Source organism: Pristiophorus japonicus, chromosome 8 (genome assembly GCF_044704955.1).
Source record: "Pristiophorus japonicus isolate sPriJap1 chromosome 8, sPriJap1.hap1, whole genome shotgun sequence".
NCBI lineage: Eukaryota > Metazoa > Chordata > Chondrichthyes > Pristiophoridae > Pristiophorus > Pristiophorus japonicus.
In genome coordinates this window covers 189,659,507-189,803,685 of record NC_091984.1, presented here as the reverse complement: position 1 = coordinate 189,803,685, position 144,179 = coordinate 189,659,507, and positions in this window count along the sequence as shown.

Here is a 144,179-nt window from a genome sequence, read left to right as displayed (position 1 = left end):
CTTAATCCTCACTGCTCGCTTCATCCTTCACCAGCACGCTAGCTCAATACTGAGCAGCAAACGCCCTGAGGCCCAGTCAAATAACATCAGCACACTCACCAGAGTGGAGAGAGATTATAAGGCTTGCTGATAATGTTTAATTTCCAGAGATGTTTCAGGAACAAGCTTTAGTATCAGTCAAAGACAGCTAAGCCATAGTCAGACCTGGCTTCCTGCAGCCAACATAGTTAAAGCTCCTGCCTTTGAGATAACGAGTAGAAAAAGCAGGGCTCCCCCTCCTGAATGCTGGCCAGAATCGCCCTGCTGGAAAGTGTGTGAGGGGTAGGGGTGAAGGCGGGCGGGCTGGGTGGGCGAGGGCGGGGAGCGGGGGGGGGTGGGGAACCCAGTGAGAACATGATTATATCTGGCTATGATGCCCCATTGATTAATAGTTCACCAACATCCATTATCTTGAATCACAGATGAAGAACAGCCTTTGGGTGAGGTACCAGAGGGAGACTGACAGCCATGGAACTAAGCTCAGCACTGGTCAATGTCTTCAGGATAGGAGGAGAGAACATTTGAGTGGGAGAAAAGAACACTTATCTGCGCATCACAAGGAAATGATGTTGTCTGTGTAGTTCTTTTCTTTGTGAGATTCATTGCCAGTCATGTAGAGAAACATCAGTGGGTGTGAAAGTAATATTTCTACACAATACAACAATGACTAAAGTGACAGCACGCTACAAAAATTATTTGTTAATACTTAACGGTCATGTGATATAACTACATCCGTCCACCATATTGCCCAGTAAACACCTCAGTACCTTGCAGCCTGTGATTAATCCAGTCACCCTCACACTCAGTTTTTGAATGTGGTGTTTGGGAACTCCTCGCACGGGTAGTGGTGGTGAGGGGTGGCGTATCCTGGGGCCTCCTGCCCTGCAGAGACGGGCCTCCAATGCTCGGGAACTGGTGCAGCCTGATGTACTGCCACATTCCCGCTGATGGTGTGGCCAAAGCTCTATTCCCAAGGGCTGACTGCTGGGGTCTTGAGCGCTTGCCTGATCTGGAAATCGGGGTCCTATAGCGTACATAGAACCCTGAGTGTTATTTTAGAACAGTACTGGGCAGACCGTGAACCGTGCACACATCTCACAATTTCAGCCAACGGTCCAGTTGAAGATGGTAAGTTTTAATTAATTTTCGTAGGCCCGGAGGGAATAAGATTGCTCCTCTGGGCCCCACAGAAAACAACCGAGGCCACAATCTCACTGGGTCCCCGTCCCTCCCAAGAACAGCCCCCCCCCCACACCGCTCCTCCACCCACGGACCTACCTGGACCCACAGGCCAGCTGGACTGCCTGATATTGTGGATGTCCAAAACTGCCACGGGTTTCTCATTTTCCACTCACAGCCCCCACCCCGCCCCCACCCCGCCCTGTGTTAATGAGGCCCGGCTTCACAATAGAATGTGCATCCCATCGGCACTATTGGGGAAACTGCATTGGAGGGGTAGGGGGGGTGGCATCTACCCACAAATGTCTGATTTTAAAAAACTATAATAGCCAATGTCTCCCACTTATCTCCATGTATTACAATGTGAAGATGTTAGTTATTGAAAGAAAGACTTGAATTTATATAACGCCTTTCATGACCACCAGACGTCTCAAAGCACTTTACAGCCAATAAAGTATTTTTGAAGTGTAGTCACTGTTGTAATGTAGGAAATGTGACAGCCAATTCACACACAGCAAGCTCTCACAAACAGCAATGCGATAATGACCAGTAATCTGTTTTTGTTATGTTGATTCAGGGATAAATATTGGCCAGGACACCGGGGATATCTCCCCTGCTCTTCTTCAAAGTAGTGCTATGGGATCTTTGAAGTTAGTGGGGTTTTCAATGAATTTTCACCTGCAGCAAAGGAAACCTGAGAACACAAACTATGATCCCATTCCCATCCCAGCTCAAACTTACTCTGCAAACCAGCCCAGTTTTGGGTCTGGTAAAAGATGACAATTTTCCTTATGGAAAAAGCTATCACATTTGAATGGCCATGAGAGAATCTCAATAGATTTGAGTAGTGTCGGTTCAGTGAGTATTGTTGGGAAATGTGGCACTAAATTCAAAGATTACAGGAGTGACCAGTGGGGAGGGAAAGGAAAGAGTATTTTATTCGACAGTCAGTGTCACTTCTACAATCTGTGCATAAATAAAACAGTTACCACCACTGCATTTTCACATTTTCAATGTACTTTCTTACAACATACTGAGGGAGTGCTGCACCTTCGGAGGTGCCGTCTTTTGGGTCTGCTTTCTCAGGTGGATGTAAAATATCACATGGCACTATTTCGAAAAGGAGCAGGGGAGTTCTCCCCGGTATCCTGGCCAATATTTATCCCTCAATCAACATCACTAAAACAGATGATCTGGTGATTATCACATTGCTGTTTGTGGGACCTTGTACACAAATTAACTGCCACATTTCCTACTTTACAACAGTGACAGTACTTCAAAAGTACATAATTGGCTGCAAAATGCTTTGGAACATCCTGAGAACTTGAAAGCCATAATATTAATGGAAGTCTTTCTTTTTTTCTCGAACATTGGCATCCAGTCACTTGTATATGTGCAAGATAATGGCTGATCAATACTGTGAACTTGATAGCGGGCAATTAGCTGTGTGACATCAAAGGCAAAAGTAATTTGCTTTATTGAGCCTGAAATTCCGATGTCCCAGGTCCGTACGAAGTTTCTATGGACCTGGGAAGGCATCGCAATGCGCATGCGCAGAAAACCGGCTTTTCCAATCTGTCAAGTTTCTGGCTTGACAGATCTACGCATAATGGAAGTGAGGACACTTGCAAGGGCAAGATTTGCGATATTTACACATATCTTGCCCAGCAAATGTCCTTAAAAATCTTGCGCCTGAAAAAGCAGGCATATAGCCTAATTTTACAGGCGTAAGTGTTTAGAAACATACATAAACATTAAAATTAAATTAAATAAACGCATATGAAAACATATTTTATTGTTAAAAAGCCTCCCCACTACGGTAAGTTTATTTTAAGGCATAATTAAAAAAACTTTTTAAAAAGTCGGGAAAAAATATTTTTTTATAAGAACTTTAATTTAAATGAATCTTAAATATGTAGTGTATTTTTCTATTTTTTATCAGTGTTTTGTGTGTTTGGGGGGGTTTCTCATTCATAATAATGGGAACTCCAACTTACAGAGTTCCCATTATTATGAATGAGAAAATACTGTACCTTGATTGGCTGCCCAGAGCCATGTGACTCCAGCTCCAGCATACAGACGTCCCAAAGTGCACGCGCTCCGATGCGTAGGGAGTGAAAGCCTCAGGATCGCAAGTGCGAGCAGGCATAGCACCTTCAGGTAAGTGCACCTTTTTTTTCTTCTTTCAGTCATTTGCCCACGGGAAGACTTCGATCGGAATTTCTTGGCCAATATTGTTTTCTAATATCACTCACTGGTTGATGCCACAGACCAATTCTTGTCAAGTCACACTCTAGATTTCAATCAATTCTTTAAATGTATAGGGAATTTGCCGAACCCAATTAATTTAGGCTTTATGCCTTTTTCTCTCACAGTGTTCAGTGTTTTCCGTGGAATATTTTGTTTATTTATTTAAGCTTTATCATTTTATTGCACAAATAGAAACTCAATTTATAATTTAAAAAATTCTGAAAGGGAAATGGAAAAAGCAAAGTCCTCCAATGCGAGTTGTCATGGCAACTTGTCAAATGTCAACTAGCTCTGAAAAGGTAAGTTCAGAATTCAGCTCACAACAATAATGGTGCCATTATTAACAATAAATTGCATCTCTGCTCAGTTATTTGATCACCGTTGGATGGAGTGCTACAATTGGCATTGGTGTTCTTCAAATGGAAAGCAGAAGAAATGAGCTCAGGTTCCTGTTATATATGCAGACTATAGATATACTCTCCGTGTAGTCACTGTATAGTTGTATAAGATGGAGACTTGTTTACCTGATGTAATATCAATAAGGTTTACACTGTGTATATACATGTTGGCACTACTAGAGGGTGCAACTGGTGGAGACCGGGGTTTCCTGTCCTGCCCTGGTGGCAGGGGCTGCATAAAAGGGGAGCCACTGTGTGGCTGCCTCAATCTGGAGTTAGGAATAAAGGAGCAAGGTCACTACAGTTTGAGTACAACACATTGCCTCGTGGGTACAGTACAGACATAATAACTGGCGACGAGAATAAGGATTTTCACGCGATATTATGGCTACCTTTGGCACACTAAAAGATTTTGCAGAGGGTGATGATTGGGATGCTTTCACGGAAAGGCTTGAGCAATATTTCGTGGGATAGACCTGGGGCAGGGTATCAGGATCAATGACTTCCTGAAGTCGCTGGCTTGCTACTTTTGGGGACACTCTATTCCCGACATCTCGTAACATTTGTTCTTTACATTGTTAATCAGTTTGTTACATTGATTGCCATGCTACTGTTATGTCTTGAATAAAGCAATGTAACTGAGTACTGTAGACCTGAGTAAGTGTGACCTTAGTCTCTTTATTCTAACTCCAGAGTGCCAGTACAGCATGGGAGGCCTGCTTCTATACAGTGCTCCCAAGAGATTCTGGGATCCCTTGGGATGCCAACACATATGCCCTCTGGTGGTGATAGAATGCTGGTTACATATGGTTGCATACATAACATCACTCCTTCCCAAAGTCAATAATACACTTATTTACAGGGTGAGACAATCTGGGGCTTTTCGCGTCGGGGCGTCGATCGTCTCCATACAAATGCAGGTGCAGGTGAGTTGGTTGGTTCTTTGCTGGGCTGCTGCGCAGCTGGCCTTGCTGGGCTGCTGGGGATGGTGAGTTCAGCTTTGTGGTTAACCGTGATGTCGGTTGCCACGTGTGTGTGTCGGAGGGTCGAAGCTGGTGGTGTCCTCTTCAGGTTGCTCGTGGCTGGCTGTGAATCGCAGTTTGGTTTGGTCCAAGTTAGTCCATTTGACCTTAAACACCCTACTCCCTTCTTTGGCTATGACAGTGCCAACAAGCCATTTGGGACCATGCCCTTGGTTGAATACAAATACAGGGTCATTGACTTCAATATCGCGTGACAAATTTGCGCGATCATGGTACATGCTTTGTTGATGCCGCCTGACCTCGATGTGATCATGGAGATCAGGATGGACGAGAGAGAGCCTTGTTTGAGCACCCTTTTCATGAGCAGCTCGGCTGGAGGAACCTCTGTGAGTGAGTGGAGCCTAGTGCGATAGCTGATCAGGATTTGGGATATGCGGATCTGCAGGGAGCCTTCCGACATGCGATTCAAGCTTTGCTTGATGGTTTGAACTGCCCGTTCTGCCTGGCCTTTGGATGCGGGCTGGAACTGGGCAGATATGACATGCTTGATCCCATTGTGGGTCATGAATTCCTTGAATTCAGCGCTGGTGAAGCACGGCCCGTTGTTGCTGACAAGGACATCAGGCAGGCTGTGCATGGCAAACATGGCTCGTAGGTTTTCGATGGTGGCAGTGGACGTGCTTATAGACATTATTACACACTCAATCCATTTTGAATAAGCATCCACAACAACTAAGAACATTTTGCCTAGAAATGGGCCAGTGAAGTCAAAGTGGATCCTAGACCATGGTTTGGAGGGCCATGACCACAAACTTAGCGATGCCTCCCTGGGTGCATTGCTCAGTTGAGAGTAAGTGTTGCATTGGCGCAAGCAAGACTCCAAATCTGAGTCGATGTCGGGCCATCACACATGGGATCTGGCTATAGCTTTCATCATTACTATGCCTGGGTGGGTACTGGGTAGGTCACGTATGAACATTTCCCTGCCTTTCTTGGGCAAAACCATGCGATTACCCCTCAAAAGGCAGTCCGCCTGTATGGACATTTCATCTTTACGCCACTGGAACGGCTTGATCTCTTCATGCATCTCTGCTGGGACACTGGACCAACTCCCATGGAGGACACAGTTTTTTACAAGGAACAGTAAAGGATCCCGGTTGGTCCAGGTCCTGATCTGGCGGGCCATAACGAGTGACTTTTCATTTTCAAATGCATCCATCACCAAGAGCAAGTCTGCAGGCTGTGCCATTTCCACCCCGGTGGTGGGCAATGGTAGCCGACTGAGGGCGTCAGCGCAGTTCTCTGTGCCCGGCCTGTGGCGAATGACATAGTTATATGCAGACAGCGTGAGCGCCCATCTTTGGATGCGAGCAGAGGCATTGGTATTGATACCTTCGCTCACTGAAAATAGTGATATGAGCGGCTTATGGTCAGTTTCTAACTCGAACATAAGCCCAAACAGATACGGATGCATTTTTTTTACCCTGTAAATGCATGTCAGAGCTCCTTTTTCAATCATGCTGTAGGCCCTTTCGGCCTTGGACAAACTTCTGGACGCATAAGCGACTGGTTGCAATGTTCCCGATTCATTTGCTTGTTGTAACACACACCCGACCCCGTACGAAGACGCATCGCAAGCTAGCACTAAACGTTTACAAGGATCATACAGGATGTTATATATGTAAACCTGTAAATACGTTGTTTAACCACCAGAGGCTTCATCCCCTGTGAGGCTTCCTTATGTATAGGTGCTCCCAAGTGATCCCAAAATTCCTTGGGAGCACCTACACATAAGGAAGCCTCACAGGCTGGAGAGGCACTCTGGAGACCCCTAATAAAGGACTACGGTCACACCCTACTTTGAGCTCACAGTATCTGTGTGGATATCTGAACGGAATATATGGAATTAAGGACAGTAAAGTAAACGGGATATATGAAAATGTATAAGCCATGGAAGAATAGCTGGGAGAATGTCAGATTGCAAATAGTGCAACATCAGCTTAGCTAACAGTCTGTCTCAAGGTTTCAAGTCACTAATCCTGCCAATAATATATAATTGTAACATGAAATACATCTGCAGAATTGCAAGGTCTCAGTAAATAAATAGTCACACCATTAGATTGAAACATTTGGAGGCAATACTTAAGCTTTCAAGAAGAACATCTCATATAGATTGACTAATGAGTGACTGAGTTAGACTGTCAATCCATTTGTATTTTGTTATCTGATTTCAAAACTGTATAACTGTTAACGCTTTACGATGTAACTTCACCTATCCGTAGGGAGTGTGTACGCTCTATCCAGAGAGTATATCTTCTGTCTGATAGGTCTTACTGGCCGGTAATAAAGACTGCTTTGTTCAAAGCACAAGAGGTATTCGACTCAGTAATTTTACTGAACCAGATTGAGGTAAAAGAATCCAGGAATTAACATCTGGTCAGACTCTTTACTCCATACATAACACAGGACAATCAGTTTCTTGGAACATAAAAGATTTCGGGCTTTCACAAAAGCTGTCTCTTGTGATTTCCCCCATACCCAGTCATCTCCCTTGCGTAGCAACACGTGTAGAGGTTCTAGCAAGGTGCTTAACCCGGGTAGGAAATTACCAAATAATTGAGGAGTCCCAGGAATGACTGCACCTCCGTCACGTTCTGTGGTCTCGGTGCGTTCTTGATGGCCTCCGTCTTGGCATCGGTGGGTCTGATGCCCTCTGCTGCGATTCTTCTCCTGAAGAACTCGACCTCTGACGCCAGGAAAACACACTTCGAGCGTTTCAACCTGAATCCCACACGATCTAGCTGATTTAGAACCTCTTCCAGGTTCTGCAAGTGTTCGATGGTGTCCTGACCTGTGATCAATATATTGTCCTGGAAAACCACGGTGCGTGGAACTGACTTTAGCAGACTCTCCATGTTCCTTTGAAAAATAGCCAAGGCTGATCGAATCCCAAGCGGGCATCTGCTGTAGTTGAACAGACCTTTGTGTGTGTTGATGCAGGTGAGGCCTTTCGAAGATTCCGCCAGCTCCTGCGTCATGTAGGCCGAGGCCAGGTCCAACTTGGTGAACGTCTTTCCTCCTGCCAGCGTCGCAAATAGGTCTTCTGCCTTGGGTAGCGGGTACTGGTCCTGCAGCGAAAAACAGTTAATCGTTACTTTATAGTCCCCACAAATTCTGACCGTGCCATCGCCCTTCAGAACCGGAACAATCAGACTGGCCCACTCATGAACTCAACCAGTGCGATGATGCCCTCTCATTGCAGCCTGTCCAGCTCGATCTCCACTTTCTCTCGCATCATATATGGCACCGCCCGTGCCTTATGGTGGATGGGTTGTGTACCAGGAATCAAGTGGATCTGCACCTTAGCCCCCGAGAAACTTCTGATGCCTGGCTCAAACAACGACGGAAACTTGCTCAGAACCTGGGCACATGAGGTGTCGTTGACAGACAAAAGCACTCGGATGTCGTCCCAGTTCCAGCGGATTTTTTCCAGCCAGCTTCTGCCGAATGGTGTGCGGCCATCTCCTGGTACAATCTATAGTGGTAGTTTGTGCACTGCCCCAGCATAAAAGACTTTTACTACTGTGCTGCCAATTACAGGGATCAGCTCTTTAGTGTAAGTTCTCAGCTTGGTATGTATAGGGCTCAGCTTGGGCCTGTGTGCCTTGTTGCTCCACAGCCTGTAGTGTATGCAGCACTCAAATCACTGACTCCACGCAGTCTGGTGTTGTAGTAACTGCTGTGACCTTAGTCCTTTATTGTGTAACTCCAGAGTGCCTCTCAGGTGTGGTTGGCAGCCTTTTATACTCTGTACCTTCAGGTCTCCCACCACAGCGCTCTCTGTGGGGCACCATTGTACTTATACATTTAATGTACCTGGACAATACATAACATCTCACTCTCCCCCCAGTTCCAGAAGCTATTGCCGGTAACCTCGGCCTTGTTCATCCTGGTTGATTTGTGAGTGTGAGTCCATGAAGTCTATGACCATCCACTTCCCTCTTCTCCCCCATGTAAAGGTTATGCTTGCGATCCAGTGCAAGCCTGTGGTATTTGCAGTCCTTACATGGGTGATGAAGTACACAAGCATAACCTCCAACAGAAAACAGGTATACATAGACAGTGCATTTGTATGGCACATATAATATGTGGTACAGATGTTGCAGGTACACTGAACAGTTATTTAATCACAGCTCCTCTGGGTGAGGTGCGGTGGCGGTATACTGCCCCTTTTTGCCCGAGGTAACGGGCTGCGCTGAGGCAGGGTATCACAACTAGTGCGTTGCCTCTGTTCTCAGAAAGTGATCACCTTAGCGGCTCATCTGCAGCCGCTGAACCATTGCATGAATCACATAGATCGAGAATTGCATTGGTCCATTAATCATGTTAGTCACGGATCCATTGACCCTTTTACTGTACCTTGTGGTATTAACTCTTTTCGTAATACACATCCCTTATTTTAAACACAGTACCCATTCAGCATCAAAATATTAACTCTTATCATAACTCACATCATCATACAAATCACATTGCTCATTTAGACTCACTCTTGCCTTACAAAAGTCTCTTTGTGGGGCCCACCATGGTGTAAAGCCCTTTTAAGACTCCCGGGTGCATTGCCCTTTTAAGACGCCACCTTGTGGTTCCCACGAGGCTTCCCTTGGGCGCCGCCATTTTAGTTGCTCTGCTTGCCTTTGTCTGCAGAGCCCTGCTGCCACGAGGCTCGCCCCGATCTTGAGCTCGCTGGCATGACGTTTTACTCTCTGGAATAGAAGGATTAAAGTGGAAAGAAGAAAGGAAAATGGCAAGACAACTTGATCGTGGCTCTTTGGATTCGATCAGTCATGGTCCCTGAGAGAGCGGCCTCCGTAATTGCTGCTGTATCCACCACTCTGGCTCTTGTACCCACCCGAGTAGCTGTCGCGTTCTCTCGAGTCATACCTGCCGCCGCCTCAGCCTCCGCTCCTGCCGCTGTCCCAGTAACTGCCGCCTCTCCTGCCGCTGTCCCAGTAACTGCCGCCTCTCCTGTGGCCTCCGCTCCTGCCATTGTACCAGTAACTACCGCCTCTCCTGTGGCCTCCGCTCCTGCCATTGTACCAGTAACTACCGCCTCTCCTGTGGCCTCCGCTCCTGCCGTTGTACCAGTAACTGCCGCCTCTCCTGTGGCCTCCGCTCCTGCCATTGTACCAGTAACTACCGCCTCTCCTGTGACCTCCGCTCCTGCCATTGTACCAGTAACTGCCGCCTCTCCTGTGACCTCCGCTCCTGCCATTGTACCAGTAACTACCGCCTCTCCTGTGACCTCCGCTCCTGCCGTTGTACCAGTAACTGCCGCCTCTCCTGTGACCTCCGCTCCTGCCATTGTACCAGTAACTACCGCCTCTCCTGTGACCTCCGCTCCTGCCGTTGTACCAGTAACTACCGCCTCTCCTGCAGCCTCCGCTCCTGCCGTTGTACCAGTAACTGCCGCCTCTCCTGTGGCCACCATAGCCGGCCTCCACCGTAGCCGCGACCGCCGCCCGACTTTTTCTCCGCGAGGGCCCCCCCCCGGATTTGTCGGCCATCGATGGATTTCCTGTTCATCGCCTGCAACGCGTCGCTGGCTCACACCTCAGCGATTGGCCCGCTCCGACAAAACTGCTCTTCCAGGGTCTGCTCAACTGTGTGGGGATTTCTCCTCCAGCTCGGTCGGCGCTGCTCTTTGGGAACCCGGGGAACAGCCGTCTGTGGAGGAATGAAGTCTGTCCAGCTCCCACAGACCTTCCCCATCCACCTCCTGCCGAGAAACGTTGGCCCATCACCTGCAATGACCCACAAAGGTAAACCGTGCGTCTCGCCCCCGTGAGATACCTGCACCTCCGCTCTGCCAAGAATAGGTATCAGTTCCTTGGTGTAGGTACGCAGCTTTGCCATGACCGGGATCAGCTTGGGTCGTGCAGCTGGGTTGACCCACAGTTTATCAAACGTTTCCTGACTCATCAACGATAGACCCGATCCAGTGTCCACTTCCATACTCGCTGGGACTCCGTTAATCTTGACTTCCATAATCACTGGAGCCGAACCATCGGTACATGTATACAGTCCAAATGCCTCATCTTCTGCCTGCTCCTCGCTGGAAGATGGACCCTCTACCATCTCCTCAGCTACACGGTGAGTCAGATTTCTTTTGCACATACGCTGAAGGTGCCTTTCGTGTGGCAGGCATTGCACGTATACTCCGCAAACCTGCACCGGTGAGCCCCATGGCTTCCTCCTCAGCGCCAGCGTGGTGCTACTTGATTAGCCCCCGTCGGTGGACTCTGAGTTCCAGGACCCCGAGGTCTGTGCTCTCTGCCCTGGGCAGAGCCACGTTCTGCAGTTTTGGCCGTGGTGGGCGCTATCCTGTGGACAGTGCCTGCCGGGTTCGAGACTGTGTGTATCATCTGCTTGGTCGTGGTCATAAATGCCCTGCTGATGGTGATGGCTTGCTTCAGGGTGACTGTGGGTTCAGTGGATAGCAGCTTGTGGAGAAGACTCTCATGTCCAATCCCCATAACAAAGACTTCTCGCAACGCCTCGTCAAGGTGTCATTTTGTGACATCCTGGCCCTCAGGTCTGCAGTGGTGGTAGAATTAGTGCCTGACCGTGAGGATGCTCTCCTTCGGTTTCAGTTGATCACGAATAAGTTCAATTAGCTCCTCATATGACTTGTCCCTGGCGCTCTCGGGTGGTAGCAAATCCCTAACGAGACAGTAAACCTCATCACCACAACTGGAAAGCAATATCGCCTTACGCTTCTCTCTCAGTGCGTCCGTGTTCCCTGTCAGGTCGTTTGCTGTAAAGTAGTACTCGAGCCTTTCCGTAAAGGCCTCCCAATCAGTGCCCACGGTAAAATCCTTTAACGAGCCCAGAGTAGCCATGGTTGCGTGAAGCTCGTCCGTGTTCTCGTTGCCAATGTAGTGTATGCAGCACTCAAATCACTGACTCCACGCAGTCTGGTGTTGTAGTAACTGCTGTGACCTTAGTCCTTTATTGTGTAACTCCAGAGTGCCTGTCAGGTGTGGTGGGCAGCCTTTTATTCTCTGTACCTTCAGGTCTCCACCACAGCGCCCTCTGTGGCGCATCATTGTACGTGTGCATTTAATGTACCTGGACAATACACAACACAGCCTGTCGAAGGCCTTTTTGCTCATGATGGACTGACTTACACCCGTGTCCAATTCCATGGATACTGGAATTCCGTTCAGGTCGACTTTTAACATGATCGGTGGACATTTTGTGGTGAAGGTGTGCACCCCATACACTTCTGCCTCCTCGGTTTGAGTTTCTAGTTCAGTTTGATCCCCCATGGATCGGTCTTCCTCTGCAACGTGGTGGTTTGCAGGGTTTGCAGCTCATCTGCACATTCGCTGGAGGTGTCCCATTGTTCCACAGCCTTTGCACGCATGGTGTTTGAAGCCGCATTGATGGGCTCGATGATCACCTTCGCAGCGTCAACAAGGTATCAATTGCCTCGCATTAACGCTTGATGGCGGACTTTGAGTCATCTGAGGTCTTGCAGCTGCAGGCGTGTACGTTCTGCCATATGCATTCCTGCCTGAAAACTACATTACTTTGTGTACAGTACTAGCCGAAGCATCTTTATGCTGCGAAATTTGTTTGTTGTTATCGCTGGTGGACATAAATGCCTGGGCTATCGTTATGGCTTTGCTCAGGTTCATTGTTTCAACAGTCAATAGTTTGCGAAGGATAACCTCATGGCCAATGCCAAGCATAAAAATAGTCTGAGCATTTGCTCCAGGAATCCATCGAATTCGCAATGTCCTGCAAGGCGCCATAGTTCGGCGACATAGCTCGCCACTTCCTGGCCTTCAGACCGTTGACATGTGTAAAATCGATACCTTGCCATTAGAATGCTCTCCTTTGGATTTAGGTGCTCCCAGACCAACGTAAACAGTTCGTCATACGATTTGGTTGTTGGTTTCACCGGAGCAAGAAGATTCTTCATGAGGCCATAGGTTGTTGCCCCGCAGATGGTGAGGAGTATCGCCCTTCGTTTGGCAGCGTTCGCACTCCCTTCCAGCTCGTTGGTCATGAAGTATTGGTCGAATCACTCCACAAACGTCTCACAATCATCCCCTTCTGAGAATTTCTCCAGGATACCAACAGTTCTCTGCATTCTCTGCATGGTTCATTATCTCATCGCCAGTTGTTATGTCTTGAATAAAACAATGTGACTGAGTACTGTAGATATGAGTAAGTGTGACCTTAGTCTCTTTATTCTAACTCCAGAGTGCCGGTACAGCTTGGGAGGCCTGCTTATAGACAGTGCTCCCAAGGAATGCTGGGATCCCTTGGGACTCCAACAGATACGCCCTCTGGTGGTGGTAGAATGCTTGTTACAGAGAGTTGCATACATAACACATACAATGTCTCTTTAAGTTCAGTTGGTTGCAGGTCTCCTTTCAGAGAACCCTGCCATGCAAACGACCTGGCAGGGGAGACGGACACATTGGCGGAGAAGCACAAGGCTATACTGCTGACCAGTTGTGGGCCCGAGGTCTACCGCCTCATCAGGGACTTGCTAGCATCCACGAAGGCCAAGGATAAGACATACGATTAGCTGACTGAACTAATTCACGACCAAATTAAACCAAAAGAGAGCATCCTCACGGCCAGGCACGGATTCTACACTCACCGCAGACCTGAGGGCCAGGAGATTGCAAAATATGCTGCCGACCTCAGGAGACTTGCGGCACCGTATGATTTTGGAATGCACCTCAACTAATATGTCCTTACTATACATAATAAATGCACACAAGGCCCATACTTGAGAGAAGGTCACCCTGTGATCAGTAACCTTTATTCCAGCACTGAAGTGATGACGGTGGGTGGAGCTTCCTCTTTTATACCTGAAAGTCCAGGTTAGGAGTGTCTCCCACAAGTTCACCACCTAATGGTCAATGTTCTCATGATGTACAACTTAGGTCAGTTTATACATGGGTTACAATGACAGTTGAATACATGACATCACCTCCCCTCCAAAGTCTTATTGGGATCACTGGTGTTTTATGCTCTCTTGTAGAGCCCCTGAGTTGGGGCTCCGGTTGTTGGGCGCTGGCCTGAGTGTCTGCTGTTTGCGATGCCTCAGGTCTGTCCGGACTGCCCACAGTGACTGGGCTCTCCTCCACTTGGTTCTGGTGTTCAGTCATCTGTGGAAGAGTGAACTTGACATCGTGTTCTTCCTCTGCTTCTTCTGTGGGGTTGCTGAACCTCCTTTTTGTTTGATCCACGTGTTTGCGGCAGATTTGTCCATTGGTAAGTTTAACTACCAGAATCCTATTCCCCTCTTTGGCAATCACAGTGCCTGTGAGCCATTTAGGCCCTGCAGCATAGTTGAGGACAAAAACAGGGTAATTGACATCGATACATCGCGCCCTCGCATTCCCATCATGGTAGTCACATTGTGACTGGCGCCTGCTCTCAAGAATTTCTTTCATGGTGGGGTGTATAAGGGATAACCTGGTTTTGAGCGTCCTTTTCATTAGCAGCTCTGCGGGTGGAACCCTTGTGAGCGAGTGTGGTCGGGATCTATTGGCCAACAGGAGGTGTGATAAGCGGCTGTGTAGGGAACCCCCTTGGATTCTGAGCATCCCCTGTTTGATTACCTGCACTGCTCGTTCTGCCTGGCCATTTGAGGCCAGCTTCAACGGTGCCGTACTGACATGGTTGATACCATTTCCTGCCATGAAGTCCTGGAATTCAATGCTTGTAAAGCACGGGCCATTGTCGCTGACCAAGACGTCTGGTAGACCATGGGCGGCGAACATTGCCCGTAGACTTTCTACTGTGGCAGAGGATGTGCTTGAATTGAGAATATCACACTCGATCCATTTGGAGTAGGCGTCTACTACAACCAAAAACATTTTTCCCACGAAAGGACCTGCGTAGTTCACATGGATGCATGACCATGGCTTGGACCAGGGGCTAAGGGGGGCTTCCCTGGTCGCATTGCCCAGCTGGGCACACGTGTTGCACCTGCGAACACAAAGTTCCAGGTCTGCATCTATCCCTGGCCACCAAACGTGTGACCTGGCAATTGTCTCCATCATGACAATGCCCGGGTGCTCATTGTGGAGTTCTCTGATGAACATCTCTCTGCCCATCTGGGGAATGACTACTCGGTTTCCCCACAGTAGGCAATCGGCCTGAATCGAGAGTTCATCCTTGCGCGTGTGAAATGGTTTGAATTCCTCAGGGCATGCCCCGTACGTGGCTGCCCAGTCCCCATTCAGGACATATTTCTTGACTAAAGACAGTAGCGGGTCTCTATTTGTCCAGACTTTAATCTGATGGGCTGTCACGGGTGAGCCTTCACTTTCAAAAGCTTCAACAGCCATGACCACCTCAGCAGCATACTCGGTTGCCCCCTCGTTGATGGCTAGTGGGAGTCTGTTGAGTGCATCGGCGCAGTTTTCAGTGCCCAGTCTGTGCCGAATTGTATAGTCATTGGCGGCTAACGTGAGTGCCCACCTCTGTATACGGGTCGATGCATTTGCATTAAGGGAGGTTAGGTGTTTGTGATCTGTCCCCAGCTCAAATTTCCTGCCAAACAGGTACTGGTGCATTTTTTTTACAGCACATACACATGCAAGCGCTTCCTGTTCTACCATCCCGTAGCCCCGTTCTGCCTGGGAGAGACTTCTGGAGGCATAAGCTACCGGCTGTAACTGACCCTTGGCATTAACATGCTGCAACACACACCCAACCCCAGAGAGCGACGCGTCGCACGTTAAAACAAGTTTTTTACATGGGTCATATAGCGTTAACAGATTGTTGGAACATAACAAATTTCGTGCTCTATCAAAAGCCCTTTCCTGGTTGTCCCCCCAGACCCATTCGCGACCTTTCCGTAGGAGCACATGTAGCGGCTCTAGCAGCGTGCTCAATTTGGGAAGAAAGTTACCAAAATAGTTCAGGAGCCCCAGGAACGAACGCAACTCCATCGTGTTACGGGGTCTGGGTGCTCTCTGGATCGCTTCCATCTTGGACGCAGTAGGGCTGATCCCGTCTGCTGCTACCCTCATCCCCAGGAATTATACCTCTGGAGCTAGGAAGATGCACTTCGCCTTTTTCAGTCGCAGCCCTACCCGGTCCAGTCTGCGTAGCACCTCCTCCAGGTTGTGGAGGTGTTCTTCAGTATCACAACCCGTGATGAGGATGTCATCTTGAAAAACCACCGTCCTTGGAATCGACTTGAGGAGGCTTTTCATATTTCATTGAAAGATCGCGGCGGCCGAGCGAATCCCAAACGGACATCTGTTGTACTCAAACAACCCCTTGTGTGTCGTGATGGTGGTCAGCTTCTTCGACTCACTCACCACCTCTTGGGTCATTTAAGCTGAGGTCAGGTCCAATTTTGAAAAAAGTTTGCCACCGAATCGCGTCGCAAAGAAGTCCTCCGCTCTCGATAACGGGTACTGGTCTTGGAGTGATACCCGATTGATGGTGGCCTTGTAATCGCCACATATCCTGACCGACCCATCCGCCTTGAGCATCGGCACAATCGGGATCACCCAGTCACTGAATTCAACTGGCGAGATGATGCCTTCCCTCAGCAGGCGGTCCAATTCACCTTCTATCTTTTCCCGCATCACGTACAGCACCGCTCTGGCCTTGTGGTGTACTGGCCTGGCGTCGGGGTTTATATGAATCACTACCTTGGTCCCAACAACCTTGGTATTCACTAAGGAGGACACAAACAATCTTCCAGATATAAAAGGGGTCAGAGGGTCTAGTAAGAAGGAGGAACTGAGGGAAATCCTTATTAGTCGGGAAATTGTGTTGGGGAAATTGATGGGATTGAAGGCCGATAAATCCCCATGGCCTGATGGTCAGCATCCCAGAGTACTTAAGGAGGTGGCCTTGGAAATAGCGGATGCATTGACAGTCATTTTCCAACATTCCATAGACTCTGGATCAGTTCCTATGGAGTGGAGGGTAGCCAACGTAACCCCACTTTTTAAAAAAGGAGGGAGAGAGAAAACAGGGAATTATAGACCGGTCAGCCTGACATCGGTAGTGGGTAAAATGATGGAATCAATTATTAAGGATGTCATAGCAGCACATTTGGAAAGAGGTGACATGATAGGTCCAAGTCAGCATGGATTTGTGAAAGGGAAATCATGCTTGACAAATCTTCTGGAATTTTTTGAGGATGTTTCCAGTAGAGTGGACAAGGGAGAACCAGTTGATGTGGTGTATTTGGACTTTCAGAAGGCTTTCGACAAGGTCCCACGCAAGAGATTAATGTGCAAAATTAAAGCACATGGGATTGGGGTTAGTGTGCTGACGTGGATTGAGAACTGGTTGGCAGACAGGAAGCAAAGAGTAGGAGTAAATGGGTACTTTTCAGAATGGCAGGCAGTGACTAGTGGTTCTGTGCTGGGGTCCCAGCTGTTTACATTGTACATTAATGATTTAGACGAGGGGATTAAATGTAGTATCTCCAAATTTGCGGATGACACTAAGTTGGGTGGCAGTGTGAGCTGCGAGGAGGATGCAATGAGGCTGCAGAGTGACTTGGATAGGTTAGGTGAGTGGGCGCAAATGCATGGCAGATGAAGTATAATGTGGATAAATGTGATGTTATCCACTTTGGTGGTAAAAACAGAGAGACAGACTATTATCTGAATAGTGACAGATTAGGAAAAGGGGAGGTGCAATGAGACCTGGGTGTCATGGTACATCAGTCATTGAAGGTTGGCATGCAGGTACAGCAGGCGGTTAAGAAAGCAAATGGCATGTTGGCCTTCATAGCGAAGGGATTCGAGTACAGGGGCAGGGAGGTGTTACTACAGTTGTACAGGGCCTTGGTGAGGCCACACCTGGAGTATTGTGGACAGTTTTGGTCTCCTAACTTGAGGAAGGACATTCTTGCTATTGAGGGAGTGCAGCGAAGGTTCACCAAACTGATTCCCTGGATGGCTGGACTGACATATCAAGAACGATTGGATCAACTGGGCTTGTATTCACTGGAGTTCAGAAGAATGAGAGGGGATCTCATAGAAACGTCTAAAATTCTGACGGGTTTAGACAGGTTAGATGCAGGAAGAATGTTCCCAATGTTGGGGAAGTCCAGAACCAGGGGTCACAGTCTATGGATAAGGGGTAAGCCATTTAGGACCGAGATGAAGAGAAATCTCTTCACCCAGAGAGTGGTGAACCTGTGGAATTCTCTACCACAGAAAGTTGTTGAGGCCAATTCACTAAATATATTCAAAAAGGAGTTAGATGTAGTCCTTACTACTAGGGGGATCAAGGGATATGGCGAGAAAGAAGGAATGAGGTACTGAAGTTGCACGTTCAGCTATGAACTCATTGAATGGCAGTGCAGGCTCAAAGGGCCGAATGGCCGACTCCTGCATCTATTTTCTATGTTTCTATGTTTCTATGAAAGTGCCAATGCCGGGTTGAAATAGTGAGTCAAATTTGTCCAGGACCTGTGAGCCCCATTTCCAGTTCATGACAGCCAGCCAACTCCTCCCTCGCAGTGCGGGACCGTCCCCCGGGACAATCCAGAGTGGCAACCTGTTCTCCGAATCTTTGTGGGTCACGACTACCGTGGCGCTGCCTCGCACCGGAATGATCTCCTTTTTATATGTCCGTAGCTGTGCGTCAATTGGCAATAATTTTGGCCTCCTGGCCTTGGACGCCCACAACTTGTCAAACTGTTTGATACTCATCAGGGACTGGCTGGCCCCTGTGTCTAGCTCCATTGATACTGGGATGCCATTGAGGAGCACTTTCATCATTATCGGTGGCGTCCTGGTGTCTGAACTGTATATGTGCTCCACATGAACTCGCTGAACTTCAGCTTCCAGCGAATTCCCCCAGTGTCCATTTGGCCGCGTAGGACTTACATTGTCCCCGTCCTCCTCGTACATCAACCTGGCTGCAGGCTTCCTGCACATATGCACCAAATGACCGCTGACGTTGCAGTTTCTGCAGGTATATTGCTGATACCTGCAAGCTCTGGTTGTGTGTTTGCCTCCACACCTCCAACATGAGCCGTGGTTGGAAACAAAAGGTCCATTACCAGTCGATCATCTCTGACTGTCTCTGTAACTGTCCTTAAGCGCATCATTGACAGGTGTTGATGGCTCCATTATTGGCCGCATTGTCCCTTGCGATGGCATGAATCATTGTTCAGCTTGCCATTGTCTCTGTTGAATTCCCACTTTGAGTTCGACTACATGCTCGGGCATGTCCGATTGCCCCTGTCTGCCTGGAGAACTATTAACAATGTTGACTCCCTGTCCATTTGCTGCATTTAAACCAAGATTTTTGTCAAACATCATTCTGCTCTCTTCCTCCCCTGAGATAAATGTTTGGGCCATCAAAGCCGCCGTTTCCAGGGTCAAGTCTTTGGCCTCAATCAGTTTCCTGAAAACCCCAGCGTGCCCGATGCCCTCAATAAAAAGTCTCGCAGCATCTCCGCTCTGCATGCATCTGGGAACTTACATAGGCTCGCCAGTCGCCGGAGGTCTGCCACGAAGTCTGGAACGCTTTGCCCTTCTCACCGCCGGTACATGTAAAACCAGTGTCTCGCCATGTGCATGCTGCTCGCCGGTTTAAAGTGTTCCCCGATCAACTTACTGAGCTCTTCAAAAGTCTTGTCCGCCGGCTTCTCTGGTGCTAGAAGATCCTTCATCAGGGAGTAAGTCCTGGACCCACAAACCGTCAGGAGATGAGCCCTGCGTTTGTCGGCCGAATCCTGTTCCAGCCATTCCTTAGTGACAAAACTTTGCTGTAGTCTCTCAATAAAATCATCCCAATCATCACCAACACAGTATCTCTCGCCTGTGCTGCTAGTGGCCATGCTTGCGTGGTTTAAATCCCAATTTCTCGTCGCCAATAATATGTCCTTACTATACAATATAAATGCACATGAGGCCCATACTTGAGAGAATGTCACTCTGTGACCAGTAACCTTTATTTCAGCACTGAAGTGATGAAGGTGGGTGGAGCTTCCCCTTTTTTACCTGAAAGTCCAGGTTAGGAGTGTCTCCCACAAGTTCACCACCTAGTGGTCAATGTTCTCATGGTGTACAACTTAGGTCAGTGTATACATGGGTTACAATGACAGTTGAATACATGACATCAACGAAGCATTGTGAGACATCTTCATTATAGGAATTGGCCACGAGGGCCTCCTTCACAAGCTATTTTCTGCCGACACCACAGTCAACCTGCAGAAAGCCATCAGCATCAGTCAGGCATTCATGACCTCGACCTGCAGCACCAAGCAATTCATTCATCCTGTGGACTCAAACCTGGCAAGTACACAGAATGGTGCCTTTAACAGCAAAGACTGTAGAACATGGCCCAGGGCAGAGAGCACAGACCTCAGGGTTCCAGAACTCAGAGTCCGCCGAGGCATGCTAATCGAGTAGCACCATGCTGGTGTTGCGGAGGAAACCATAGGGCTCACCAGTGTCGGTTTGCTGAGTACGTATGCAAAGCCTGTAACATGAAAGGCCACCTCCAGCATATGTATGAAAGAAATATGACTCACCGTCTAGCAGAGGAGTCGGTAAATGAATTTGAATCCAGTGGGGAGTATGATGATTTGGCCAGAGAGGCAGCTCAGCCCCAAGAAGAATGAAGTGTATACCTGCACCACCGATTGTCCTCCAATGAAGATGGAAGTCGAGATAAACGGCATTCCAGTCTTCATGGAAGTGGACACGGGAGCGAGCCAGTCAGTGATGAGCCAGGATGCCTTTGAGAGGCTATGGAACGGAAAACGACCCGAGCTGGTTCCAGTACAGGAAAAGTTGCGCACCTACACCAAGGAGCTGATCCCAGTCCTTGGTAGTGCAGATGTCAGTGTAATCCATAATGGCGTGGTGCACAAGTTACCTCTGTAGATTGTTGCAGGTGATGGTCCAACGCTACTTGGAACAAGGTGGATGGGAAAGATCCAGTGGAAATGGGAAGACCTCTTCACTCCAGCAATCGATGTTGCTCTGTGCTCAGAGGCAGAGCAAAACCTCACCTTCACTTGGGCCAGGCACCAGAGAACAGACCAGCGCAGCACTTGAGGCACAGACCGTCCATCACAACTGCATGGCAATGATCTGACCGGAATGACATAAAAGTACCTCCCGGCTCCAGTGGCAGGACTCCTGGGGAGGAAGATCGAATTCACAGCTTTGGTGGCAGAATTGCGGGAGAGAAGGATCAAGGTAGTCGACCTCGAGGACAGAGGCAAGATGGAGTCCCTGCTGCAACGAGGTGCAGCGTTACGTGGCAGGATTCTCTTAAAGAAGACCTGCAACCAACTGAACTTAAAGAGATATTCTATGCATGGCAATCAATGTAACGAGCAGATTAAGAATGTAAAGAACAAAATGTTGTGAGATGTCGGGAACAGAGTGTCCCCAAAAGTAGCAAGCCAGCGACCCCAGGAGGGTTAAGGCACTGATCCTGATACCCTGCCCCAGGTCTATCCCACGCTGCAGGCACCCGATGGCACAATTCGCCGCGGACCTGGAAACGAAAATAGCACCAATATGCGCAGTCGGCCGCCGTTGCCCACCATCCGAGTGGAGACTAGCGTCCTCACATACCTGTACTGTTACCTCAGTACTGATCATGACTGAACTAATTATGCAATCTACCCAATCCTGATACACGGCCGTAAAATGTAACGAATGTAAGTCACTGAACCAAGGTGTGACGATACAAACTGTGAAATTTTTTTTTCTTCCTTTCTTTGTACTTGTACTGTGTCTGATCCTGTATGTTTATGTAACGGGCCAGCTGCATGATCTCGCTGTGTGGGGGGGGGGGGGTGGGGGGGGTGCGTGGGGGGGGAGTGGAAATGGATGTATGTAGCCATGGACACACACGTGGATCACACCCAGAACCCTCTGGAACCTCCACTGCATCATCGAACCATCCAAACTGGTAACCACTACCCAACGTTGTGGCAAAAGGACTTGGGGGGTTTACAGGGAGAGAGCCAAGCCAAAGCACAGCCAAGGTGCAAGGGTTATTGGTACTTAAGTCTGGGGAGAGCTAAGCCAGAGCACATAATGCAAAGGTAATTGGCACAAAGGACTTGGGGGAGAGTGATGTTATATATGCAGACTATAGATATACTCTCTGTGTAGTCACTGTATAGTTGCATAAGATGGAGACTTGTTTACCTGATGAACTATCAATAAGGTTTACACTGTGTATATACATGCTGGCACCACTAGAGGGTACAACTGGTGGAGAACGGGGTTTCCTGTTCTGCCCTGGTGGTAGGGGCTGAATAAAAGGGGAGCCACCATGCGGCTGCCTCATTCTGGAGTTAGAAATAAAGGACCAAAGTCACTACAGTTTGAGTACAACACATTGCCTCGTGGAGTCATTCATAAGTATAGTACAGACATAATAGTTCCGACTTGCATTCAGTGGAAAGATAAATATATTTAGCGCATGTGTGTGTGTGTGAGTGAGACTGATGACATGATCAGTTTTTACATGTGAAGCCTGCACATCTTCACTAGTCTGTTGCTTGTCCAGGCTCACACATCTGGAGGAATGGCCAGTTAGGCTGCAGGAACTTGTGGAATTTGGGGTTTCCAAACCTCCCAGAGAGCTTGGGAGTCTGTCCCTCAAAATGAGGCATGAATCTCCCAGGAAAACCTCGCCCTTTAAATTTCTCGCCCCACCCCCGTGATGTTATCGGCTGCCACCGTGGAAGAGACTCTGGAGCGAGAGAGGGAGTGGGAAGGGGTGTGATGCTATGGTGAATGGGGATTAGGAGATTGGGGCAGGGGAGAGAGTGACAGCGGACTGGGAGTCGGGGGTAGGGGTTTCAGGTGGAGAGAGGGAGACTGGGGAATGGGGGGTCAGGAGATTGGGAATCAGGTGAGTGGAGAGAGGGATTGGGGCTCAGGAGGGTGAAAGGGACTGGGGGCTGGCTGCAGTGGGGATTGGGGCTGGAGCAGCAGGGTAGGAAGGAAATTAGAGCAGGAGGATAAACATGGGCCTGGGGCCCAGCATTTCTTGCAGAGCTGCGATGTAGTTAGTGGGAGCGACATAGAGAGAGGAGCAGCCAGTAAAGGAGTGAGTGACTGCGGACTTTATAGTGGGTAAATAGTAAGAAATTGGGCTAAAAACTGCAGTTGGAGGCTTCCCACGGATGGATGCCACCGACCAAAATCTTTTAACGAAAGTACCTGGTGGTCCCAGAGGAACAAACAGTTCCGGTCCGAGGCCTCGATGTGCAGCCCAGCGCAGAGGCTCACACATTCCAGGAACGTATGTGCATCCTGGGATCACGTGGGCCCTGACCACTAATCACAATGTGATATTCTCATTATAATGGGGAATCTGAGTGTTACCAGTATTACTATCAGTTAGCTGTGCAGTTTCCGTGAGTTACTATTAGTTAATGGTGGAATCAAAGTTCCTTCCATCTCTGGTTCCCTCCTGTGAATCGCTCTCCTTGCAGAGGAGTGAAACCATGAGCAAAGATACTCAAATATTAATAAAGTAATAATATTTGCAGTTGTCACATGATCAAACCTCCAGGAATACCTCCAGTCAGAGTTGGCAACCCCAAGTGCAACATCCAGCCGCAGGAGGGACAAGAGCAGCAATGTCATGGGAACACCATCACCTCCGAGTCACAATGTCATCCTGAGTTGGACACTGTTCTTCTGTTGTCACTGGGCCTCCCTACATAGGGTCATTGTGGGACCACAAGAACTGCAGCAGTGCAAGAATAAAGCTCACCACCACCACCGCCTGTGGGAGAGTCAGGGATGGACAATAAATATGGCCTTGTCAATGCCACCTACATCCAGAAAGGAAAGGATTGGAAGAAATAGATTGCTGGTTTCAGATAGGACATTGGAGGTTTTTAAGGATTTATATTTCTAAGCTATTTAGTATTTTTCTCCTAATCTTTCTTCTTCTCTCTCTCTCTCGATGCATTCAATTCCAGGTGTGATTAGATTGGATTATACATGGGTGCCTGTAGCCAGCACTATGCTAATCATTGGGAGCTTTGCAAAAACAGCCTGGGGTCAGCTCTCTCTGCCCTTTGAAAATGTGACTGAATTCTACACAGCACTGAAGGATTTTTGACTCGTGGGAGCCTACAGTCACCGTCTCCGAAGGGATGGCTACCGCGAGGTTTGGGCGGCCGATCGACAGCGGTTGGGTGTTTTTCCCTCCCCGAGCCATATTTAGCTTGGGGGCGGGTTTGAGCAGTGCACACTTCTGCTGGAAACGGCGCAGCAAAGGAAGGTTTGCAGCGGTGACCTTAGCAGCGTGCAGCCACGATAGCGAAGTTCAGGCATAAAAAGTTGGATTTTTCCCGGCAGTGCCCCTGTGAGGTTTTCCAGTCGGTGCACAAACGCGACACTGCTGGAGTTTTGACGCGATCGGGTCCGTTTCTTGTGGTAAATACTTTGTGATTGTTTTGGCTCCATTAAACCTGCTGAGTGGTGCTCAGAGGTTTTCAGAGACCTTTGTCCAACTTTCAGGTCTGACTGTTTAGTGGAGGCCTGTCGGCCTCATTGTGGGCTGCAGAGACCTGCTTGGCAGGCTTCACACTGAGGATGGGAGGAGTGTTGGGAGGGCGACACCTGGTACACCTGCTCAGCAGCAAGATAGCATGCAGGAGAAGGTGTTGCCGTCAGCACCGTGCAGAGAGGCAGCGGGCAAGGGAGGCAGCAGCCATGGCTGCACAACCCTGGACTGGGAGAAATCTAGAATTCAGCAGAGGAGGACAAAGGGTTTAATTAGGAGGGGGAAAATAGAATATGAGAGTAAGCTTGAAGGGAACATAAAAACTTACTGCAAAAGCTTCTATAGATATGTGAAGAGAAAAAGATTAGTGAAGACAAATGTATGTCCTTTACAGTCAGAATCAGGTGAAGTCATAATGGGGAACAAAGAAATGGCAGACCAATTGAACAAATACTTTGGTTCTGTCATCACTAAGGAAGGTACAAATAACCTTCCGTAAATATTAGGGGAACGAGGGTCTAGCGAGAAGGAGGAACCAAAGGAAATCCGTATTAGTCAGGAAATTGTGTTAGGGAAATTGATGGGATTGAAGGCCGATAAATCCCCAGGGCCTGATAGTCTGCATCCCAGAATACTTAAGGAAGTGGCCCTAGAAATAGTGGATGCATTGGTGGTCATTTTCCAACATTCTATAGACTCTAGACCAGGTCCTATGGACTGGAGGGTAGCTAATGTAACCCCTCTTTTTAAAAAAGGAAGGAGAGAGAAAACAGGGAATTATAGACTGGCCAGCCTGACATCGGTGATGGGGAAAATGTTGGAATCAATTATTAAAGATGTAATAGCAGCGCATTTGGAAAGCATGGACAGGATCGGTCCAAGTCAGCATGGATTTATGAAAGGGAAATCATGCTTGACAAATCTTCTAGAATTTTTTGAGGATGTAACTAGTAGAGTGGACAAGGAGGAGCCAGTGGATGTGGTGTATTTAGACTTTCAAAAGGCTTTTGACAAGGTCCCACATAAGAGATTAGTGTGCAAAATTAAAGCACATGGTATTGGGGGTAATGTACTGACGTGGCTAGAGAACTGGTTGGCAGACAGGAAGCAGAGAGTAGGAATAAACGGGTTCTTTTCAGAATGGCAGGCAGTGACTAGTGGGGTACTGCAAAATTCAGTGCTGGGACCCCAGCTATTTATAATATACATTAATGATTTAGACAAAGGAATTGAGTGTAATATCTCCAAGTTTACAGATGACACTAAGCTGCGTGGCAGTGTGAGCTGTGAGGAGGATGCTAGGAAGCTGCAGGGTGACTTGGACAGGTTAGATGAGTGGGCAAATACATGGCAGATGCGGTATAATGTGGATAAATGTGAGTCTATCCATTTTGGTGGTAAAAACAGGAGGGCTGATTATTATCTGAATGGTGACAGATTGGTAAAGGTGGAGGTGCATTGAGACCTGGGTGTCATGGTACATCAGTCATTGAAGGTTGGCATATAGGTGCAGCAGGCGGTGAAGAAGGCAAATGGCATGTTGGCCTTCATAGCTAGGGGATTTGAGTATAGGAGCAGGGAGGTCTTACTGCAGTTGTACAGGGCCTTGGTGAGGCCACACCTTGAATGTTGTGTACAGTTTTGGTCTAATCTGAGGAAGGACATTCTTGCTATTGAGGGAGTGCAGCGAAGGTTCACCAGACTGATTCCCGGGATGGCAGGACTGACGTATGAAGAAAGACTGGATTGACTTGTTTGTATTCAATGGAATTTAGAAGAATGAGAGGGGATCTCAAATTCTAACAGGATTGAACAGGTTAGATGCAGGAAGAATGTTCTTGATGTCGAGGAAGTCCAGAACCAGGGGTCACAGTCTAAGGATAAGGGGTAAGCCATTTAGGACCGAGATGAGGAGAAACATCTTCACTCAGAGAGTTGTGGGCATGTGGAATTCTCTACCACAGAAAGTTATTGGAGCCAGCTCATTTGATATATTCAAAAGGGAGTTAGATTTGGCCCTCAAGGCTAAAGGGATCAAGGGGTATGGAGAGAAAGCAGGAATGGGGTACTGAAATACATGATCAGCCATGATCATATTGAATAGTGGTGCAGGATCGAAGGGCCGAATGGCCTACTCCTGCACCTATTTTCTATGTTTCTATATTTAACCGAAAGGCGTGCAGATCTGCGCAGAGCTGCAGCTGGAGTGAGTGGCCAGGAGGGAGATGGCATCAGGAGGAGGGTGAGGGCTGCTGACAGCCCCCTCCCCCCATCCCCCCTCCAAATACTGGGAGAGGAACCTTTCCACAGGAGCCCAATAATGAGGAGGACCAGGGAGATGGCCAGCAGGCAGCTGCCAGGGGAGATGGCCAATGCAGATGTGGGGGAAGGAGGCCATACCCTCAAAGAGTCTACAGACCTCAGTTCTTCTTCCTCCAGTTCAGTGATAAGCAATGCCTGCAACAGTTACGATTTCGGAAAGAAGTACTAAAGCATTGTCCTAAGAGAAGATCTGCAGCCTCAAACGCACCTCAGGACTGCCCTCACCATGGAGACCAAGGTCACCATTGCGATGAATTTTTATGCCACGGGGTCTTTCCAGTCTGCCACTGCAGACATTGGCAAAGTCTCCCAATTGTCGGCACATCGGTGCATCCGGCTGGTCACAGATGCACTGTGCAGGAGAAGGGTCCAGTACATCTCCCTCCCGATGACAAGGGACAAACAGGTGGAGCGGCAGGCCAGACTTGCCCGAATGGCAGACTTCCCGAAGGTGCAAGGTGCCATTGACTGCACACACGTTGGGCTGAGGCACCACATCATCACCGCAAGATCTTTGTCAACCGCAAAGGCTTCCACTCGTTGAATGTGCAGCTCGTGTGTGACCACCAGTGTCGGATCCTGGCAGTTGATGCGAGGTACCCAGGCAGCAGCCATGATTCATTCATTCTTCACCAGACCAGTGTGCCCGCCATCTTCACCGGCCCGAATCAGGATTGCGGTTAGCTGCTTGGGGACAAGGGATATCCCCCGTCCACTTGGCTGCTCACTCCACTGCGGAACCCCAGGACAGCACCACAGCATTGATACAGTGATGCTCATTGTGTCATCAGATGCATCATCGAGCAGTGCAGAGGTTCCGGTGCCTGGACAGCTCTGGTGGCACTCTCCTCAATGGGTCTCCATAATCGTCGTGGTCTGTTACTTGCTGCACAACCTGGCCATCATGAGGGGACAGCCATTGGTGATCAAGCCAGCAGTACCACCTGAGGAGGAGGAGGAGGAGGATCCCCATCGCCCCAGAGCTAGAAGGCGTCGACCCATCATATCCCTGGAAGGGAGGTGCAGCTGCATCTCATCGCTGCTTGTTTCAGATAATCCCATCCACATAAGATCCTTCAGATCCCATTTTCAATGGCCATCGCAATGAGTGCCATCATGCAGAATTGTCCACTGGCCAGATATATATGCCAAAAATAAAGACTTATCCAATTATCCAAATCACTGCAAAAACAGAACATAAAGAACAATATAATAATACTGTATACTTTTGTTACCCCTGTGCATCTCATTATAATATCTGTTACGTGTGACTACCCTAACACTATGCCTAAAAGTCATCCCTGTGGCTGCATCATGGGTCCAGGAAGGCTGCTGTGGATGTTATCTGGGACCTACAGCTGTCCTTCTAGGACGCCCTGGAACACCTCTGGGCCTGGAAGGGCCAGGTGCAGACTGGCCAGCAACCTCCTGGGAGGGTGTGTCCTCACATATAAGGAGGTGCCTGACACCTCCCCTGCAATCTCCCTCCATGCATTATGTACTGCCTGTCTGCCAGGTCTCCCCACATTAGGAAACAGTATTCTTCTTCTGTCCTCCACACCGTCCATCAGTATCTCCAGCTCCATATCAGTGAACCTGTTGGCTCTCCTTGCACCTCCTGCACCAGCCATCCTTCCAAACTCCTTCCCCCCTCAGGGCCTTGCTGCAAACCCAGGCCTTTAAACAGCCCAGGGAGCAGCTGGCTCATTAGAGACCCTTATCTGCATGCTGAATTTCTCAGTGGTGAGAATGCTCAAATTAAGAAAGCCCCACTGCTGAAAAATCCACTTTGGAAAGGTTCATTAGCGTTGGAACCCATTTTTTCACTTTTGGAGCTGAATATGGGGTGACCCAGCCACAAAAAGTTGTTGGCGCTAATGGACCCAAAAAGAGGGGGGAGCACCAGCTTTCCAGCAGTACTGAATTTTGGGCCGATAATGTTTTTTTTTTAAAGGCTAAAAGTAATGGATTGGATGAAACCCTTGGTCTCTTGGTAAATCAGTTTGACCAAGTCAGGATGCATATTGTCCAGGACGCGGAGTGAGAGAAGATTTATTAGCCATGATGAAATGGAGCCTTGATAATATTATACCTGAAGTAACTGATCAGAAGAATAAATGCGGACAGTTGCAGAGATAAGGCAGCAATGCCTGCAAACTGTTAACAAATTTTATTTTGATGTTTGATAATTAACCCATAAAACAGAACATCAGAACAAGATGCTGTAGGAAAGGAAATTCCATTTCTTCCCAAGGCAAAGAACCAGATCATTCTTTGTCCTGGACTCACTAGAAAGAAAAAGAATATTTGAAAAGCTACTACTTTTTGCCGGTACAAACTGTCGTGCTGTGTGTCAAGATAAATTCTTTAAAGTTGGAAAATAATGACAGTGTCTTGCTTGACTTCTTAACCTTTTGTATTCTGAACAAGAGAGAAAAGCAATCTTACAGCACCTTTCCAGAGCACGACAACCAATATCAGAAACTGATTGTGCAGAGAACTGAATCCCACTGCTCAATGGCACAGTTGGATTTCCCACCTGCTGAGCTGCAATGTCATCCTTAGACAGGAGATCTAATAACAGCACAAAACACACAAACAAAATGTTTCTCAGATGTAGACTAGTAATCAATGTCTACGTAGGGGCTGCAGAAAAAATCATTTAAGAAAGAATTGGAGGAGAGAGTGGGAAGACTATAGGTTTGAAACGTGCTGAAACATTTTCTAATTATCTGATAATCTTTGTGACAACATATTAGTAAATGAGAGAGCATGCACAAATGGAATTAGCATTTCAAATAAGTCTGGCAGGTTTGGTTTATTCAACAATTTAAATATCACCCATATTGTAACTGAGAGGTTATACCTATCGGGAAAGAGTGAACAGACTGGGGCTCTGTTCTCCACAAAAGAGAAGACTGACGGGTGACTTGATCGAGGTCTTTAAGATTCTGAAAGGGTTCGAGAGGGTAGACGTTGAGAAGACGTTTCTACTTGCGAGCGAGACCAGAATTAGGGGCCATAAATATAAGATAGTCACTGATAAATCCAATAGGGAATTCAGGAGAAACTTCTTTACCCAGAGTGAGGTTAGCACGTAAAACTCACTACCACAAGGAATAGTTGAGGCGACCAACATAGCTGCATTTACGGGGAAGCTGGATAAGCTCATGGGGGAGAAAGGAACTGAATGATAGTTGGGGTTAGATGAAGAAGGGTGTGGGGAGACTTGTATGGAACATAAACACCGGCATCGACCTGTTGGGCCAAATGGCTTGTTTTTATGCTGCAAATACTTGGTAATACTCTGTAAACTAGTTATCATACTGTTTCAATCAATTTTTATTGGCAAGAAAACAAGACTGGGGTAAAATTACGTGGAGACGTGGAGCTCGGATGACAATCCCCCAAATTGCGTCAGGCATGCGCCAGGAGTGGGCATACTGGAGTTTGTTCCTCCATATAACTAACAACAACTAAATATGATCCTTTTAAAAAAAAAATGCCAATTTTTCTTTGTTCCTCTTCTGGCTGCACGGGGCAGGTAAGCACTCACAGTTCTGTGGGTGGCACTTGTGCCCACCTGATCCATGAAAATTAAGTGCTCACTGCTTGGAGGACACTAGTGGTCACCATTCTGGCACAGCCACCAGCTTCACGCCACGAGGCATTCGGGGCCAAGTTGTGAAGTTCATCTTAAATATAGTACGCTGTAGCACCCCATTGCTACCACTAGAGGATTCCAAAGAATGTATATAGCTCAGTGCTGCCTCTTGTGGTAGATATTGAGTGGGTAGATATTGTGAATTTATACTGCACCCATTTACCTCGGGACGTCATGGGGCAGATTTTCAAATTCTTGAATGGGCATAAAACTGGCATTGTGGATCGGTCGCCCATGACAGAAGCTGCTCGAATTTTAATGGAATAGAACATTGTTTGTTTTTTGTATCGGACAAACATTACCTTCTGTCTGGTGCAAACTGTCACATTGTGTGTCAAGTTAAATTCTTTAAATTTGGAAAACAACTACAGCGTCTCGCTTGACTTCTTAACCTTTTGTATTCTGAACAAGAGAGAAAAGCAATCTTACAACACCTTTCCAGAGCACCACAACCAATATCAGAAACTGATTGTGCAGAGAACTGAATCCCACTGCTCAATGGCACAGTGTGTTGGATTTCCCACCTGCTGTGCTGCGATGTTAGACAGGAGATCTAATAACAGCACAAAACACACAAACAAAATGTTTCTCAGATGTAGACTAGTAATCAATGTCCACGTAGGGGCTGCAGAAAAAATCATTTAAGAAAGAGTTGGATGAGAGCGTGGGAAGACTATAGGTTTTCCTGGAGGGATAAGTTAATGGCGGGGATGGGGGGGATGATCTTTCTCATCCCTAGTTCTTGTAGTATGGTAGACGAAGCCCCTCCCATATTAAAATATCACAAAAATCCTTTAGTGATAAAAATGCTCAGAGCACGGCTGTATCCACCAGCAGATCTGTCCGCTGCCATCTTACTGATTGCAGGTTGGCACGTTTTCAATGAGACTTTTACACGCAGAATCATCTTCAAATGCTGCAGACAGTTTGCGTTGACAATTTATTGCGCCATTTATTGTGCTTGGAGCTGACTGCTTTGAGCAGATGGAGAAGGGATAGTTAAAAAAAAATTACCAATCGGCAGGTAGAAATCCTCATATTACTGGTAGGTGTTGCAAGCTTACCACTGACCATAAATGTATTGGAAACAACTCTGTTAGAATGAAAATTAAAGGCCTGGTTCCAGTCCTTCATTGCGCCTGTTATGCTGGAGCTGCACATCTCCATCTTCCCTTCACAAATAAGGCACTGGCTCCCCTAGTGGCTAAGTTGCTAGGTGCAGTCAAGTGTCAGATTCTGCTATCCACACCAGAGAGGTGTTCCATTCCCCATCCATGTAGAATGATCTAATCTTATCATAATGATATACTTACAGCAGTGCCGGCTTAGCTCAGTTGACAGCACTCTCGCCCCCCCACCTCCGCAGCCCCCCCCCGCCCCCTGGCCCCCTGCATCAGAAGGCTGTGAGTTCAGACCCCTGTTCAGGATTTGAACTGGTCAGGTGGGCAGAACAGTGACAAATGGAATTCAATCAGGAGAAGTGTGAGGTAATGCATTTGGGGAGGGCTGACAAGGCAAGGGAACACATATTAAATGGTAGGATACTGAAAAGTATAGAGGAACAAAGGGACCTGGGAGTGCAGGTCCACAGATCCCTGAAGGTAGCAGACCAGGTAGATAAGGTGGTTAAGAAGGCATACAAATACTGCCTTTATTAGCCGAGGTATAGTATAGAAGAGCAGGGAGGTTATGCTTGACCTGTGTAAAATACTAGTTAGGCCAGAGCTAGAGTATTGTGTACAGTTCTGGTCACCACATTACAGGAAAGATGTGATTGTACTAGAGAGGGTACTAAGGAGATTTACGAGGACGTCGCCTGGACTCAAGGATTTTAGCTATGAGGAAAGATTGGATAGGTTGAGGTTGTTTTCTTTGGAACAGAGGAGGCTGAGGGAGACTTTATTGAGGTGTATAAAATTTTGAGGGGCCTAGATAGAGTGGATAGGAAGGACATATTCCTCTTAACAGAGGAGTCAACAACCAGGGGGTATAGATTTAAAGTAATTGGTAGGAGGTTGAGAGGAGATTTGAGGAGAAATTTCTTCACCCAGAGGGTGGTGGGGATCTGGAACTCACTGCCTGAAAGGGCGGTAGAGGCAGAAACCCTCACCACATTTAAAAAGTGCTTGGTTGAGCACTTGAAGTGCAGTAACCTACAGGGCTGCGGACCAAGAGCTGGAAAGTAGGATTAGGCCGGATAGCTCTTTGTCAGCCGACGTGGATACGATTGGCCGAAATGGCTTCCTTCTGTGCTGTAAATTTCTATGATTTTATGATTGAGAACGTAATATAGGTTGACAATTCAGTGCAGTACTGAGGGGCTGTTACATCATCGGAAAACGCTTGTCCTTTGGAGAAGACATTAAAGTGTGGCACCATCTGACAGTTCCTGTGATTCAGATAGATATTAAAGATGGCAGGGAGTTCTCCTGATGCCCTGGCCATCAATACTTAAAACAAACACCAACAAACAGCTAATTGGCCATTCATCCCATCACTATTTATGGGATGGCAATACACAAGTGGTGTTTGCCTACATTACAGCAATTACTGCACTTCAAAGTAATTCTTTGTCGAAGTGCATTTGAAAGGTACCTAAGCAATAGAAACATAGAAACATAAAAATTTACAGCGCAGAAGGAGGCCATTTCAGGCCATCGTGTCCATGCCGGCCGATAAAGAGCCGTACGGCTCTCGGTCAGCAATCCTAAAGGTTACATATAAACTTATGAACAATGACGGAAAGGCAAAGAGCACCCAGCCCAACCAGTCCGCCTCACACAACTGCGACACCCCTTATACTGAAACATTCTACACTCCACTCCTACCGGAGCCATGTGATCTCCTAGGAGAGGCAAAAACCAGATAAAAACCCAGGCAAATTTAGGGAGAAAAAAATCTGGGAAAATTCCTCTCCGATCCATCCAAGGTGATTGAAGCTAGTCCAGGAGATCACTCTGGCCGTATTCTATTCCCTGCAGTACTTACCATTATATCTACGCTGTCCAACAAAGGTCATCCAGTCTAATCCCAATTACCAGCTCTAGGTCCGTAACCCTGCAGGTTATGGTACTTTAAGTGCCCATCCAATCATCTCTTAAAAGTGGTGAGGGTTTCTGCATCCATCACTTTCCAGGCAGCGAGTTCCAGATCCCCACAACCCTCTGCGTAAAGAATCCCCCCCCGCTCAAATCCCCTCTAAACTTTCCACCAACCATCTTAAAACTATGCCCTCTTGTAATAGACCCCTCCACCAATGGAAATAGGCCCTTACTATCCACTATGTCCAGGCCCCTCAATATTTTGTACATCTCAATGAGGTCTCCTCTCAACTTCCTCTGTTCCAATGAGAACAAACCCAGCCTATCCAATCTGTCCTCATAACTAAGATTCTCTGGTCCAGGCAGGATTCTAGTAAATCTCCTCTGCATCCTCTCTAGTGCAATCACGTCTTTCCTATAATACGGCGACCAGAACTGCACGCAGTACTCCAGCTGTGGCCTAACCAAAGTATTATACAATTTAAACATAACCTCCCTGCTCTTATATTCTATGCCTTGCCCAATAAAGGCAAGCATTCCATATGCCTTCTTAATCACCTGGCCTGCTACTTTCAGGGATCTGTGGACAAGCACTCCAAGGTCCCTTTGTTCATCTACACTATTAAGTGACCTACAGCTTAATGTGTATACCCTTTCCTTATTAACCCTCCCAAAGTGCATCACCTCACACTTCTCTGAATTAAATTCCATTTGCCACTGCTCTGCCCACCTGACCAGTAGATTGATATCCTCCTGCAGCCCATGACTTCCCTCTTCATTATCAACCACACAGCCAATTTTAGTTTCGTCTGCAAACTTCTTAATCATACTCCCTATATTCAAATCTAAATCGTTGATATATACCACAAAAAGCAAGGGACCCAGTACTAAGCCCTGCGTAACCCCACTGGAAACATCCTTCCAGTCACAAAAACATCCATCAACCATTACCCTTTGCTTCCTGCCTCCAAGCTAATTTTGAATCCAACTTGCTACTTTGCCCTGGATCCTATGGGCTTTAACCTTTACGGCCAGTCTACCATGTGGGACCTTATCAAAAGCTTTGCTAATGTCCATATACACTACATCGTACTCAATACCCTCATCGACCCTCTTGGTTACCTCCTCAAAAAATTCAATCAGGTTAGTCAAAGACGATCCTCCCTTAACAAATCCTTGCTGACTGTCCCTAATTAATCCTTACCTTTCCAAATGTAGATTTATCCTGTCTTTCAGGATTTTTTCCAATAATTTTCCCACCACTGAGGTTAGGCTGACAGGCCTGTAATTGGCTTATCCCTTTCTCCCTTCTTAAACAAGGGTACTACATTATCAATGTGACAAAGCATTATATAAATGCATGTCTTTCTTTTCAGTAACCACTGGATAGGAATCAGGGATGGAAAACGTGACCAATTTCCACATACAATCTCACCACTTCTAATGCTTCTAGCCCGCCCCGCCCGCCAACCACACCGCTATGCACCCGTCCCAAACCCCCTCCCCCCACCCCACCCACCAACCCCACCACTATGCACCTGCCCCAACCCCCCTTCCTCCACCCCCGCCCCCGCTGAAATCAGCTCGCTCAGTGCAGGTCAGGTATTGGGCCATGGACCTTCTGTTTTTTGCTTCTTTTCTAATGACGATAAATTGATGTGCCCCTAAAGAAAAAATCCTCAGATCAGAGAACAAATGGGTTGTAGCCCAATTTATATGAAGACTCTTTGTCAGCTACTGACAAATCTACCAGTGATTAATCTGTCAGCTAATTTGTTTTTCTTAAAGACCTTTCTAAATAGAGTGACTGGTTCAGTCCCATTAGATAGATACTTCTCAATACATGGTGTTGGCCAATGATTAAACAACATATTTGCCAGAACACAGCATTGTGATCAGAAGCCCTGTGTTAGATGTCAGTCAGCCAGCTGTTTCTCTTTGTCATACATTGTGTTCCTGAATCTCTAAGTAACCAAGAATGACAGCAAGTAATCCGTGTTTTCTCCATAGGCATCACCTAGTGCCGCACTAAAAACAAATCTGAGCAGGAAGCATTTCATTTTAATACAAACAGCAAATGCTAGAATTACACATTAGGCCCATCAAAAGTGAAAAGCTAATTTAATTTTTGCATAGAGAATCTGCATCAGGATTTGGAGGGCCTCCACCCAAAACATTAACCCATCATTTCTCTTTACAGTTTCTGGTGGACCTTTCTAACATTTTCTGCTTTTATTTTAGATTTATAGCATTTGCAATTTTTTTATTTTTATCTATCTATGTGTAATGTATGCCCCTGTGAGTATGCCCACAGGTTTGTAGAGCTGTTGAGTTGGGAGTGGCTTAGACAGTCACGTGATGTTCACAAGACTCAATAAAACCCCAGTCAGTTGGGTTCAGGGGATCCACGATGGGGCATGTAGTTGTCAGTCTGGTGGATGAACTGGTAATGTGTAGTGTGATTGTTGCTCTTCTTCTTTGGCAGTTCCCTGGAGTCGAGGATGACTTGCTTCCACACTAAAATGAGTTTGAAGGTGACTGATGAGACCAATGCGGGACCGACAGTCCCTGTCACAGGTGGGGCAGATGGTGGTTGGAGGGACGGGTGGGTGGTGTGCTTGGTTTGTCGTACGCTCTTTCCGCTGTTTGTACTTGGCTCCTGCGTGCTCCCGGCAAAGAGGCTCGAAGTGTGCGGCGCCTTCTCGGATGATTTTTTTCAAGGAGGCTTTGAGAATGTCCTTGAAGCGTTTTCTCTGCCCTCCTGGGGCTCGCATGCCGTGACGTAACTCGGAGTAGATTGCTTGTTTCGGGAGTCTAGTATTGGGCATGCGGACAAAGTGGCCCGTCCATTAGAACTAATCGAGCGTAGTCAATGCCTTGACGCCAACAGTCATCAATTTATCAGCCAACAGCCTCCCTCCCTAGTTTTCAGAGATCGCAGTGTAGGATTAATCTTGGAGCAGCTTGCTCATAAATTTGTCCATAAAGTACTGATAATGTACCCCGGGCGCCTGGCTCCAGCTCCAGCACGCTGCTCTCCTCGATGTGATTATTAAACATTTGCTAATAAACCAACTAGTTCTTAATAGCAATGTGTTGCTATGAATTCTTAAGCAAAGAACCTATGAAGCAATACATTACACTGTGATCATCTGATAATGTTATTTATGGCCTTAGCAATTAACTGTGTAATTGACAACTTGCTCGAGGATGAATTTAGCATTAATATATCTAGCTTTCTGTACTCACTTGATGCTGAAAAATTCTCTAAGTATCTGATAATCTTTGTGACAACATATTAGTAAACACACACACAAATGGAATTAAAAAATAATTCAGATAAGGCTGCCAGGTCTGGTGTATTCAACAATTTAAGTATCACCCATATTTATTTACACTGTAACTGAGAGGTAATGCGTATCAGAAAAGAATGAACAGACTGCGGCTCTTTTCTCTAAAAGGAATAGATTGAGGGCTGACCAGGTACAGGTCTTTAAGAATATGAAAGGGTTCAATATGATATAAGTAGAGAAGATGTTTCCACTTGCGAGCGAGACCAAAACTAGAGGCCATAAATATAAGATAGTCACTAATAAATCCAATAGGGAATTCCGGAGAAACGTCTTTACTCAGAGAGTGGTTAGAATGTGGAACTTGCTACCACGGGGAGTGGTTGAGGTGAAGGGGAAGCTAGATACGCACATGAGTGAGCAAAGTATAGAAGGATATTTTGATGGGGTTCGATGCAAAAGGGTGGAAGGAGGCTTGTGTAAATAAATAAATAACTACCGGCATGGACCTGATGGGCCGAATGGCCTGTTTCTGTGTTGTAACTACTTTGCAACACTTTGTAAACTAGTTATCATATTGTTTCAACCACTTATTTATTACAAAAAAACAAGACTGGGGTAAAATGACCTCTCTGCCTGTTTCTGGTGGTGCTTGAATGACAATTCACCAAATTGTGCTTTCCCAGCCATTGTAAGAACATAAAAATGTAAGAATTAGGAGCAGGTGTTGGCCATATGACCTCTAATGCCTACTCGGCCATTCCATAAGCTCACGGTTGATCTTCTACCTCAACTCCACTTTCCCGCCTGATCCCCATATCCCTTCATTTCCCCTAGAGTCCAAAAAATATATTTATCTCAATCTTGAATATACTCAACGAGTCAGCATCCACAGCTCTCTGGGGCAGAGAATTCCAAAGATTCACAATCCTCTGACTGAAGAAATTCATCTCATCTCAGTCTTAAATGGCTGACCCCTTATCCTGAGACTGTGCCCCATAGTTCTAGACTCTCCAGCCGGGGAAACAACCTCTCAGTATCTACCCTGTCAATCCCCTTCAGAATCTTATTTGTTTATTTTTATGAACTTAGCAATGGACTGGGAGTGCACAGCATTATAATGTGCACTCCAGGCTTGCACCAGGAGTGGGCATACTGGAATTGGTTCCTCCATATAACTAATACCAAATAAATATGATCCCTTTTTAAAACAAAATGGCAATTTTTCTTTGTTCTCCTTCCAGCTGCATGGGGCAGGTAAGCACTCATAGTTCTGTGGGTGGCACTTGTGCCCATCTACTCCATGAAAATTAAGTGTTCACTGCTTGGAGGACACGAGTGGTCACCATTCTGGTGTAACCACCAGCTTCACATCTGGAAGCATTCGGGGACAAGTTGTGAAGTTCATCTTAAATATAGTACGCTGTAGTGCTCCATTGCTACCACTAAAGGGTTCCGAAGAATGTATATAGCTCAGTGCTGCCTCTTGTGGTAGATGTTGAGTGTTCCAGTGGCACAGTTTGCCTCGAGATCTGAATTTATATTGCACCAGTCCACCTTGGGACGTCATGGGGTAGATTTTCAACTTTTTGCCTAGGTGTAAAACTGACATTGTTGATTGCCCGCCCATGATAGAAACTGCCCGGATTTCAATGGAAAAGAAAATCAGCCGGTTTCTGTATCAGACAGTAAATCCATAACGTGAATTTTACGCACGGGCTGGAAGTTGAAAATCTACCCCTACGTCTTTTCACATCAAGCTCATTCTGGGCCACTGTCTGAGGCTGAACCAGGATGTTGGTCAGTGTCCTATTTGATCCGGAGCTTAGCTCCTGACTGCATCTCCTCTCCATCACCATTACCACCTACTTCCACCTCTGTAATATTGCCCACCTCAGCCTATCTGCTGCAGAAACCCACCTCCATACTTTGCTTACCACTAGACCATTGTACCCTTTAATTATTTTTTGAGCCACGCGGCCCATTCAAAAGTCCACCCATGCACGATTTTTTTCCTTTTAAAAGCCAGCTCAATGGATGCGCGGGACCTATGGAGGGCTGCGTGGCCGCCATGCAGCTTAATGGGAACATTGCTCCAGACTTGACTATACCAGTGCTCTCCTGGCTGGCCTCCCATTTTCCACCCTTCATGAACTTCAGCTCATCCAAAACTCTGCTGTTCGTATCCTAACTTGCACCAAGTTCCATGCATCCATCATCTCTGTGGTTGCTGACCTACATTACCCAGTCCAACAACACCTCAAATTCAAAATTGTCATCCTTGTTTAAATCCTCCATGGCCTCGGCCTCCTCTATTTCTGTCTCCTCCTCCAGCCCTACAAACCTCCAAGATATCTGCGCCCCTCCAATTGTGGCCTCTTGCGCATTCCTGATTTTCATCACCCCACCATTGGTGGCCGTGCCTTTAGCTGCCTAGGCCCTAAGCTCTGGAATTCCATCCTTAAACCTCTTTGCCTTTCTACCTCTCTCTCCTCCTTTAAGACAATTCTTAAAACCTACTTCTTTGACCAAGCTTTCCCTGTCCTAATAGCTTTGTGTGGCTCGGTATCACTTTCCCACATTACAACAGGGACTACACTGCAAAAGTACTTCATTGGCTGTAAAGCGCTTTGAGACATCCAGTGTCATGAAAGGCTCTATATAAATCGAATTCTTTTGTTCTTTTTGTCTGATTCCCATCCTATGAAGCACCTTCAGGTGTTTAATTACCTTAGAGGTGCTACATAAATGGAAGTTGTTGTTGTTGTTGTAAATTCATACTCTACTAACTCATAGGTCACAAAACATAAATCTGAGCTGATTGTAAATTAGATCATTACGATACAAAGTGGGAAGCGATAAGGCAGCAGCATAGCTTGATCTTGGCTGTAGATAGGAAACATCCCACAGAGTGAGAGGATATCAAAGGGCATCTCATCCCAGACTTCTGCCCTGCACCTCCTAAAACATGACTTTGCATTTATATAATGGCTTTCATAACCTTCACAGCCAAAGAAGTAGTCACTGTTGTAATGTAAGAAATGCAACAGCCAAAATTGCGCACAGCAAGGTCCCACAAACAGCATCAAGATAATGACCAGATAATCTGTTTTTGTGATGTTGGCTGAGTCATAAATATGGGCCAATATGGGCCAGGACACCAGCGAGAACTACTGTTATGTATGTATGTCGACCTTACCCAAATGTAAGACTTGCCACAAGGGGCACACCTGTGGGAGACCTAAGGGTCACCTGTGCAGCCTAGGGCAAGCAGGTATAAAAGGTGATTCACAATCCTGCTTCCTCACTCTAGAGTCTGAATAAAGAGACCAAGGTCACAACAGTTTGAGCTTGCGATATAGTCCCGAAGCCGATGACCCTTTCACGATGATGGAAGAGGCTCCAGGTCGACCACGCGGAGTGGGACTCTGGCTGAAATGGTCCGAATGCGTCTTCTCGACGCCAGAGGCAAAATACCTGGGAAGGAAGATCACGGCAGTCGGTATCACGGACCCGGATGAGAGGGCGTCCAGACCACAGGACAAGAAGGTGTCCAAACCACGAGACGAGAGTGCGTCCAGGCCACGGGATGAAAGTGCGTCCAGACCACGGGATGAGAGAGCGCCCAGACCACGGAACGAGAGAGCGTCCAGACCAAGGGATGAGAGAGCGTCCAGACCACGGAAGGTCGCCGCAATGGAATGGTGGAATGTGTCGCCCAGCAAGGAAGATGACTGGGTTTGGGGCAAATGTAAAGGGGTGGCCATGGTGAAGGCCAAGAACCCACTATGCTCAAATAAATTGTGTGTGCCATGTAACCCTTGCGAGCGGTTTTTCGCGGCCAATGATGTACCATTGAATGGGGTTGGGGGTACCTTACAACAAGCCAAAGTAGCGGGCGAACACCAACGGGTTGTATATGTATCTAACAAAGTATTCGTAGCAAGTGAGATGTTACCGCATGGGGTCGGGAGTGTTGTGCAGCAAGCAACACTGTCTGTGTACTGTAACTTGATCCGCCATGGACCAGGCAGAGAGAGCGGCACCTATGCTCTCAGTTGGCTGCCGTTGCCCGCCCCCAGGGTGGAAGCGGCGCAGCCTTCAGACCCACTCGCGGTCGTGGATTTGCTAGAAAGCGAGGGGTCAACCGTAACGGCCCCCCAGCTTAGGACCTGGACCAGCCAAGATCCCATGTTACCACCGGCCAAAGGTGAACTGCTAGATGGAATGTGGCAACCTATCCGTCAAAGAGACGGTAGACCCATCCCAACGCTGCAAAGCAAGGCAGGGCGGCTACACAAAGTCAGTGGTCCGGGGCCCCCATACTACGGCCCAATGTCCATGGGAACCACTAGGCCTCCCGCCACTTCCGAAAGTCTCAAGGCCATTGCGGCCATCCTGAGCTTGCCAGACCTCAGGGTCAGCGCCCAAATCACTAAACCCAGCACCTCGCCTGCCACTGTAGACCCCCTACAGACCCAGCTATCCTGGGTGTTACACAATCACCAGACAGAATCCACATGCTATCAGCAGAGAATGCACCATGACTGCACGGCCCCTCCACGCGACATCAGAATAAGTGATGTAGACCATGTTCAGGGCCCCAGTTGGGCCGCTAGCACCGCATTGGCCAAGGGGGGGAATGGAGTGTATGTGATGAAAACAGAGCGTTTGATTGTGAAACCATGTACCGGGCTAACGAGTTAAGCTGTTGGACAAGACCAAACTGCGAACTACAGATAACCAGGAACCACTGTGAAAGGACCTGGCTCCCAGCAACCCACTAACACGGTCAACTTTGCCGTCAATCATAAGGATGAACCCACCATGTCAGGACTCCAACCCAGGGGGCTCGGGGGCGCGGTGCGCCAGATCACCTCAACTTGCAAATAACTTGCACAATAAAACTTTGGGGGGAGTGATGTTATGTATGTATGTAGACCTTACCCAAATGTAAGACTTGCCACTAGGGGGCATACCTGTGGGAGACCTAAGGGTCACCTGTGCACCCTGGGACAAGCAAGTATAAAAGGTGATTCACCATGCTGCTTCCTCACTCTAGAGTCCGAATAAAGAGACCAAGGTCACAACAATTTGAGTACATGGGTACACTGATTTTAAATGTCATGTTTAGATAGAATATTGATGGAAAAGGACTGTGACAAGATTTGAAAGGGATTTCTGTTATACAATATGTCGCTTAAAACTAAGTGTAGTAATAAAACAGACTTATTATTGCATGTTACAGTATGACAGGCACAGATTACAGAATATTAAAAGGTAATAGGCATATAAAAGCTCAGATAGTACCAGACTCCTGTCTCTACTGCTTAGGTTACACATGATAAGATAATGCCACTGCTTCCTTCATGACATTTTGATAGTAACAAGATATTGTATCACCTCACCGGACTGGACAAAATTAATCTTTAGTTTCTGAACAAAATATATAAGTAAATAGGGAGGGAAGAATTAACATCCCAAATTAGATGATTAAAATTTTCATTTATATGGCACTTTTAAATGTAGAAAAACAGCCCAAGATGCTTCCCCAAAGTTCTGTTCCTCCAACTCGGGCCTCTTGTGCATTTTCCCTCCCTTCATCCCACCATCCCACCGTGCCTTCAGCTGCCTTGGCGCCATTCAATGGAATTCCCTCCATAAACCCCTTTGCATCTCCACACCCCTCTCCTCCTTTAATGCCCTCCTTAAAATCCACCTCTTTGTCCAAACTTATTGTTACAATTAACCACAATCTACCTAGGATAGGGAGGAGAACATTCGGTCAGGATTCCTGTCCCAGACTGGTATCCAGTGACCTCTGCTGGAAATTGCGTTTGCATGGATGTCAGATAAAAGGACAAGATTGGACTAGGTGCCTTTTGCGGTTAGATGCGGTGCAGATCCTCGCCGTCTAGGCTCACTCAGAATGACTACTTGGGAAAGGCACAGGGCAGCAGTCAACAGCCACGGAACCGAGGTCCAGCAAGAGCCAGTGTCTGTAGGAAAGTGGCAGGAAATGGTGCATTGCTCCCTCAGCCTGTCAATTGTACGGCGTTCTGTTACCAGGTCTAATATTCATTTTATAGTACATGGTATTTACCAAACATTCATTGATAGCTATAAAATCAGGATAGATCAGAAAGTGCTGCACTCCTACATTACAATGTTTACTTCACTTCAAAAGTACTTCATTGGCTGTAAAGTGCTTTGGAACGTCCTGAAGTCGTGAAAGGCACTATATAAATGCAAATATTCCTTTCTTACTATAAACCATTCATTTACTTATATATGACTTGAGACTCAAGTTGCAACTTCCTGACTAGAAACTCACAGTGAAACATTTCTATTTGTACTTCCATAGAAAATGTGCTGACTGGTTTTGTGTAAAGACCCATGTCTTTTATGATGTCATAAACAACAATTTGAGATATGTTTGCACATAAATCCATTCACACTTCAGTGCCAATGGCAATTTGACACCTGCCTAAAGCCATTCTGCCTTACGTCCATCTGTTTACAACCGAGCCATTATCAATCCTAGTTACACAGCAAACCTTAAATTTTGATTTATGATCATCTGTAAGAGCCAGCCCTTGCTATGTTCATCATCTGGATTACGATCAAAGTATTTTCACTAGTCATGCTTTGTGCAATAAATCTATTATTGCAGTACACTGGGTGCTTTATGCGGTATGCAGAGTTTTATTTCAACAGCAAAAAGAATATTTATGCTCTTTTGAGGTTTTAATCGCACATATGCTTCTTTTCTTAGTGCACTAAGAAAAGGTAGCTGCACAACAAACCACAAAGAGGGGAATGGACAACGTCCCATGGTGCACTGCATCAGTGGAGTACATTGAATGCTTAATGAGACAGTATCATCAGTGAAAGGAGCAATTGTGCCAGGGACATGTCAGGGCCAGCAATGGAACAGAACACATATTACCATAAGTTAAGATAATTCAGGAAGGATATATTTTACTTGCGCATTCAACAGAGAAAAAAATTAACCAACTGAGCACTGCAAATGATTTGGCCTAGAATTCAGTACCGTCCCGTATGGTAACACTCGTGAGACGCGAGACTGTGTGCTAGGTGCAGAAATCTCACCTCTTGCGATAAATTGGGCTTATTGCCCCCGGAAGGAAGTGGAGCGCTGCCGCGTGTAAGGGGTTCTTCCCTGAATTAAAGGGAAGGGCCCAAGCTGCATACTCTTTATGTTGCGAACCCACCTACCTGGACCACTGGGGAGCGGGGGGGCTTGCCGCGCGATCAGCCCAGCACTCAAGCAGAGTGCCAGGCTGAGCGATTGCGGCACCCATCCTGCATCCAAAGTGGGACAAAAAGCAGGAGGTTTTTTTCAGGATCAACCGACCACCTCCTCTTTAACTATCGTCCCGGTAGCGGCTGGCCGTCACGTACCCATCCCTTGAAACTGTCACTGTCATCGCCCGGCGCAGCTTCAGGGGGCGAAACCCAGTTTAGATGCCGGGGGCTAACGGGGTGATACGCACGGCGATGACGTCACGATCTCCGGGCACAGGACATCAGGGCGCAACGCCATAGCACCGCCGCTGAAATCCTGCCGAATTTAGCGGGAGTCGTTAGTGGCGCCACACCCGGTCACAAAGTCATTTGTGCCCTGTTAGCGTCACCCGGGGGTGCTAACGGGAGGCACAAATGACCCCAATTTCTCCCCCGATTACTCCTCCAGGCACTATAGTTTTGGGTGTGGGGCTGACAACAGAGACACTAATTAGCAGCTGCCCTGTTGGATTTTGGCCCATGCAAGGGAGTCAAGGGCTGATCAGGTTGGACCTTCAACTATACCTGGCTTCAAAATCACGTCAACAAACCCTGTGAAAAGTGAAGGATCATTCATGCAGCAAAAGAGTGCAAGATGCCAGGGTCTAGCTGGAGCGCAGGAGATCTTTACTGGCTGGTAAACATCACAGCAAAGATGCATATTGCTTAATTAGACATTATTGCAAAATGCTAACTTGAAGTCAAATCTGAATCCAATAGAAGCGAGAAGGCTTTGTGGTAAATATTGACAGCACACTTCAGTGGTTTAATATCCCGCCTTTTTCACAGTGAGTAGCTCTGTAACAGAACCTTTTAAATGACAGTCAATAAAGTCAATGAGTAAACAAGCTTTCAAACCATAAAAATTATTACTGAAATAGAATCCCTTTAGTTAGATTATGTAAAGAGCATTTTAAAATGAAGGGAACATTAAAACACAACAGCGACCCCCCAAACCAAATATTAAACAGAGAATAATGGATACTTGGGAGTCATTACAGAAAAATAATCTATTAAAAGACTTTAAACTAATGTCATAAACTGCAGTAGCAAATGGAAAGTCATTTATAGCTGTCATCTGAACTTCAGGATTAGAATAGAGCCTTGAAATCATACATTCTAGGACTTGCTATTCTTTATATAATCGACTGTATAAATTATACATGAGAATTTTATTATTTTTTGGGCCAGTGTTTAGGCCAACAATGCCAATCTCACCCTTAGTGTGCTCTATTACACTGACATCTTATGACATTCAGATGAGAAGATTTTATTTTGCCCCTTCTCCTTTTCTACTCTTCTATCGTGAAGTTGTTGACTCAAACTGGGCTGGGTTTTACGTTTTACAATTGAAGCCCATGTGCCCCTTCTTCATGTACGAGCCTAAACAGCGAGAAAAACATTAGCATATCCAAAGAGTGACGGACTTACATTTATATAGAGCCTTTCGAGCCCTCAGGATGTCCCAAAGTGCTTCAGATCCAATAGATCAATTTTGAATTGTAGTCACTCACTATTGTTATGTGGCAGATAATTTATGCAAAACAAAGTCCTACCAACAACAGCGAGATAAATAACTGGTTGATTTGTTATTGGTAGTGTAGGTTGAGGGATGAATGTTGTCCAGGATTTGAGGAAATGCCTCTGCTCTTCTTTGAATGAAGCCATGCAATCGTTTACATCCACCCGAATAGACAGCCGGGGTCCTGGTTTAATGTCTCTTCTGAAAGACAGTACCTCTGTGAATACATCACTCTCTCAGTCCTGCACTGAGGTGCCGGCCCAGATTATGTGCTTCAGTTCTGGAGTGGGACTTGAATCCAGAACCTTCTGAATCAGCAAAAGTGCCACCTCCAAACAAAGCTGATATTAAAATAAATTCCAGTTGATCCCCAGTGAAATATGTGACCCCTGGTTTATAAAACTAGTGGTCTTACCCCTGAGGTATGGAGGCAATCAGACCTTGTTTCCAAGCAATTTATCATACGTGAAATGCTTTGAGAGGTTTCTGAGGGACATGAAAAGGCACTAAGGGGGGGAAGTTTCTGGGGAGTTCAGCAGCTGCATTTGGTGGTGGGTCATGTAGGAAAATGTTTTTTTTTAAACTGTTGGGACACCGCTGTCAACCCGCCGCCACGCGCCTTTCCCAAATGTCGGGACTGTCAGCGCTGAACAGACCCGACACGCAGCGGCGGGGGAGGCAATTGAGCCAATTATTGGCTTGTTTAGAAGCACCTTAGCAGTGATATAAGAACATAAGAACATAAGAATTAGGAACAGGAGTAGGCCATCTAGCCCCTCGAGCCTTCTCCACCATTCAACAATATCATGGCTGATCTGGCCGTGGACTCAGCTCCACTTACCCGCCCGCTCCCCGTAACCCTTAATTCCCTTATTGGTTAAAAATCTATCTATCTGTGATTTGAATACATTCAATGAGCTAGCCTCAACTGCTTCCTTGGGCAGAGAATTCCACAGATTCACAACCCTCTGGGAGAAGAAATTCCTTCTCAACTCAGTTTTAAATTGGCTCCCCCATATTTTGAGGCTGTGCCCCCTAGTTCTAGTCTCCTGGACCAGTGGAAACAACCTCTCTGCCTCTATCTTGTCTATCCCTTTCATTACTTTAAATGTTTCTATAAGATCACCCCTCATCCTTCTGAACTCCAACGAGTAAAGACCCAGTCTACTCAATCTATCATCATAAGGTAACCCCCTCATCTCCGGAATCAGCCTAGTGAATCATCTCTGTACCCCCTCCAAAGCTAGTATATCCTTCCTTAAGTAAGGCGACCAAAACTGCACACAGTACTCCAGGTGCGGCCTCACCAATACCCTATACAGTTGCAGAAGGACCTCCCTGCTTTTGTACTCCATCCCTCTCGCAATGAAGGCCAACATTCCATTCGCCTTCCTGGTTACCTGCTGCACCTGCAAACTAACTTTTTGGGATTCATGCACAAGGACCCCCAGGTCCCTCTGCACCGCAGCATGTTGTAATTTCTCCCCATTCAAATAGTATTCCCCTTTTTTGTTTTTTTTCCCAAGGTGGATAACCTCACACTTTCCGACATTGTATTCCATCTGCCAAACCTTAGCCCATTCGCTTAACCTATCTAAATCTCTTTGCAACCTCTCTATGTCCTCTACACAACCCGCTTTCCCACTAATCTTTGTGAAATCTGCAAATTTTGTTACACTACACTCTGTCCCCTCTTCCAGGCCATCTATGTATATTGTAAACAGTTGTGGTCCCAGCACCGATCCCTGTGGCACACCACTAACCACCGATTTCCAACCCGAAAAGGACCCATTTATCCCGACTCTCTGCTTTCTGTTAACCAGCCAATTCTCTATCCTTGCTAATACATTTCCATTGACCCCGCGTACCTTTATCTTCTGCAGTAACCTTTTGTGTGGCACCTTATCGAATGCCTTTTGAAAATCTAAATACACCACATCCATCGGTACACCTCTATCTACCATGCTCGTTATATCCTTAAAGAATTCCAGTAAATTAGTTAAACATGATTTCCCCTTCATGAATCCATGCTGCGTCTGCTTGATTGCACTATTCCTATCTAGATGTCCTGCTATTTCTTCCTTAATGATAGTTTCAAGCATTTTCCCCACTACAGATGTTAAACTAACCGGCCTATAGTTACCTGCCTTTTGTCTGCCCCCATTTTTAAACAGAGGCGTTACATTAGCTGCTTTCCAATCCGCTGGTACCTCCCCAGAGTCCAGAGAATTTTGGTAGATTATAACGAATGCATCTGCTATAACTTCCGCCATCTCTTTTAATACCCTGGGATGCATTTCATCAGGACCAGGGGACTTGTCTACCTTGAGTCCCATTAGCCTGTCCAGCACTACCCCACTAGTGATAGTGATTGTCTCAAGGTCCTCCCTGCCCACATTCCTGTGACCAGCAATTTCTGGTATGGTTTCTGTGTCTTCCACTGTGAAGACCGAAGCAAAATAATTGTTTAAGGTCTCAGCCATTTCCACATTTCCCATTATTAAATCCCCCTTCTCATCTTCTAAGGGACCAACATTTACTTTAGTCACTCTTTTCCGTTTTATATATCTGTAAAAGCTTTTACTATCCGTTTTTATGTTTTGCGCAAGTTTACCTTCGTAATCTATCTTTCCTTTCTTTATTGCTTTCTTAGTCATTCTTTGCTGTCGTTTAAAATTTTCCCAATCTTCTATTTTCCCACTAACCTTGGCCACCTTATACGCATTGGTTTTTAATTTGATACTTTCCTTAATTTCCCTGGTTATCCACGACTGGTTGTCCCTTCTCTTACCGCCCTTCTTTTTCATTTGAATATATTTTTGTTGAGCACTATGAAAGAGCTCCTTAAAAGTCCTCCACTGTTCCTCAATTGTGCCACTGTTTAGTCTGTGTTTCCAGTCTACTTTAGCCAACTCTGCCCTCATCCCACTGTAATCCCCTTTGTTTAAGCATAGTATGCTCGTTTGAGACACTACTTCCTCACCCTCAATCAGTATTACAAATTCAACCATACTGTGATCACTCATTCCGAGAGGATCTTTTACTAGGAGATCGTTTATTATTCCTGTCTCATTACACAGGACCAGATCTAAGATAGCTTGCTCCCTTGTAGGTTCTGTAACATACTGTTCTAAGAAACAATCCCATTCTATGAATTGCTCCTCCAGGCTACCCCGTGCGATTTGATTTGACCAATCGATATGTAAGTTAAAATCCCCCATGATTACTGCCGTTCCTTTTTCACATGCCTCCATTATTTCCTTGATTATTGCCCGCCCCACCGTGAAGTTATTATTTGGGGGCCTATAAACTACGCCCACCAGTGACTTTTTCCCTTTACTATCTCTAATCTCCATCCACAATGATTCAACATTTTGTTCATTAGAGCCAATATCGTCTGTCACAAATGCCCTGATATCATCCTTTATTAACAGAGCTACCCCACCTCTTTTCCTTTCTTGTCTATCTTTCCGAATCGTCAGATACCCCTGTATGTTTAATTCCCAGTCTTGGCCACCCTGCAACCACGTTTCTGTAATGGCCACCAAATCATACCCATTTGTAATGATTTGTGCCATCAACTCATTTACTTTATTTCGAATGCTGCGTGCATTTAGATAGAGTGTTTTAATACTAGTTTTTAATTCATGATTTTTAGTTTTGACCCCTCCTGCAGCCCCTTTACATTCAGTGGCCCTTTTTGTTTTTTGCCTTGGGTTTCTCTGCCCTTCACTTTTACTCATCTCCTTTCTGTCTTTTGCTTTTGTCTCCTTTTTGTTTCCCTCTGTCTCCCTGCATTGGTTCCCATCCCCCTGCCACATTAGTTTAACTCCTCCCCAACAGCACTAGCAAACACTCCCCCGAGGACATTGGTTCCGGTCCTGCCTAGGTGCAGACCGTCCGGTTTATACTGGTCCCACCTCCCCCAGAACCGGTTCCAATGCCCCAGGAATTTGAATCCCTCCCTGCTGCACCACTGTTCAAGCCACGTATTCATCTGAGCTATCCTGCGATTCCTGCTCTGACTAGCATGTGGCACTGGTAGTAATCCTGAGATTACTACTTTTGAGGTCCTACATTTTAATTTAGCTCCTAGCTCCTTAAATTCATCTCGTAGGACCTCATCCCTTTTTTTACCTATATCGTTGATACCAATGTGCACCACGACAACTGGCTGTTCACCCTCCCTTTTCAGAATGTCCTGCACCCGCTCCGAGACATCCTTGACCCTTGCACCAGGGAGGCAACATACCATCCTGGAGTCTCGGTTGCGGCCGCAGAAATGCCTATCTATTCCCCTTACAATCGAATCCCCTATCACTATCGCTCTCCCACTCTTTTTCCTGCCCTCCTGTGCAGCAGAGCCAGCCACGGTGCCATGAACTTGGCTGCTGCTGCCCTCCCCTGATGAGTCATCCCCCTCAACAGTACTCAAAACGGTGTATCTGTTTTGCAGGGGGATGACCGCAGGGGACCCCTGCACTACCTTCCTTGCACTGCTCTTCCTGTTGGTCTTCCATTCCCTAGCTGGCTGTGGACCCTTCACCTGCGGTATGACCAACTCACTAAACGTGCTATTCACGTCATTCTCAGCATCGTGGATGCTCCAGAGTGAATCCACCCTCAGCTCCAACTCCGCAACGCGATCTGTCAGGAGCTGGAGGCGGATACACTTCCCGCACACGTAGTCATCAGGGACACTGGAGGCGTCCCTGAGTTCCCACATGGTACAGGAGGAGCATAACACGTGACCGAGCTCTCCTGCCATGACTTAACCCTTAGATAGGCAACAACAATGCTAAAGTTTACTCACTGTTATAGAAGAGAAAAAAGAAAAACTACTCACCAATCACCAGCCAATCACTTACCCCCTTGGCTGTGATGTCACCTTTCTGTTTCTTTCTACTTCTTTTTTGCCTTCTCCCTGTAGCTGCACCGGCCACGCCTCTCGCCGACCCTGGAACTCACGCCTATCCACGCACCTCCTCGACGCTACTCCCGACTCAGCGACGCACCTCCACATGCTGCTCCCGACTGCCGCCGCGTTGGGCCTTTTTACTCACCATTTAACTCTACCAGGTCGCCCACAGATTTCACGCTGCTCCTGGTTCCCGTCTGTTCATCTGAGGCGGAGGCTGAGTGGCCATTGAAGCAGCTGATTGGTGACAGTGTTAAAACTTGTATAAAACCTCATAATTTACACCTGCATATTTTCCAAATCTAGAAACTCTACGGTTTCTCCCCCTGGAAGGCAGATTGTGCTTTATGCAGGCTGCAGCTCTTTGTAGCAAACTCTCCAACCAGATGCACCTCATTAGAAACATAGAAACATAGAAAATAGGTGCAGGAGTAGGCCATTTGGCCCTTCGAGCCTGCACCACCATTCAATACAATCATGGCTGATCATTCCCTCAGTACCCCTTTCCTGCTTTCTCTCCATACCCATTACAACAACCTCGCTCACTTTTGACAGATGCTTCTATTATCTCACCGTAAACTACTCCCTCAGGAAGGGAATCATTTACACTCTGTCAACCTGCCCCTCAGAATCTGACCACGATGAACCCCAACACCAGCATCACCAACAACAACGTCAACCTTCTCCGCAATCAACTGGTGCTGCACAGGGCATCAGCACCTGACCACATTGCTGCCCAGGACACCAGGGATGGCCTCACCATTGCCAAATTTACTTCACTTGATGCTGCACATCCTGGCTGCCACATGATGCACCATGTTGGCACCACCCCACACCAACACCATAAAACATCCCTACAATGCCCAAGCCATTCCTTTCACACACATCACCATTGCGTGGGGGTCTCACCATTCACTGCAACTCACTAAGCTACTTCCAAAGATGCACACAGATCTGTCCAAGAATGCAAAGTGTACAAAATAAAGGTTTCAATGTTTGACAACACATTAACAGAAACTTTACATGAACATTGGCTAAAACACCCAAGTGCCTACGCTTGTGTGTTGTTTGTTGCTATGATTGGACAAGGATGAGGGTGATTGTGAGGGGACGTGATAATGTAGTTCGAGAGGGGTGGGTGGTGGTGCAAAGTAAGTTGGTGTGAGTAAGGATGTGCAGGAATAGTATAGGGAAGGCAGAGTGATGGGGATGTGATGGGTGGCACAGCAGGATGTGGTTGAGTGTGGCTTTGCAGCAACGTTTCATGATCCACTGAGATCATTGAAAGGTTTATGCCACTGCAGCCAGTTCCTCCTGACTACATCCCTGCTTGTGCCCTCCTGTGCAATGTGCAACCAGGCTGTATTGGTGTCCTGGGGAGGTCTCTTCTGCTCATTAGAATGGAAGACAACCTCCCTGCATGCTGACTCCCTCTATAAGAATATAGAGGAGTCATGGGAGAGCCTGGTTGCAGCCCTGCACCTCTGTGCAGTGCTTGTCGGTGTTTGCAGTGCTGTAGAACACTGACTGCACAACTGTCAAACTAAATTTGGGCATGGTCCCTTTAAGGAAACCGGCTGATGATGCATCATCGAATGACAGCATCAGACTAGCTTTCTTCAATTGGCCAGCAAACACGCTGGGCAAGCTTAACAAGCTCAATCAAGGAAAATCATTTTGGACAGCGGGCTGGAGCCAACAGCCAGATTGGGGTCTGCCACTGACTGAGGTAGGGCAAATCGCGGGCTAAATAAATGCAAGTCTGCCGATCTAATAATAGTCTATTTAATCATGGAAGGCATCAAAGCTAAGCCAGTTTCTGCCCTCATCGATTCATACGTGTGCACTTTCCAATAGTTATTACTGAAAGTTGATCAGAAGTGGAATTATATGGGTGATTTTTTTTTCCTTCCCCAAGTTGTGAACTCAGCGCAGACAGAGACTGAATCTGCAATCTTTCTGGTTTGCATGGCTCAGTCCCACGCCAGGCTGAAAAGTCAAATTTGAATAAATTTGCGTGGTGGAGGATCATAACAAGGAGTAGGATTACTGTACTTCAGAGTTGCATTTTGGAATAATTAAGGATATTTTGAGATGAGAAAATAAACCATCATTTTGATGGACTCAGTATTGATATTGCATTGCCCTAAAGAGCAATCATCCCTTGTGTTAGTATTTAGTGGGCTTTTCACACATAACAAGAACAACATTATATAGCAGCTTTGACATAGACAAACATGCCAAGACACTTCACAGACACATATGGAAAATGAAAGCAAAGATCCCTTTAAAGCCTGCTGTTTTCAGACATAGAAACACAGAAACATAGAAAATAGGTGCAGGAGCAGGCCATTCAGCCCTTCTAGCCTGCACCGCCATTCAATGAGTTCATGGCTGAACATGAAACTTCAGTACCCACTTCCTGCTTTCACGCCATACCCCTTGATCCCCCGAGTAGTAAGGACTTCATCTAACTCCCTTTTGAATATATTTAGTGAATTGGCCTCAACTACTTCCTGTGGTAGAGAATTCCACAGGTTCACCATTCTCTGGGTGAAGAAGTTTCTCCTTATCTCGGTCCTAAATGGCTTACCCCTTATCCTTAGACTGTGACCCCTGGTTCTGGACTTCCCCAACATTGGGAACATTCTTCCTGCATCCAACCTGTCCAAACCCGTCAGAATTTTAAACGTTTCTATGAGGTCCCCTCTCACTCTTCTGAACTCCAGTGAATACAAGCCCAGTTGATCCAGTCTTTCTTGATAGGTCAGTCCCACCATCCCGGGAATCAGTCTGGTGAATCTTCGCTGCACTCCCTCAACAGCAAGTATGTCCTTCCTCAAGTTAGGAGACCAAAACTGTACACAATACTCCAGGTGTGGCCTCACCAAGGCCCTGTACAACTGTAGCAACACCTCCCTGCCCCTGTACTCAAATCCCCTCGCTATGAAGGCCAACATCCCATTTGCTTTCTTAACCGCCTGCTGTACCTGCATGCCAACCTTCAATGACTGATGTACCATGACACCCAGGTCTCGTTGCACCTTCCCTTTTCCTAATCTGTCACCATTCAGATAATAGTCTGTCTCTCTGTTTTTACCACCAAAGTGGATAACCTCACATTTATCCACATTATACTTCATCTGCCACGCATTTGCCCACTCACCTAACCTATCCAAGTCACTCTGTAGCCTCATAGCATCCTCCTCGCAGCTCACACTGCCACCCAACTTAGTGTCATCCGCAAATTTGGAGATACTACATTTAATCCCCTCGTCTAAATCATTAATGTACAATGTAAACAGCTGGGGCCCCAGCACAGAACCCTGCGGTACCCCACTAGTCACTGCCTGCCATTCCGAAAAGTACCCATTTACTCCTACTCTTTGCTTCCTGTCTGACAACCAGTTCTCAATCCACGTCAGCACACTACCCCCAATCCCATGTGCTTTAACTTTGCACATTAATCTCCTGTGTGGGACCTTGTCGAAAGCCTTCTGAAAGTCCAAATATACCACATCAACTGGTACTCCTTTGTCCACTTTATTGGAAACATCCTCAAAAAATTCCAGAAGATTTGTCAAGCATGATCTCCCTTTCACAAATCCATGCTGACTTGGACCTATCATGTCACCATTTTCCAAATGCGCTGCTATGACATCCTTAATAATTGATTCCATCATTTTACCCACTACTGAGGTCAAGCTGACCGGTCTATAATTCCCTGCTTTCTCTCTCCCTCCTTTTTTAAAAAGTGGGGTTACATTGGCTACCCTCCACTCGATAGGAACTGATCCAGAGTCAATGGAATGTTGGAAAATGACTGTCAATGCATCCGCTATTTCCAAGGCCACCTCCTTAAGTACTCTGGGATGCAGTCCATCAGGCCCTGGGGATTTATCGGCCTTCAATCCCATCAATTTCCCCAACACAATTTCCCGACTAATAAAGATTTCCCTCAGTTCCTCCTCCTTAATAGATCCTCTGACCTCTTTTATATCCGGAAGGTTGTTTGTGTCCTCCTTAGTGAATACTGAACCAAAGTACTTGTTCAATTGGTCTGCCATTTCTTTGTTCCCCGTTATGACTTCCCCTGATTCTGACTGCAGGGGACCTACGTTTGTCTTTACTAACCTTTTTCTCTTTACATACCTATAGAAACTTTTGCAATCCGCCTTAATGTTCCCTGCAAGCTTCTTCTCGTACTCCATTTTCCCTGCCCTAATCAAACCCTTTGTCCTCCTCTGCTGAGTTCTAAATTTCTCCCAGTCCCCAGGTTCGCTGCTATTTCTGGCCAATTTGTATGCCATTTCCTTGGCTTTAATACTATCCCTGATTTCCCTAGATAGCCACGGTTGAGCCACCTTCCCTTTTTTATTTTTACGCCAGACAGGAATGTACAATTGTTGTAATTCATCCATGCGGTCTCTAAATGTCTGCCATTGCCCATCCATAGTCAACCCCTTAAGTATCATTAGCCAATCTATCTTAGCCAATTCATGCCTCATACCTTCAAAGTTACCCTTCTTTAAGTTCTGGACCATGGTCTCTGAATTAACTGTTTCATTCTCCATCCTAATGCAGAATTCCACCATATTATGGTCACTCTTCCCCAAGGGGCCTCGCACAATGAGATTGCTAATTAATCCTCTCTCATTACACTACACCCAGTCTAAGATGGCCTCCCCCCTAGTTGTTTCCTCGACATATTGGTCTAGAAAACCATCCCTTATGCATTCCAGGAAATCCTCCTCCACCGTATTGCTTCCAGTTTGGCTAGCCCAATCTATGTGCATATTAAAGTCACCCATTATAACTGCTGCACCTTTATTGCATGCACTCCTAATTTCCTGTTTGATGCCCTCCCCAACATCACTACTACTGTTTGGAGGTCTGTACAAGACCAACAAGATGATTTGGGGTATGTACTGAATATTTTAAATGGGAGCAAATCTGTCAGACTGGGACCATGCTGCTGTTACAATGGCAAATGCAATATAGCAACACCTGGAGCATTGTCGTTCTCAGTGGCAACTTACATGTTAAAAGAAAAAGCTTCACCCAGAATGCACAACGACCTGCGGCGCTGTCCTGGATATGAGGGCAATAGGGACAAAAATTGAGGCAACAGAGGTAATTGGAACTTAACTCGCCAGGTGGGAAACCCACCGGATTGGGTCAAACACCAGTTTACACCCTGCCCGATTTTACTCTCCGTTGCTGCAGCGCTGCACCCGATCACGACAGTTTTCCCGACGGACAGGTGTAAGGAAATCTCTAAACTCAATTAAATGACTCCTCGTGCTTCTGGCTCAAGCGTATTGTCCAAATGCAAGTTTATTATTCAGACATCATAAAATCATAGAATCATAAAAACTTACAGCACAGAAGGAGGCCATTTCGGCAGCCAGCCAACAAAGAGCTATGCAGCCTAACCCCACTTTCCAGCTCTTGGTCCGTAGCCCTGTAGGTTATGGCAATTCAAGTGCACATCCAAGTACTTTTTAAATTTGCTGAGAGTTTCTGCCTCTACCACCCTTTCAGGCAGTGAGTTCCAGACCCCTACTACCATCTGGGTGAAGAGATTTCCCCTCATATCTCCTCTAAACCTCTCCCAATGACTTTAAATCCATGCCCCTTCGTTGTTGACCCCTTTGCTAAGGGAAATAGGTTATTCCTATCCATTCTTATCCAGGCCCCTTTCAGATGGTGCGGAGACTTCGAGGGGGTCAGGAGGCGAGTCACTCTGTACAGAGTTCAACCTCTGTCCTGCTTTAGTTGCTGGTCCAGCCCAGCTTCCGCTCAACGTTTACAATCCGTAGGGTTAAGTTACGAGGAGAGATTACATAAATTAGCATTGTCATCCCTAGAATTTAGAAGGTTAAGGGGTGATGTGATCACATTTTTTTAAGATATTAAGAGGAACAGATAGGGTAGATGGAGAGAAAGTATTTCCGCTGGTTGGGGATTCTGGGACTAGGGGTCATAATCTCAAAACTAGAGCCAGACCTTTCAGGAAACACTTCTACATACAAAGGATGGTAGAATTTTGGAACTCTCATTTGCAAACGGCAATTGGTGCTGGATCAATTGTTAATTTTAAATCTGAGATTGATAACTTTTTGTTAACCAAAGATGGTAAAGGATATGAGCCAAAGGCAGGTGAGTATACTGCGATATGTGCCCACACAGCGATATGTGTGCGCACAAGGTCCATGCAGCAGAGCAGGTCTCCAGTCGTCTTGGTTAACCCTTGCCACTGGACCAAGACCGAGCTCTGTCAAGCCCGTGTGGTGGCTGATGAGCAACGGTCACCATATATTAAAAATATCTACGCACAGGCATCATCCACCCCCTCAATTGGAGTTTAGGACTGGAACATCAGGTCCTTCATTGAAACATCTGTGAACTCTTATGGAAGCAAGTCATCCTCATTCGAGGGACCGCCTGTGATGATGAATTTTATACACCTCAAAAAGGTCTCTCCTCAGCCTCCTCTGTTCCAAAGAAAACAAACCCAGCCTATCTAATCTTTCCTCATAGCTAATATTCTCCAGTCCAGTCAACATCCTCGTAAATCTCCTCTGTACCCTCTCTAGTGCAATCACATCTTTCCTGTAATGTGGTGACCAGAACTGCATGCAGTACTCCAGCTGTGGCCTAACTAGTGTTTTATACAGTTCAAGCATAACCTCACTGCTCTTGTATTCTGTGCCTTGGCTAATAAAGGCAAGTATTCCATATGCCTTCTTAATCACCTTATATACCTGGTCTGCTACCTTCAGGGATCTGTGGATCCCTTTGTTTCTCGATATTTTTCAGTATCCTACCATTTAACATGTATTCCCTTGCCTTGTTAGCCCTCCCCAAATGCATTACCTCACAATTCTCCGGATTGATTTTCCATTTGTCACTGTTCTGCCCACCTGACCAGTTTATTGATATCTTCCTGCAGTCTTCAGCTTTATTCGTCATTATCAACCACACAGCCAATTTTAGTATCATCTGCAAATGCCTTAATCATGTGGTCATAAATTAAGTGGTCTCCTCTACATTGGGGAGATCAAGCATAGATTGGGTTGTCCGCCTTGCGGAACACCTCCGCAACCCCTTCAGTCCGCAAGTGTGACCCTGAGCTTCAGGTCACCTGTCACTTTAATTCTCTACTCCACTCCCACTCTGACCTCTCCTTCCTCAGTCTCCTACACTGCTCCAATGAAGCTCAATGCAAGCTCAAGGAACAGCACCTCATCTTTCATTTAGGCACTTTTCAGCCTTCTGGACTCAACATTGAGGTCAACAATTTCAGAGCGTAACCACTGCCAATCTTTGGCTCCCATTCCCTCCCCCCCAACTGCTCCAGCCCCCACCCTCGGAGCCTGTTTCTTTATTTTTCCTTATCTCTGATGGCAGTTGGTCATTATCCCACCATTCACACACTATCTTGACTATTTTTCTAACTCCTGGCATTACCATGTCAATTTGGGCCATCATCCCTTTTGTCTCTCTAATCTCTCCTGTCTTCCACCATATAACAAACCTTCCCTTTTGTTCTTTCTTCCCCTCCCCCTTTCAGTGCTTCTTAAGAATGTGTTCTTTCCGAACACTCTCCAGTTCTGACGAAGGGTCATCGACCCGAAACGTTAACTCTGCTTCCTCTCCACAGATGCTGCCTGACCCGCTGAGATTTCCAGCATTTTCTGTTTTAATTCCAGACTCCAGCATCCGCAGTATTCTGCTATTGTCTGAATCATACTCCTTGCATTCAAATCTAAATCATTGATATATACCACAAAAAGAAAGGGACCTAGTACTGGGTCCTGCAGAACCGCACTGGAAACAGCCTTCCAGTCACAAAAACACCCATCAACTATTACCCTTTGCTTTCTGCCCATGAGCCAATTTTGGATCCAACTTACCACTTTGCCTTGGATCCCATGGGCTTTCACTTTCCTGACCAGTCTGCCTTCTGAGACCTTATCAGAAGCCTTGCTAAAATTCATATACACTACATCATATGCACTGCCCTCATCGACCCTCCTTGTTACCTCCTCAAAAAATGCAATCAAGTTAGCCAGACACGACCTTCCCTTAACAAATCCATGCTGACCATCCTTGATTAATCCGTGTCTTTCTAAATGAAGAGTTATCCTTTCCCTCAGAATTTTTTCCAATAATTTCCCACCACCGATGTTAGGCTGACTGGCCTGTAATTACTCTGGCTATCCCTTTCTCCATTTTTATACAAAGGTTCAATGTTAGCAGTCCTCCAATCCTTTGGCACCACATGTGTAGCCAGAGAGGATTGGAAAATGATGGTCAGAGCCTCTGCTATTTCCTCTTTTGCTTCTCTTAACAGCCTGGGATACATTTCATCTGGACCTGGGGATTTATTCACTTTCAAAGCTGCTAAACCACTTAATACTTCCTCTCTTACTAAGTTTATTTAATCTAATATTTCACACTCCTCCCTGATTGCAATGTCTGCATCGCCCCTCTCTTTTGTTAAAACAGATGCAAAGTAATAATTAAGAACCATACCCATGTCTTCCACCTCCACGCACTGATTACCTTTATGGTCTTTAATGGGCCCTACTCTTTCTTTAGTTATCATCTTGCTCTTAATGTATTTAAAAAATATCTTTGGGTTTTCCTTGATTTTACTTGCCAAACATTTTTTTATGCTCTCTCTTTGCTTTCCAAGTATAATAGTATAATAACTATTATGGTTATACAATAGGCTCATACAACCTGATTTCCTGCAGACCCAAAGTGATCAAGCTTGGCCTCTGTAAGTGTTGGACTTCTGACCGTCCTCTGAGCTCTAACTACAAGATGGCTGCTACCTGTTCCTTTATATACATCTTTACCCATCTGTCACATGTTTAAAAAACCTTCCAGGTATCCTTAAAGCATGTCCCACTTTAATGTGAGTCATATCTCATGATGCCCAGAATGTATATTGATCCCGATACAATAGCCATCTTGCGGGGAGACAGCAGAGTTAACGTTTCGGGTCGATGACCCTTCATCAGAATTGGAGAGTGTTCGGAAAGAACGGATTCTTAATAAGCACTGAAAGGGGGAGGGGAAGAAAGAACAAAAGGGAAGGTCTGTGATATGGTGGAAGACAGGAGAGATTAGAGAGACAAAAGGGATGATGGCCCAAATTGAAATGGTAATGCCAGGAGTTAGAAAAACATTAGTCATGATAGGGTGTGAATGGCAGGATAATGACCAACTGCCATTAGAGACAAGGAGAAACACAGAAACAGGCTCGGGGTGGGGGGGGGGGGGGGGGCAGGGAGCCAAAGATTGGCTGTTGAGAAAAAAGGAAGACATATCAGGGGCACTAGTGTGAAAGGTGGCATCGTCAGAGCAGATGCGATGGAGGCGAAGAAACTAGGAGAATGAAATGGAGTCCTTACAGGATGCGGAGTGGGAGGAAGTGTAGTCCAGGTAGCCGTGGGAGTCAGTGGGCTTATAGTGGACCCAGATGATTCCCCTCCGCCATGGTTAACATGGCCCTCGACCGTGTCTGTTCTATTTCCCGCACATCTGCTCTCATTCCTTCCCCTCCCTCTCAGAATCACGACAGGGTTCCCCTTGTCCTCACCTTTCACCCACCAGCCTCCACGTTCAATGGATCATCCTCTGCCATTTCCGCCACCTCCAGTGTGATCCCACCACCAATCACATCTTCCCCTCCCCTCCCCTTTCAGCATTCCAAAGGGACCTCTCCCTCTGTGACGCCCTGGTCCATTGCGCAGTCACCCCCAGCACCCTCTCCCCTTCCCACGGCACCTTTCTGTGGAGATGCAACACCTGCCCTTTTACCTCCTCCCTTCCCACCGTGCAGGGCCCCAAACACTCCTTCCAGGTGAAACAGCAAATTACTTGTACTTCTTTCAATTTAGTATATTGTATTCACTGCTCACGATGTGGTCTCCTCTACATTGTGGAGACCAAATGTAGGTTGGGTGACCGGTTTGCGGAACACCTCCGTTCTGTCCACAAATGTGACCCCGAGCTTCCAATCAGCTGTCACTTTAATTCTCCACTCCACTCCCATTCTGACCTCTCCGTCCTTGGTCTCCTACACTGTTCCAACGAAGCTCAATATAAGCTCAATGAACAGCACCTCATCTTTCGTTTAGGCACTTTACAGCCTTCTGGACTCAACATCGAGCTCAACAATTTCAGATCATAACTCCTGGCCATCTTTGGCTCCCTTTCCCCTCCAAGTCCCCCACCCCCCTCCCTGCCCCCCAGAGCCTGTTTCTTTCTTTGTTTCTCCTTATCTCTAATGGCAGTTGGTCATTATCCCACCATTCACACCCTATCTTGACTAATGTTTTTCTAACTCCTGGCATTACCATTTGAATTTGGGCCATCATCCCTTTTGTCTCTCTAATCTCTCCTGTCTTCCAACCTATCACAGACCTTCCCTTTTGTTTTTTCTTCCCCTCCCCCTTTCAGTGCTTGTTAAGAATCTGTTCTTTCCGAACACTCTCCAGTTCTGACGAAGGGTCATCGACCCGAAACGTTAACTCTGCTTCCTCTCCACAGGTGCTGCCTGACCCGCTGAGATTTTCAGCATTTTCTGTTGTTATTCCAAATTCCAGCATCTGCATTATTTTGCTTTTGTGTTATAATAGCCATCTTGATGGTTTAACTGCTAATCAATATGACTGGCCATATTGTGCCTTGACATTACAAGAGTAGGAGACGACGTAGACAATCCCGGATAGTTAATGTGACACTGCTTGCGTGCTTTCATTGTCCTGGACAATTCCTGATACTAGCAGTTGACGTGGGATATAACCAATCTGTCTGCTTGTCCATATTGTCCTGACTAATCTCCAATATTAGCATATCCTAATCAGGCAGTAGTCCAGAGATATTATGATTAACTTTGATGGGACACCTGACACAAGGCAAGTTCTGACATTAAGTGAGGTTACAAATGCCCCCAACCTGTTTAGTGATCATAATAACTGCACACCTGGGTGATGTTAAACCGAACGCTCACATATTTTGGAGGGGTTGCAAAGCTTTGGATGCCCTGGTAAATTCCTGGTATTTGTGAAGCTGTAGAGAAGCCAATGAGTAGGCCGGTGTCTGATCCTTGCTGGAGCTGTAGCAGATCAGAGCACCATCATTGATGTTATGGCACTGGGATGGTGCAGGTTCGATCAGTGAAGGTCATTTCTAGTGCATAGTATCATTGTCTTGCTCTTATATAACGGGTTTAGTTAAAGCATCTCAGAGAAACCACGTGTTCCAATGCGCTCAGCATCAATATCTCTAGTTATATAAAAACCTCTGCTGTACCTAAAAAACACTAAAGTAATAGATAGTCGGAACATTAGAGTAAGGTACACATGAGTGCTTATTAAATGCTTTTGGAAATGATCTCACTGGCAGTGATTTCAATGCATCGTGGGAGGGTGATCATGCAGCAAATTGCTCAATAATACAGATCCAATAAAGTACCAATTGCACATCCAGATACTACCATCAAATATTGTGCAAAATTGAGATTAGGTCAAACAGAAACCTGGAATTGCTTACATCAGTGTCAGAGAAAATCTGATGTTTGCTGGATAAGAAGATAGAGGTAGTTAAGTACTTTTGACTATTTGACGGCAGGATTTAATCCAACCTCAACCGGAATATGTCATAGGCAGTCCCTCGGAATCGAGAAAGACTTGCTTCCACTCCCAAAGTGTGTTCTTTGATGGCTGAACAGTCCGATACGAGAGCCACAGACCCTGTCACAGGTGGGACAGACATTCATCGAGGGAAGGGGTGGATGGGGCTGGTTTGCTGCGCGCTCCTTCCGCTACCTGCGCTTGGCCTCTTCACGTTCTTTGCGTTGAGACTCGAAGAGCTCAACATCCTCCCGGATGCACTTTCTCCACCTCGGGCTGTCTCCCAGGTGTCAGTGGTGATGTTGCACTTTACCAGGGAGGCTTTGAGGGTGTCCTTATAATGTTTCCGCTGTCCTCCTTTGGCTTGTTTACCACGAAGGAGCTCCACATAAAGTATTTGCTTAGGGTGTCTCGTATCTGGCATGCGAACTATGTGGCCTGCCCAATGAAGCTGATCGAGTGTGGTCAGTATTTCAATACTGGGGATGTTAGCCTGGTCGAGGACACTGATGTTGGTGCGCCTGTCCTGCCAGGGGATTTGCAGGATGTTGCGGAGACATCGTTGGTGATATATCGCCAGAGACTTGAGGTGCCTTCCATACATCGTCCATGCCTAGGATCCATACAGGAGGCCAGGTATTATTACAGCCTGATAGACCATGAGCTTTGTGGTAGATTTGAGGACCTGGTCTTCAAAAACTCTTTTCCTCAGATGGCCGAAGGCTGCGCTGGCACACTGGAGGCGATGTTGAATCTCCGCATCAATGTCTGCCTTTGTTGATAAGAGGCTCCCGAGATGTGGGTAATGGTCCGCGCCGTGAATCTTGATGATTGGAGGGCAGTGCTGTGCGGCGGTGACAGGCTGGTGGAGGACCTTTGTCTTACAGATGTTAAGCGTAAGGCCCATGCTTTCATATGCCTCAGTGAATACATTGACTATATCCTGGAGTTCAGCCTCGCTGCCATGCTCCACCTCACAATCAACAAGCTCCCCGCTGGAGTAGAACGAGTGGGAAGCTGGTTAACCTACGCCACCTCCAGGCTAGGTCCAAGATCACCCCAACCTCAACCGGAATAAGGCATATAAGAAATCTAAAGTTAAAGAGCTATCCTTGCAGGCCATGCTGGGAATCCTTTGTCTTGGTCGTCCTGCAAATTTGTGAGTCAGAAGGAACATATAGAATTATCTATGGAGCAGACATCTTAAGGGGACTTGGAAAGCAAGGAGTTAGAGAAAATCCTAATCCAACTTCTTGAAAGGACTTTGGATTCCAGGATTCTATTCCCAGTTCATGTTTGAAAGCTGAGATAGCAAGGATTATCAGTGAGCATTAATGTAAAAATAAAAGTCATGAATTATTGTTTCAAAACTCTATATAAGAAAATGATAGACTCCCTGATCAATATATAAGAGAGGTCATGGAAAATTGATCAGGCAAAGAGTCAAATAAAAATATAGATTGCCCCACACATCTAAACAAAGGGACCTAGAAGCTATGAGTCTCCTCATATATTCAGCTCGCCTCCAAGTCACAGACCATCCTGACTTGAGCATATATTGTCAGTCCTTCATTGTTGCGGAGTGAAATTGCTCAAATTCCCAACTCAGCATCACGGTGGGAACACCATCACCACAAGTTCTATGGCAGTTCAAGACGTAGACCCATCACCACCTTTTCAGGACAGTTTTAATTTGCCTTGGTAGCAACTCTCACATCCTGAGATCAAATCAAACTGATCCAAAAATGTTAATCCTATTTGGTAAACATTGCAGACCTTGGAGTGAGATTTAACCCTAACTGTAAAGATCCAGTAAAACACAATTTAGACTTCACAGTCCCAGATCGGCCCATTCAAGAAGTATGGAACATGACCCACCATACAAATCCAGTTGGGTTACAACTGACCCACTCCCAAATTAATCTACCTTGTGTGCGTCAGCTATGGCTCAGTGGTAGCACTCTAGCCACTGAGAAGGTCATGGGTTCAAGTCCCACTCCAGAGATTTGAGTACAAATTCTAAGCTGACACTCCGGTGCAGTACTTAGGGAGTGCTGCACTGTCGGAGGTGCCGTCTTTCAGATGAGAAATTAAACTGAGGCCCAGTCTGTCCTCTCAGGTGTCCTTTTGCTCTTATTTTGAAGAAGAGCAGTGGAGTTCTCCCCAATGACCTGACCAACATTTATTTCCCAACCAACATAACTAAAACAAATTATCTGGTCATTATAACATTGCATTTGTGGGACCTTGCTGTGTGCAAATTGGCTGCCATATTTCCTACATTACATCAGTGACTATACTTCAAAAAGTACTTAATTGGCTGTAAAGTGCATTGGAACATCCTGAGATTGTAAAAGGTGCTGTCTAAATGCAAGTCTTTCTTTTTTCTTTATATATTGCCCACACTACCAGTACACCATTAATGGCAGGCACATTAGACAATAAGAACATAAGAACATAAGCAATAGAAGCAGGAGTAGATTATACGGCCCCTCGAACCTGCTCTGCCATTTAATACGATCATGTCTGATCCGATCATGGACTCAGGTCCACTTCCCTGCCCGTTCCCCATAACCCCTTATCCCCTTATCATTTAAGAAACGGTCTATTTCTGTCTTAAATTTATTCAATGTCCCAGCTTCCACAGTTCTCTGAGGCAGCGAATTCCACAGATTTACAACTCTCTGACAGAAGAAATTTCTCTTCATCTCAGTTTTAAATGGGTGGCCCCTTATTCTACGATTATGCCCTCTAGTTCTAGTCTCCCCCATCAGTGGAAACATCCTCTCAGCATCCACCTTGCCAAGCCCCCTCATAATCTTATACGTTTCGATAAGATAATCTCTCATTCTTCTGAATTCCAATGAGTAGAGGCCCAACCTACTCAACCTTTCCTCATAAGTCAACCCCCTCATCTACAGAATCAACCTAGTGAACCTTCTCTGAACTGCCTCAAAGCAAGTATATTCTTTCGTAAATATGAAAACCAAAACTGCATGCAATATTCCAGGTGTGGCCTCACAAGCTACAGTTATACCCTGTATAACTGTAGCAAGATTTCCCTGCTTTTATACTCCATTCCCTTTGCAATAAAGGCCAAGATTCCATTGGCCTTCCTGATCACTTGCTGTACCTGCATACTAACCTTTTGCGTTTCATGCACAAGTACCCCCAGGTCCTGCTGTACTGCGGCACTTTGCAATCTTTCTCCGTTTAAATAATAACTTGCTCTTTGATTTTTTTCTGCCAAAGTGCATGACCTCACACTTTCCAACATTATACGCCATCTGCCAAATTTTTGCCCACTCACTTAGCCTGTGCAGATTTTTTGTGTCCTCCTCACACATTGCTTTTCCTCCCATCTTTGTATTGTCAACAAACTTGGCTACATTACACTTGGTCCCTTCTTCCAAGTCGTTAATATAGATTGTAAATAGTTTCCTACGTCATAGGCAGTCCCTAAATATTAACGTACTGTCAAAACAAAGAATGATACAACTGTATTTTTAAAGATTTGTTTTGCAGTCACCCATGCTCGCCAGAAGGCGATGGGGTTTAGTTCCATCGGTGGCAGGTTATCCAGTACCTAACACAAGTGGTCGTCCTTCATGCGGGTCCTGATGGATATTTGACCAAGGTGGAGATCACTGCTGATCCTAAGCTTACTGGTGTCCACAAACATACACTTTCCCGCAGGGAGCTCTGGATAGTCGTCAGAAGAAGAACACCTAATGTTTTTTGTATTACCATCCCTAGCTAAGCAGTGCAGCAGTGAGACAAAAATTTCCCCTCATACTGTTTACCACATTGCAGCACTGAGGGAAGGTTACACATTGCTACACAGGTAACTTACTCTTCATTCAGAGGTTGTGAATCTTTGAAATTCTGTACCCCAATGGGCTGAGGATGCTGAGTCATTGAGTATATTCAAGGCTGAGATTGATAGATTTTGGTTGGGCCGAAATTGCGTACCGCCCCGTCTGGTGGTGGTAACAGCCACGAGGCGGGAGTTCCTGTACCAGCCGCGGAAGTCCCGCCCCGTGACCTATATTCAGCTTACCACCGCCGAGAGCAAGTAGAGCGCAAAATATTGCGCTCCGCTTGCTCTGTGGGACATGAATGGGGAGGAAAGACTCTGCGAAGGGAGTAGGGCTGCCGCATATACAGGGTCCTCCCCTTCATTCTGTGTGTAGGAAACGGGGCCATCCCTGGACCACTAGGGAGTGGGGTGCCGTGGCAGCAGTCTGGCACGCAAGCGGAGTGCCGGGCTGCAAGATCGTGGCACGGACTCCGCGATCCATCGGCACGAAGGCCACGGCCGGTAAGCCAGCCATTTTTTTATTTTGAACTCGGCACCGCCCTTACAGCCCGGTAAGCACCCCCTGAAGCTGTCGTGGGCCTCGCCTGCCGCAGCTTTAGGGGGCACTACTGAATTTTTGCCCTGGGGCAAAAATGGGTCATTGCACACGGTGATGGCGCCGTCATCACTGCTACAGCGGAGTGGAGCGCTACAGGTTACCGCTGCCGATTAACTTATGCGGAATTTTGTGGAAGTCAGTAGCGGTGCCGTGCCCGGACGAAAAGTAGTTTTTACCCGTTAGCGTCCCCCAGGGGTGCTAACGGGAGGCACAATCACCCCGAATTACTCCCCCAAGGACTCTAAAGGAATCAAAGGATATGGGGACCGGGCAGGAAAGTGGAGTTAAGCTCGAAGATCAGCCATGATCTTATTGAATGGCGGAGTAGGCTTGAGGGGCCGAATCCTGCTCCTATTTCTTATGTTCTTAACAGTATTCCAGGCATCATCATCACCATCATGGGCAGTCCCCCGAAATCGTGGAAGACTTGCTTCCACTCTAAAAGTGAGTTCTCAGGTGATTATACAGTTCAATATGGGAATTACAGTCTCTGTCACTGGTGGGACAGACAATGGTTGAAAGAAAGGGTGGGTGGGGAGTCTGGTTTTCCGCACGCCCCTTCCGCTGCCTGCGCTTGTTTTCTTCATGCTCTCGGCGGCGAGACTCAAGGTGCTCAGTGCCCTCCCGGATGCTCTTCCTCCACTTAGAGCGGTTTTGGGCCAGGGATTCCCAGGTGCCAGTGGGGATGTTGCACTTTATCAAGGATGCTTTGAGAATGTCCTTGAAATGTTTCCTCTGCCCACCTGGGGCTAGCTTGCCATGTAGGAGTTCTGAATAGAGCGCTTGCTTTGGGAGTCTCGAGTCGGGCATGTGAACGATGTGGCCCACCCAACGGAGCTGGTCGAGTGTGGTCGGTGCTTCGATGCTGGGGACGTTGGCCTGATCGGGAACACTGATGTTGGTGCGTCAATCCTCCCAGTGGATTTGCATGATCTTGCGGAGGCAGCGCTGGTGGTACTTCTCCAGCGCTTTGAGGTGTCTGCTGAATATAGTCCATGTCTCTGAGCCATATAGGAGGGCGAGTATCACTACTGTCCTGTAGACCATAAGCTTGGTGCTAGATTTGAGGTCCTGGTCTTCAAACACTCTCTTCCTCAGGTGACCGAAGGCTGTGCTGGCACACTGAAGGCGGTGTTGGATCTTGTCGTCCAGACATAGTGATACGTGGACAGATACGCAGGAAAATTATTAGTGAGGCTTTTTAAGCTTCATCAAAAACAAACATATTTGGAATTTACATTTTTTTACACCTTTATCCCACAAAACTATTTATGAAATATCGTAGGTTTGAAGATGACAAAATTTGAATACACTATATTCCACACAATGGATAAAAGTAAAATATTCCTCCTACTATTGCTTGAATTAAATATTTATTAAAATTGCTCTGGAGTATTAATGTGGTTAGATGATGATGTTATCTCTGCTAATTGGTTTTGATAATACAATACAGCAGGTGCAAAAAGTACAAATGTCAGAAATGACATAAGACGCGATGCCTATATTATTAAAATGCCAATTAGCGATAATAGGGTTTTCTGTGACTGGCTTATTTCAGACCTACCATTTATTTTGCACTTCTACAGGTATTATATGTGTCATCCGGTTGTATTAAAGGAGTCGGCTTTAATAATAAAAAGTATTAATAAAAAGGATACTTAAAGGGTTGACGGTGGATAAGCAATGGCAAACATTTAAAGATCGCATGGATGAACTTCAGCAATTGTACATCCCTGTCTGGAGTAAACATAAAACGGGGAAGGTGGCTCAACCGTGGCTAACAAGGGAAATTAAGGATAGTGTTAAAACCAAGGAAGAGGCATATAAATTGGCTAGAAAAAGCAACAAACCTGAGGACTGGGAGAAATTTAGAATTCAACAAAGGAGGATTAAGTGTTTAATTAAGAGGGGGAAAATAGAGTACGAGACGAAGCTTACAGGGAACATAAAATCTGACTGCAAAAGTTCTATAAATATGTGGAGAAAAAGATTAGTGAAGACAAACGTAGGGCCCTTGCAGTCGGATTCAGGTGAATTTATAATGGGGAACAAAGAAATGGCAGACCAATTGAACAAATACTGTGGTTCTGTCTTCAAGAAGAAAGACATAAATAACCTTCCGGAAGTACTAAGGACAGTGGGTCTAGTGAGAAGGAGGAACTGAAGGATATCCTTATTAGGCGGGAAATTGTGTTAGGGAAATTGATGGGATTGAAGGCCGATAAATCCCCAGGGCCTGATAGTCTGCATCCCAGAGTATTTAAGGAAGTGGTCCTAGAAATAGTGGATGCATTGGTGATCATTTTCCAACAGTCTATCGACTCTGGATTAGTTCCTATGGACTGGAGGGTAATTAATGTAACACCACTTTTTAAAAAAGAAGGGAGAGGGAAATCGGGTAATTATAGACCAGTTAGCCTGACATCAGTAGTGGGGAAAATATTGGAATCAATCATTAAGGATGAAATAGCAGCGCATTTGGAAAGCAGCGACAGGATCGGTCCAAGTCAGCATGGATTTATGAAAGGGAAATCATGCTTGACGAATCTTCTGGAATTTTTTGAGGATGTAACTAGCAGAGTGGACAAGGGAGAGCCAGTGGATGTGGTGTATTTGGACTTTCAAAAGGCTTTTGACAAGGTCCTGCACAAGAGATTGGTGTGCAAAATCAAAGCGCATGGTATTGGGCGTAATGTACTGATGTGGATAGAGAACTGGTTGGCAGACAGGAAGCAGAGAGTCGGGATAAAGGGATCCTTTTCAGAATGGCAGGCAGTGACTAATGGAGTGCCGCAGGGCTCAGTGCTGGGACACCAGCTCTTTACAATATACATTAACGATTTAGATGAAGGAATTGAGTGTAATATCTCCAAGTTTGCAGATGACACTAAACTGGGTGGCGGTGTGAGCTGTGAGGAGGATGCTAATAGGCTGCAGGTGACTTGGACAGGTTCGGTGAGTGGGCAAATGCATGGTAGATGCAGTATAATGTGGATAAATGTGAGGTTATCCATTTTGGGGGCAAAAACACGAAGGCAGAATATTATCTGAATGGTGGCAGATTAGGAAAAGGGGAGGTGCAACGAGACCTGGGTGTCATGGTTCATCAGTCATTGAAAGTTGGCATACAGGGACAGCAGGCGGTAAAGAAGGCAAATGGTATGTTAGCCTTCATAGCTAGGGGATTTGAGTATAGGAGCAGGAAGGTCTTACTACAGTTGTACAGGGCCTTGGTGAGCCCTTACCTGGAATATTGTGATCAATTTTGGTCTCCCAATCTGAGTAAGGACGCTCTTGCTATTGAGGGAGTGCAGCGAAGGTTCACCAGCATGATTCCAGGGATGGCTGGACTGACATATGAGGAGAGACTGGATCAACTGGGCCGATATTCACTGGAGTTTAGAAGGATGAGAGGGAATCTCATAGAAACATATAAGATTTTGACGGGACTGGACAGGTTCGATGCGGGAAGAATGTTCCTGATGTTGGGTAAATCCAGAACCAGGGGACACAGTCTTAGGATAAGGGACAGGCCATTTAGGACTGAGATGAGGAGAAACTTCTTCACTCAGGGAGTTGTTAACCTATGGAATTCCTTGCCGCAGAGAGTTGTTGATGCCAGTTCATTGGATATATTCAAGAGGGAGTTAGATATAGCCCTTACAGCTAAAGAGATCAAGGGGTATGGAGAGAAAGCAGGAAAGGGGTACTGAAGGAATGATCAGCATGATCTTATTGAATGGTGGTGCAAGCTTGAAGGACTGAATGGCCTACCCCTGCACCTATTTTCTATGTTTCTATGTTTCTAGTCAAAAACTGTGTGCTTCATGGGAGCTGGTTCAGCGTCCCAGTGGAAATGCTGGAAGAGATAAAGCCGTTCCAGCGGCGCAAAGGTGAAATGTCTATACAGGCAGACTGCCTTCTGTGGGGCAATGATGTAGTGGTTCCCAAGAAGGGCAGAGACACCTTCATCAATGACCTCCACAGTACCCACCCAGGCATCGTAATGATTAATGCGATAACCAGATCCCACGTATGGTGACCGGGTATCGTTGCGGACTTCGAGTCCTGCATTCACAGATGTAATACATGCTTGCAGTTAAGCAATGCATCCAGGGAGACGCCGCTCAGTTTATGGTCTTGGCCCTCCAAACCGTGGTCTAGGGTACATGTCGACTATGCAGGCCCGTTCTTGGGTAAAATATTCCTTGTGTTTGTAGACCCGTACTCCAAGTGGATTGAATGTGAGATAATGTTGGCTAGCACGTCCCCTGCCACTACTGAAAGCCTGCAGGCCATGTTTGCCACACACGGCCTACCCGATGTCCTGGTGTGCGACAATGGACCATGTGTTACCAGTGCTGAGTTCAAAGAATCCATGACCAGTAACATGATCAAACATGTCACATCTGCCCCGTTTAAACCAGCGTCCAATGGTCAGGCAGCGAGAGCAGTGCAAACCATCAAGCAAGGCTTAAAGAAGGTAACTGAAGGCTCACTGCAGACTCGCCTATCCCGAGTCCTGCTTAGCTACCGCACGAGACCCCACTTGCTCACTGGGATCCCATCTGCTGAACTGCTCATGGAAAGAGCACTTAAGACAAAGCTCTCGTTAGTTCACCATGATCTACATGAACAGGTAGAGAGCAGGCGGCTTCAACAAAGTACATACCATGATAGCGCAAATGTGTCAGGCGAGATTGAAATCAATGATCCTGTATTTGTATTGAATTATGGACAAAGTCCCAAGTGGCTTCCCGGCACTGTCGTGGCCAAAGAGGGGAGCAGGGTGTTTCGGGTCAAACTTTCAAATGGACTCATTCACTGGAAACACTTGGACCCTACCTTCTTTGATCCCACAACATACACACCAGTGGCAACTGGCACCATGGTTGATCACGAAGCAGAACTCATCATCCACAGCAGCCCAGCAGAACCCAACACACCAGGCAGTCCAGCAAGGCCAGCTGCTCAGCAGCCCAGCAAGGGACCAACAAATGATCTAACAATACCAGCTTTCACACCGAGACGATCAACCAGGGCAAGAACTGTTGACTTTGGCGGGGAGTGTTGTTATAAATGTAAACTTGTATTTACTCTGTACAGCCACTAGAGGGCTCATCCCCTGGAGTCCCAGGGGATTCCACAATCCCTTGGGAGCACAGGTATTTAAGGAGGCCTCACAGGTTGGAGAGGCACTCTGGAGACCTGCAATAAAAGACTAAGATCACACTTTACTTTGAGCTCACAGTGTTCAGTCTGACTCTTTCTCCATACATAACAGAAACCACTCCAGGAAATCACATGGAACTTCCATGCTCTTCTTCAAATAGTGCCATTGATATTTTACATGCATAATGTAGCATTATTTAGCTGGCACCAAATTTGGACTTTAAAAAACTGCAGGTAAACGCAGAAAGACACGGTTGAAGGGTGTTTACGGGATCAGTTATGGTTGGAGACAATGGGATGAATTAATAGTGAGAATATACGAAAGATGACAGCGCATTTAGAACTGAGGGGGAACAAAGGATGAACCTTCAATTACTGAGTGTGAGGTAACAGAATATAAAAATGCAATTGCAATGCTTTGTTCCTTCGATCAGTGCAGAATAGTGAAGAACCAGGCTCTAAGTGCAACGCTTTTCGGTAACTTTCTGGCAAAGGCTGCAATTCCAAACAGAGTTTTGCGCATCGTTGCCTTGCTCTCAGGGCAGCCCCAACCTGCCTCACCACAGCGTGATGTCATGGCTCTAATGCCTGCAGTTCCCCACCTATGGTTGAAGTTATCCTGTAAATTCTGGCTTCTTGTGCAATCCCCATTTTCATCGCTCCACCATTGGAACATAGGTACTTAGGAACAGGAGTAGACCATGCAGTCCCTCGAGCCTATTCCGCCATTTAACGAGATTATGGCTAATCTGCGACCTAACCTTTGGCCCATATTCCTTAATACCTTTGGTTAACAAAAAGCTATCAATCTCAGATGTAAAATGAACAAATGATCTCACATCAATTGATGTTTGCGGAAGAAAGTTCAAAACTTCTATCAACCTTTGGGCTGGATTTTCGGCTTTGCTGATTTCGGGGCGGTAAAGTTTGTGCCTCAGTCATCAAAATTGGGCAGCTGGGCCTTGAGTGTGAGATGGAGCGCTAAGGGAGGTGTTGCACACCTTTCTTAGGGCACTAGGCCAGCTGAGCATGCGAAAATCCCGAGCTAAACAGCCGGCCCGGGATCGCTGTAAGAGAGGCCAGGGGGGGAAAAACATGAAAAACACCCCACAAAAACATTCCCAATACATAGCCCACGCCACCACAACATAAATCGGCAAAAGAATTACAAGAAAAAATAATCACACTTACCTGAGGGTGGCATTATTTACCTGACTGCAGCCGGTATAGGTCAGATCGCCCGTATTCACAGGCGGTCCCAGGGCAGCTTGCTGTGGGGTGTATGGGTCGGGGGGTTACTCAAAAATAGAGCCGGTGTTGCAACCAAGGTCATTGCACACCAGCTCAACTCCTCTGGGCGGTACTACTACATGCACCCGCAATACCGAAAACCTCCGCGGGGCGCTGGAGGCTGACCGCCCGCCCAGAATAGCTCACCGCCGCATTTGCAGCCTCTTTGGGGTGAAAAAAACGCAAAGAACTGGAAAATCCACCCCTTTGTGTGTAGAAGTGTTTCCTAATTTTACTCCCGAAAGGCCGGGCTTTAATTTTTAAACCATGCCCCCTAGTCCTAGAATACCCAACCAGCGGCAATAGTTTCTCTCGATCTCAGGAGTTCCAGGTGCATGGAGAGGCTCGGGAGGTGCATGGAGAGGCTCGGGATGTGTGCCGCTGAGGCCTGTAAAAAGGCCCAATGCGTCGGAGAGGCTCGGGAGTTCCAGGTGCGTGGAGAGGCTCGGGAGGTGCGTCACTGAGGCCTATAAAAAGGCCCAATGCATCAGAGAGGCTCGGGAGTTCCAGGTGTGTGGAGAGGCTCGGGAGGTGCGTCACTGAGGCCTATAAAAAGGCCCAATGCGTCGGAGAGGCTCGGGAGTTCCAGGTGCGTGGAGAGGCTCGGGAGGTGCGCCGCTGAGGCCTATAAAAAGGCCCAACGCATCAGAGAGGCTCGGGAGTTCCAGGTGTGTGGAGAGGCTCGAGAGGTGCGTCACTGAGGCCTATAAAAAGGCCCAATGCGTCGGAGAGGCTCGGGAGTTCCAGGTGCGTGGAGAGGCTCGGGAGGTGCGCCGCTGAGGCCTATAAAAAGGCCCAACTCCTCGGCGAGGCTCGGGAGTTCCAGGTGCATGGAGAGGCTCGGGAGTTGCGTCACTGAGGCCTATAAAAAGGCGCAATGCCTCGGTGAGGCGCGCTTGTGCAGCTGCAGCAGGGTGAGAAGGCAAAAAAGAAGAAGAAAGAAATCGAAAGGTGACGTCACAGCCAAGGGGGTAAGTGATTGGCTGGTGATTGGTAAGTAGTTTTTCTTTTTCTTTCTTTATCAGTAAGTAACCTTTTAACATTGTTGTTGCCCAATTAAGTTAATCCAAGGGTTAAGTCATGGCAGGAGAGCTCGGAAACGTGTTATGCTCCTCCTGTACTATGTGGGAACTCAGGGACGCTTCCGGTGTCCCTAACGACTATGCGTGTGGGAAGTGCATCTGCCTGCAGATCCTGACAGACCGCATTGCGGCACCGGAGCTGGTGGTGGATTCACTCTGGAGCATCCATGATGCTGAGAATGATGTGAATAGCACATTTAGTGAGTTGGTCACAGCGCAGGTAAAGGGTACACAGCCAGATAGGGAAAGGGTGACCAACAGGAAGAGCAGTGCAAGGAAGGTAGTGCAGGAATCCCCTGCGGTCATCCCACTGCAAAACGGATTCACCGCTTTGGGTACTGTTGAGGGGGATGAATCATCAGGGAAAGGCAGAAGCAGCCAAGTTCATGGCACCATGGGTGGCTCTGCTGCACAGGAGGGCAGGAAAAAGAGTGGGAGAGCGATAGTGATAGGGGATTCAATTGTAAGGGGAATAGATAGGCGTTTCTGCGGCTGCAACCAAGACTCCAGGATGATACGTTACATAAGAACATAAGAATTAGGAACAGGAGTAGGCCATCTAGCCCCTCGAGTTTCTCTGCCATTCAACAACATCATGGCTGATCTGGCCGTGGACTCAGCTCCACTTACCTGCCCGCTCCCCGTAACCCTTAATTCCCTTATTGGTTAAAAATTTATCTATCTGTGATTTGGATACATTCAATGAGCTAGCCTCAACTGCTTCCTTGGGCAGAGAATTCCACAGATTCACAACCCTCTGGGAGAAGAAATTCCTTTCAACTCAGTTTTAAATTGGCTCCCCCGTATTTTGAGGCTGTGCCCCCTAGTTCTAGTCTCCCCGACCAGTGGAAACAACCTCTCTGCCTCTATCTTGTCTATCCCGTTCATTATTTTAAATGTTTCTGTAAGATCACCCCTCATCCTTCTGAACTCCAACGAGTAAAGATCCAGTCCACTCAATCTATCATCATAAGGTAACCCCCTCATCTCTGGAATCAGCCGAGTGAATCGTCTCTGTACCCCCTCCAAAGCTAGTATATCCTTCCTTAAGTAAGGTGACCAAAACTGCACGCAGACCTCCCTGCTTTTGTATTCCATCCCTCTCGCAATGAAGGCCAACATTCCATTCGCCTTCTTGATTACCTGCTGCACCTGCAAACTAACTTTTTGGGATTCATTCACAAGGACCCCCAGGTCCCTCTGCACCGCAGCATGTTGTAATTTCTCCCCATTCAAATAATATTCCCTTTTACTGTTTTCTTTTCCCAAGGTGGATGACCTCACACTTTCCGACATTGTATTCCATCTGCCAAACCTTAGCCCATTCGCTTAACCTATCTAAATCTCTTTGCAGCCTCTCTGCGTCCTCCACATAACCCACTTTCCCACGAATCTTTGTGTCATCTGCAAATTTTGTTACACTACACTCTGTCCCCTCTTCCAGGTCATCTATGTATATTGTAAACAGTTGTGGTCCCAGCACCGATCCCGGTGGCACACCACTAACCACCGATTTCCAACCCGAAAAGGACCCATTTATCTCGACTCTCTGCTTTCTGTTAGCCAGCCAATTCTCGATCCATGCTAATACATTTCCTCTGACTCCGTGTACCTTTATCTTCTGCAGTAACCTTTTGTGTGGCACTTTATCGAATGCCTTTTGGAAATCTAAATACACCACATCCATCGGTACACCTCTATCCACCATGCTCATTATATCCTCAAAGAATTCCAGTAAATTAGTTAAACATGATTTCCCCTTCATGAATCCATGTTGTGTCTGCTTGACCGTTGCCTCCCTGGTGCAAGGGTCAAGGATGTCTCGGAGCGGATGCAGGACATTCTGAAAAGGGAGGGTGAACAGCCAGTTGTTGTGGTGCATATAGGTACCAACGATATAGGTTAAAAACGGGATGAGGTCCAACGAGACGAATTTAGGGAGCTCGGAGCTAAACTAAAAAGTAGGACCTCAAAAGTAGTAATCTCAGGATTGCTACCAGTGCCACGTGCTAGTCAGAGTAGAAATCGCAGGATAGCTCAGATGAATACGTGGCTTGAGAAGTGGTGCAGAAGGGAGGGATTCAAATTCCTGGGACATTGGAACCGGTTCTGGGGGAGGTGGGACCAGTACAAACCAGACAGTGTGCACCTGAGCAGGACCGGAACCAATGTACTAGGGGGAGTGTTTGCTAGTGCTGTTGGGGAGGAGTTAAATTAATATGGCAGGGGGATGGCAACCTATGTAGGGAGGCAGAGGGAAATAAAAGGGAGACAGAGGCAAAAGATAGAAAGGAGAATAGTAAAAGTGGAGGGCAGAGAAACCCAAGGCAAAAAACAAAAAGGGCCACATTACAGCAAAATTCTAAAGGGGCAAAGTGTGTTAAAAAGACAAGCTTGAAGGCTCTGTGCCTCAATGCGAGAAGTATTCGGAATAACTGCGCAGGTAGCAGTTAATGGATATGATGTAGTTGGCATCACGGAGACATAGCTCCAGGGTGACCAAGGCTGGGAATGCAACATCCAGGGATATTCAATATTTAGGAAGGATAGACAGAAAGGAAAAGGAGGCGGGGTGGTGCTGCTGGTTAAAGAGGAAATTAAAGCAATAATAAGGAAGGACATTGGTTTGCATGATGTGGAATCGGTATGGGTGGAGCTACGGAATACCAAAGGGCAGAAAACGCTGGTGGGAGTTGTGTACAGGCAACCAAACAGTAATAGTGAGGTTGGGGACAGCATCAAACAAGAAATAAGGAATGTGTGCAATAAAGATACAGCAGTTATCATGGGCAACTTTAATTTACATATAGATTGCGTTAACCAAACTGGTAGCAATGCGGTGGAGGAGGATTTCCTGGAGTGTATTAGGGATGGTTTTCTTGACCAATATGTCGAGGAACCAACTAGAGAGCTGGCCATCCTTGACTGGGTGACGTGTAATGAGAAGGGACTAATTAGCAATCTTGTTGTGCAACGCCCCTTGGGGAAGAGTGACCATAATATGGTAGAATTCTTTATTAAGATGGAGAGTTACACAGTTAAATCAGAAACGAGGGTCCTGAACTTAAGGAAAGCTAACTTCGACGGCATGAGGCGTGAATTGGCTAGAATAGACTGGTGAGTGATACTTAAAGGGTTGACAGCGGATAGGCAATGGCAAACACTTATAGATCACATGGATGAACTTCAACAATTGTATATCCCTGTCTGGAGAAAAAATAAAACAGGGAAGGTGGCTCTACCGTGGCTAACAAGGGAAATTAAGGATAGTGTTAGATCCAAGGAAGAGGCATATAAATTGGCCAGAAAAAGCAGCAAACCAGAGGACTGGGAGAAATTTAGAATTCAGCAGAGGAGGACAAAGGGTTTAATTAGGAGGGGGAAAATAGAGTACGAGAGGAAGCTTGCCGGGAACATAAAAACTGACTGCAAAAGCTTCTATAGATATGTGAAGAGAAAAAGAGTAGTGAAGACAAACGTAGGTCCTTTGCAGTCAGAATCAGGTGAATTTATAATGGGGAACAAATAAATGGCAGACCAATTGAACAAATACTTTGCTTCTGTCTTCACGAAGGAAGACACAAATAACCTTCTGGATGTTCTAGGGGACCGAGGGTCTAGTGAGAAGGAGGAATTGAAGGATATCCTAATTAGGCGGGAAATTGTGTTGGGGAAATTGATGGGATTGAAGGCCGATAAATCCCCGGGGCCTGATTGTCTGCATCCCAGAGTACTTAAGAAAGTGGTCCTAGAAATAGTGGATGCATTGCTGATCATTTTCCAACAGTCTATCGACTCTGGATCAGTTCCTATGGACTGGAGGGTAGCTAATGTAACACCACTTTTTAAAAAAGGAGGGAGAGAGAAAACGGGTAATTATAGACCGGTTAGCTTGACATCAGTAGTGGGGAAAATGTTGGAATCAATTATTAAGGATGAAGTAGCAGTGCATTTGGAAAGCAGTGACAGGATCGGTCAAAGTCAGCATGGACTTATGAAAGGGAAATCATGCTTGACAAATCTTCTGGAATTTTTTGAGGATGTAACGAGCAGAGTGGACAAGGGAGAACTAGTGGATGTGGTGTATTTGGACTTTCAAAAGGCTTTTGACAAGGTCCCGCACAAGAGATTGGTGTGCAAAATCAAAGCACACGGTATTGGGGGTAATGTACTGGCATAGATAGAGAATTGGTTGGCAGACAGGAAGCAGAGAGTCGGGATAAATGGGTCCTTTTCGGAATGGGAGGCAGTGACTAATGGAGTGCCACAGGGCTCAGTGCTGGGACCCCAGCTCTTTATAATATACATCAATGATTTGGATGAAGGAATTGAGTGTAATATCTCCAAGTTTGCAGATGACACTAAACTGGGTGGCGGTGTGAGCTGCGGGGAGGATGCTAAGAGGCTGCAGGTTGACTTGGACAGATTAGGTGAGTGGGCAAATGCATGGTAGATGCAGTATAATGTGGATAAATGTGAGGTTATCCACTTTGGTGGCAAAAACACGAAGGCAGAATATTATCTGAATGGCGGCAGATTAGAAAAGGGGAGGTGCAACGAGACCTGGGTGTCATGGTTCATCAGTCATTGAAAGTTGGCATGCAGGTACAGCAGGCGATGAAGAAGGCAAATGGCATGTTGGCCTTCATAGTTAGGGGATTTGAGTATAGGAGCAGGGAGGTCTTACTGCAGTTGTACAGGGCCTTGGTGAGGCCTCACCTGGAATATTGTGTTCAGTTTTGGTCTCCTAATCTGAAGAAGGACGTTCTTGCTATTGAGAGAGTGCAGCGAAGGTTCACCAGACTGATTCCAGGAATGGCTGGACTGACATATGAGGAGAGACTGGATCAACTGGGCCTTTATACACTGGAGTTTAGAAGGATGAGGGGGGATCTCATAGAAACATATAAGATTCTGACGGGATGAGACAGGTTAGATGCGGGAAGAATGTTCCCGATGTTAGGTAAGTCCAGAACCAGGAGATACAGTCTTAGGATAAGGGGTAAGCCATTTAGGACTGAGATGAGGAGAAACTTCTTCACTTGGACAGTTGTTAACCTGTGGAATTCCTTGCCGCAGAGAGTTGTTGATGCCAGTTCATTAGATGCATTCAAGAGGGAGTTAGATACGGCCCTTACGGCTAAAGGGATCAAGGGGTATGGAGAGAAAGCGGGAAAGGGGTACTGAGGTGAAGGATCAGCCATGATCTTATTGAATGGTGGTGCAGGCTCAAAGGGCCGAATGATCTACTCCTGCACCTATTTTCTATGTTTCGATGTTTACTGAATGGCAGAGCAGGCTCGAGGGGCCGTATGGCCTACTCCTGCTCCTATTTCTTATGTTTTTATGTTCTTACCCTATTTGTTCCCCTTAATATCTTGAAAACTTCAATCAGATCACCCCATAACCTTCTAAATTCTAGGGAATACAACCCTAATTTATGTAATCTCTCCTCTTATTTTAACCCTTGAAGTTCGAGTATCATTCTGGAAACCTACTCTGCACTCCCTCCAAGGCCAATATAGTCCTCCGAAGGTGTGTTGCCCAGAACTGCCCAGAGTACTCCAGGTTTGGTCCAACCAGGGCTTTGCATAGCTCAGCATACTTTCTACCCCCTTGCATTCTAGTCCTCTAGATATAAAGGCCAGCATTCCATAAACCTTTTTGATTATTTTCTGTATCTGTTCATGACATTTTAATCATCTATGTACCTGACCCTCAAGTCTCCTTGGGCCTCCACTGTTTTTAGCTTTTCACCATTTAGAAATGTAGGCAAATGTGAGGTCATCCACTTTGGATCCTTTTTAGGTCCAAAGTGGATGACCTCACATTTGCCTACATTGAAATCCATTTGCCACAGTTTTGCCCATTCACTTAATCTATCGATATCCCTTTGTAATTTTATGCTTTCATTTACACTGCCTGTAATGCCGCCTATCTTTGTGTCATCGGCAAATTTGGATAAATGACTTTCTATTCCATTATCTAAATCATTAATAAATACTTTGAATAGTTGAGGCCCCAACACAGATCCCTGTAGGACACCACTAATCACTTCCTGCCAGTTTGAGTACCTACCAATTATCTCTCCTCTCCTAACTAGGTCAATATTTGCCCTCGATTCTGTGGGCTTCAACCTTAAAGAAAGACTTGCATTTATAGTTAACAGCCTCTTATGTGGGACTTTATGAAATGCCTTCTTGAAGTCCATATCAATAACAGCCATAGACATTCCCCTGTCTACTACTTTAGTCACCTGTTCAAAAAATGCAATCAAGTTTGTCAAGCATGATCTACCTTTCACGAAATCCATGCTGACTCTCTCTGAGCAACTGAAAATGTTCGAGATGTTAACTCATCCTATCCTTAATTATAGACTCTAGTAATTTCCTGACAACAGATGTTAGGCTAACTGGTCTACAATTTCCTAGTTTCCCTCTCTCCTCATTCTTAAATATCAGAGTGACATGTGCAATTTTCCAATCTAAAGGAACAGTTCCTGAAGCGAGAGAACTTTGGAAGATTATAGTTCAGGCATTTGCAATGTGCTCACCTACTTCTTTTAAAACCCTGGGATGGAAACCGTCTGGTCCTGGAGATCTGTCACTCTTTAGTGCCATTATTTCCTTAATTACTGTTATTTTGCTTACGTTAATTTTATTGAGTCCCTGTTCCTGATTTAATATTAGTTTCCTTGGGATTGGCGGTCGTGCGTTAGCTGCCTTGGCCCCAAGCTCTGGAATTCCCTCCCTAAACCTCTCCGTCTCTCTATCTTTCTCTCCTCCTTTAAGACGCTCCTTAAAACTTACCTCTTTCACTCGGCCTTTGATTACTTGTCCTATAGAAACATAGAAACATAGAAAATAGGTGCAGGAGTAGGCCATTCGGCCCTTCGAGCCTGCACCGCCATTCAATGAGTTCATGGCTGAACATGCAACTTCAGTACCCTGCTTTCTCGCCATACCCCTTGATCCCCTAAGTAGTAAGGACTACATCTAACTCCTTTTTGAATATATTTAGTGAATTGGCCTCAACAACTTCCTGTGGTAGAGAATTCCACAGGTTCACCACTCTCTGGGTGAAGAAGTTTCTCCTCATCTCGGTCCTAAATGGCTTACCCCTTATCCTTAGACTGTGACCTCTGGTTCTGGGCTTCCCCAACATTGGGAACATTCTTCCTGCATCTAACCTGTCTAAACCCGTCAGAATTTTAAACGTTTCTATGAGATCCCCTCTCATTCTTCTGAACTCCAGTGAATATAAGCCCAGTTGATCCAGTCTTTCTTGATATGTCAGTCCCGCCATCCCGGGAATCAGTCTGGTGAATCTTCGCTGCACTCCCTCAATAGCAAGAATGTCCTTCCTCAAGTTAGGAGACCAAAACTGTACACAATACTCCAGGTGTGGCCTCACCAAGGCCCTGTACAACTGTCGTAACACCTCCCTGCCCCTGTACTCAAATCCCCTCGCTATGAAGGCCAACATGCCATTTGCTTTCTTAACCGCCTGCTGTACCTGCATGCCAACCTTCAATGACTGATGTACCATGACACCCAGGTCTCGTTGCACCTTCCCATTTCCTAATTTGTCACCATTCAGATAATAGTCTGTCTCTCTGTTTTTACCACCAAAGTGGATAACCTCACATTTATCCACATTATACTACATCTGCCATGCATTTGCCCACTCACCTAACCTATCCAAGTCACTCTGCAGCCTCATAGCATCCTCCTCGCAGCTCACGCTGCCACCCACATCATCCAAGCTAATGTCCTTCCTAACTGTTGCATTAATCTCCTCTTTAACCAGCAATGCTACCCCACCTCCTTTTCCTTTTATTCTATCCTTCCTGAGTGTTGAATACCCTTGGATGTTGATTTCCCAGCCCTGATCATCCTGAAGTCACGTCTCTATAATCCCAATCACATCATATCTGTTAACAACTATTTGCACAGTTAATTCATCCACCTTATTACGGATACTCCTTGCATTAAGACACAAAGCCTTTAGGCTTGTTTTTTTAACACTCTTTGTCCTTTTAGAATTATGATGTAGTGTGGCCCTTTTTGTTTCTTGCCTTTGTTTACTCGTCCTTCCACTATTGCTTTTTACCTTTCTACCATCTGTTTCTGACTCCATATTACTTCACCCTGTCTTGCTGCATAGGTTCCCATCCCCCTGCCATATTAGTTTAAACGCTCCCAAACTGTATTAGCAAATGTTACCCCCAGGACATCAGTTCCAGTCCTGCCCAAGTGCAGACCGTCCCTTTTGTACAGGTCCCACTTCCCCCAGAACTGGTTTCAATGTCCCAGGAATTTGAATCCCTCCCTCTTGCACCACTGCTCAAGCCACATATTTATTCTAACTTTCCTGCTCCCTCTACTCTGATTAGCACGTGGCACTAGTAGCAATCCAGAGATTACTACCTTTGAGGTCCTACTTTTTAATTTAACTCCTAGTTCCCTAAATTCAGCTTGTAGGACCTCTTCCCGCTTCTTACCTATATCGTTGGTACCTACATGTACCACGACTACTGGCTGTTCATCCTCCCTCTCCAGAATGCTCTGCAGCCGCTCTGAGACATCCTTGACCCTTGCACCAGGGAGGCAACATACCATCCTGGAGTCTTGGTCGCGGCCGTAGAAACTCCTATCTATTCCCCTTACAATAGAGTCCCCTATCACTATAGCTCTCCCACTCTTTTTCCTGCCCTTCTGTGCAGCAGAGCCACCCATGTTGCCACGAACCTGGCTGCTGGTGCCTTCCCCTGGTAAGTCATCTCCCCCAACAGTATCCAAAACGGTTTATCTGTTTTGGAGGGAGATGACCGCAGGGGACTCATGCACTACCTTCCTGCTCTTGCCTTGTCTCTTGGTCACCCATTCACTATCTGTCCTAACCTTTACCTGCGGTGTGACCAACTCACTAAATGTGCTACCCACAACATTCTCAGCATCGCGCATGCTCCAGAGTGAGTCCATCCGCAGCTCCATTGCTGTCATGCAGTCTGTCAGGAGCTGCAGCTGGACACACTTCCGGCACACATAGTAGTCAGTGACACTGAAAGTGTTCCTGATTTCCCACATAGCACAGGAGGAGCATGACACGGGTCCGACCTCTCCTGCCATGACTTAACCCTTAAATTAATTTAGTTACTAAAATTTACTTAAACACCAAACAGCTACTGAGTAGTTCGCTGCCAATCAAACCAATCTAAAAGTCAGTCTAAAAGAGAGTTATACTTACCAGTCGAACAGCCAACCACTTACCACCTCTCGATTTCGCACCCCTCTATCTTTGGTTGGGCTGGTCTCTGGGCCACCGTCTCCTACGCTCGCACTCCTTATCAACTGCTCTAGTGTCAGCACTGGTAGGAGAAACAAGACAAAATAGCAGCTGCTACCCCCACTTGCCCTTAAAACTCAGCCACTTACCAAACTCACGAATGCCACTCTATGCTGCTGCACTCTGTGCTCTGCACGAGCTGCTTCCTTTTAAACTGTATCTAGGTCAGATGACTCACTACTGGTCAGTCGTTTTCAGAACTGGTTTTAACTAGCTGCTAATTGCCTCCTACTGGAGAGTTACCTTGTTTTTCTCTGTCTAAACCTGACAGATTCCCAACTATTTAACTTTTCCCCTGTAAATTAAACTGCTACTTACTTAGAAGCTACTGGAAATTGTCACTAACAATTTACTCCAGCCTCCGAATGGTTTAAAGGGAATAACCCTTAAAGCTCACCCACTTACCAAACTCACAAATGCCACTCTATGCTGCTGCACTCCATGCTCTGCATCTCCTTATGTGGCTTGCTGCAATTGTACTTTAGCTGATAGTCAGTTTTGGACTTGAGTTAATTTAGCAAACGTTAACTGTTGCCCCGCGCATTTACACATGTTGCTTATGTGGCTGATGATGCCTCTATGAAACCTCTGACCCCACATGAAAGTGGCCACAATGATGTGTATTCATGAAGCAGAAATATAATAGAGAAGAGACTTGACCTCAATGGGAATCAGGGGAAAACTCTCCACTGGCTGGATTCATACCTAGCACAAAGGAAGATGGTTGTGGTTTTTGGAGACCAATCATCCCAGCCCCAGGACATCCCTGCAGCAGTTCCTCAGGGCAGTGTCCTATGTTCTTTGGCTGATAAGTGTCACGTAACATCTGCACCACACAAGTGCCAGGTGATGACTATCTCTAACAAGAGAGCGTCTAACCACCGGCCCTTGACATTCAACGGCATTACCATCGCCGAATCCCCCAACATCAACATTCTGGGGGGTCACCATTGACCAGAAACTTAACTGGACCAGCCATATAAATATTATCGCTACAAGAGCAGGTCAGAGGCTGGGCATTCTGCGGCGAGTATCTCACCTCCTGACTCCCTAAAGCCTTTCTACCATCTACAAGGCCCAAGTCAGGAGTGTGATGGAATAATCTCCACTTGCCTGGATCAGTGCGGCTCCAACAACACTCAAGAAGCTTGACACTATCCAGGACAAAGAAGCCCGCTTGATTGGCATCACCTTAAACATTCACTCCCTTCACCACCGGTGCACAGTGGCTGTAGTGTGTTCCATCTACAAGATGCACTGAGCAACTCGCCAAGGCTTCTTTGACAGCACCTCCCAAACCCATGACCACCTAGAAGGACAAGGGCAGCAGGCGCATGGGGACATCATCACCTCCAACTTCCCTTCCAAGTCACACACTATCCTGACTTGGAAATATATCGCCGTTCCTTCATCATTATGGAACTCCTTCCCTAACAGCACTATGGGAGTATCGTCACCACGCGGACTGCAGTGGTTCAAGAAGACGGCTCACCACCACCCTTTCAAGGGCAATTAGGGATGGGCAATAAATGCTGACCTTACCAGCAATGTCCATATCCCAGGAACAAATATTTAAAGAAGACTCTGTATACTACACTGGCTGGATTCTCTGCTTAGTGTTATGTTGCGCCTTCAAATCTTATCTTTCTGTTCTCTCAAATCATCCACAATAATATGAAGCACCTCATCCATCCATCAGTGCCATGCAGGTGCAGCAGGTAATCAGGAAGGTGAATGGAATGTTGGCCTTCATTGCGAGAGGGATGGAATACAAAAGCAGGGAGGTCCTGCTGCAACTATATAGGGTATTGGTGAGGCTGCACCTGGAGTACTGCGTGCAGTTTTGGTCACCTTAATTAAGGAAGGATATACTAGCTTTGGAGGGGGTACAGAGACGATTCATTAGGCTGATTCCGGAGATGAGGGGGTTACCTTATGATGATAGATTGAGTAGACTGGGTCTTTACTCGCTGGAGTTCAGAAGGATGAGGGGTGATCTTATAGAAACATTTAAAATAATGAAAGGGATAGACAAGATAAATTAGGATTGTATTCCCTAGAATTTAGAAGGTTATGGGGTGATCTGATTGAAGTTTTCAAGATATTAAGGGGAACAAATAGGGTAAGAACATAAAAACATAAGAAATAGGAGCAGGAGTAGGCCATACGGCCCCTCGAGCCTGCTCTGCCATTCAGTAAACATAGAAACATAGAAAATAGGTGCAGGAGTAGATCATTCGGCCCTTTGAGCCTGCACCACCATTCAATAAGATCATGGCTGATCCTTCACCTCAGTACCCCTTTCCCGCTTTCTCTCCATACCTCTGGATCAGTTCCTATGGAGTGGAGGGTAGCCAATGTAACCCCACTTTTTAAAAAAGGAGGGAGAGAGAAAACAGGGAATTATAGACCGGTCAGCCTGACCTCAGTAGTGGGTAAAATGATGGAATCAATTATTAAGGATGTCATAGCAGTGCATCTGGAAAATGGTGACATGATAGGTCCAAGTCAGCATGGATTTGTGAAAGGGAAATCATGCTTGACAAATCTTCTGGAATTTTTTGAGGATGTTTCCAGTAAAGTGGACAAAGGAGAACCAGTTGATGTGGTATATTTGGACTTTCAGAAGGCTTTCGACAAGGTCCCACACAAGAGATTAATGTGCAAAGTTAAAGCACATGGGATTGGGGGTAGTGTGCTGACGTGGATTGAGAACTGGTTGTCAGACAGGAAGCAAAGAGTAGGAGTAAATGGGTACTTTTCAGAATGGCAGGCAGTGACTAGTGGGGTGCCGCAAGGTTCTGTGCTGGGGCCCCAGCTGTTTACATTGTACATTAATGATTTAGACGAGGGGATTAAATGCAGTATCTCCAAATTTGCGGATGACACTAAGTTGGGTGGCAGTGTGAGCTGCGAGGAGGATGCTATTAGGCTGCAGAGTGACTTGGATAGGTTAGGTGAGTGGGCAAATGCATGGCAGATGAAGTATAATGTGGATAAATGTGAGGTTATCCACTTTGGTGGTAAAAACAGAGAGACAGACTATTATCTGAATGGTGACAGATTAGGAAAAGGGAAGGTGCAACGAGACCTGGGTGTCATGGTACATCAGTCATTGAAGGTTAGCATGCAGGTACAGCAGGCGGTTAAGAAAGCAAATGGCATGTTGGCCTTCATAGCGAGGGGATTTGAATACAGGGGCAGGGAGGTGTTGCTACAGTTGTACAGGGCCTTGGTGAGGCCACACCTGGAGTATTGTGTACAGTTTTGGTCTCCTAACTTGAGGAAGGACATTCTTGCTATTGAGGGAGTGCAGCGAAGATTCACCAGACTGATTCCCGGGATGGCGGGACTGACCTATCAAGAAAGACTGGATCAACTGGGCTTGTATTCACTGGAGTTCAGAAGAATGAGAGGGGACCTCATAAAACGTTTAAAATTCTGACGGGTTTAGACAGGTTAGATGCAGGAAGAATGTTCCCAATGTTGGGGAAGTCCAGAACCAGGGGTCACAGTCTGAGGATAAGGGGTAAGCCATTTAGGACCGAGATGAGGAGAAACTTCTTCACCCAGAGAGTGGTGAACCTGTGGAATTCTCTACCACAGAAAGTAGTTGAGGCCAATTCACTAAATATATTCAAAAGGGAGTTAGATGAAGTCCTTACTACTTAGGGGATCAAGGGTTATGGCGAGAAAGCATGAAGTGGGTACTGAAGTTTCATGTTCAGCCATGAACTCATTGAATGGCGGTGCAGGCTAGAAGGGCTGAATGGCCTACTCCTGCACCTATTTTCTATGTTTCTATGTTTCTATGATCCCTTTAGCCGTAAGGGCCGTATCTAACTCCCTCTTGAATGCATCTAATGAACTGGCATCAACAACTCTCTGCGGCAGGGAATTCCACAGGTTAACAACTGTCTAAGTGAAGAAGTTTCTCCTCATCTCAGTCCTAAATGGCTTACCCCTTATCCTAAGACTGTATCTCCTGGTTCTGGACTTACCTAACATCGGGAACATTCTTCCCGCATCTAACCTGTCTCATCCCGTCAGAATCTTATATGTTTTTATGAGATCCCCTCTCATCCTTCTAAACTCCAGTGTATAAAGGCCCAGTTGATTCAGTCTCTCCTCATATGTCAGTCCAGCCATTCCTGGAATCAGTCTGGTGAACCTTCGCTGCACTCTCTCAATAGCAAGAACGTCCTTCTTCAGATTAGGAGACCAAAACTGAACACAATATTCCAGGTGAGGCCTCACCAAGGCCCTGTACAACTGCAGTAAGACCTCCCTGCTCCTATACTCAAATCCCCTAACTATGAAGGCCAATATGCCATTTGCCTTCTTCATCGCCTGCTGTACCTGCATGCCAACTTTCAATGACTGATGAACCATGACACCCAGGTCTCGTTGCACCTCCCCTTTTCTAATCTGCCGCCATTCAGATAATATTCTGCCTTCGTGTTTTTGCCACCAAAGTGGATAACCTCACATTTATCCACATTATACTGCATCTACCATGCATTTGCCCACTCACCTAATCTGTCCAAGTCAACCTGCAGCCTCTTAGCATCCTCCCCGCAGCTCACACCGCCACCCAGTTTAGTGTCATCTGCAAACTTGGAGATATTACACTCAATTCCTTCATCCAAATCATTGATGTATATTATAAAGAGCTGGGGTCCCAGCACTGAGCCCTGTGGCACTCCACTAGTCACTGCCTCCCATTCCGAAAAGGACCCATTTATCCCGACTCTCTGCTTCCTGTCTGCCAACCAATTCTCTATCTATGCCAGTACATTACCCCCAATACCATGTGCTTTGATTTTGCACACCAATCTCTTGTGCGGGACCTTGTCAAAAGCCTTTTGAAAGTCCAAATACACCACATCCACTGGTTCTCCTTTGTCCACTCTGCTCATTACATCCTCAAAAAATTCCAGAAGATTTGTCAAGCATGATTTCCCTTTCATAAGTCCATGCTGACTTGGACCGATCCTGTCACTGCTTTCCAAATGCGCTGCTATTTCATCCTTAATAATTGATTCCAACATTTTCCCCACTACTGATGTCAAGCTAACCGGTCTATAATTACCCGTTTTCTCTCTCCCTCCTTTTTTAAAAAGTGGTGTTACATTAGCTACCCTCCAGTCCATAGGAACTGATCCAGAGTCGATAGACTGTTGGAAAATGATCAGCAATGCATCCACTATTTCTAGGACCACTTTCTTAAGTACTCTGGGATGCAGACAATCAGGCCCCGGGGATTTATCGGCCTTCAATCCCATCAATTTCCCCAACACAATTTCCCACCTAATTAGGATATCCTTCAATTCCTCCTTCTCACTAGACCCTCGGACCCCTAGAACATCCAGAAGGTTATTTGTGTCTTCCTTCGTGAAGACAGAAGCAATGTATTTGTTCAATTGGTCTGCCATTTATTTGTTCCCCATTATAAATTCACCTGATTCTGACTGCAAGGGACCTACGTTTGTCTTCACTACTCTTTTTCTCTTCACATATCTATAGAAGCTTTTGCAGTCAGTTTTTATGTTCCTGGCAAGCTTCCTCTCGTACTCTATTTTCCCCCTCCTAATTAAACCCTTTGTCCTCCTCTGCTGAATTCTAAATTTCTCCCAGTCCTCTGGTTTGCTGCTTTTTCTGGCCAATTTATATGCCTCTTCCTTGGATCTAACACTATCCTTAATTTCCCTTGTTAGCCACGGTTGAGCCACCTTCCCTGTTTTATTTTTACTCCAGACAGGGATATACAATTGTTGAAGTTCATCCATGTGATCTATAAATGTTTGCCATTGCCTATCCGCTGTCAACCCTTTAAGTATCACTCACCAGTCTATTCTAGCCAATTCACGCCTCATGCCGTCGAAGTTAGCTTTCCTTAAGTTCAGGACCCTCGTTTCTGATTTAACTGTGTAACTCTCCATCTTAATAAAGAATTCTACCATATTATGGTCACTCTTCCCCAAGGGGCGTTGCACAACAAGATTGCTAATTAGTCCCTTCTCATTCACATTACACGACATATTGGTCAAGAAAACCATCCCTAATACACTCCAGGAAATCCTCCTCCACCGCATTGCTACCAGTTTGGTTAACGCAATCTATATGTAAATTAAAGTTGCCCATGATAACTGCTGTATCTTTATTGCACACATTCCTTATTTCTTGTTTGATGCTGTCCCCAACCTCACTATTACTGTTTGGTTGCCTGTACACAACTCCCACCAGCGTTTTCTGCCCTTTGGTATTCCGTAGCTCCACCCATACCGATTCCACATCATGCAAACCAATGTCCTTCCTTATTATTGCTTTAATTTCCTCTTTAACCAGCAGCACCACCCCGCCTCCTTTTCCTTTCTGTCTATCCTTCCTAAATATTGAATATCCCTGGATGTTGCATTCCCAACCTTGGTCACCCTGGAGCTATGTCTCCGTGATGCCAACTACATCATATCTATTAACTGCTACCTGCGCAGTTATTCCGAATACTTCTCGCATTGAGGCACAGAGCCTTCAAGCTTGTCTTTTTAACACACTTTGCCCCTTTAGAATTTTGCTGTAATGTGGCCCTTTTTGTTTTTTGCCTTGGGTTTCTCTGCCCTCCACTTTTACTATTCTCCTTTCTATCTTTTGCCTCTGTCTCCCTTTTATTTCCCTCTGTCTCCCTACATAGGTTGCCATCCCCCTGCCATATTAATTTAACTCCTCCCCAACAGCACTAGCAAACACTCCCCCTAGGACATTGGTTCCGGTCCTGCTCAGGTGCACACTGTCTGGTTTGTACTGGTCTCACCTCCCCCAGAACCGGTTCCAATGTCCCAGGAATTTGAATCCCTCCCTTCTGCACCACTTCTCAAGCCACGTATTCATCTGAGCTATCCTGCGATTTCTACTCTGACTAGCACGTGGGATTACTACTTTTGAGGTCCTACTTTTTAGTTTAGCTCCGAGCTCCCTAAATTCGTCTCGTAGGACCTCATCCCGTTTTTAACCTATATCGTTGGTACCTATATGCACCACAACAACTGGCTGTTCACCCTCCCTTTTCAGAATGTCCTGCATCCGCTCCGAGACAACCTTGACCCTTGCACCAGGGAGGCAACGGTCAAGCAGACACAACATGGATTCATGAAGGGGAAATCATGTTTAACTAATTTACTGGAATTCTTTGAGGATATAATGAGCATGGTGGATAGAGGTGTACCGATTGATGTGGTGTATTTAGATTTCCAAAAGGCATTCGATAAAGTGCCACACAAACGGTTACTGCAGAAGATAAAGGTACACGGAGTCAGAGGAAATGTATTAGCATGGATCGAGAATTGGCTGGCTAACAGAAAGCAGAGAGTCGAGATAAATGGGTCCTTTTCGGGTTGGAAATCGGTGGTTAGTGGTGTGCCACCGGGATCGGTGCTGGGACCACAACTGTTTACAATATACATAGATGACCTGGAAGAGGGGACAGAGTGTAGTGTAACAAAATTTGCAGATGACACAAAGATTAGTGGGAAAGCGGGTTGTGTAGAGGACACAGAGAGGCTGCAAAGAGATTTAGATAGGTTAAGCGAATGGGCTAAGGTTTGGCAGATGGAATACAATGTCGGAAAGTGTGAGGTCATCCACCTTGGGAAAAGAAAACAGTAAAAGGGAATATTATTTGAATGGGGAGAAATTACAACATGCTGCGGTGCAGAGGGACCTGGGGGTCCTTGTGAATGAATCCCAAAAAGTTAGTTTGCAGGTGCAGCAGGTAATCAAGAAGGCGAATGGAATGTTGGCCTTCATTGCGAGAGGGATGGAATACAAAAGCAGGGAGGTCTGCGTGCAGTTTTGGTCACCTTACTTAAGGAAGGATATACTAGCTTTGGAGGGGGTACAGAGACGATTCACTCGGCTGATTCCAGAGATGAGGGGGTTACCTTATGATGATAGATTGAGTGGACTGGATCTTTACTCGTTGGAGTTCAGAAGGATGAGGGGTGATCTTACAGAAACATTTAAAATAATGAAAGGGATAGACAAGATAGAGGCAGAGAGGTTGTTTCCACTGGTCGGGGAGACTAGAACTCGGGGGCACAGCCTCAAAATACGGGGGAGCCAATTTAAAACCGAGTTGAGAAGGAATTTCTTCTCCCAGAGGATTGTGAATCTGTGGAATTCTCTGCCCAAGGAAGCAGTTGAGGCTAGCTCATTGAATGTATTCAAATCACAGATAGATAGATTTTTAACCAATAAGGGAATTAAGGGTTACGGGGAGCGGGCGGGTAAGTGGAGCTGAGTCCACGGCCAGATCAGCCATGATCTTATTGAATGGCGGAGCAGGCTCGAGGGGCTAGATGGCCTATTCCTGTTCCTAATTCTTATGTTCTTATGTTCATGGTCTTATGTGACCCCACAGCTGCATTGAGGCACTGAAAGTTATTTATCGGGCTTGCCTGCCAATTAAGGTGGCTAGTGGGTGATTCAGCACAATGAACACAGATTTATTTTCTCACTGACTGCTTAGTTATGCATTAACTCTTAACGCTTTTGAGCTCCAAAAATATGCTCGGAATAAATCGTGTGCAGTCCTGTTAGCGGGCTAACGAAAACAAGAGCAACACAATTTATTCTCATTTTAAATGTAAAATATGTGCACAAATTGCAAATTAAACCATGTGGTGATTTCAAATGTGCCACTTTGAAGTTTCCAAGTTGAGGTAATTTCCTTCCAGAAAGGGATTAACCTGCAGGACAGATAGTTCCATTAAAAAATTGGGTCCCATCTTTTATTTTTATAACTTCAACCGCTGATAATTTAGTGGGAAGATTTCCCCTGTGCATTATGTGCAATGAAATGGTAAACCTTTTATAAAGAATAGGTTTACAATTTTGTTACACTGTACACAGGGGAAATCTTCTCCCTTTACAGCCTAAATAGCTTTAAGCTCATCCTAATTTCCTGCACCTTCCCTCTCTCCTTTATCTGCGAAACTCTTGTGTTAATTCTGGTTGTATCCGCATTGGTTTTCGAAGATACAAAGAGGTTCACTATGCGGTTTCAACTGCAAGGGACTTACTCAAAGCATAACTTAAGTGCAGAATTCCTAGCATGGAGTAGTTGAACCTCAGTCCTATTCACCCGCTCTTCTACCGGGAACATCAGCTAAGTAAGTGATGTGTACAGTGGGTGCTCTGATTTCACCTGAAACATGGGGGCACTATTGCCCAGGAGAACTGTAACTGTCCAAGGATCACTGAAGCAGCATTGTTTAATTTGTCTCTCATGCATGAGTTATTAATACAACAAGGACATAACTATGTAAGAGTAGGAACAGACTGGTGTGGTGGGTGCTGACTCTGTATCCCTTCAAGAGGGAGCTGAACTGCTTCCTGATCATGTCATCTAGAAGGTAAGTGTCATTATTAATAATACTTGCTCCATATCAGAATTTTTTACTGTATTTTTTCCCTACTGGCCCAGTTTTTTTTGCCTCTTCTAGAGGATTTTATGGCTGGGGTAGGGGTGGTGGAAGGAGGGTGGGTAGGGGGTTAGATGGGAAGAAAAAAGAGAGGGAAGATGTGTTTAATCATGATGCCCCGGCCATCACATGTGTGGGTTTGGCTGGATGGACTAGCTGGTCCTACCCCACTCGTCGAGTTCATATGTTCATAAGCGCCTGTATAAACTAAGGTCAGCTTCTTGGAAAAACTGTACAGCGGGCCAGATACCTGGCTGACACACATAATATACAGTAATTGAGACCTTGTTGACACTTTCAATAGCATATAGACTGTGAATTTCTGCTCCCACTCCGTCACTATAACTTTTCCATAAGTGCAACGGTAATAATGTTCACACGCTGAAAGGGTGCTGGAGGCAGATTCAATAGTAACGTTCAAAAGGGAATTGGATATATACATGAAAAGGAAAAAAAAATGCAGGGCAATGGGGAAAGAGCGGGGGAATGGAACTAATTGGTATCTCTTTCAAAGAGCTGGCACAGGCCCGGTGGGCTGAACGGCCTCCTTCTGTGCTGTATGACAGCATCTCAGAGGGAATTCCCCCTTATAGTGATGCTTCCCATTTCCTTTGGTTATATCTACACCTACAAAACTGCAAACAATAGGTCCGACGCACACATTGTTGGACTTGAGATCATCGTTGAGCCATTATGCACAAATTTCATGCAATCCACAGTGGCAGGAATGAGCTTCTTGACATGTACACCAACCAAATGGAACTCTAACTACTTGGGAAGCATTGAAGGATCATTATTGCAAATGACTCGTGATTGGCTGCTAATTCTTCATCAACATCAATGAAAATACATTCTCAGGACATTGCACCTTTCTAAGTTGCTCATTTGCACAATTCTGTTCATGGTTAATTAATTATAATGGAAACTAAGCGTTTCTCTCAATTTTTTGAATGGAAATAGGAAAATCAAGACCCCATTTCTAAAGTGTGTTTGATTCAATGAAATATTTCGCCTTAGTTGCAACTGAGAAGAATTAAATCAGATTGAATGTGAATTTAAAATGAACACAAATCAAATTAGGAGCAAGTAAATGCAAATCCCTGCTCCAACCTTCTTTTCAGAATTTGCATTCCCGATGTAGCACATACCTCATTGACCTTGTCATAAGTGCAGAGACGATGTAGGCCAGATATTTACCTGCATGAATTCATTTTGATGTGTACAAATGGATAAGGAATCATTGCAGAACGAGTTTAATTTGGATTGAGCAATTGTAAATTAGCTTTGCTTCCCCATTGTAAGAATTCAATGTGAGTACTAGAAAGTAATGTTTTTTCCACACCAGTAATGAGGATGACATTTCAATTTCTGCACTTCTCATTATATTTGACTAAACTAGTTTTAAAATACATATTTTTCAGCAAAGCCATGAGTCTTTGGGTTTCTTCAGCTTTGGATTTCAGAAGGTCTTTTTAAAATTATGTTTTTTGTAAAATTCAAAGCTGAAGCCAAGATTATACTATCAATAGGCCATTAATGATTAGACACATAACCCTTCCACTAATTGGCAGCAATGACGCATACCCCGATTGAACTTGGACCGTGCCACTCTACGCCAAAAATCATTCATATGCCAACTTAAAGACCATCTACTAACACCCTCCCCTTAAAATAACAAGACCACCAGAGAGCTGGAGATATATCCATACTAACCCACCAGGAATCTCCCCCATCGCTCAAATTTTTCTGAAAATAAAATGTGTGATTGGATGATGAGAACCAATCATGCAGTGGCTTGATGGCAGTCCTGGAAAAGTGCACAGCTAAATCTGTCTCTTTTCCCAGCCACAAACATAGGCGGATGGGAAGCAATAAGAGAACTAAAATCGGGCATGAAATAAAGCGAAAAAAAAGTTAATGGCTATCAAAGATGCATTGCCTTTCTCCATTAATATGAAGGTAAATTTAGGACTAATCCGCTCCCAGAGTGGAATCTCTATAAATGGGCATTAAAACATAGGGCCCAAATTTGGCCCACATATTTTTTCGGCGCACTCATGTGAGATGCGTCAACTTCCTAGGATAAAAACGATGCCAAAAAGTTGTCCCCACATTCTGGCCACTCTCTGGCCTCTCCCATGGCTTGGCATGGCGTGTCAATTAAATTAGGAGGCGGAACTAGGGCCCTGCGCTTAAAAGAGTGCCGGCAGCTCAACGCATGCGCACTGGAGGTTTCGCGCATGCACAGTAGCTCCTCTGCAGCGTGGGACCCATTGTCCCACCCCATCCCAGGCCGAGTGGCGTCATGACGCGAGCCGGGCTGCTGCACGCTATAGAGAGAGTCCCGCACCTATCTCCGGCTGAGTGGCCTCCCGCAACGGCCGGCTGGCCCACTGACTTCCCGGGCTGAGGTAGGACTTAAGCTTTATTTTTTATTTATTATTGATGGTTGTGTTTTGTTTAGCGAGGAGAGTTTTGATGGGGGGGGGGAGGAGTTTTGATCGGGGGGGTTTGATCGGGGGGGGGGGAGTTTTGATGGAGGGGGGAGTTTTGAAGGTAGGGGGAGAGTTTTGATGGGGGGAGTTTTGATGGGGGGGGGAGAGTTTTGATGCGGGGAATTTTGATGGGGGGGGAGAGTTTTGATGCGGGGGAGTTTTGATGGGAGGGGAGAGTTTTGATGGGGGGAATGTTTTGATGGGGGAGGGAGTTTTGATGGAGGCGGGGGAGTTTTGATCGGGGGGGGGGGAGTTTTGACGGGGGGTGCGGGGGGTGATAACTGAGTAGCCAGTAATTTTAATGAGCTTACTCAAGACTTTCCTTAACCCTGTTGATGAAAATACTTTCCTACATAAGAACATAAGAATTACGAGCAGGAGATACTTCTATTTTTTATTTGGATAGTTTGAAAAAATTATGTAAATATGTTTTGTCTTTTTACTTCTTTTAATTTTGTCGTTTAAGCTTCCATGAATGCTTCTGTTGTATAGTAAATTAACTTTGCGAAGTTTGTCATATGTCCTGTATAACTGTTTGATCCCATTCACATTCTTTAGTTAAGTCATTAAGTACCTGCCTGCGCTGATTTCTTAACTCTCCGCAAAGGTTTTCTGTGCGGCCACAAGCGGCCATATACGCTGGCCTAAGTTAGTTTGGAACAACTATTAGCTGTGCAAAGTGGCTTAAATGGCCAAAACGGGCATAGGTGGCTGGTATTGCTCCCTTTTGAACAAAACAAAACTAAACTAAAATAATCCTAACTAACTCACTTACACTGGCGCAAATTGAATGTGCAAAATGGGGATTTTTAAGATACTCCAAAAAAATCAAGTTGCTCCAAAAAAATCAAGTTGCTCCAAAAAAAACAGAGCAACTCCTGGCCAAATTTGGGCCCTTAGAAACGTAGAAATTTACAGCATAGAAGGAGGCCATTTCGGCCCATCATGTCCACACCGGCCAACAAAGAGCCGCAAGGCCCTTGGTCAGCAGCCCTAAAGGTTACATATAAACCTATGAACAATGATGGAAAGGCAAAGAGCATCCAGCCCAAGTCCGCCTCACACAACTGCGACACCCCTTATACTGAAACATTCTACACTCCACCCCAACCGAGCCATGTGATCTCCTGGAAGAGGCAAAAAACAGATAAAAACCTAGGCCAATTTTGGGGGAAAAAAATCTGGGAAAATTCCACTCCGACCCATCCAGGCGATCGAAACTAGTCTAGGAGATCACCCTGGCCGTATTCAATTCCCTGCAGGACTTACCATTATATCTGCGCTGTCCAACAAATCCCAATTACCAGCTCTGGGTCCGTAATCCTGCACGTTACAGCACTTTAAGTGCCCATCCAACCATTTAAGAGATGGTTGGTGAAGTTGGTGGTGAGGGTTTCTGCATCCACCACTCTTCCAGGCAGCGAGTTCCAGATCCCCACAACCCTCTGCGTAAAGAAGCCCTCGGTCAAATTCCCTCTAAACCTTCCATCAACCACCTTAAAACTATGCCACCTCGTAATACACCCTTTCAGCAATGGAAATAGACCCTTATTATCCACTATGTCCAGGCCCCTCAATATTTTGTACACCTCAATGAGGTCTCCTCTCAATCTCCTCTGTTCTAATGAGAACAAACCCAGCCTATCCAATCTGTACTCATAACTAAGCTTCTCCATTCCAGGCAGCATCCTAGTAAATCTCCTCTGCACCCTCTCTAGTGCAATTACGTCCTTCCTATAATACGGTGACCAGAACTGCATGCAGTACTCCAGCTGTGGCCTAACCAAAGTATTATGCAATTTAAGCATAACCTCCCTGCTCTTACATTCTTTGCCTCGACCAATAAAGGCAAGCATTCCGTATGCCTTCTTAACCATCTTATCCACCTGGCCTGCTACTTTTGGGGATCTGTGGACCAATGGTGGAGCTTTGGAGGCGTGGCCTATTCAGTTGGATCTGTGCTGTAGTGAGAGAAGGAACTCCCTGCTGAAGCTCCTGTCTGGAAGGCCTGGAGTGAACCCTGAGAACAGCCCAGGAAGAGGAGGAGAGGGCTGGCTTACTACACATTCAACGTCCAGAGGGAGAGGAGGAGAGCTGAAAAATTCAACAACTTTATTTACTTCTACAAAGAGTTGGAAAGAGGGGGAAAAGAGCAACAACCTGTGTGGAAGGAGGGAGATTCTACAACATTCTACAGGTGGGTGTTGGTGCATTCCCCGAAAGACATTGTTTTATTGGTGGGGGGAGAAAAGAAGATTTTCTTCGAGGCCCGGAACATCGCGGGGGTTGTGTGTGTGTGGAAGTGTGTGTAGGGGTCTTGCTTACAGCTAGGCCCCACACACCACTGAAGCACTCCTCCCCCATTGCCTAGCCTGGGATAGCTGGAGCTACCTGGCTGAAGATTTACTAATCACCCTATTAAACATCGTTGGGAGTGTGTGCCTGGGTGGCTCCAGCTGTCCCAGGTGAAGACATCTTCTCCTCCCACCCGAAGACCATCCCATAAGACTGTGCCTTGCTTTGTTTTCCATCATCTAGGGAGTGCGCCCCAGAAAAACACCCACCCATCGCTGTGAGGGGAGACCTGCCCTCACAGCTTCCCTCTTTCCCACCTCCCTCACTCTCTCTCTCTCTGTCACTCTCTCTGTCTCTCCCCTCTCTCTCTGAGAGCTCCTTTCCTCCTTAATTGGAAAAACAATTAAGACAACTGAGCAGAGGGAGCAAGGCCCCTCCCCAATTGTCAACTAGGGGAGAGGTGTGCCTCATTGAGAGCTCCTCTGCTCATACATTCAAACGAGATGAATTTAAGATCATTAAGGCCTGTGACTCTGGGGTGGGTGTAGCCCTTAAAGGGACCCCGTGATGGCGACTCCATCCACGCCGGTGGCAGGGCCAGCTAAAACTTATGCGCAAGCGGCGTCCACATCCACGGCGCCTCCTTCACCTCCTGCTGCCCTGCCACCATTCAGACTAATTACTAAGAAACATGGGGTCAAGAGCTACACTCACCCCACAATGAGCATTGAGGAGTGCGTGCGGGTGATGGCCGGGGTAGTCGGCCCCTCGGCCATTGTCGCGGCCTCCAAGATGTCTGGGAAGGCCGTGTTCTTCCTGGGGTCGGAGCGGGCGGTGTCCCTGGCCCTCGAAAAGTGGGCGGGACGTTCCTGCCGGTGGACCCTCTCGAGGCCACCGCGCAGAGGGTCGTCCTTTCAAACGTCTCGCCCTTTGTTCCCGCTGGGCTCCTCCTCCCTCACCTACACCAACTGGGGGAGGTAAGGTCAGGGATCAACCCCATACCGCTCGGCCTCAGGGAGAGCAGCCTGCGCCACATCTTCTCCTTCCGCCGCCAGCTCTTTGTCCGGCTGGCATGGGAGGAGACAACAGAGGGATCATTTAATGTGGTGCACGAGGGGACTGCCTACCGCGTCTTCTAGACGTCGGACGGCGTGCGGTGCCATGCCTGTAGGGAGGTGGGGCACGTTCGCAAGAACTGCCCCGCCTCCAAGGCCGCCAAACCACCGAGGGTGGCCAATGCTGGCGCCGCCGCCACCCTTCCCCCTAGTAGCGTCCGCGTGCCGGGAGCTGTAGGTGCGCGGGCATCGTCGGGGGCCTTTGTTTTCACGGCCTCCGGCAGGGGGGAGGGAGAGCGTCTGATCGGAAGGACGGCGCGGAGGAAGGCGAAACATCTCGAGGCGGGTCCCCTCAGTGCGCCAGACAGCTTGACCACCGCGCTCAGCCCAACCCCGTCACCGGCGAGCGCGGGGTGCCCTGAGTCCGTGCCCGAGCCCTTGTCCAATACCGCAGAGGGGCTCGGGCGCGGGCAAGATAATAAAAAGGGGGGGTGGAGCGGGAGGCCTCGGCAGACATGGAGGTCTCCCTGCCTCCGCGCACCCCCAGGAACAAAAGGAGGCGCCGCTCCAATGAGGCGGAGGGGGAACAACATCCCTCCGCTGAGGAGTCGGTGCCCGCTGCGTGTCCCGCGTCCCCCACCAGCGCCCCCAAACTGCGCCGTAGACGGGAGGAATCTGTCCCCGGGGTGGGTGAGACAGTCGAGGCTGCCCAGCCTCTGCCTCCCGGGGATTGCGTGGAGGATCTGCCTGTCGTGGGGGGCGTGGGGCTAGCAGAGGAATACGATGCCGCCGGGTCGAGCATCCCGGGGACTGAGACGGGTGGGGCCGAAAAGGCCGCACCTGAGCCCGCCCAGCCAATAACCGACTTCCCCCGGGACTTGCTCGACTCGGCAGAAATACACAGTATTAACAATTTTAATGAATCTGTACACGCTGGGCCGGGGGTTGGCGGCGGGGTGGGAGAAGAACACCAACCCTCGCCCCCTACTTTGGAGCTGGGGTACTTGGAGGACCTGGAGAATTACTTTGGCCAGGTCTCTCCGTGTTCCCCGGTTCCTGGGGCGGAGGAGGAACCCCTTCCGCTGTCGCTTCCTGACCCAGCACCGCTTTTAAAAGAGCCCAGTGGGGACTCCTCTGTCGACGATCCTGGGGGTGGGATCGGGGCAGAGCCAGGGCCGGATGGAGCGGTCGGGCCATTTGCCGTACCTCGTGCGGTCGACGGGCCGGCTGCTAGCGGCGACCTCCCGGAGGGGGACGGGGACTCGGTGGAGGACGCGGGGGAAGATCTCGAGTCCATCGCCAGTGAGGCGGTGGATCAACTTGTGCCCGCCGCTGAGTCCCCCCTCATTCCTGTAGAGGAACTCTGGGACTTTTTGGTCCAGAGCCAGGGTCGCCGCAACCGAACCCATCTGGCTCGGGAAAGATGGTCCGAGCCGGGGCTGCTCATCGCTTCCGTCCGCTTCGCCGCTAAAACCATGGCCGCGGGCGAGCCCTTATCAAAGGCCCAAGGCCTTGAGCTGTGCCGGCTCAAAAAGTTCCTCGCTGGGCTGCTGAAGGAGTGGAGGTCAACAAACGACTCCACTCCCCCCCCACAATAGGTTAGGTAGAGGTTGCACTATGCTTTTGTCTTGAAGATAACCATAGCCAGCCTCAACATCAACGGCGGCAGAGAGGCACACCGCAGATTTAACAATTTTTCGCTCCTGCGGGAGGGGAAATATGCGGTGTGCTTCCTGCAAGAAACCCACACCGTTCCGGGAGACGAAGCCACGTGACTCCTGGAATGGAGAGGAGAGGTCCGCATGAGCCACCTCACTACCACTTCTTGTGGGGTGGCCATCTTGTTGGCTCCGCATTTTCAGCCGGAGATCTTGGGGGTCGAGAAGCCCGTGCCAGGCCACTTGCTGCACGTCATGGTTCGCCTGGGGGACGTGCCGCTCCATCTCGTGAACGTGTACGCCCCTCAGCCCGGACCGCAGCAAACGCGATTCTTCGAAGAAGTGTCCGCTCTTCTTGGCTCCGTCAACGTCGGCGACTGCATTGTCCTCGGGGGGGATTTTAACTGCACGCTCGAGGCGAGGGACCGCTCCGGTGCCCCGCAGTGCATGACGGCGATGGAGAAGTTGAGGGACCTGGTCGGGTCCTTCGACTTGGTGGACGTCTGGCGAAATCTCCATCCTGACTCCAGCGCCTTTACTTGGGTGAGGCCTGGAGTAGGATGGTCCAGAGTCGACCGCCTTTACGTGTCTCGGGCGTACGTTTCCTGCGTCCCGATGGCCTCCATGCGGCCGGTGCCGTGTTCGGACCACCACCTGGTGTGGGCGGAGCTCGCTTCGCTCCGCGCGAGGATGGGGTCCGCGTACTGGCATTTTAACAACCAGCTGCTGGAGGACGTGCGGTTCCAGGACTTGTTCCGTAGTTTCTGGGCCGACTGGAGAAGGAAGCAGGGGGGCTTCCCCTCCTTGAGGCTATGGTGGGACGTGGGCAAGGCTCACGTCCGCGTCTTCTGTCAAGAGTACGCGAGGGGGACGACCAAGAGGCGGGCGGCCAGGGTCGGGCGCCTAGAAAAAGAGGTGCTCGACCTAGAGTCCCGTCTCGGTCAAGTCGTTGGGGACCCGGCCCTGCGGACGGTGTACGAAGCGAAGAAGGCCGCGCTGAAGGACCTGCAGCTCGTCGGGTCCCGAGGCGCGTTCGTGAGGTCGCGGATCCGGTTCCTGCGGGATCTGGACCGCGGCTCCCCCTTCTTCCACTTGCTGGAAAAAAGACAGAGTGTCCGTAAGCAGCTCTTGACGCTGCTGGCCGACGACGGCTCTCTCGTCTCGGATCCGGAGGGAGTCAACAACAGGGTCCGTGAATATTACGGGGCTCTGTTCTCTCCGGATCCGTCCAGCGAGGAAGCGCGTAGAGTTTTGTGGGAGGACCTGCCGAAGGTCAGCCCGGAGGGCGGTGAAAATTTGGAAGCTCCGCTAAGCCTGGCGGAGCTGACCGGTGCCCTCGACCGGCTCTCAAGGGGAAAATCCCCGGGGCTGGACGGGCTGACCGTGGAGTTCCACAGGGCGTTCTGGGACTTCCTGGGGGGGTGACTACGCGCGGGTCCTGGGGGAAAGTCTGGCGACCGGGGAGATGCCCCTCTCTTGGCGCAGGGCAGTCATCGTCCTGCTGCCTAAGAAGGGTGATCTCCGCCTCCTTAAGAACTGGCGCCCGGTCTCCCTCCTCAGCACGGACTGCAAGATATTCGCCAGGGCGATGTCTGCTCGCCTTGGCACCGTGCTGGACGACATGATCCACCCCGACCAGTCCTACACGGTCCCGGGCCGGACAATCCACAATAACATCCATCTGGTCCGGGACCTCATCCATTATTCCCAGGAGGCTGGTCTATCGGTCGCCTTCCTATCCCTCGATCAAGAGAAGGCGTTCGACAGGGTGGATCACGACTATCTGCTCGGAACTCTGCGCGCTTTCGGGTTCGGGACGCATTTCGTCGCTCGGATCCGACTTTTGTACGCCGCCGCGGAGTGTCTGATTAAGGTTAACGGGTCCTTGACGGCGCCCCTTCGCTTTAGGAGAGGGGTGCGCCAGGGATGCCCCATGTCCGGCCAGTTATACGCCGTCTGCGTGGAGCCTTTCCTGCGCCTCCTGCGGACGAGGTTGACGGGACTGGCTCTGCAAGGGCCGGGCGTGGAGGTCGTTCTCTCGGCTTACGCCGATGACGTGCTCCTCGCGGTAGAGGATCCCGCTGACCTGCGGAGGATGCGTGAGTGCCAGGAGATTTACTCGGCCGCGTCCTCCGCCAGAATCAACTGGGAAAAATGTTCCGGACTCCTGGTGGGTCAGTGGCGGGTGGACTCCCTGCCGGAGGAGCTCAGGCCTTTTGCCTGGAGCACGACCCATCTCCTCTATCTGGGAGTCTACCTTAGCCCCGACGAGGGAGCCTGGCCGGCGAACTGGCAGGAGCTGGAGGCCAAGGTCGCCGCTCGCCTAGGGCGCTGGACAGGACTGCTCCGAGTGCTGTCCTACAGGGGCTAAGCGCTAGTCATAAACCAGCTGGTGGCCGCCATGTTGTGGTACCGGCTGGTCACTTTGACCCCTCCCCCTGCGTTTGTCGCCAAGATACAGAAGAAGCTGGTGGACTTCTTCTGGAACAACAGGAAGCACTGGGTCTCTGCCGCGGTCTTGAGACTTCTGCTTGGGGAGGGCGGTCAGTTGTTGGTGTGCGTCAGCACCCAGCTCGCGACTTTCCGTCTTCAGACCCTGCAGAGATACCTTTACGTCGAGCCCCCTCCTAGGTGGCGTGCTCTGGCGACGTATTTCTTCCGCCAGCAGCACGGCCTCAATTACGACATGCAGCTCCTGTTTGTGAGTGTGGGGGGCGTCAGGACCGCCCTCCGGGAGCTGCCTGTCTTTTACAAGGAACTCATCAGGGTCTGGAACAAAGTCTCCACCAAGCGCAGCTCTCCACCGGCTGGAGTGGCGGCCGTCCTGCAGGAGTCGCTGCTCGGGAATCCGTACCTCCACGACCAAGGTTTTAGGTGGCGGTCGGACGAGAGGGCTGTGGCTGGTGAGGTGACCAGGGTCAGGGACCTGCTCGATGGCGGAGGAGCGGGCTGGATGGCGCCAGACACGCTGGCGCGGTGCCTAAATTCTGCCAACGTCCGCCAGTCGGCCGATGCCATCGAGTCGCTAAAAAGAGCTCTGGGCCCTGACTCCGTTAGGTGCATCGAGGAGGCTCAAGCATGTGGGGAGATCCCGTCCGAACTGACCCCCGTCCGGACGGAATTCCTCATCGGCGCCAAACCCCGGAACCTCCCTCGGGGGCCAGCGCCTCACAACTTGAGCCGCCTCGGGGAAATCCCCTCCGTGCCTTTCAGTTCCGCGCGGAGGGGTTTCCTGTACGGGCTGCCCCTGCACACTCTCAACTTTGCCAGCCTCGCCTGCCGTCCGGACACGCCATGGCGTACCATCTTGCCGTCCGGAGTAGGCGGGGGTCCCCGATGGAGGGCACTCTACGCAGGGGTGCTCCCACTATTCATCGGGGACTTGGCCTTGAGGGTGGTGCACGGAGCAGTGCCGTGCAATAAATTTTTAAGCCGGTTCACGGGCTCCCAGGCCGCCTGCAATTTCTGCGGTCTGGAAGAGTCCGTGTTCCATGTTTTTATTGAGTGCACGAGGTTGCAGCCCCTGTTTTGTTATTTAAAGGGGCTGCTCCTGAAATTCTGGCTGCACTTCATTCCCACACTCCTGATCTTCGGGCACCCTGTGCGGAGGGGAACGGGTAGGTCCGAGGGCCTCCTCGTAGGACTGCTCCTGGGCACGGCCAAGGGTGCCATCAGCCGGTCCCGGCAGCGGGCGGTCGAGGGGGTCGTTCAGCCAGACTGCCTGCCTCTCTTCCGCGCATACATCCGGTCCAGGGTGTCCTTGGAGATGGAGCACGCGGTGTCCACCGGTACGCTCGCGGCCTTCCGCGAGAGGTGGGCACCAGAGGGACTGGAGTGCATCATCACACCCGGCAACCAAATTTTAATTTGACTTTATGTTTTTAAGTTAATTTGTTTTAATTGCCGGTGCTTTTAGTGTCCCCCTCCCCTTTTGTGGGGGGCACTTGGAGACAAAAATATGTTTCTGTGCCCAAAATAAAACCACAAAAAAATACCACAAAAAAAAATAAAAGGGCCTGTAAAAGTTTGGTGTTTCCCCCAGATCGGGGGGGGGCATGGTTTAATGTTTTTTGTTTACTCCCAAAAAGAGTTTCATGCACAAGGAGGACACCGGAGGGACTGGTGTGCATCATCACGCCCGGCAACCAAATTTTAATTTGATTTTACGTTTTAAAGTTTAATTTGTTTTAATTGCCGGTGCTTTTAGTGTCCCCCTCCCCTTTTATAGGGGGCACTGGAGGAAAAAAATGTGATTTTAGTGCCCAAAAATTAAAAAAAAAACAAAAAAAACAAAAACAAAAAAAAAACACAAAAAAAAGGGCCTTGGAAATATTGGTGCGCCCCCCAGATCGGGGGGACACGGTTTAAGAATGAATGTTTTAATTTTCTCCCAAAAAAAGAGTTCTGTGGACCAATGGTGAAGCTTTGGAGGCGTGGTCTATTCAGTTGGAGCTGTGCCGCTGTGAGAGAAGGAGCTCCCTGCTTTGCTCCTGCCTGGGAGGCTTAGAGTGAACCCTGAGACCAGCCAAGGAAGAGGAGGAAGGGGCTGGCTTTCTACAATTCAACATCCAGAGGGAGAGGAGGAGAGCAGAAAATTTATCATCTTATTACTACTACAGATAGTTGGAGAGAGGGGGAAAAGAACAACCTGAGAAAACACCATCCAGTGTGGAAGGAGGGAGAGCCATTTCTACAATCTTCGACAGGTGGGTGTGTTTTGGTGCATTCCCCAAAAGACTTTGTTGTATCGGTGGGGGGAGGAAAGAAGACCATTCGAGGGCCGGAACATCGCGGCGGGTGTGTGTGTGTGGAAGTGTGTGTGGGGGTCTTGCTTACAGCTAGGCCCCACACACCACTGAAGCACCCCTCCCCCATTGCCTAGCCTGGGATAGCTGGAGCTACCTGGCTGTAGTACTAATCACCCTATTTCACATCGTTGGAATGTGTGTGCCTGGATGGCTCCAGCTACCCCAGGTGAAGACATCTTCTCCCCCCACCCGAAGACCATCGACAAGGACTGTGTCTTGATTTTTTCCATCATCTGGGGAGTGCACCCCAGAAAAACGCCCACCCATCGCTGTGAGGGGAGACCTGCCCTCGCAGCTTCCCTCTTTCCCACCCCCCCTCCCTCTTTCTCTCTCTCTCTGTCTCTCCCCTCTCTCTCTGAGAGCCCTTTCCTCCTAATTTGGAAATAAGACAATTAAGACAACTGAGCAGAGGGAGCAAGGCCCCTCCCCATTCGTTAACTAGGGGAGAGGTGTGCCCCATTAAGAGCTCCCTCTGCTCAAAACACCAATGAGGCCAATTAAAGACCATTAAGGCCTGTGACTTTGGGGTGGGTGTAGCCCTTAAAGGAACCCGTGATGGCGATCCCATCCATGTCGGTGGCAGGGCCAGCTAAGACGTACGCGCAGGCGGCGTCCACATCCACGATGCCTCCTGCGTCTCCTGCTGCCCTGCCACCATTCAGACTCATAAAAAAAAAACACGGGGTCAAGAGCTACACTCACCCCACAATGAGCATCGAGGAGTGCGTGCGGGCGATGGCTGGGGTAGTCGGCTCCTCGGCCATTGTCGCGGCCTCCAAGATGTCTGGGAAGGCTGTATTCTTCCTGGGGTCGGAGCGGGCGGTGTCCCTGGCCCTCAAAAAGGGGCTCACAGTGGGCGGGACGTTCCTGCCGGTGGACCCTCTCGAGGCCACCGCGCAGAGGGTCATCATTTCTAACGTCCCGCCCTTTGTTCCCGCTGGGCTCCTCCTCCCTCACCTACACCAACTGGGGGAGGTAAGGTCGGGGATCAACCCCATGCCGCTCGGCCTCAGGGAGAGCAGCCTGCGCCACGTGTTCTCCTTCCGCCGCCAGCTCTTTGTGCGGCTGGCGCGGGAGGAGACGACGGAGGGAAGTTTTAATGTGGTGCACGAGGGGACTGCCTACCGCGTCTTCTGGACGTCGGACGGCGTGCGGTGCCATGCCTGCAGGGAGGTGGGGCACGTTCGCAAGAACTGCCCCGCCTCCAAGGCCGCCAAACCACCGAAGGCGGCCAAGGCTGGCGCCGCCGCCACCCCTCCCCCTAGTTGCGTCCGCGTGCTGGGAGCCGTAGGTGCACGGGCATCATCGGGGGCCTTTGTTTTCACGGCCTCCGGCGGGGGGGAGGGAGAGCGTCCGATCGGAAGGAAGGCGCGGAAGAAGGCGAAACATCTCGAGGCGGGTCCCCTCAGTGCGCCAGACAATTTGTTTACTGCGCTCAGCCCAACCCCGTTACCGGCGAGCACGGGGTGCCCTGAGCCCGTGCCCGAGCCCTTGACCAATACCGCAGAGGGGTTCGGGCGCGGGCAAGATAAGAAAAAGCGGGGAGTGGAGCGGGAGGCCTCGGCAGACATGGAGGTCTCGCTGCCTCCGCGCCCCCCCCCAGGAACAAAAGGAGGCGCCGCTCCAATGAGGCGGAGGGGGAACAACATCCCTCCGCGGAGGAGTCGGTGCCCGCCGCGTGTCCCGCGTCCCCCACCAGCACCCCCAAACTGCGCCGTAGGCAGGAGGAACCTGTCCCCGGGGAGGGTGAGACAGTCGAGGCTGCCCAGCCTCTGCCTCCCGGGGACGGCGTGGAAGATCTGCCTGTCGTGGGGGGCGTGGGGCCAGTGGAGGAATGCGTTTCTGCCGGGTCGAGCGTCCCGGGGACTGAGGCGTGTCGGGCCGAAAAGGCCGAACATGAGCCCGCCCAGCTATTAACCAACTTCGCCCGGGAGTCGCTCGGCCCGGAAGAAACGGAAAATATGAACAATTTTAACGATTCTGTACACGCTGGGCCGGGGAGTGGCGGCGGGGAGGGGGAAGAACAACAACCCTCGCCCCCTACTTTGGAGCTGGGGTACTTGGAGGACCTGGAACATTACTTTGGCCGGGTCTCTCCGTGTTCCCCGGCTCCTGGGGCAGAGGAGGAACCCCTTCCACTGTCGCTTCCTGACCCAGCACCAATTTTAAAAGAGCCCAGTGGGGACTCCTCTGCCGACGATCCTGGGGGTGGGATCGGGGCAGAGCCAGGGCCGGATGGAGCGGCCGGGCCATTTGTCGTACCTCGTGCGGTCGACGGGCCGGCTGCTGGCGGCGACCTCCCGGAGGGGGACGGGGACTCGGTGGGGGACTCGGGAGAAGATCTCGAGTCCATCGCCAGTGAGGCGGTGGATCTCCTCGTGCCCGCCGCTGAGTCCCCCCTCATTCCTGCAAAGGAACTCCGGGACTTTTTGGCCCAGAGCCAGGGTCGCCGCAACCGAGCCCATCTGGCCCTGGAAAGATGGTCCGAGCCGGGGTTGCTCGTCGCGTCCGTCCGCGCCGCCGCTAAAACCATGGCCGCGGGCGGGCCCTTATCAAAGGCCCAAGGCCTTGAGCTGCGCGGCTCAAAAGGTTTCTCGCTGGGCTGCTGAAGGAGTGGAGGTCAGCAAACGACTCCACTCCCCCCTCCACAATAGGTTAGTAGAGGTTGCACTATGCTTTTGTCATGAAGATAACCATAGCCAGCCTCAATATCAACGGCGGCAGACAGGCACACCGTAGATTTAACAATTTTTCGCTCCTGCGGGAGGGGAAATATGCGGTGTGCTTCCTGCAAGAAACCCACACCGTTCCGGGAGACGAAGCCACGTGGCTCCTGGAATGGCAAGGAGAGGTCCGCATGAGCCACCTCACTACCACTTCTTGTGGGGTGGCCATCTCGTTGGCCCCGCATTTTCAGCCGGAGATCTTTGGGGTCGAGGAGCCCATGCCAGGCCGCTTGCTGCACATCACGGTTCGCCTGGGGGATGTGCCGCTCCATCTCGTGAACGTGTACGCCCCTCAGCCTGGACCGCAGCAGACGCGATTCTTCGAAGAGGTGTCCGCTCTTCTTGGCTCCGTCGACGTCGGCGACTGCATTGTCCTCGGGGGGGATTTTAACTGCACCCTCGAGGCGAGGGACCGCTCCGGTGCCCCGTAGAGCATGACGGCGATGGAGAAGTTGAGGGACCTGGTCGGGTCCTTCGACTTGGTGGATGTCTGGCGAAATCTCCATCCCAACTCCAGCGCCTTTACTTGGGTGAGGCCTGGAGTATGATGGTCCAGAGTCGACCGCCTTTACGTGTCTCGGGCGTACATTTCCTGCGTCCCGGCGGCCTCCATGCAACCGGTGCCGTGTTCGGACCACCACCTGGTGTGGGCAGAGCTCGCTTCGCTCCGCGCGAGGACGGGGTCCGCGTACTGGCATTTTAACAACCAGCTGCTGGAGGACATGCAGTTCCAGGACTCGTTCCGTCGTTTCTGGGCCGACTGGAGAAGGAAGCAGGGGGGCTTCCCCTCCTTGAGGCTATGGTGGGACGTGGGCAAGGCTCACGTCCGCGTCTTCTGTCAAGAGTACGCGAGGGGGTCGACCAAGAGGCGGGCAACCAGGGTCGGGCGCCTAGAAAAAGAGGTGCTCGAACTGGAGTCCCGTCTCGAACAAGTCGTCGAAGACCCGGCCCTGCGGATGGTGTACGAAGCGAAGAAGGGAATGCTGAAGGACCTGCAGCTCGTCGGGTCCCGAGGCTTGGTCGTGAGGTCGCGGATCCGGTTCCTGCGGGATCTGGACCGCGGCTCCCCCTTCTTCTACTCGCTGGAAAAAAGACAGAGTGTCCGTAAGCAGCTCTTGACGCTGCTGGCCGACGACGGCTCTCTCGTCTCGGATCCGGAGGGCGTCAACAACAGGGTCCGTGAATATTACGGTGCTCTGTCCTCTCCGGAGTCGTCCAGCGAGGAAGCGCGTAGAGTTTTGTGGGAGGACCTGCCGAAGGTCAGCCCGGAGGGCGCCGAAAATCTGGAAGCTCCGCTAAGCCTGGCGGAGCTGACCGGTGCCCTCGACCGGCTCTCGAGGGGAAAAGCCCCGGGGCTGGACGGGCTGACCGTGGAGTTCCACAGGGCGTTCTGGGACGTCCCGGGGGGCGACTACGCGCGGGTCCTGGGGAAAAGTCTGGCGACCGGGGAGATGCCCCTCTCTTGGCGCAGGGCAGTCATCGTCCTGCTGCCTAAGAAGGGCGATCTCCGCCTCCTTAAGAACTGGCGCCCGGTCTCCCTCCTCAGCATGGACTACAAAATTTTCACCAGGGCGATGTCTGCTCGCCTTGGCGCCGTGCTGGACCACATGATCCACCCCGACCAGTCCTACACAGTCCCGGGCCGGACAATCCACGATAACATCCATCTGGTCCGGGCCCTCATCCATCATTCCGAGGAGGCTGGTCTGTCGGTCGCCTTCCTATCTCTTGACCAAGAGAATGCGTTCGACAGGGTGGATCACGACTATCTGTTCGGAACTCTGCGCGCTTTCGGGTTTGGGACGCATTTCGTCGCCCGGATCCGACTTTTGTACGCCGCCGCGGAGTGTCTGATAAAGGTTAACGGGTCCTTGACGGCGCCCCTTCGCTTTGGGAGAGGGGTGTGCCAGGGATGCCCCATGTCCGGCCAGTTATATGCCATCTGCGTGGAGCCTTTCCTGCGCCTCTTGCGGACGAGGTTGACGGGACTGGCTCTGCAAGGGCCGGGCGTGGAGGTCGTCCTCTCGGCTTACGCCGATGACGTGCTCCTCGCGGTAGAGGATCCCGCTGACCTGCGGAGGATGCGTGAGTGCCAGGAGATTTACTCGGCCGCATCCTCCGCCAGGATCAACTGGGAGAAATGTTCCGGACTCCTGGTTGGTCAGTGGCGGGTGGACTCCCTGCCGGAGGAGCTCAGGCCTTTTGCCTGGAGCACGACCCATCTCCTCTATCTGGGAGTCTACCTTAGCCCCGACGAGGAAGCCTGGCCGGCGAACTGGCAAGAGCTGGAGGCCAAGGTCGCCGCTTGCCTTGGGCGCTGGACAGGACTGTTCCGAGTGCTGTCCTACAGGGGTCGAGCACTAGTCATAAACCAGCTGGTGGCCGTCATGTTGTGGTACCGGCTGGTCACTTTGACCCCTCCCCCTGCGTTTGTCACCAAGATACAGAAGAAGCTGGTGGGCTTCTTCTGGAACAACAGGAAGCACTGGGTCTCTGCCGCGGTATTGAGTCTCCCACTTGGGGAGGGCGGTCAGTCGTTGGTGTGCATCAGCACCCAGCTCGCGACTTTCTGTCTTCAGACCCTGAAGAGATACCTTTACGTCGAGCCCCCTCCCAGGTGGCGTGCTCTGGCAACGTATTTCTTCCGCCAGCAGCACGGCCTCAATTACGACACGCAACTCCTGTTTGTGAGCTTGGGGGGCGTCAGGACCGCCTTCCAGGAGCTGCCTGTCTTTTACAAGGAACTCACCAGGGTCTGGAACAAAGTCTCCACCAAGCGCAGCTCTCCGCCGGCTGGAGTGGCGGCTGTCCTGCAGGAGCCGCTGCTCGGGAATCCGTACCTCCACGACCGAGGTTTTAGGTGGCGGTTGGACGAGAGGGCTGTGGCTGGTGAGGTGACCAGGGTCAGGGACCTGCTCGATGGTGGAGGAGCGGGCTGGATGGCGCCAGACACACTGGCGCGGCGCCTAAATTCTGCCAACGTCCGCCGCGCGGCCGATGCCATCGAGTTGCTAAAAACAGCTCTGGGCCCCGACTCCGTTAGGTGCATTGAGGAGGCTCAAGCACGTGGGGAAATCCCGTCCGAACTGACCCCCGTCCGGACGGAGTTCCTCATCGGCGCCAAACCCCGGAACCTCCCTCGGGAGCCGGCGCCTCACAACTTGAACCGCCTCGAGGAAATCCCCTCCGTGCCTTTCAGTTCCGTGCGGAGGGGTTTCCTGTACGGGCTGCTCCTGCACACTCTCAACTTTGCCATCCTCGCCTGACGTCCGGACACGCCATAGCGTACCATCTTGCCGTCCAGAGGAGGCGGGGGTCCCCGATGGAGTGCACTCTACGCGGGAGTCCTCCCAGTATTTATCGGGGACTTGGCCTGGAAGGTGGTGCACGGAGCAGTCCCGTGCAATAAATTTTTAAGCCGGTTCATGGGCTCCCAGGCCGCCTGCAATTTCTGCGGTCTGGCAGTGTCCGTGTTCCATGTTTTTACCGAATGCACGAGGTTGCAGCCCCTGTTTTATTATTTAAAGGGGCTGCTCCTGAAATTCTGGCTGCACTTCAGTCCCACACTCCTGATCTTTGGGCACCCTGTGCGGAGGGGAGCGGGTAGGTCCAAGGGCCTCCTCGTAGGACTGCTCCTGGGCACGGCCAAGGGTGCCATCAGCCGGTCCAGGCAGCGGGCGGTCGAGGGGGTCGTTCAAACTGACTGCCTGCCTCTCTTACGCGCGTACATCCGCACCAGGGTGTCCTTGGAGATGGAGCACGCGGTGTCCACCGGTACGCTCGCGGCCTTCCGCGAGAGGTGGGCGCCGGAGGGACTGGAGTGCATCGTCACCCCCGGCAACCAAATTTTAATTTGATTTTATGTTTTAAAGTTTAATTTGTTTTAATTGCCAGTGTTTTTAGTGTCCCCCTCCCCTTTTATAGGGGGCAATTGGAGGAAAAAAAATAAGATTTTAGTGCCCAAAAAAAAGGCCTTGGAAATGTTTGGTGCGCCCCCCAGATCGGGGGGGACACGATTTAATGATTTAATGTTTTAATTTTCTCCCCAAAAAAAGTTCTGTGGACAAGCACTCCAAGGTCCCTTTGTTCATCTGCACTATTAAGTGACCTACCGCTTAATGTGTATCCCCTTTCCTTATTAGCCCTCCCAAAGTGCATCACCTCACACTTCTCTGAATTAAATTCCATTTGCCATTGCTCTGCCCACCTGACCAGTAGATTGATATCCTCCTGCAGCCCGCGACTTTCCTCTTCATTATCAACCACACAGCCAATTTTAGTGTCATCTGCAAACTTCTTTATCATACTCCCTTTATTCAAATCTAAATCATTGATATATACCACAAAAAGCAAGAGACCCAGTACTGAGCCCTGCGGAACCCCACTGGAAACATCCTTCCAGTCACAAAAACATCCATCAATCATTACCCTTTGCTTCCTACCTCCAAGCCAGTTTTGGATCCAGCTTGCCATTTTGCCCTGGATCCCATGGGCTTTAACCTTCATGACCAATCTACCATGTGGGATCTTATCAAAAGCTTTGCTAATGTCCATATACACTACAGCGTACGCACTACCCTCATCGACCCTCTTGGTTACCTCCTCAAAAAATTCAATCAGGTTAGTCAAACACGATCTTCCCTTAACAAATCCGTGCTGACTGTCCCTAATTAATCCTTTCCCAATGTAGATTTATCCTGTCTTTCAGGATTTTTTCCAATAATTTTCCCACCACTGAGGTTAGGCTGACAGGCTTGTAATCACTCAGCCTATCCCTTTCTCCCCTCTTAAACAAGGGTACTCCAATCCTCCGGCACCATGCCTAGCTCCAAAGATGACTGGAAAATGATGGTCAAGGCTGCTGCTATTTCCTCTTTTACTTCGCTCAACAGCCTGGGATGCATTTCATCCGGGCCTGGGGACTTATCTACTTTCAAAGCTGCTAAACCCCTTAATACTTCCTCTCTCATTATATTTATTTAATTCAGAATATCACACTCCTCCTCGATAGCAGTATCTGCATTGCCCCTTTCCTTTGTGAAAACAGATGCAAAGTATTCATTAAGAATCTTACCAACATCTTCCACCTCCACACAAAGATTATCCTCATGGTCTCTAATAGGCCCTACCTTTTCTTTAGTTACCCTCTTAATCTTAATGTATTTATAGAACATCTTTGGGTTTTCCTTAATTTTACTGGCCAAGAATTTCTCGTGCTCTCTCTTAGCATTCCTAATATCCTTTTTAATTTTGCCTCTTAACTTTCTATATTCTTCTAAAGTATTTAGCCGTTGGTATATGACATAAATGTCCCTTTTTTTCTTAATCCTCCCCCTGTAAGTCCCTAGACATCCAGGGGGCTCTAGAATTATTTTTTCCAGCCTTTTTCTTTAAGGGCACATGTTTGGCCTGAGCCTTCCGGATCTCCTCCTTGAATGCCTCCCACTGTTCCGACACTGATTTACCCACAAGTAGCTGTTTCCAGTCCACTATGGACAAATCACTCCTTAACTAAGCAAAATTAGCTTTTCCCCAATTTGGAACTTTTATTCCAGACCTATCCTTGTCCTTATCCATAACCAACTTGAATCTGACTGAATTATGGTCACTGGCACCCAAGTGCTCTCCCACTAATATCCCTTTAAGCTGCCCAGCTTCATTCCCCAAAACTAAATCCAAGACCGCCCCCTCTCGTGTTGGGCTTGCTACATACTGACAAAAAAGGTTCGCTTGAATGCATTTCAAGAATTCCGCACACGCTATACCCTTCACACTAAATTTGAGATAGGGCAAAGTATTATAGCTGCGATCTCCAACCTACACTTCCGTAAAGCGAGACCCCACTCCAGGACCAACCTTGCTAAATTTGCCTTAATAAAAGACCATTACAAGTCAATATAGGTTAAGTGCAGCACAGTCTTCAAAAAAGATACTTCTCTTAGGTTGCCATCTTGGTTGTTTTGTGACAAACTCTACTGATAATGATACAGTCTAAAAGAAAAAAAGAAAGACTTGCAATTAAATAGCGCCTTTCATGACCACCAGACGTCTCAATGCACCTTACAGCCAATGAAGTACTTTTGGAATGTAGTCACTGTTGTAATGTAGGGAAATAGCAGCCAACTTGTGCACAGCAAACTCCCACAAACAGCAATGTGATAATGACCAGATAATCTGTTTTTGTTATGATGATAGAGGGATAAATATTGGCCAGGACACTGGGGATAACTCCCCTGCTCTTCTTCCAAGTATTACCATGGGATCTTTTATGTCCACCTGAGAGGGCCGATGGGGCCTCCGATTAACGTCTCACCTGAAAGACGAAGCCAGTTACAGTAGGACAAGATCCGGGCTTGGACTGTAACATTAGCACCACGCAAGTGCCAAATAGTGATCAACTTCAACAAGAAAAAGACCTTCAATGGCACCACCATTATCAAGTCCCCCATTATCGACATCTGGGAGACCGCCATTGACCAAAACTGGAACAACCATATCAACATCTCAGATATGACACCAAGGTGGAGACAGGGTTCTCTGCAAGGAATGGCTCAGGTCTCCACCATATACAAGTCAGAAATGTGATGAAATATTTGCCATTTAGATGGGTGCAGCTGCAACAACAGTTAAGAAGCTCCACATGCTACAAAACAGAGCAGTTTGCTTGGTTGGTGCCCCTGCCATTGGACTCGATAGCCACCCTCTCCACCACTGGTGCACTGCGGCTGCAGTATGTATTATAACACGACAACAGCTCAACAAATGTACTTCAGCAGCACCTCCCAGCATTCTACCACCAGGAAGAATGCAAACAGCAACATCATGGAAACATCACCTCTAAGTTCCCCTGCAAGTCGTACACCATCTTGATCCGGACAGAATACTATTGTGATGTCACTGGGTCAAGATCCTGAATGTCTCTGACTAACACCATCTAGACAGCATCATCACCATGATGACTGAAGCAGTTCAAGAAGAAGGCCCACAACCACCTTCTTAGGGAAACTAGGGGTGGGCAATACATGCAGCCTTGGCAGTGCCACCTATTGTGTTCCTAACACAGATGAGGCTGCACAGGGGAGGTTAGTCTTTAATAAGACACTCCAGAGTAAGGAACAGGCCTTAGGGGCCAGCTTATATACAGTGCTCCCAAGAGATGCTGGGATCCCTTGGGACTTCAGGGGATGAGCTCCCTGGTGGCGGAACATGGGAGTAGATGTTTTACAGAAAGACAACATCATTCCCCCCACAAAGTCAAAGTGAAAACTATTTACAAGGTGAGGCGGTCGGGAGCCTTTCTTTCCCTGGTGGACCGCCTCGGTACAAATGTCTGTTCTGGTGTGTTGGCTGTGCCCTCGGTGGGCTGGCATTTTGTTGGTGCTGCAGGGCTACCAGGTGAGCCTGGCCTTGCTGGGCTGTTGGGCATGATGGGTTCGATTTCCTGGTCCAGCATGGTGTCGTTGATCCTTTGGGTGTGTGTTGTGGGCTCGAAAAAGGTGGTGTCTGCTGTGGGTTGTTCAGGGCAGTCTGTGAACCGCAGCCTCGTTTGGTCCAGGTGCTTTTTGCAAATTTGTCCATTGTCTAGTTTGACTACAAACACCCTATTCCCTTCTTTAGCTATCACCGTGCCCGTGATCCACTTGGGACCATGTCCATAGTTTAGCACATACACAGGATCATTCAGATCAATTTCCCGTGACACAGTGACGCGACCATTGTTTATATTTTGTTGCTGTCGCCTGCTCTCTACCTGATCATGCCGGTTGGGGTGAACCAGCGAGAGTCTGGTTTTAACTGTCCTTTTCATGAGTAGCTCAGCCGGGGGCACCCCTGTGAGCGAGTGGGGTCTCGTACGGTAGCTGAGCAGTACTCAGGACAGGCGGGTTTGGAGTGAGCCTTTGGTGACTTGTTTAAGGCTCTGTTTGATGGTTTGTACTGCCCGCTCTGCCTGCCCGTTGGAGGCTGGTTTAAATGGGTCCGAGGTGACATGTTTGATCCCATTGCGGGTCATGAATTCTTTAAATTTGGCACTGGTGAAACATGGCCCATTGTCACTGACCAGTATGTCAGGCAGGCCGTGGGTGGCAAACATGGCCCTCAGGCTTTCAATGGTGGTGGTGGCGGCCTTCCCGACATTATTTCACATTCAATCCATTTTGAAAAAGCATCCACCACCACCAGGAACATTTTACCAAGAAACAGGCCCACATAGTCGACATGGATCTTTGACCATGGTCTGGAGGGCCAGGATCACAAACTTACTGGTGCCTCTCTGGGCGCGTTGCTCAACTGAGCACACACGCTGCATTGCCGTACACAGGACTCTAAGTCAGAGTCGATACCGGGCCATCACACGTGAGATCTGGCCATCGTTTTCATCATTACTATACCTGGGTGTGTGCTGTGGAGATCCGAGATGAACGTCTCCCTGCCCTTTTTTGGTAGCACTACGTGGTTACCCCACAACAGGCAGTCTGCCTAAATGGACAGCTCGTCCTTTCGTCGCTGGAATGGCTTGATTGGCTATTGCATTTCAACGGGGATGCTGGCCCAGCTCCCATGCAGTACACAGCTTTTTACTAGGGACAGCAGAAGATCTTGGCTGGACCAAGTCCTAATCTAGCCGGCAGTGACAGGTGATTTATCATTTTCAAATGCTTCCATGACCATCAACAAGTCTGCGGGCTGCGCCACCATCAACAACTTTTCAGGCTGCTCCATTTCCACCCCCGTGGTGGGCAATGGTAGCCGACTGAGAGCATCCGCACAGTTCTCGGTGCCTGGCCTGTGGCTGAGAGTATAGTTATACGCTGATAGTGCGAGTGCCCACCTTTGTATAGGGGCTGAGGCATTAGTATTTATCCACTCGTTTTCAGCGAACAGGGATGTGACGGGCTTGTGATCGGTTTCCAGCTCAAATTTGAAGCCAAACAGGTACTGATGCATTTTCTTTACCCCGAACACACATGCTAATGCCTCTTTCTCAATCATGCTGTAGGCCCTCTTGGCCTTAGACAAGCTCCTGGAAGCATAGGCGACAGGTCGCAACTTTCCCGCAACGTTAGCGAAATACACACCCGACTCTGTACGACGACGCGTCACATGCTAACACAAGTCTTTTACACGGGTTATACAATACAAGCAGCTTGTTGGAGCATAAAATGGTTCCGTCTTTCTCAAAAGCAATTACTTGATTTTTTCCCCCATACCCAGTTCTCACCTTTGCGCAATAACACATCTAGGGACTCTAAAAGGGTCCTTAAACCTCGTAGGAAGTTACCAAAATAGTTGAGGAGTCCCAGGAACGACCGCAGCTCCATGACGTTCTGTTGCCTGGGTGCGTTCCTGATAGCCTCTGTCTTGGTGTCTGTGAGCCGAATGCCATCTGCTGCGATCTTTCTCCCCAAAAACTCCACTTCTGTTGCCATGAAGACACATTTCGACTTCTTCAGCCGTAGCCCTATGTGACCCAGTCGTTAGAGGACCTCCTCCAGGTTTTGTAGGTGCTCGGCGGTGTCCCGACCCGTGACCAATATGTTGTCCTGAAAGACCACCGTGTGTGGTACCGATTTGTGTAGGCTCTCCATGTTTCTCTGAAAAATCGCTGCAGCCGACCGAATTCCAAACGGGCATCTGTTGTCGATGAACAGTCCCTTGTGCGTGTTGATGCAGGTGAGGCCCTTCGAAGACTCCTCCAGCTCCTGCGTCATGTAGGCCGAAGTCAGGTCGAGCTTGGTGAACATCTTGCCTCCTGCCAGCGTCGCAAATAGGTCGTCTGCCTTAGGTAGCGGGTATTGGTACTGTAGCGAGAAACAATTAATAGTTACTTTATAATCGCCACAAATCCTGACTGTGCCATCTCTTTTGAGTACTGGAACAATCGGGCTGGCCCACTTGCTGAATTCCACTGGGGAGATGATGCCCTCGCATTGCAGCCTGTCCAGTTCAATTTCCACTCTCTCCTTTATCATGTGAGGTACTGCTCGCGCCTTATGGTGAATGGGTCGTGCCTCTGGGACCAGGTGGATCCGCACCTTCGCCCAGAAAAGTTTCCAATGCCTGGCTCAAAAAGGGAAGGAAATTTTTTGAGAACCTGGGTACATGAGGCCGCACCGACATGTGATAGTGCTCGGATGTCATCCCAGTTCCAGCGGATTTTGCCCAGCCAGCTCCTTCCATGCAGTGTGGGGCCATCGCCCAGGGCAATCCAGAGTGGCAGTTCATGCATCGTACCCTCGTATGTGACCTTGACCATGGCGCTGCCCAGGACAGTGATAAGCTGTTTGGTGTACATTCTTAGTTTCGTGTGGATGGGGCTCAGGGCTGGTCTGAATGCCTTGTTGCACCACAGTCTCTCAAATATCTTTTTACTCATGATGGATTGGCTAGCGCCAGTGTCCAGTTCCATGGCTACGGGTAAGCCATTCAATTTTACCTTTAGCATTATAGGTGGACATTTCGTTGAAAATATGTACACCCCGTGTACTTCAGCATTTGCCTCCTCTCTCTGAGGCTCGAAATTGCTTTGATCCATCATGGTCCGATCTTCCTCTGCCACGTGGTGGTTAGCAGGTTTTGCAGAGCTCGCAGCTCATCTGCAAGCTCGTTGGAGGTGCCCCATTGTTCCACAGCTCTTGCAAACATACCCTTTGAAGCAGCATGAATAGGCTGAATGGAAGCCTCCACAACGCCAACAAGGTGTGAATTGCTTTGCATTCATCCTTTGTTGGGGACTCTGAGTCATCTGGGTCACCTGAGGACTGCTGGTAGTTGCAGACTCCTGGGTTCTGCCCTGTACATTTCTGCTCGCAAACACGGTTCCAGTTAATTTATGAACATTGCTCGCACTTCTGAGCTGAGAGATTTGTTTGGTGTTATTACTGGTGGACATAAACGCCTGTGCTATCACAATGGCCTTACTGAGGGTCGGTGTCTCTACAGTCAAAAGTTTTCATAGGATGGTCTCGTGGCCAATGTCCAGTACAAAAAAGTCTCTGAGCATTTGCTCCAGGTTGCCATCAAATTCACATTGTCCTGCAAGTCACCTTAGCTCGGCGACGTAGCTCACCACTTCCTGACCTCCAGATCGCTGGCACGTGTAGAACCGATACCTCGCCATCAGTACGCTCTCCCTCGGGTTAAGATGCTCCCGAACCAGTGTACACAGCTCCTCATACGACTTATTTGTGGGTTTCACCGGAGCCAGAAGATTCTTCATGATGCGGTATGTCAGTGCTCCGCAGACTGTGAGCAGGACCACTCTCCTTTTTGCAGCGCTTCCTTCTCCGTCCAGCTCATTGGCTACAAAATACTCGTCTAGCCTTTCGACATAGGCTTCCCAGTCCTTACCCTCCGAGAACTTTTCCAGGATGCCCACAGTTTGCTGCATCTTTGCATTGGATTCGTATTCGTGTCGCCAGTATTTGTGTTCCTAATACAGATGAGGCTGCACACAAGGAGGTTAAAGTAACAGTGACCTCAGTCTTTAATAAGACACTCCAGAGTGAGGAACAGGCCTCAGGGGCCAGCTTATATAGAGTGCTCTCAAGGGATGCTGGGATCCCTTGGGACTTCAGGGTATGAGCTCCCTGGTGGCGGAACATGGAAGTGCATGCTTTACAGATACACAACACCACCCACATCTCAAGAACAAATAAAAAGGAAGGAATTGGAAGAAATATATTGCCAGTTTCAGACAGGGAATTGGAGGTTTAGAACTGACATTAAATTTGTAGGCCTCAATTTTTGCCACACCACCCAGACTGACAGGAACAGGTTGGGCGAGGACTTAAAATCCTAAAAATCAAGATCCCACCTCCAACCTGCCACGTTTCCACTCATCATAAGGCAATTCACGCCTTAGACAAAGCTCCCACTAAAAGCAGGCAGGCGCCGAGTTAAGATTAAAAAGTCATGGCACAATGATATCATCAGCACCACGATGTAATTCAAACATTCATACTGGGGGGGGGGGTCCCATGCTGGCAGCCGAAACTTGGTGGGAGCGGTCGATTGGTCAAAAGAGGCCACGGTACGTTAATAAACTTTGCTTGTCTTTGAAATCCTTGAGGGCCTCCAAAACTCTGCTGCCCATGTCATAACTCGCACCAAATCCCGGTCATCCATCTCCCCTGTGCTCGCTGACCTGCATTGGCTCCCGGTTAAGTAATGTCTCGATTTTAAAATTCTCATCCTTGCTTTCAAATCGCTCCATGGCCTCGCCCCTCCCTATCTCTGTCATCTCCTCCAGCCCTCCAACCCTCCGCAATATCTGCGCTCCTCCAATTCTGGCCTCCTGAACATTTCTGATTTTAATCGCTCCACCTTTGGCAGCCGTGCCTTCAGCAGCCAAGGTCCTAAGCTCTGGAATTCCCTCCCTAAACTTCCCCACCTCTTTATCTCTCTCTCCTCTTTTAAGATGCTCCTTTACACCGATCTCTTATCATCGGCCCTAATATGTGGCTCGGTCAAATTTTGTTTGATAACACTCCTGTGAAGCGCATTTGGACGTTTTGCTACATTAGAGGTGCTATATAAATGTTGTTGCTACCCTCAGGACTTACAGAGAGTCCTTTCACTGCTCCAATCCCGGCCTCCACTTGATCTTCAGGGAAACTCCAACCCCGCCATCCCTCGATTTTAAAATTAGTTCCAAGCCATTCACGAGTGGAATTAGGAAGCACTTTTTCACTCAAAGGGTAGTGGAAATTTGGAACACTTTGTCCTAAAAGGCTGTGAATGCTAGAACAATTCTAACTTCTTATTGACCCAGAAATCTATCCTTTCTATGCTCTGTATATAAAGATGTTTATGATTGTGCTACACGTAACACAGAGGATCTTCCTCCCACACCGTGCTCTTAATTTTTGCTTACTCTACATCTGCCGCAGATTGAAGTGACTAGCACATGATCACTCAGTTGTGAATTCTGTCTGAAACTCAGCAAAGTTGGAAAGAGGAATGTAAAATATTGCATTGATCAATCTCGCCAGCAACTCTACTGAATCTTTGTACTGAAAAGCCCACAAGCGTGGTGGAGTCATATGGTGATGTGACAGGAGCAGCAGTGGGTCACAGCAGCTCACTGGAAGTTTATTAATTCTTTCCTTTATAAACCCTCTGGGATTTGGAAAATGATAGACCCTACTTTTGTTAAGAGTCCTGTATTTGGGTATGTCGTGTATTCTGAATAAAATAATTGAAAAGGGATGTTGGCTTGCAGCCAGCAGACTGGTGCAATATAACTAAAGGCACAATGTGATTATTCATGGTATCATGGTTAAACACAGTCAGGTCCTTTAAAAGGTTGAGCAATAAATTTAATGGCACTGCACTAAAAGTCTCCACGATTGTGTTTGTGTGATGGACTTCCAAAACCAGACCACAATGGCAGTAAAATAAACTGAAAGTGCAGGATTAGTCAGGCCACGCTTTCAATGTACTGTAGATGGTTTTGCGAAACACTCAAAAGTGGAAAAATTTATGCATGTAAACTTAGCAATAGGTGCAGGCAGAGGTGAATCAGTAACATTTTCCTCTACATCAATCCTCTAGTTTTTAGTAATGGAATCTCTGGCAAGCAGGTTGGAATTAGAAAGGTTATCTCCTTGCTACTCTCCCCAGACCCAAAGACTCACCAAACATGCAGTGACTACTTCACAAAGTTCCTAGATGAGGAAAGGCTTTTGAAAAAAGTCAGATCTAGGGTATGGGAATTATTTGTAGGCCCCAATATTTTTGGCCTGACTTAACATACCAGTGTTGAATCGTTGATGGAGGTCGAGCCATTTCCACATGACAAGAAGAAGCTGTTTTGTTGCATCATACGCAGTTGGGCCAATGCTGTGAGGGACTGGAGGACATTTTGGCAGACTTTTGCTCTGGAGGTAATTTTCCACAAGATACCACCACAAAGAAAAGTTGTGAAACCTTAAGGAATTAAAAACCCCTAGAGAAAAGTGGTCCAACCATGGCTAACAAGAGAAGGTAAAGATCGTATTAGGTTAAAGGGGGAGGCCTGAGGATTAGGAGGGTTTTAGAATTCAGCAAAGGATGACCAAGAGAGAGAAAATAGAATATGAGAGTAAACTAGCGAGAGACATGAAAACTGATTGTAAAAGCTTCCATAGGTATGTAAAAAGAATGAGATTAGCTAAAGTAAATGTGGGCCCCTTACAGGCAGAGACAGGAGAAATTATAACAGGGAATAAGGAAATGGCAGAGATATTAAATGAATACTTTGTATCAATGTTCCTGTTAAGTTCTGTGGCTGATTGGCTGGGCAGTGGTCTGGAGGTCCCATGCAAGCTACTCAACGGCTTTACAATTGAAATAACCGCACATGCGCGAGAAATTGAACACAACCCATGGTAGAAGACACAAAAAATATTCTAGAAATAGTGGGCAACCAAGGGTCTAATGAGAATGAGGAACTTAAAGAAATTAGTATTAGTAAAGAAATAGTACTGGAAAAATGAATAGGACTAAAATCCGACAAATCCCCTGGACCTGATGGCCTACATCTTAGGGTTTTGAAAAACATGGCTACAGAGATAGTGGGTGCATTTGTTTTGATATTCTCGAATCCTCTATATTTTAGAATGGTCCCAGCAGATTGTAAGGTAGCAAATGTAATCCTGCTATTCAAGAAAGGAAGGAGAGAAAACACAGGGAACTATAGGCCAATTAGTCTGACATCAGTAGTAGGGAAAGTGCTAGAATCTATTATTAGGGCACTTAGAAAATCATAACACGATTAGGCAGAATCAAAACAGATTTATGAAAGGGAAATCGTGTTTGACAAATCTATTAGAGTTTTTTGAGGGTGTAACTAGCAGGATAGATAAGGGGGAGCCAGTGGATGTGGTGTATTTGGACTTTCAAAAAGCATTCGATAAGGTGCAACCACACACAAGAGGTTATTACACAGAAATAGGGTTCATGGGATTGGGGGTAATATATTAGCATGGACTGAGGATTGGTTAACAGACAGAAAACAGAGAGTAGGAATAAACATGTACTTTTCGGATTGGCAAGCTGATTTTAGTGGGGTATTGCAAGGATTAGTGCTTGGGCCTCAGCTATTTATAACCTATATCAATGACTTAGATGAGGGGACCGAGTGTAATGTAAGTTTGTGGATGATACAATGCTAGGTGGAAATGTAAGCTGTGACGAGGATGCACAGAGGATGCAAAGGAATATAGATAGATTAAGTGAGTGGGCAAGAACATGCCAGATGGAATATAATGTGGACAAATGTGAAATTATCAACTTTGGAAAGAAAATTAGAGAAGCAGAATATTTTTTAAAAGGTGAGAGACTGGGAAATGTTGATATTCAGAGGGTCTGGTTGCCTTGTGCATGAATCACTGAAAGTTAACCAAATGTTATGTTAGCTTTTAATACAAATGGAATGGAGTATAAGAATAAAGAAGTCTTACTACAATTATGTAGGGCCTGGGTGAGATCACAGCTGGAGAACTGCGTACAATGTTGGTCTCCTTACCCCCAAGTAAAGACTTACTTGCCTTAGAGGGAGTGCAGCACAGGTTCACCAGACTGATTCCTAGGAAGAGAGGATTGTCCTATGAGAAGATATTGAGGAGACTAGGCCTATATTCTCTAGACTTTAGAAGAATGAGAGGTGATCTCATTGAAGCATATAAAATTCTTAAGGGGCTTGACAGGGTAGATGTTGAGAGGATGTTTCGTCTGGCTGGGGAATCTCGAACTGGGAATCATAGTCTCAGAATAAGGGGTTGGCTATTTATTGACTGAGATGAGGATACATTTCTTCAATCAAAGGGTTGTGAATCTTTGGAATTCTCTACCCCAGAGAGATGTGGAGGTTCAATCGTTGAGTAAATTCAAGAGAAAGATTGATAGATTTTTGGATACGAAGAGAATCAAGGGATATGGGAAAAGGTGAGAAAGTGGATTTGAAGTAGAAAATCAGCCATGATCTTATTGAATAGCATCATCATCATAGGCTGTCCTTCGAAACGAGGATGACTTGCTTCCACGCCAAAAAAGGATGAGTTCACAGGTGTTTCAGTGAAGGACCTAATATTCCAGGTCCTGAACTACATCCTGAAGGATGGAAAATGCCTGTGCGTGGATTTTTTTAATGTGTGGTGGCTGTTGCACACCAGCCACCACACGGGCTTGACAGAGCTAGTTCTTGGTCCAGTGGCCAGGGTTAACCAAGATGACGGGAGACCTGCTCTGCTGCACGGACCTAGTGCACACACATATGGCAGTGTGGACAGGCCTGAGCTGCCCCTGGGCCCTCGCCTCTTCTGACCCCGAACTCACGCCTCTTCTGGGCCCCGATCACATCCCTCTACAATCTCTCGCCGCTCCTTCGCCCCGACCTCGCCACTCCTGCTGCACCTTCCCACGCTCCAATCACCGACCTGGACCTTGATGACATTCCTCTTCGCTGCCGTCGCCCTCCTGCACCAGCTCGCGCTGTACCTTGCAGTGGTACGCAGCCACACTGCCCATGGCCGCTGCTCGCCGCTCCTTTTATGGCCCCGACCTGTCACTGATGGTCTCTCCTGTGAGGCTCAAATGGCTGAATGGCCTATTCGTACTCCTGATTCTTATGTTCTTATGTTCATAACCTGCAAGGAGAGGCTCCAAACTGTATTGAGGAACTGTTCATTATTGACTTGTTATCCCTACTTAGCTAAATTTGGCCTTTCATTCTCTAAGATTTAAATGTAACTACGGGTGAAGTAATGATTATAAAGAAGGTGAAAAATCCATAAACAAGTAGTCGAGAATTAATATCACTGATTTACTGAGAATGTTTTGTACTAATATAAGCAGTGTGACGAACAAGTGTTGAATGTTACACACAGAAGAAAGTAATCAGCTTAATAATGACAATAGTAATAGTTTGAGGCTAAGCATGAGGTCCATATAACTATTTAGAAGGGACGAGCAAAATAGTTTGGACAGAGATAACCGGCTAATAAGAGGATCTGATCTTAATTAAGAGATTTAGAGGCCGAAATTGCCCCTTTCTATAAGGTCCATGCTGCTTTCAGGGTCGGTGCGGACTGGCCGCTGGGTTTCCGTGGAGGGGCTGCCATTTTATAAATTGCCATTCCTCAGTTTTGGAGCGGTGTAGGGGCCCGCTCCGCCCGTTTTCCCGCCACGGCGTGCATGCGCCGACCCGTTACCGACCGGCAGCGACCCCTTCCTGAAATTGCTCCGCGGGAAATTGCCCCGCGTAGCGGCACCACCGCCAGTCGGTGCCCCCGACAGCTTTTGCTGTCAGTGCCCTTTCTGTGGCTTGGCGGCGCGACTGCCCTTAAAGGGGAGGTGGCATTGCCGGCGACTCCATGTTTTTCTTTATTGTCGGCCGACTGGCAGGTCGGGCCGACAATTATGGCCGTGGAATCGGCCGGGCCGCCAACAGGCAACCTGACACCCCCTCTTGGGTGCCAGGCCGCTGGCCCGGCCAAAACCCTCCCTGGTGGCCCAGTGTTTGCCACTGAAGTGGCTGTAGAGTTTTCAGTGGCCATCCCCTTTAACTGAAGGGGAGGGACCTTGTGACGTGCCAGCGAGATGACGTCATTAGCACAGTGCTGATAACTTGCAGCGTTGGCTACTCCGCCCCGCCCCTATTTCCGTCCCGATGTTGAGGCCACTTCTGCCCTGATCCAAAAAAAAAGGATGACGTGCTGAATTTCTCCGGATTGGCCGCCCCGTGCTTGGGGAGGCCGGAACACTTCAAAGGGCAGTAGGTGCGACTCATTTCCGGCGGTGGGCAACTTCGGCCCTGTAATTTCCAGGAAGGAGTTTACTTGGTTAGAATCCTGTGATATCATTTAAGTAAATAAGGAGAAAAACATAGAAAGGCAAAGTTTGAATTATGGACTGTTTTAATTACTCGCATTTGGATTATGCTGTGTGGGTTAAGTTTACCGTACATTTACCACTGATGGTAGCATGTTACTATGGGCAGTAATCTCGCACTTACAGTAATTACCATTATTCTGCATTGTCCAATTAATTTCAAACTCATAATACAATGCACAGTATCTAAAAGCATAATTAAGACAGCTATAAAGGTAGAAAATTTCATTTAAATAAATCAGATCGCTCACTCTCTTCTACATTCCTTTGGATGCTAAAAATGCTAAATCAAAGTCAAATTGGAGACAAGATTTAATAGGGCAATAGAGAAATGCTCAGTTCCTCGGTGCCGTGGAGAGGAAAATGAAATAGAAGCCCAATGCTAGGTTTCTGCCCCCAGTGCACTGCATCAGGATTCCCAGAGCTTCTCTGAATAGGCGTTCCGGAGTGTCTACTTGCAATGGGCACCTGCTCAGTGTTACAAGCAACTAAAGGGGTGCTGTGCCAAGGGCCTATGGTGCTTGTCTGGTGTCTAGTATGGGGAGGGGTGAGAAGAGGAAAATCAGCTTGAATATCTCTCTCTTTTTAAAGAGAGATAGAGAGTTAAAGAAATATATAGAGATATAGAGAAAGAGGGGAGATGTTATTGAGGTGTATAAAATTATGAGGGGTCTGGATAGAGTGGATAGTAAGGACCTGTTTCCCTTGGCAGAGGGGTCAACAGCCAGGGTGCATAGATTTAAAGTAATTGGAGGAGGTTTAAAGGGGATATGAGGGGAAATTTCTTCACCCAGAGGGTGGTGGGAGTCTGGAACTCACTGCCTGAAAGGGTGGTAGAGGCAGAAAGCCTCACCACATTTAAAAAGATACTTGAATGTGCACTTATTGTGCCGTAACCTACAGGGCTACGGACCAAGAGCTGGAAAGTGGGTTTAGGCTGGATAGCTCTTGGTCGGCCAGCGCGGACACGATAGGCTGAAATGGCCTCCTTCCGTGCTGTAAATTTCTATGATTCCTTGAAACTTGCTTTCATAACCCCAGAATGTCCCAAAGCTTTGCACAGCCAATGAAGTACTTTTAAAATGTAGTCACTGTTGTAATGTAGAAAATGCAGCAGCCAATTTGGGCACAGCAAGGTCCCACAAACAGCAATATATAGTGACCAGATAATCTGTTTTTGTGATAGTGGTTGAGGGATAAATATTGGCCAGGACACTGGGGATAGCTCCCCTGCTTTTCTTCGAAATAATGCCATGGGATCTTTTACATCCTCCTGATAGGGCAGACGGGGCCGCAGTTTAACATCTCATCGGAAAGACAGCGCAGCACTCACTCAGCACTGCACTGGAGTGTCAGCTTAGATTATGTGCTCAAGTTTCTCGAGTGGGAATTGAACCCAAAACCTTCTGACTCAAAAAAGGCAAGAGTGCTACCCACTGAGCCAAGGCTGACATGATACAATCCTTGATATATTGTAAGTACTTTAATCAAAGTGTCATCTTTGAAAAACAATTTGATTACATTTACCATATCCCTGATTGAAAGCGGTGCTAAAAATGTGAACAGAATTTGATTTTGAACATGAAGCAACAGTTTCTAACAAATGCATCACATAAACAATCTTCTATATTATTAACTTAAGAAAATACAAGGGCAGAATATGTGGTAAAACACTCCAAAAACTTAAAGTGCTGTACATTGTATCTATGTGGGGGGAAATGACTTAACTTGTCCTGCAGTATTTTACTGAACTGAAAGTGCTGGATGTAGAAGTGATGTGATGTGTTTTATTTCATAAGTCTCCAATAAAAGAAGTTAAATATGCTGGGCCATGATTCCAGTTACACTGGGAATACACCGGCTGGCGCACTCCATGGCTGACCCCACCGGAGTATATAGAGTCAGTGGGAGGGCATCTCTTTCACATCTCCTGGTGGGCACCCATGACACTGTGGGCACATCTCGCATGCCTGCCAGCCCCGCACTACCCGAAACACCAGTGCCTAGCTTCTTTCTGGAGGGGTACCTGGGTCCATCTTCCAGAGAAATTTGTTTTTGGGCTCCCTTCGGTCGAAGTTTGAATAAAAAAGAGAATCTTAATCTTTAGGTGTCCAAGCCACTGCCTTCGGTCTGGGTAAGACCCACTTGTACTTCAGGTTGCTGGTGCTTCTCAACTGACTTGGTTAACTGGCCTCCAGACCTACATAGGGTCCTATTAGGGCTGGAGAAGTGGGAATTCCCAGTGTCGGGCGACCTTGTTCCAGCCCCGCACATGGCTCTCATCTTACTGAGGGTGAAAGAAGGCTCTGCCCCCAAATAAGGCCGCTGGAAACTCCTATTTAATGCAGTGACCAGGTCCTGATGGAGTTTCCAGCCAATCTGCTGGACTTCTGCCAGAATACCGAGAAAATTCAGCCCAATTAAACATTTTTTCTGGGTTGAACCCTTCCACCCTCCGTAAACATCAGCTCATGTTCAATGTCTGCGTCCTCCTCTGGTCTTAATACTGCATTGTCCTCCTCCTCCATGATTAGGCCTCTTTGTACAGCAGAAAAACGAAGCCTGCAGCACATGATGATCTTGGAGGTGATGAAGGTGTACTACAAGGCACTTGTGCTCTGTCTATACATCTGAAGCACTGCTTCATGGTATGCTCAGCAATGATCCCAGGCCTCATTCTACCTCCCCTCCATCTCTGTCTGTGGCTGATACAAGGGTGTCATTGCTGAAGAGGATAGCCTTGATGTCCCTGAAGCCATCCTTCTAGATTTTTCTCGCCTACAAGTAAGCCTAGCACTGATGACTGGCATGAAATGAAACATCATGGATACTGCTGGGGAAGCAAGAGTTAACTTGCATGATATGATGTTGGTGGTCACTGAGCAGCTGCACACTGATGCAATCGAAGCTCCTTCTGTGTATGTAGATCACTGCATTATCACTGGGGGACGGAATGGCCACATGGGGTGCCACCAATCACCCCCTGTTCTTCCTGAAAGTCAGCAGCCCATTGGAATTGGGCCACCCTTTCATGCTGCTGTTTCCGGTCAGTGGGAAATGAAGTGAAAATATTAGCCCTTCTGAATAAAGCCTCAATCACCTGTTTGGTACATATGTTAAAGAAAGCAAGAAAGCAAGAAAGAAAGAAAGACTTGCATTTATATAACACCTTTGATGACCACTGGACGTCTCAAAGCGCTTTACAGCCAATTAAGTACATTTGGAGTGTAGTCATTGTTGTAATGTGGGAAATGCGGCAGCCAATTTGCGCACAAGCAAACTTCCACAAACAGCAATGTGATAATGACCAGATAATCTGATTCTGTTATGTTGATTGAGGAATAAATATTGACCAGGACACCAGGGCTAACTCCCCTGCTCTTCTTCGAAATAGTGCCATGGAATCTTTTACGTCCACTTGAGAGAGCAAGACGAGGCTTCGGTTTAACGTTTCATCTCATCATGTGAACAGTAAATTGACTATTCCTAAAGCTTGGAAAGAGCCAGAAACATAATAACGGAGGTTGTGGTCCCCTTGATGGCCACTGGCATTATTGTCCCCACTTTCGAAGTGGTCTGTGGGTTTTCCTCAAGCAGAAGGCACAGCACTTTGCATAGTATTTATTTTCAGCACAGAAACAGGCCATTTGGCCCAACAGGTCCAACTCTTGTGACTGCCTTCCTGCTACTTTTGAGGACCCAAAAGCAGGGCTCATCATTCATTGCCCAGTAACTGTGTCTGGGCCTGTAGATGTGATGGATGGCATAAAAGTGAGTCCAGATGGTGCACCTCATGTGCCATTTGATATCTCTGCTCTGATGCATCCTCTTCCACTAAATCAAGGAAGCGTCGAAGCAATCTCGATTATAATGTGGTGTCTGCCTGCACAAATGGCGTAAGCCACAACTGCTTACGTCTGATTCCCGACAGGCGAGAATCTGCCTCGGCAGCAATGCCCATTTCATTAGGATGGATTTCGCACATCACCCCTGTGGCACATGTAGAATGTAATTTTCTGGGCTCCCCTCTTAACGAGCACCACGATCGTAGGGCACAGTACGGGTAAAACAGCAGACTGCCAGTTCAAAAGTGTTACAGAAATTTCCTATTAGATGGCGTGAAACAATAGATCTTGACTTTGCCGGCAAGTAAATCCAAGTGGCGGCTGGTGTTATGATTTACGCTGACAGCAAGTTCCAGGTTTAATGTGATTGTGAGTAGCTGCAGCACAGACAGTCGGCTGTAGAGCAGTCTCTCACTAGGCATCTCTGAGCAGGAGTCTAATTGTTTGGGCCAGTAAATACTCGTAGGATTTAATACGGTCACGTGATTCTTCTTCAGTTTTGCATTCCAGCTATTAAATTAAATTAAATTAATAAGCACTTTACTCAACGCTCCACAAAGCAAGTGCTGTCATGCTAATAGAATGTTAGGGTGTACTTGTTACAGGAAAATTGAAGTTGCCATGATATGCTTGCAGGGCAGTGTGCAAGACATTGGATTACGTAGGATTACATAGGATATACGGCACAGAAACAGGCCATTCAGCCCAACCAGTCCATGCTGTCGTTTATGCTCCACTCGAGCCTCCTCCCGTCTTCCCTCATCTAAATCTATCAGCCTAACTATTATGTATTGAATAAAGAGTCTGACCAGATGCTGTGAGCGCAAAGTAAAGTGTGATCTTAGTCCTTTTTTACAGGTCTCCAGAGTGCCTCTCCAGCCTGTGAGGCCTCCTTATGTACAGGTGCTCCCAAGGGGTTGTGGGATCCCTTGGGACTCCAGGGGATGAGCCTTCTGGTGGTTAAACAAGATATTTATAGGTTTACATATATAACAACACTCCCCCCCCCCCAAAGTCAATAGTGTAACAATTTACAATGTGAGTCAATCTGGGGCCTTTCTTACCCTGGTTGATCGTCTCGGTGCAAATGCTGGTTTTGGTGAGTCATTTGTTGGGCCCTCGCTGGGCTGCTATGCAGCTGGCCTTGCTGGGCTGCCTGGCATGGTGAGTCCTGCTGGGCTGCTGCGGGTGATGGGTTCTGCATCGTGGTCAACCGTTGGGTCAATTGCCACTGGTGTGTGTGTTGGGGGCTCAAAAAAGGTAGAGTCTATTGTGGGTTGCTCAGGGTAGTCCGTAAATCTGAGTTTGGTTTGGTCCAAGTGTTTCCTGTAGGTGAGTCCATTTGAAAGTTTGACCAGAAACACCTTACTCCCCTCTTTGGCCATGACAGTGCTGGGAAGCCACTTGAGACCTTGTCCACAGTTCAACACAAATACAGGGTCATTAATCTCAATTTTGCGTGACACATTTGCGTGATCATGATATGTATTCTGTTGAAGCCGCCTGCTCTCTATCTGTTCGTGTAGATCAGGGTGGACTAACGAGAGCTTTGTCTTAAGTGCCCTTTTCATGAACAGTTCAGCGGGGGGATTCCCAGTGATCGAGTGGGGTCTTGTGCGGTAACTAAGCAGGACTCGGGATAGGCGAGTCTGCAGTGAGCCTTCAGTTACCCTCTTCAAGCTCTGCTTGATTGTTTGCACTGCTCTCTCTGCCTGATCATTGGATGCTGGTTTAAACGGAGCAGATGTGACATGTTTGATCCCATTACGGGTCATGAACTCTTTGAACTTGGCACTGGTGAAGCACGGCCCATTGTCATTCATAAGGACATCAGGCAGGCCGTGCGTGGCAATAATGGCCTACAGGCTTTCAATAGTGACAGCAGACGTGCTTGCCGACATTATCTCACATTCAGTCCTTTTGGAGTACGCATCTACAACTACTAGGAACATTTTTTCCAAGAACAGGCCTGCATAGTCGACATGGACCCTAGACCAGGGTTTGGAGGGCCAAGACCTTAAACTTGGTGGGTGCCTCCCTGGGGGCATTGCTTAACTGTGAACATGTATTTTATTTATGCACGCAGGACGCTAAGTCTGCATCGATACCGGGCCACTACACGTGGGATCTGGCTATCACTTTCATCATTACAATGCCTGGGTGGGTACTGTGGAGATCACGAATGAAAGTGTCCCTTTCCTTTTAGATACCACTACCCGATTACCCCACAGAAGGCAGTCTGCCTGTATAGACATTTCATCTTTGCGCCGCTGGTATGGCTTTATTTCTTCCTGCATCTCTAACGGGACACTGGAACAACTCCCATGGAGCACACAGTTTTTTACTAAGGACATTAAGGGGTCCTAGCTCGTCCAAGTTCTAATCTGTCGGGTGGTAACAGGTGAATGCTCACTCTCGAATGCTTCCATTACCATGACTGAATCTGCGGGCTGTGCCATCTCCACCCCTGTGGTGAACAATGGCAGCCTACTGAGAGCATCAGCACAGTTTTCTGTGCCTGGCCTGTGGTGGATGGCGTAGTTGTATGCAGACAATGTGAGCGCCTATCTCTGGATGCGGGCCGATGCATTCGTATTTATCCCCTTACTTTCAGAAAAAAGGGATATCAGTGGCTTATGGTCAGTTTCCAATTCAAATTTGAGCCCAAACAGATATTGATGCATTTTCTTTACACCATAAACACACACTAACGCTTCATTTTGGAACATGATGTAGGCCCTCTCAGCCTTGGACAGGATTCTGGATGCATAAGCAACCAGTTGCAATTTCCCAGATTCATTAGCTTGTTGCAATACACACCCGACACCGTACGACAACGCATCACATGCGAGTACCAAACGCTTACATGGATCATACAACACAAGCAATTTGTTTGAGCATAACAGTTTTCTAGTTTTTACAAAGACATTTTCTTGGCTTTTACCCCATACCCATTCGTCTCCCTTACACAGTAAAGTGTGCAGTAGTTCTAACAGTGTGCTAAGACCCGATAAGAAGTTACCAAAGTAGTTCAAGTGTCCTAAAAACGACCGCAGCTCCATCACATTCTGTGGTCTCGGTGCGTTCTCGATTGACTCTGTCTTTGAATTGGTGGGCCTGATGCCGTCTGCCGCAATTCTTCTCCCCAGGAACTTCACTTCAGGCGCCAGGAAAATGCACTTCGAGCATTTTAACCTGAGCGATTAAGCCGACTAAGAACCTCCTCCAGGTTCTGCAGATGCTCGACGGTGTCCCGACCTGTAACCAAGATGTCGTCCTGGAAGATCACGGTGCGTGGGACCGACTTCAGTAAGCTTTCCCTGTTTCTCTGGAATATCGCCGTGGCCAATCGAATCCCAAATGGGCATCTGTTGTAAATGAAGAGACCTTTGTGTGTGTTGATGCAGGTGAGGCCTTTCAATGATTCCTCCAACTCCTGCGTCATGTAAGCCGAGGTCAAGTCCAGCTTCGTGAATATTTTTCCTACCGCCAGCATCGCAAATAGGTCGTCTGCCTTTGGTAGTGGGAATTGATCCTGCAAGGAGAAACGATTGATAGTTACTTTATAATCGCCACAGATTCTGACGGTGCCGTCTCCCTTGAGGACTGCAACAATTGGACTGGCCCACTCGTTGAATTCGATCGGCGAAATGATGCCCTCTCGTTGCAGCCTGTCCAGCTCAATCTCCACCCTCTCTCTCATCACATACGGTACCGCTCTCGCCTTGTGATGGATGGGTCGCGCCCCCGGAATCAGGTGGATCTGCACTTTTTCTCCTTGGAACTTCTCGATGCCTGGTTCGAACAGCGAGGGAAACTTGTTTAGGACCTGGGTACATGAAGTGTCGTCGACGGACGAGAGCGCTCGGACATCATCCCAGTTCCAGCGTATATTCCCCAGCCAGCTCCTGCCGAGCAGCGTGGGGCCGTCGCCTGGTACCACCCAGAGTGGAAACTTGTGCACCACTTCATCGAGGGAGACCTATGCGGTAGCACTGCCGATTACGGGGATCAGTTCCTTTGTGTATGTTCCCTGTTTAGTGCGAATGGGAGTCAGGACTGGCTTTGAGGCCTTGCTGCACCACAATTTATCGAAAGTATTTTTGCCCATAATGGACTGGCTCGCGCCCGTGTCCAGCTACATGGACACTGGGTGTCCATTTAATTCAAACTTCAGCATTATCGGGGGACACTTTGTGGTAAATGTGTGCACCCCATATACCTCTGCCTCCTCGGTCTGAGGCTCTGGTTCATCATGATCCATCATAGATCTGTCCTTCTCTGCAACATGGTGGTTTGCAGGATTAGCAAGGTTTGCAGCTCGCCTGCACATACATTAGAGATGTCCCATTGTTCCACAGCCCTTGCAAACGGCATAAATGGAAACAATGATCACCTCCGCAGCGCCAACAAGGTGTTAATGGTCTTGCATTCACCACCCTTGATGGTCGACTCTGAGACATCTGCGGATGTGCAGCTGCAGGCATGTGAGGCCTGACTGTATGTTACGATTCGAAAACAACGTTCCTTTGTTCACAGTACTTGTAGCAGCCCTCGTGTGCTGAGAGATTTGTTTGGTATTGTCACTGGTGGCGATGAATGCCTGGGCGATCGCTGTGGCTTTACTCAAGGTTGGTTTCTCTACAGTCAAAAGTTTGCAAAGTATTACTTCATGGCCAATGCCAAGTACAAAGAAGTCCCGGAGCATGTGCTCCAAGTGTCCTTCAAATTTGCAATGTCCTGCAAAGCATCTTAGCTCGGCGACGTAGCTCGCCACTTCCTGACCTTCAGACCTCTTGTATGTGTAGAACTGGTACCTTGCCATCAGAATGCTTTCCTTCGGGTTTAGATGCTCCCAGGCCAGTGTGCACAAATCATTATACAACATCTCTGTGGGTTTCGATGGAGCAAGGCCATGAGGCCATACGTTGGTGCCCCGCAAATGGTGAGGAGAATCGCCCTTAGTTTTGCAGCGTTTGCTTCTCCTTCCAGCTCATTGGCCATGAAGTATTGGTCAAGTCGTTCCACGAAAGTTTCCCAATCATCTCCCTCTGAAAATTTCTCCAGGATGCCCACTGTTCTCTGCATCGTTGCGGTGGGGTTCGTCATCTGTTTCTTGTCGCCAGTTATTATGTATTGAATAAAGAGTCTGCTGTGAGCTCAAAGTAAAGTGTGACCTTCGTCCTTTATTACAGGTCTCCAGAGTGCCTCTCCAGCCGGTGAGGTCTCCTTATGTCCAGGTGCTCCCAAGGGATTGTGGGATCCCTTGGGACTCCAGGGGATGAGCCCTCTGGTGGTTAAACAAGGTATTTATAGGTTTACATATATAACAACACTCCCCCCCCCCAAAGTCAATAGTGTAACAATTTACAATGTGAGTCAATCTGAAATAAAAAGTAATAAAATTATGACATCACAAGGATGATGCTTCCAGATTAATTGAATCACTGGACAGAGAATGAATCTTAAAGACAGCTAATAACTGATTTAATTTGCATCAATTGATGATTTTCTAATTATAACTTAATTTATAATTATGTTATATATTATATAATTTTGTTTAATTATAATTAATCTTTATTATACTGATTTTACTATTGTATACTCCTTATTGTATTATTTACAATGTAATTTGATTTTTTTTAGTTTTTTTCGCCTGTGTCTATCTGCGTGCGCATTTTGGCTGCCGATTTGGACCCGAGCCTTTAACCTCTTTTTACATTTCCTTCTCCCACGTTTTCTCTCTTTCCCTCAATGGTCAATATCTAACGTGTTGTAAAATTGTTGTGAAGCGCCTTGGGGCGTTTTACTACGTTAAAGGTGCTATATAAATAAAAATTATTATTATTATCACCACTCTATGGGTAAAGAATTTTCTGCTGAATTCCCTATTGGATTTCTTGGTGACTATCTTATATTGATGGCCTTTAGTTATGCTCTTCCCCACAAGTGGAAACATTCTCTCTGTATCCACTGTATCAAAACCTTTCATAATTTTAAATACCTCTATTAGTTCACCCCTCAGCCTTCTTTTTCAAGAGAAAAGAAGCCCACCCGTTCATCCTTTCCTGATATGTATACCCTCGCATTTCTGGTATCATCCTTGTAAATCTTCTTAATCTGCACCCTCTCGTGCCTATCCCTTTTATGATGCGGTGACCAGAACTGTACGCTGTACTCTAAGTGTGGTCTAGCCAAGGTTCGATACAAGTATAGCATGACTTCCCTACTTTTCAATTCGATACCTCTAGAAATAAACCCAAGGGCTTGTTTTTTTATGGCCTTGCTGACCTGTGTCATTTTTTAAGTGATTGCTATATTTTTACTCCGAGATCCCTTTGTTACTCTACTAGAGTCGCGCCCTCCAAGTAAGGAAGGCCTCCTTATTCTTCCTACCAAAATGTAATACCTCACATTTACCTGTGTTGAACTTCATTTTCCAATTATATACTTATTTTGCAAGTTTATTAATGTCCTTCTGTAATTTGTTATAGTCCTCCTCAGTGTTGACTATCACCCAAATTTGGTGTCATCTGCAAATTTAAAAATTTTAATTTTAATTTCTAAATTGCTAATATAAATTGTGAACAACAGTGGCCCCAGACAATAAAAGCTGATGTTTGTTGAGGTATCTTATTCATGGGAACAAGAGTAGGCCATTCAGCCCTTTGAGCCTGCCCCGCCATTCAATTAGGTCATGGCTGATCTGTACCACATTTGATCCGTATCCCTTGATACCCTACCTGACAAAAATCCATTACCCTCAACCTTGAAAAATGGTGACCAACCATCCACAGTCTTTTTGGAGAAGAGAATTCCACATTTCTGTTGCCCTCTATGTGAAAGGTTGCTTCCAGATTTCACCCCTGAATGGCCTGGCTCTTCATTTGATGCCCCCTTGTTCTGGAATTCACCCAGCAGAGGAAAGACCTTCTCTTTATCTATCCTATTGAACCATTTTATTATTTTAAACACCTCAATTAAATCATCCATAAATCTTCTTTACTCAAGGGAATACAAGCCAAGCTAACCAATAATTAAAAATAGATGTGATTCTCTGCTTCTGTTCCCCTTCCCTGATGTTTTTCCTCTTACTCCTTTCCCTTCCTGAAGCTGCTGGGGTATAGTTCCTGGTGCACCAGCCCCCCTTTGGTAGCTCATCTAAGTGGCCACTCTTCATTTGTGAGCCCCATTGTGTTGTGTATGTAAATAAACAGACTCACTGAAACAGGAGAAATGTAACTAATGGTGTCCTTTGTAGCAACTCCCACAACGGTGTCCCAAACCAGCATGAACCAGCATGTTTACAACAGTGTGTGAATAGCTCCCTCAGAGTCCTAATGCCTACCTAATGTCCTGTAACATACAAATAGAGTATGAACAGAACAAATTTCCTCCCTTTTGAAAACACAGTCTATGAACAGATAAAGTCCTCGAGATAGCCAGGCCGTGTTCTGATACACTGAGACCGGAGTGAAGTTTGTGGTGTTTGATCGAGGTTTTCGGTTGGGAAACAGAACGGTGCCTTTGTCCCATCTTCCTTGTTTGTTGGCCTATGAGTTGGGATCAGTCTACGAGCGTTCCATCGAGTTCCGTCATTGAGCTCGTAAGTGTGAGGGCTGAACTTTCAAACCCTCTTTGATGATGCGGTTAAATCGCTCAACACCTCCGTTGCTTTGAGGATTATACCGAGCAGTAAGGCAATGCTCGATAGCATGACGATTGAGGAAATTCGCGAACTGGTCGGACACAAACTGTGGTCCATTGTCAGTGATTATGACCTCTGGGAAGCCTCACTTCGTGAACATATGCTGCAGAATAGTGAAGATCGTTGATGAGGTCACTAAACTTGTTGTAGCAATTTCTGGCCATTTGGAATGCAGGTCATGTACTACAACAAGGAAACGCTGGTGTTGTGGAGCTGCTTCAACTGGACCGAAGATATCCAACTGAAGTTGTTGTCATGGTCTTTGTGGCCATGGAATGGGCTTCATTTGCGCAGGTCGAATGTTTGTGGTCTTTTCGCTCAGACTGCATGCTTCGCCGTGTGAGACAAACTCCTCAATGTGAGTGTCAATCCCAGGTCACCATACTGAATCGCGACGTCTCTGCTTTATGCGGACAATGTCAGGGTGTCCATCATGTGCCAATGAGAGAATGTGCTATTGAAGCGACTTGGGAATTATTGCTCTATCACCACGAGCTAGGCAGCCATCGTTCCAAATGGAAAATTCATTGCAAAGACTGTGGAAGGTTTTCAGCTCTTCCGGAATTTGCTTAGGCCACTCAGTCTGGAGGAAGTGGCACACATGCTGGAACGTAACATCACTCTGTGATTTGGTTTTGAGTTCGTCGCAGGAGACAAGGTTTCTAATGGACTGAGTGATGATCGACGTGACATATGTGTCGTCATCTGTGAACAAGTCAGCACCAGAGTCCAAAGCAGGCGTCGAGCAGCTGAGCATGTCAGCTACGTGGTTGTGACTGCCATGGCTGATTCGTAGTGGTCTGTGCCCAGATCCAGTTGTAGCGAGTAGTATAGTTAGCGCTTGGTGATCCGTACGGAGGGTAAATTTCCTGCCATAGAGGTAGATGTGCCAACGTTGAGATGCGTAGATGCAAGCGAGTGCTTTGCGTTCCCCTGTAGCGTATTTACATTCTGCAGACGAGAGTGTGCAAGAGGTGAAGGCTACTGGGCGTTCCAGGCCGTCAATCCATTGTGAGAGCATAGCACCCATGGCGGTGCCTAATGCACCCATGGTGACATACATAGTGGCATTCGGATCAAAGTGTGCGAGGATAGGAGGGGATGTGATTTTCTCCTTGAGCATGGTGAATGCCTGAGCCTGGGAATCTGTCCATTCCCAAGGGACACCCTTGTGCAGCAACTTGCGAAGTGGTTCAGCAATGTGCGCGTAGTGCGGGACAAACTTCAGATAGAAGTTGCAAGTGCCGAGTAATGATGAAAGTTCTTTGACATTGGTAGCCTCCTGCATTTGCTGGATCGTGTCAACACCTTGTGCTGTGACTCTGTAGCCCAGAAAGTTTATTTCCCCAGCAGCGAATGTACACTTATCGGCATTAAGTTAATGTTATGTCGAGCCATAACTGCGTGAAGTCGCTGGTCATGTTCTTCCATTGTCCGTCCATGGACGGCGATATTGTCAAGCAGATTGAGGGCTCCCTCTATGCCTGCTAACATAGTAGTGACAATTTTCAGAAATGCACTTGGTGCAGAAGATAGTCCGTAGGGCATGTGTCGATACTGATACAGACCATCATGCGTCGTGAATGCCATGAGCGGTTTGCTATCCTCCGCTAGTGGTATTTGCAGGTAACTGCGGCGCATGTCAAGTTTTATAAAAACTGTTGAGCCATGGAATTCTGAAGCCAGTTTGTCAATGGTAGGAAGAGGGTACTTGTCGGGGATGATGGCCTTGTTGACCTCTTTCAGGTCGATGCAAAGGTGGATCTCCCCATTTTTACGGCAAGCAATGACTAAGTTCAAGATCCAGGGTGAGGAGTCGATGCTCTCAATGATTCCCTGAGAATCGAATCGCATTAATGCTGTGGATACTTGGTCGCAAACCGCGAATGGGAGATGGCAATGTCGCTGTGTAATCGATTTGACAGAAGGGTCAACGCAGGGACGATGGCAGAATTTTGTTGTCACTCCAAACCCTGTGAAGATTGAGGGATATTGCTTGTCAAAGTTCACCGTGTACACAGGTGTGCCTGTTGGGTCGTAAACTTTGAACCCAAGCTTGTCAAAAAGGTCAACACCCATGAGACTTCATCCCTTTGCGACATGAAAGGGAAAGTTCTCCAATGTTATGTCCTTGTAGTATATCGGGACAGATTTGACCCCAAGTACCTCAACTTTGGAGTCGTAGTACGCATGTAGAGTGGAAGTTGCGGGCGGAAGTTGACAGTGCATGAAGTGGGTTTTGTGCACAGCCTCGCTCAATATGGAAACTTTGGCTCCAAGGTCAATGAGGAGGCAGATGGGCGTACCGTCAATGTTTGCATCACAGTCCTTGAATTTGCCTGAACGAATGTGCGAAATGTCACTAACGGTGTAAACCATACTGGGTTTATCACTATCGGGGTTGTCTACATGTCGAATATGCTGCGATGAGCGACAGACGCTAGCAAAATGGTTCATTTTACCACATGTAGAGCATTTTTTCCCAAGCGCAGAGCATTTGGGACTCTTTGCTGAATGTGATTTGTCCCCACAGTAAAAGCAGTGGAAGTTATGCCCGCGATCCGTAGTGGGTGGCTTATTACTAGCCTTGGGTCTGTGCTGTAATTTCCGCTTTGGACAAAGGCCTTGCCCAAGGGCTGTAGCTGACGTCTGCTGCACAGGGGGAGCAGGGGATCTGATCACTTTTGAATCGGAAAGCGCTGATTCAATTTGAATGGCCGAATTAGTTGCTTTGTCCAATGTCAATTTGTCAACTTCCATTAGTAAGTGCTCCCGAATGTGGGGGATCATTGTTTTCTCAATAACTTGATCCCTGATCATTTCTTCTGTGAGTGCTCCAAAGTTACACGTAGCAGCCAGTTCAGTTAATGAAATGAGAAACTGTTTGATAGGTTCACCATTCCCTTGCCACCTTTGACGAAAATTGTATCTCTCAATCATGATACTTTTCTTTGGCCCAAAATATTTCTTTAGGGCGCTTACCGCTTTGTCATAGGACTCTGTGTCTTCGATTTGGCCAAAGGTGCGGTGGGCTTCGGTGCCGAGGCAGTGGATACGGTTTGCACGGCGGCGAGCTGGTGTTATGTTGTTGCCATCTAACCCACTCGCCATGATGTATGTCAAAAAGCTATTTATCCATCTCGGCCACGGGATTGGAGGGTCCCCGGGTGTGGAGAGGAAAGGCGGCGGGGGGGGGGGGGGGGAGAGCGAGCGGCGGTAGGGAGATTAATTTGATCCCATCCTCATCGCTAAATGTTTTAGCTAGTCTGTTTATTTACGTACACAACATATTGTGGCACTATTTCACTGCAAGACTTTGAAGCCAGACCTGATCCTGTGCCCACCCAACATTAGTACAGATGTGTATTCTAGCAGGGAGCACTGGATAGTGATCAAGGGTAGGAATCCTGGACTATTGTCCCTTCCCAGTCAACTGACTGTTGCTGTCCCGGAGAGACAATTTAAATCAGTATGGATCGAGGATTGAATCTGAGATCTTCCTGATCTAAATGACTCAGTTACTCACCACGGCGGTGTACTTTGACCAAGATTTTAGCATGTGGATGAAGCTCAGCATGTGTATGTTGCCTAACTCTGTACTTCAATGGTTGCTTGATTATAATTCCATATAGTGGGAGTGATCCAAGCCCTGGCTTACAAAGATGAACATGTTCCGAACAGAGGTCAAAGGTGAACATGTTCCGAACGGAGGTCAAAGGTGAACATGTTCCGAATGGAGGTCAAAGGTGAACATGTTCCGAATGGAGGTCAAAGGTGAACATGTTCAGAATGGAGGTCAAAGGTGAACATGTTCAGAACAGAGGTCAAGTATGAAGTGCAAGCTTGGGCTCTGAATATTAAACAATTTTCCCCTAGTTGCCAGTTTTATGAAAATAAACTTCAGAGCACTTTCAGATACCTCATAGTACCGGTCTAAGACGAAATGTGAGTTGGACTCATGTTATTATGAGTTGAACAGGAGCTTTGCTAAGGCAAGCCTAGATTTTACATTCACCGTTATTTTCACGTCAACCATTAACCCAGTAAACAGATTAACGCTGGTGTTAAAATAAAACTCATTGGAAAATCAAGGCTACAATCTCCAACTCTACTCACCACTTTCCAGGGCATCAAAACTGGAAATCTTGGGGTAGAAACCAGTCTTCGGCAGTAGCGCAAAACGGGGGTGGGGTATCACATTGGCCGGCCCTTACACGCCCCGCCCAATATGCAGTTCTATTGACATCAAGGGAACGGAATATCGGGCGGTGCATACCACAGGCAACCAATGCGATTCCTCCAATTTTGCACAACCACCCCAGATGAATTTTTAGCCCTTGTCTTCCCTCCCTAAACTCTATTGGCTTTAAATAACCTAAACTATGACAACACCTTAATTCATGCCCCTTCTCCTACTCCTTCCAGCCTTGGTGGTGTCCAGTACTAATATAAGCCTTAGCCCTTCACTTAAGTTTTCTCACTAAATGAACATTCACCATTGTAACACATTCTCACACCTTTGAATATAATTGGTTAGCCTAAACTATGCTTGGTTAAAAATTAGAGTCATGACATCACTGCCTTATAATACAGATAAACTTTACACATTAAATTGCACCGAGAAGGCTTACTGTATGTTCGCACATCTTTTATTGCTGATCCTTTACTCTCTGATGTTCAAATATAAACATCAAAATATTATATTGGCAAAAAATGGTTTTGAGGAATTCGTTTTACCCTCAATTCCTATTCAAAGATCAAGCAGGTAAAAAAAATTGTAATGATTAACTCAAATGTCCTTTCTTCATTGTGAGTATTTTTTCAGATACAGTGAATGTTAATGACCTCATTAGCGATACTGATTTGGAAGAATTAGAGTGCTCAGCAGCATGAGAAATCTGAATTTATTATAATGATAAGATTGTTGAAGAGATGTGGATTAATGATCTATATATAAAATACTCCAGCTCCTTCGCACAGTCAGGCACAGAAGCTCAGTTTTCCTGAATTTCAGACAAGGAGAAATTTAAATGGGGGTTAAAGTTATTCATGAGGCCAACTGACCTTTTATTATAATAAAAAAAACGTGCTCTGCTAATTAACATTATGACTGAAATTGTTTTCTGGTATTTGCTCCACTGAATGAGGCAGGCTAGACTTTGCTCTCAAGCTCCCCCTAGTGTCTGATTACAGAATTTGCTGCCTGCCCTTGTGCTTTGAGAATGGTGAATGGTGTAGGGGAAACACAAAGTTAGGGGGTCGAAATTCCCAGTCGCCCTGGTTGGGGGCGGTAACCTCTCCGTACCCTTCCATTAAAGGGGAGGGATGCTGCAAGCTCTGCAGGCCCTTTGACGGCCTCCACTTGGGCACCAAGACTAAGGGATGCCCCTGCCGGGCACCGAAACGGAGTGCCGGGCTGCACGATCGCAGCCCAGACCCCGCGGCAACGTAGCACAGCGGCCCGACCGGTCAGTTGGGAAGGAAAAAAAAATGGTGGCGCACGGCGCAGCGCTCCTCCCCCCCCCCCCCTTTAATGTTCACCGTATGATAGATGTGTGTCCCAGTTCGCGACCCGTTGGTCACTTTCCGTCGCGGGCCGAAAAGGGGTCACTGTGCACGACAATGATGTAATCATCGGCGACGCAGCGCCCCGGGGTGCTAGCAGCGGGGCACAGCGCTAACAGATTCGCGCCTCCGCTAACTCCCTCGCAATTCCACAATGCTGCAAAAACTCAGCAGGTCAGGCAACATTCGCGGAGAGAGAAACAGAGTTCACATCTCAGGTTGAGATGCTGCCTGACCTGCTGAGTGTTATCTGCATTTTTCCGATGACCAGCTGTAATTTCAGATTCAAAGCATCTCCTCGAAGAGGGAAGAGGAAGCCACAGACGAGGAGGAAGCCGAAGGAAGGATGCAACCCAGACAGCCCCTTTCTGGTCGGAATATCTGGGATCGATTCATCCACCTGCGGTACCAGTGACCACAATCCCAATTCTCCTTTCCACATTTGTCCCGCACCTTCCCTTCCCTCTGTTACTGACCTTCACAGCGCCCTCTTGGCTGCAATACTGAAATTCCCAGCCACCACAACGTAAACTTTCCAATCCAACTTTATATCTCCATCCATCCAATGTGACATCAAGGAATCAACTCATCGCTCTTATGCATTCCCTCAGTGACTGTCTGTGTGTGCCTTTGCCTATCCTACTGATATCATGCAGTGGCTGCAACATGGCTGGTGGAAGGCTGCTGACTTTCATTGGGGGAGACTGTCGATAGCCGTGCTGGTCAACCTTGAGAAGCTGGTGGCTGGGAATGTCAAATCAATCTTCTTCTTCTTCACTCTACTCTCCGTCTTATTGGTCAACCACTGGCTGGGCAGGCTTCATTTCTTTGGTGTGTGAAATGAGGAAGGCACAAGGGTGGAGTTGGAGTGAGGGGAGGGCGGGAAAGCAAGAGGTGCATGCCAGAAGGAGGAGAACATATGAGGATACCAGCATCTTTTACCTTTCAGCCCAGCCACTGGCCAAGGGCTCAGCCATGCCCCTGCCAAGAAAGGCCTGCATCGTCTTCTGCAAGGGGGTGAGGTGAGGCTAGGAATGGGAGGTGTGCCTCGTGATTGGTGCAGATTGTTGATAGGTGAGTGATTGAGACTTATGCATTGAGAAGTGTGTGAGGCTTGAGTTGCAGTTGGTAGGAGACGGCTTTTGAAGATGCATTCACTGACCTTGACCAGTGATCTGTGCTCATGAAGCTTCTTTGGGCACTGGAGCCAGGTGATGAAGGAGACACTGCTGGCAGTGACAGCCTCAGTGATGTACTCCCACATTGTTATTTCTGTAG